This window comes from Rutidosis leptorrhynchoides, unplaced genomic scaffold, assembly GCF_046630445.1.
Source record: "Rutidosis leptorrhynchoides isolate AG116_Rl617_1_P2 unplaced genomic scaffold, CSIRO_AGI_Rlap_v1 contig59, whole genome shotgun sequence".
Taxonomy (NCBI): Eukaryota; Viridiplantae; Streptophyta; class Magnoliopsida; order Asterales; family Asteraceae; genus Rutidosis; species Rutidosis leptorrhynchoides.
The window spans coordinates 1-110,344 of NW_027266810.1; the positions used below are offsets into that span (position 1 = coordinate 1).

Genomic DNA, 110,344 nt, shown 5'->3' on the forward strand with positions numbered 1-110,344 from the left:
ACACAATAATTTTATTCTTAATTAACTTCTTATCTATTATTTTAAAAATTTCTAATAAAATTCATATATTTTGTTTTCTTATTTCTAATTAAAACGGACACATCTTTTTTTTCTAATCAAACGAACATATTATTAAAGAAATTATTCTTAATCAAATTATGATATATATTATTTTTTTTAATTTTTCATTAAATTATTATTTTTAATAAAAATTTACGCAAAAAACTTTTCTACAGGAGGTAAGATTCCCTGCTGCCCACCAGATCATGTAATGTCATCAAGTTCAAAGAAAATAATTCAACAATTTCCCTTTCACACTTAAAAAAATTATAAAGGTCGATTTTGATTCTGTGAAAAACATGAGAGATTAATCTGTATGACAAAAAAAATCCCCAACGGAGAGTATTAATTGATAAATGACGTAACTGTGCTTGCCAAAGCTCAGAAATCAAAATCTAGGTTATTAGATTATTGGAGTCTAGAGAAACCGATTATAATATCTTAAACAAATAATTGGATTCATTACTAGAATGCAATTTTATACCAAGGACAACAATTGCTGTAATTTCGCTAAACATCCGCTGGAAAAACGATTTCTAGCAGTTTACCATCGATTTACCAGCGAAAATAGATGGCCGCTTAAAGGCTTGCTGGTAAATTATACCAGCGACTTTTCCAGCGATATTACCAGCGATATTATCAAGCAGCGACTTTTGCAGCGAAACTTTCGCCACCATATTCTGGTGGTGGTCTTCCATCGTCACCTGCACTGTTCCGGCGACATAAACGCTGGTATCATTACTGGCAGATATTCCATCGAAATATTCGCTACAATATCCAACTACAATTTTCACACAATTGCAGCAGTTTAGTAGCAAAAATTTCACCACTAATACCAGCGAATATTCTAGCAAATTTAATAGCGAATTTATATTCATAATTGAGCTAAAATAATATTGTAGCCACAATACAATAGTGCACATTATTGCCAAAAAAACAGGTAATACTCATAAATAAAATGGTCATAACATAGTTTGAACATTTATCCATATCAAAAGAGACCTCTAAAGAGTGTTCAATAGTTATAAGTCTTACAAAAGTGAGTACTTTTAATCTACATAGCAATAAGTTATATTAAAAAAACTCGAATACTACCATTAGAAATACAAACTAATGACGTGGAGGAAAACGACCTTCAATGAACTCCCAAAGCTTGTAAAGTTTGTTGTTTACACCACAAAAAGGTGGATGATGGTATGGGAAGCTTGTCATGTTTTGTTACTTCCTCACAGCACAAGAAATGCCTGAAACAAACCATCCATTCCTTCCTATGCAGCAATGCCAGAAACAAAAACGAACACATTCAGTTTCGAGTAATGTTCTTTCTGAAAATTGCAAGGAGATGAGGACTATCCTAGAGATAAAAGACTCTTACGCACATGAGGAATGAAGCAAATACTAGATAGCTTCCTAACAATAGGCATTTCCAGGAATTAATTACTCCTATTGGAATCCTTCTTAGCAGCAAAGAAACATAGCATATGCATATTGCAGACATTTAAGCATGCATAGAGAAGTTTCCAGACTTACAAACGTTTTAGACATTATTTGAAGCTCATTATTTGAAGGCTCATTGTTTGAAGGCGTCTTTTCTTCATTCTTCTTCTTTTTATTACTTCCTTCCTTTTCCTTTGGTGCCCCTGCCCTTTTCTCAGCATTCTTCTTCTTAAATTCTGAAAGTAAAAAACCAAAGAGATCAATTCCATGAAGACTAACTACGAAATGAGTTATCATCGAATGTTTCTAAATGAAACCAACAAATGATCGGTCCTTTTTCCATTTGATGAATGCGCCTAAGAAGAAGAACATTAGAAGATATAGGGGCTGTAGAAAGTGGCCTCATCATAAAATACATTATTCTTCTAACCACTTGGAGGTAAACCGATCAGTTTCAGCTATGAATGGATGAATGAAAATGGAAATGTTTAAAGGATTCACAAACCATCAAGGGATGCTTTAAGAGGATCAATGAATTCTGAAAACTCAATCTCGTCAAGAGCTTTAAACACATCATCAGCGTTCATCGTGCTTCTCTTGGACTCTTTGCATATGTCATTTGCCATACAAGTACGTGATTGATGATCAATAAAGGAATCCAGAAACAATCTGAAACTCTGACACAGGTATATTACTACACTTAGATTTATTAGATTTGCTGTAACAATACTATTTTTGTTCATCCGAAAACTACGCAACTGCAGAAACCTAGATCATACAAACCTAGCCCCACATATTTACCCCATTGTTGTTGACTTGGAATTTCACTATTGTGGTCTCTGTGAGCATTGTTTGAAGCTCCCTGTTCTTGTATCTCTTATCTTGCAGAACCTTTTTTATCGCCACAGTTTCACCCGTCTCTAAGCATTTAGCCTATATAACAACATCAAACACTTTGGTTAGACATCCGAAACATTAAAACTCTATTATAAACTGAACCAGAAGCGCTAATAAAACTGCAAACTAGAGTACAAACTAAAGTACCTGAAAAACTACTCCAAAAGATCCATGACCAACAACACGCTCAGCCATATAGCTTACAGTCTACAATCATTAGGGGGGGGGTGGGGGCGCGGAAGTTAAGTTATTCCAACATACACAAAGGAAAAAACAAAATCCATTACTCTAAAGAGAATAAGAATGTAATCTCAAACCTGCTTTGGCTGGCCATTCTTGCTGCCAATAGTTGTGACAATTATATGTCCGGCCTCAGTTCCATTCCCATCGACCACAGTCGCTTTCGTTTCCTGCAAAACGTTGAAAAAAAAATTCATTAAAATTGAAGTGGATCACCAAACATTCTCTTCTGAAGCTGAAGAAGACAAGGTAATTTACCTTTTCATCCCGAATTTTCATATCATTCAATTCCTCCGGGAGTCTATCAACACCACCGGGTTCAGATGCCGGAGCTACACCTATAGAAGCCATTATTATCTAAACGACGGGAAAAAAATAGCTCCTTGTTGTTCTAGATCGCCTTCTGGTAGAAGAAGTGAACAAATTACCTGAAAAAATAGTCGAATTAGGTTATTGAAAAGAAAGGGATCTAGATGCAGAGATGAAGCAACTACGATGAAAGAGATTAAAGCTAATCCTTTTAACACAACCCATCTGATCCTTTGAAGCGACAAACAAAGACAAAAGAAAAGCCTCCTAATTTTTTGAATTTTGATTAAAAATTTAGGGAGAATATTAAAGGAGTTCGTAAATTTTGGTTAAACATTTAGGGGGGAATATTTTTTTATAACCCACTTAAAACTTGGCAATCAAATTATAATATTAGTTTTCCAGCGCAACATGCGCTGCTAATCCGCTGGAAAAACCGACGGAAATTCGCTGCTAGTTCGTTGGCAAAATTGCCGGAACTTCGCTGCTAGTTCGCTGGAAACTCGCAGGTGCAAGAACCGTGCCAAAAGCGCCAGCGAAAATAGTCGCCGGAAACGTCGCTGCAAGCACTTGCATAAGTTTTTAGCGAAATGTTTTGCTGTTAATGTGGTTGGAAATATTACTGGCGGAGCATTTCGCTGGAAACCTTCGCCAGTTGAATCTATTCGCTGGAAATCATTTACCAGCAATTTATTTTGCGCAGGTAATGTCGTTGGAAAATATTATTGGCAATTTTTCTTGCTGCAAATTTCTTCAATATTGCATATTCACTGGAAATAATCTACCGGCCATATAAACGCCGCTAATTACAGCGAATTAGCAGCGATATATATTCCGCTGCAAATATTTCGCCGGTAAAATGATACATTCTAGTAGAGATTAGATTGATTGATTGAATGCCCAAATGATGCTTGGAGCGATTAAGAAGATTTTTCGACAACAAGGCAAGATGGAGTCAGTGTCCTTATCGCCGTCGTTAGCTTCAGGCTTCGTAACTTCTAGACATGATGTGTGCACGTTTCTTTTCAGTATCAGGAATGCTAATAGATCGAGTCTGTGTGGCAGAACAATGAAAGATGAAGGTGGTTTGTTGTTGATTATGGTGGCCGAACTAGTGGGTTGGTCGTTTGACTCCATAATATCCCATGCTAATTAAACATAGAATTTTCAAGCTAAGCTAATACTCCTTCCGTCCCAAATTAGATGCTAATCTAGGAAATTTCACACAAATCAAGAAAACATGTTTTTTAGTTCATCTTCCAACATAATTGTGATTGTATAAATTAAAAAATCCTCATGAGGATATGTGGGTGAAGATGGTGAAATTGGTGAGTGAGAGTACATGGGAGACATGAGGGTGAAGATGGTGAAAGTAGTGAGGGTATAATGAAAAAACATAATTAATGTTCCTTAAATTTGTCAAAATTTGTATCTAATTTGAGACAAAAAATTATGTTTATATTAACATCTAATTTGAGACAGAGGGAGTAATATAATTGAAGCATCGGGAAAATCAGTTGGTTGAGTTTTTTTTCTTTTTTTGAGATGGTGGTGATGTCATTGTCTAAACACGGTGGTGGTGATTCTCTTTAGATGTCTAACAGAATCCTTGGTGTTTTATAAAGAGACAAAGCAGGTTTTTTTATTTTTTTATGTTAAATAAAAAATGTTAAATTATTTTTTAAAAAATAATAATAAGTGTCATTATATCATTGGTTGGTAGTAGGGAATCTTATCTTCTGCTGCAGGAGGTAAATTTTTTCCAAAATTCGCTATATATTTTTTTCAATTCTTAATAAAAACAGGCATATATTATAATATATATTATTGTTTTCTAATTTTTTTCTTTAAACTATTATTCCTTATAAAAACTTGCAATTTTTTTTAACTAAAACGGATATATATATTATTTTTCAAACAATAAAAATAACTACATTGATTAGATGCAATTGTAAATTTTATTCTAAAATCAAATATTAATATATAACTTTTACCTTTTGCTATCCTTATTATTTTTGAAAACAAAATAAATTTTTAATTCTAATAGGATTGTAGGTTTTGAAATCAAATCACAATAATTATAGCTGATATAAAATTAAAATAATTTTGTTTTGATATGATATTTGACATATATTTAATAATGTTTAATACAAATAATTCTTTTCTAATATTTTTTTATGATATATTTAAATTATTAATTTTTAAAGGTACGGATTATCCGTCCAACGGACAGGCCCATAGACTTGTTTTGTTATGGGAAGCTACAATAACGATCAATCACGTTGGAGCATATAAACGCTGTGATAGTTTGGCACAAAATAGATTAAACAACTTTAAATGATAACAAGAGATCAACATGAGAGATTTAACGCAAACACTTTGCTTGTTTATTTATTACGCAGTTTGGTGTGTTAACGAACACCTAATCTGTAGGCAAAGGGCCAAGTAGAAGTTTCTTACAATAATGGGAGATAAACTCCTAAATCACCTAGGAGCTTTGTGCCCAACCCGCACAGCTCAACTAGTAACTCACGAGTTCTCCTAAGTAATGCTAGACCTAGGCTACCTAACCTATTCTAGGACCCTTACTTAACTTAGCCAAACACGGCTAGAACTCTCGTCACTCTCGTTCCTAAACCTTTAAACTTTGAGTAACCTATGACAACAACTAGAGGCTAGAGTGGAGTCGGTACTCGAACACTCATCCTATATCCTTTCAAGTAAGCTGTGCAAAAACTTCCTATGAGAAGATGTCCTCTATTTATAGCCTAACTTATGCCTTGATCGGCAATCCACATTTGCATGATGCTGGAAAAGCCAGTTCATACCCAAGATAACATCGAAATCTTGTATGGGTAGTAGTATCAAGTTCGCCTCTAGGTGCCTCCCATTCACTTCGATGGGACAATTTGGATACCCTTCCGTTGCCGTAAACGTCTCCCCCACTGGGACATCTACCGCTAATCTTTCTATCAAGGATCTACGTGGGATTCTAATGCATTTAGCGAATTTATGTGACACGAACGAATGTGTCACACCTGGGTCTATCAGTATTGCGGCGTCATGACCGCAAAAGAGGATTGTTCCTATGAATCGCTTACTCTAAGTGAGTGATCATGTTTGGATATAAAACTTAGATGCAGACCTCACAGACTTAATTTTTCCTAGGTGTTTTCCTATGGTCATTCTATAACCCAATATATTTTCTAAAAGATATTTAACCTGGGCTCTGATACCAAAATTGCGACACCCCCCTCGCGATTTCCCTCTAAGGACGGGAGATCACTCGAGGGGCGTCGGGAGTTTCGTTTTTCACACTTATCGATTTAAGAAATAAATCTTTATTCGATTTTTATATCCTCCATAAGATATTAAAACATAATTAAGTATTTTAGTTACATATAAGTTTATAACAATAATAAAAGTCAGGTTAACTCTAAGACACACTTTGGCACAAGTGCCGCCCAACAGGTTTATTTAAGGAAGATAAATATTATGCTCTGCTCGAGGCTGTGAAGTAATCTACCTCGATCTCCAAACGATAACTTATTCTACAAAATACGTTGACAGTTTCGTAGATACTTTAAAAATGAAAGAGTAAAATAGTCATTTACTATAATGAATTGATTTTTCTCCTCTGTTATAAAACTGATTAAACCAAATAGGTTCAATCATTATTTCATCTTCAACCTTCATACGAGACGCGTTTTCTCTCGCTCGTCTCTGCTTCTGTTCGACGTCGGCCGTGGCGATTCCGGGGACGTCAGGCTCCGTCACAGGTACCGATCGACTCGTATCAACTCGGGGAACACGAATATAAGGTTTGATTTTTCTAATTTTACCCCGTTCGTCTTTAATTTCAAAATTAGGTTTCGGGTACAAATTTTTAACACGTCGAATTAAAGTCTAATCTCCTACTATGTTATTCTACTGTTAATGGGGATTGTTTCTATACTGAAATCGAGTCGAATTAAGTGCAGGAAGGCGTCGGATTTTTACCTCGAAGAATTCGACCACCTAGTTTCTCGTCGGCCTTGGCTCGGTTATGTTCGTCGATGCCTCTGGACTCCTCTGATGTCCGAACTCGGGCCAAACTTGGCTAACTCAGTGACGATCGACACTCAACTCGGTCGTGACTCAGTGAGTAAACGATGTTTGATCGGGTAGTTTCCTCCTTGAAAAGTGTTTCTTTATGCCTTGTCTATAACATATATTGATTCGGAATGATTCTGGAAAAATCGATTTTTTGCAGTGTAATTAATTAGGCGATTTCGTGTAATTGACATATTGATTTCCGTTGCTTGTTACGGAGAACTTGAACTGAAATTTATTATAATTGGACTGAGAAAATGGACTGAATTGAATGATTGTCTTGGCTGTGATTGTTTGAAAAATGAGGATGGGACTTGTTGAATGTTTCTTTGTTACGGAGGACATATCATGTTGTCAATGATATATATGCAATGAGGTTCTTTGATATATTATTGATATGAATTTATGAAGCCTACAAGAGGACTCACCTTCCTCTATGATAGGTGTTGAAAATTTTGGGTCTTGTAGTCTACTCTTGTCTCCCTAGAAAATCCTATGGATTTGATTAATCAATTACTCCCTCTATTCATGATATTTTATTTTCATTAGATTTTAGAAATTATAGTAATATTTTCTATCAATTCATCTCAAATTGTATTTGAAAATTTATTTGCATCGCGTAGTTTTTAATGTCTTTTCGACTGTTAGTTTATTAAATTAACAGCGTCCAAATCGTTACGCGAAGAAAAAATAATTACGGTTAATCGCAATATCTAATTATAATACGCGTCTAAATTAGAGTATGGGTGTTACAATCACTTTTTTGTTTCCTTTTAGATGATGACTCAGTTTTCTTTCCAATTGATTTAATTTGAATCGCCTTTATTTCCTTTTACATGCATTGGTCATGTTTCCTTTTAAATCCTACGTCTTCATATATTTTGATTTTTCTAGATTTTTGTTTTGGAGAAGACGTCTTTCATCAATCCTAACTGTCTATTGTAATGTGATCTTGTCCGCTGAAATACTCCATCTTGACAGTCCATGTGATGATAGTAAAATGAGCTTCTTATCCATCATTTGCATTTTTATTACAACCATATATTATAAAATATACTACAATGACATATTGTTCTTTAAAATCATATAATTACCAAACTACTACTAACTTATTTCTATGTCAAAAAGTAACAATATAGATGTCTATATCAAGTCATATAAAGTCTTGATATAGCATGCATTCTCAAGTTTCTACTTTCGCCATGATCCTATTTAAACTACCCAAAGAATTTTGTGAGAGTTTAGAGATGTATTGTGCCAAATTTTTTTGGGGAACTAAAGAAGGTCATAGAAAGATGCATTGGGCATCATGGAAGAGGTTGAGTGCTAAAAAGAAAGATGGTGGGTTGGGCTTTCAATCATTGGAAGCATACAACCTCGCTCTAATTGCTAAGCAAGGATGGAGGGTCATTACAAACCCAGAGTCTTTGGTTGCTCGATTGCTGAAAGATAAATATTTCAAGAGCTCCTATTTTTTGCGAGCTGAGTTGGGTCGATTTCCCACTGACATTTGGAGGACATTACTTGATTCAAGGGCAATCCTTTTAGCTGTTGGGATGTGGATAGGAAATGTGCATGAGATCGTAACATCCCTCATTTTATGGTCCCTCTTGAAGATCTGAATACGAATATGGAGCTAAGTGTAAATGACTTGTTGGTAAGCCAAAGACATTTCTATTATGTAGAGTTGTTATAGTCTATGTTCTGTCAAATCACGGTGGTTGCTATTTTAGCGACACCAGTGAGGGATATGACGAAATAAGACCAGCTGATATGGACATACGGATCTTCAGGAGTCTATAAGGTCAAATCAAGGTATTATATTGCAAAAGATTTGTTGATAGCCTTGATGAACTGCAGAATCTTCATATCTCTTATTTTCAACATTGGCCTTGACTTTGGGATATGAAATTGCCTCCAAACATGTGTTTCTTCGCATGGAAGCTATGCAGGGGCTTGATGGGCACAAGGGATATCTTGAACTAGCAAGGTATGAATCTTTCTACCCATTGTGAAATCTGTATAGATCATACTGAGTCCATGCTTCATATATTTTGTGATTATATTTGGACATCTACTTTGTGGAATACTATGGAGTTTGGATGGATAGTTGATTCTAGTATCATTGATTTAATTGAGTGGATGAATGAAATGTTTTCCAAACTGTCGGATGTTGAGGTTCGTTCGCAAATTTGTGGTCATCTGTTGGTGGGTGTGGAATAATAGAAATTCAACCATATTTGATCAAAATTGCGCTCAAGATAGTTGCAGAATTGCTATAGAAAAATGGTTGGTGGAACGGGCAGGTGTTGCCTAGAGACCTCAATTCGTGGCTACTTTGCAGCAGGTTTGGAAACCTCCTGATAGGAGATGGATAAAATTAAATTATGATGCTTCCTTTAAGTATTCTTCGCGAATCAACTAGTATGGCTTGGTGGCAAGAGATAAAGTTGGTTAGGTTATACATGTAGAATATAGGTTTATTGGAGTAGCAGATGACTCGTTTCGGGCTAAAGCAATGGCTGCTGCTAGTGCAGTCCAGTGGGAGATCTGTAGCTAAGGTTATTTTTGAAGGAGACTGCATGTTTCTACATAAGGAGCTAATTTCTTCGTCCGCAAGCTACACTAGGAGTGGATTGGTGATTGACACATTGAGGTATGTCAATAAAGTTGCTCATGTTTTAGCCAAACTCGAATCCGACCTCTCTGTAATTTGTTTTTCATTTTCTTCATTACTCTCATGTGTTAAAACTGTTGTTCTTGATGATTGTTCATCTTAACAAAATAGGAGGGAAAATGTTCCCACAAGTCCCTGAACATTTCTTAGGTTAATCGGTAGGTCCCTTAACTTCACTTACTAACCATCGGATCCTTGAACTTGTATAAATCATAACCACAGGGTCCTTGACGTTAAGTCTTTGTTAATATTGCTGACATGGCAACTGACGTGGCAAAGCTCATACAAACCATTGGATCTTTTTGTCCACGTGAGCGTCTAGTCAACGAACACGGACCGATTAATCGAAACAAACTGGATGAACCTGAAATGAACCGATTGAACCTTTGAAAAAACCGATTCAGCTCTAAAATAAATTGGTTTAACCCGTTAACCCGTCATCTTCTTCACAAGACTTCCAATCTTCCTCCATCTCTCCTCTTTACCATCTTCTCACTTTTATGAGAATTTTGGCCACTTTCTAAAAGCAAAATAGTAACTTTAGCAGAACAAATTGGTTTAACCTAATTATGGTAGCACCATAGCCAACACAAGCCCGATCTAACACTAACATCAAGATCCTCTACTTTCAGTGTTAAAAATTGATTATCACTCGAAAAAGGAGATTAATTAAAGATATGGCTTCTCACTTTTTGTATTACCATTACAAGCAAAAAATAAACAATCACTACCAACAAGAAACAAATAATCCCTACTAAAATCTTAATCCCCAAATGAGCTTTCGAATTGAACACTATGACATCTTAAACAAAGGAGAGTGCTTCGAAGGAAACTGTGAGCAACAAGAACAAGCCAAGTGAAATCCCCCATTTACCCTTTATCAAAGCTTTGCTCTTCTTCATGGCTTTCCAGTCCTTAGCTTCTTCTAAAACCGGAACAACACTTGCCAAGTTCCAAATTATGAAGATATAAGCTAAAACACAGATGAATTAGAACCCTACAACGACAATTAAAGCAATCCCAACCAGAGAACCTCCAAGTAAAATTGTAAATACAGTTGATAAAGCAATACCCAGAAAAGAAACGACGATAATTAGGCATATCCGATGAAGAAACTTACTAACAGCCTCTTCTAAAACTAGATAAATTATTGCAGTCAGTGACGAGAAATTTGAAATTATCGAAACTTTACATTTTCCACCGTGAAGACCTTGTGAACAATTCGTCGTCTTTTTCATGCCATTGTCTTTATGAAGATGGTAAAGGAGAGAGATAGAGGAAGATTAGAATTTGTCAAGTCTTTTGAAGAAGACGATGGCTTAAAGGTAATGGGTTAAACCAATTTATTTTAGAGTTGAACCGGTTTATCAAAGGTTCAATCGGTTCGTTTTGAGTTAATTCGGTTCGTTTTGATTAATCGGTTCATATTTGTTGACTAGACGCCCACGTGGACAAAAGACCCAATGATTAGTATGAGTTTTGCCACGTACGTTGCCATGTTAGCAATTTTAACGGAGAGTTAACGTCAAGGACCTTGTGGTTATGTTTTATACAAGTTTAGGGATCCGGTGATTAATAAGTGAAGTTAAGAGACCTAATGATTAACCTAAGAAAATTCCAGGGACTTGTAGGAGCATTTTCCCAAAATAGGATGAATGATCAACTAAAAAAATTGCTCTTGTATTGAGATGAGATTGGCCGTAAAGCATGTTTTATTCACACTAGTTTGATCGGAAAGTCCAAAAACTTCCAACCCAACAAAAAATGGAGAGCCGCCTTAGAACCTAGCATAGGCCCAAATCCATTGAAGGCCCTATCCTTACAAACCATAGGCTTATACTCTAAAATGATTTATTAAAAAAAAAAAAAAAAAAACCTGAATATAGCCAGTTTGCTAGACTTTCAGAAACGAAGATGGAATCTTAACACCTTGAAGTAAAGTCCAAAACATGCGGCTGAAATTTGAATCCGTGTAAATATTTAAAACTGAAAGTCTCGTATCAGTTATACAAAAAAGGTAAAAGAAAAAAAAGAAAACTCACATCGCAATCCACGCCTCACATTTTTGGTAACACCAACGGGCAGATCTTGGTCCATGTCAGCATCCACAACTTTTTTTTTTCTTATGCTAATATGAATTATGAAACGTATTATTCACAAACTTTGTACATCTATCTATCTATATATAAGAGTGCAATTTTTGTCAAATTTTAAAAACACGCCGGCGCCCCTCAACACATTAAAGGTTTAGAAAAATAATGTCGGACTCCGACCTCCGTTCACCGTTATTGCCTCCGCCATCCGCCGCAAAGTCGATAAAACTATGCATCGACGACATGTTACAAAGTCATTGTGGAGAATTTGGGAGGTGGCAGCTCCGCCACTTTGTGCTCACGTGCTTCGCATGGGCCCTCGAGGCTTTCCACACCATGGTTATGATATTCGCCGACCGCGAACCGGATTGGAGATGCGCCGCCAAAGATTGCCGGAGCTATTGTGACCTGGAACCGGGTTCGTGGGAATGGACCGGCGGACCGGGAATTTCCACGGTGTCACAGTGGGGATTGGTTTGCGGTGAAAAATATAAAGTTGGCTTGGTTCAAGCCTTGTTTTTCGGTGGCTGCATGATCGGTTAGTACAATTATATCTTGGATTCTGTTAATAATAATATTTTTATTTTCTTTGATTGATGATAATGATTGATGATAATATCTAATTAAATTTGTGATAAAATTAATTAATTATACTTTATTTGAAGCAACAAACCATATCATGTGATAAGATTAGATAGGATCGGGAAGGATAATATTCTTCTTTCTTTTTTCTTTTTCTTGATGAATCTGGATAGATGAATGCTTCTGAATTTGTTTATTTTAATAAATTTTTGATTTCGTTTTGACTTCAAAATGATTTCGTTCTGTTCTAGACATAAGTTGCCTTTCCATGATCTCTCTGTTTAAGTTGCGAATTTTATGTCAACATTTATTTATTTTTTATATATATATTTTTTTTAGAAAAAAGGTGGTAAAATTGGTAACTAATGAAAGGTTTTGATGCTCGAGATCAAATTCGGAATATTCTCTCCTTGATTATCCAATATTTCATCCCCACTTGTATTTTGTTGACTATATTTCCTGGCTAGCTAGGTTATTTGCTTGCTATTGGACACATACTGAAGATAAACGAAATCGTTTATTTTATTTATTGTAAAGATATAGCCGTATACGACCCAAAGTGAAGGATTTTCTCGTGGTGCATAGCAGACTTGTAGATAAGAATTATAGCAGCTGTACACGTCTTTGAAGGCTAGGATTTAGTGATCACAAACATATATATACTTGATAAACTAATTAAGAAAATCTCGATCAGATCGGTGCTTTTTGGAACAGGATTGGTTGATTTAACAAGACACAATAGTCTTTTGCTTTCTGGTGTTTTCTTGTCTTGTCTTCTGGCTTCTAGTTAGTCACACATTATCATCTCCTCGGATCATCTCACTCATTATAACAGAACAGAAAATATATATAGAGAGAGAGAGACTTTAAACTGTTACAATTTAATCAAGATAGTATAAATAATTAATATTTAAAATTGTTGTGTAAATGTTATGATCAATTTAATTTCATCCCTGGTGGCTAATAATCTTTTTTGATAATTTATTAAAGTTGATCTCATCTGTGATTATTGAGTTGAAGACGAGGCCCACTTATTTTTGGACAAAATAAAGTGTGGACAAATTAAATTACCAACCCAAGAGGAGATAGTTTTTCCTAGGGAGAACCTTGTGACAATAAACTAACGAAACTAAGCATGAGACTCCTGTCACAGATTTATTAATCTTTTCAATCATTAAAGTCCCTAAAAACAGAAAGCGTGTTAAAAAATAAAAATGGTAGGGTTTGAGCTTCTTCTTGTTTCGTCGAGCCCACAGCTATATATATATATATATATAAAGTTTGGAAAAAATGTTTCATTAATTAGAGTTTATCTCCAAATTTTTAGTTTTAAATGCTGTGCTGTCCCATGTGATGAATGGAATTATGGAACTGAAAGTCACAATCTATGGAAATGGAATTTTATATCTAGCCTTTGACATCATTACTTGCTTTAGCTCACAATCTTTATAAGTATTATTAAAAGCAAAAGATTGATTTTGTTCAATGTATATCCTCTGCAATTTTCATAACCTTGCAATTTCATCTAATCTTTCAAATTAATGTTACCATAATATGATTAAATAATTAATATAATTCTATTTGTGATTTTCAGGTGCTGGTATATTTGGACATCTATCAGACTCCTCGTTAGGAAGAAAAGGCTCACTACAGTAGTATGCATCATGAACGCCGTATTTGGAGTCTTAACGGCGTTTTCACCAAACTACTTCACTTACGTCATCCTCCGTCTTCTAACAGGCTTCAGTACAGGTGGCGTCGGTCTCTGTGCCTTTGTTCTCGCTACAGAACCGATCGGTCCGACCAAACGAGGCGCAGCCGGAATGTCCACTTTTTACTTCTTCTCAACCGGAATCGCATTGCTAGCAGGAATCGCATACATTTTCCATCTTGGCGTGAACTCTACATTGCTTCCTCAATTCCATCCTTCTTATTCTCATTTAGTTATCCCTTTCATCTCCGAATCGCCGAGGTGGTACCTCGTTCGAGGAAAAGTAGAAGAAGCCATGAAATAATGCGAGCCATCGCTAAGTCTAACGGACGTGACCTTTCCTGATGGAGTTATATTAGCAATCGACGAAGAAACGAATAAGGAAGGCGATGACTTGAATTGCAAGGAAGAAGACTTGGGAGACAAGGAAGCAATAAAAGGCTCTTTGGTCGATGTATTGAAGTCAAGAGTGACGCGTGGCCGTCTAATTCTCTCCGTCATTATAAATTTCCTATGCTCGGTCGTATACTACGGCTTGAGCTTAAACGTGGTGAACCTCGATACCAACCTGTACCTCAACGTCGTCCTTAATTCCATCGCGGAGAATGCCAGCATACACGATAACGGCAATACTCTTGGACAGGCTTGGACGGAAACCGTTAGCAATAGGCACATTGTGGTTTAGTGGGTTTTTCTGCTTAGTCGGAAGTTTGATGCCCGGGATTGGAATTTGGAAGAATCTAAGGATGATATGTGGAGTTTTGGGAATTTTCGGGATGGCTGGAACTTACAATTTGCTATTTATATACACGACGGAACTTTTTCCGACAGTTGTTAGGAATGCGGCGTTGGGTTGTGCGACGCAGGCTGCGCAAATGGGAGCGATTTTGGCGCCGATCGTCGTGGTGATGGGCGATGGTTTTCCGTTCATGGTGTTTGCGGCATGTGGATCGCCGGAGGGGTACTTGCATATTACTTGCCTGAAACGCTAAATCAGCCTTTGTATGATACAATGGGTGGATTGGAAGATGGGGAGAAGAAGGGTTTAATAAAATTAGATGTTGATGAGAGTGTTTAATTTTTTTGATAGACAGAATTTCATACTACTAATAAAAACACATGATAATTGTACTCTTTAAGAATTTTCTTGTGTTTCTCTTGGTATGTTGTTGACAGGAAAATGCGGAGATCATAGTTAATTGAGTAATGAATGGTACTAATTCAGTCCTAATTTGACTAGTGGTGAGCTATGAATTTCTTTTTTATTTGTTCGTTGGGTTAGATGAAAGAAGGTAAGCTAACAAAATTTGTCGAAGAGAAATCTCAATTTTATAAACCATAACTATATGTTAGATCATCAAAAAAGAAATCAGGTCCCATAATATTTATTCTATATAAACTCATCAAAATCTTATGATTTTCTCACAACTTATTAGATTTCCTCATTTGAAGAAATAGAGACTCTACTACTCACCAAATACATTATATTTACTTCAATTAGGATGGGCAACAAACACCAATTTCATAGTCGTAGCCATTTTTCATGGCCAATCATTTTCAAACATGGAAGTTGGGGTAGCGGGGGATCGAAATCTTCTTCAACTTCCAAAGGATTCCCACCATTGCCTTCTTCCATCCCGAATTGCCACAACCTACATTGCCTCAACAGCCAACCTGCTCTGCCCCACTTAGTATTCCTACTACGGTGCCAGGTGTCACGATTCCGAAACTGAGCATGCCTCCTCTTCCCAGCAGCTTTCCCTCAATACCAGTTACCATTCCGACAACACTTCCTTCAATATCCCATTCCTGGTCTCCCCACCTCCTTCAACTTGAATTATTGAATTTCTTGAGTGTATGACATATGTAGTATTGTTACATGTCTTATATTTATGTATCGTGTTGTTATGATTTTACTTTTGTTCATCTAGTAGATATTGGATTGGAATTCGGATGGTGATGGATCCTTTCTTGGCTGGAAACTTTCCACAATTGACAATTACTTCTGTTATTCCATGATTGATTCATCCTGATTTTCTACTATAAATATTATAATTTATCTTATAGTATCCCATTATATATAAATAATTATCAAATTTGAATGTATACTATCATATTTCGAAAATAATACTATCAATCTATCATATTATTGGTGATTTCTTTTTATGAGGGAGTTAGCTACATGCAATAGATATATACGTTGTTCTTAAAAATATAAGAGAACACATTTCTGAAATTGCTACATATTACCTCTATTTTAAAATAATTGATGTTTTGATTTTCATTGACATATATAATTAATCAAATGTATTGAGGATATTTTATGAGAAAAAATAAGTTTTTCAAGCTCTCTAAATTGAACAAAACATTATATATAATTTAAGAAATATTTTCTTCATAAAAAAATACTCATATTATATTTAATAATTACACATAATTACACATGCCATTGAAATTCAAAACAATAAAATAGAAGGAGTAAAAAATAATCACAAATATATGATATCAATGTATCCGATTGATGAATTCTATTTCTTTCGACACGAAAGTTTGTTAGACATTCACTTTAGATCATGTTAATTAATATCCCTTTTCAACAACACTTGAAATACTGTATATAGAATATTGCCATGATTGAAACTTGCCGTAAGATGAAGAAAATGAACTCTGATTTTGCTAACAGAGAGAAGCAGAGTAATATACAATTTAGACAACAAGGAATGTTGGTTTCCTCAATGTGCTACAATTGCCTCGTAGGCCGTTCAAGTACATACTATGTAATCGTACACCTCTTCATCGTATGACAAAGTGCCATTTTCTTTTTCATTTCATTTGGGCTTTATGTTGCACTCTTATTCCTTTCTAGTCAACTCCTTTTCTAATCAGCAAAGCTACATACATAGTACTCTAGATAGTTAGATGATTCATTGTTACAATAATTTTATGGAAAAGTGTTACAATGGCATATAAAGTAAAGGATCGGTGATCAGCAATGTGTGCTACATATGTATAATTTTTTTTATTAGTGTGAGATGTAATATATTTGTATAATTTCATCGATAATTCACTAATATTTATATAAAAATAATTCTAACAAGTGCTGCTTTACCTATTAACTTTCCAAAAAAAAACCTTCTAAAACTTCTTCACACATCCATCCTTGCCGGAGATGATTCATATTGAAATATAGAGATTTTTGAGATTAATCCCAATTTTATATTAATTTGAATTATTGATTTACATACCTATCTTGTTGTATTTATACTACAAGTTTTATACTAATGAAAAATTTATTAAAAAAAAAATTAGTACAAAATATCTAATCACTTGACATGCTTCTACCATGTGTTTAGTATGATGTGGAATGGCTTATGTGATTAGTATGGGTTTGAGATGACTAGACTTGTTGAAGATATTTGTTATAAGCATGCCCATACTTGTGTAGGAAGAAGAAGAAGTCTTTAGCTTGTTGCACAAACAAACTGATGGAGTAGAGGCAAGTTGGGCCGAAGAGAAACGAGCCGGACGAGTTGGGCTAATAATGAAAAATTATTAAAAGAGAAATTAGTACAAACTATCTAATCACTTGACATGCTTCTACCATGTGATAAGTATGGGTGTGGAATGACTTATGTGATTAGTATGGGTTTGGAATTACTAGACTTGTTGAAGATATTTGTTCTAAGCATGCCCATACTTATGTAGGAAGAAGAAGTCCTTAGCTTGTTGCACAAGCAAACTGATGGAGGAGAGGCGAGTTGGGCCGAAGAGAAACGATCCGGACGAGTTGGGCTGAGGCTGGAGCAAGCCCATCTCCAAGAAGAAAACAAAACGGCGTCATGCAGAGTAATGAATCAAAACGGTGTCGTTCAGTGTAAGCGGAAGGAAAATAATTGAAGGCAAAACGATGCCGTTTGGTTCTTCCATCTCTTCTTCTTTGTCCAACGGTCAGCCCTCTTTTCAAAAATGAAATCCCTAATTCCTTCTTCCCTCTTCCGCTCCGATCGACTCGATTCCCATAATTTCAACATCCCCCTGCAAGTTGGACACTTTTGAGATCAAAAAGTCCAAGCTTGGATAGGAAAGAACGAAATGTGGGTGCTCGTTGAGATTTGGTGAAGAAATCTGCTAGTTGAGATGCAGAGGCGATTGGGAGCAAGTTGATAGATCTTGCCTTCACCCGATCTCTTACAATGTGACAATCAATGTCTATATGCTTCGTCCGTTCATGGAAAACGGCGTTGCCCGCAATGTGGATTGCATATTGGTTGTCATAGTATAAGAGAGCAAACTTGAGGATGTGAGACGTTTAAATCTCCGAGAAGATACTTGAGCCATGTAAGTTCACAAGACACCATTTCCGGTGCTTGATATTCAGCTTCCGCTGAGGAATGAGATACGGTGGACTGCTTCTTCGATTTCCTAGATATGATGGCATCTTCAAGAAACACACAAAAACCAGTGGTTGATCTTCTCGTCAAAGACACTTTGCCCAGTCTGCATCAAAATAAGATTGGAGCTGTAAATCATTCTTGGAAGGAGAAAACAAGCCTTGTCCTGATGTATTTTTTAGATATCTTAATATTTTGTTTCCAGCTCGTAGATGTGCTTCTATATGTTCTGATAGAAACGGAGAAAGATGTTGTGTGCTTTGTGAGATGTCTGGTCTTGTGTGAGTGAAGTATAGAAGTTTACCAATTAGGGTCCTGTAAGTTGAGGCAACTGTGAGCTTAGGCGAATTCTCAGGAAAATCCATACCATAGAGCATAGGTGTAGAAGATGGTTTGCAGCCAATGAAACCTATATATGCAAACATTTTCAGGGTGTATTTTCTTTGACACATGTGTATTCCTGTTTGTGATCTAGCAATTTCAAAATTTAGGAAGTATTTTAAATTTTCTAAGTCTTTAGTGTTGAATTGACTGTGAAGAAAGTTTTTGTTTTCTTTATCTCTCCAATATGATTTTCAGCAATGATTAGATCATCTACATATATCAATATTATAGTGAAGGAATCCTCTTGAGTCTTTGTGAAGAGGGAATGATCTGAGGGAGATCGACTGAAACCAATGTGATGAGAACTGTAGATAGCTTGAAATTCTATTGTCTAGATTGTTTGAGACCATAGAGTGATTTTGTGAGTATGCAAACCTTGTCTGTAGGAATGTTAGAATCTTGAGGTGGCTTCATGTAAACCTCTTCATCTAAATCTCCATGTAGGAAATCATTGTTGATGTCAAGCTGTGTAAGATGCCAATTCTTGGCCGCTACAATAGTGAGTAGGAGTCTTATAGTTGTAAACTTAGCCACAGGTGAGAAGGTTTCTGAGTAGTCAATCCCTTCTTTCTGTGAGTATTCTTTTACAACAAGTCTTGCGTTGTGTCTTTCAATTGAACCATCTGGTTTATGCTTCAACTTGAAAACCCACTTACAGCCAATAGCTTTCTTTCCCTTAGGTAGATCAGTGACCAGTCATGTTTGATTATCAGACAAAGCTTTCAACTCAATTTCTATGGCTGTTTGCCACTCTTTATCTTCCATGGCTTGTTTAAAATTGAATGGTTCTTTTTGACAACAAATATTTTAATATGAATGCAAGATGTTGATGAGAGAATTTTGAAAAAGCAAATGATTAGTGACATGGTGAGGTGTACGTGAAATTAGAATACAGTTAAATCTTTGAGGAATGATTCATGATCTTGCTTTACCAAAACTTGGACTAGATTGCAGTGATAATCTTGCAGATATTTTGGTGTAAACCTATTTCTAGTAGATTTCCTAATTATAGGTTCTACTGAATGTGCAGGTTGTTCATTCTCATTTTCATTCAAGAGAATAGAGAAAATATCAGATGAGGGTTCTATAGTCACAGAGATATTATCAGTTTCATTTCTAAGCATGGCAAATTGTAGATTTTCAGAATGCTCATCTAATGCAGGTGAGTTTCTAGTCCTTATAGGCAGTATCAAACATAGATCATTTAAATCCATTTTAGGTCCATCATAAGGAAATATATGTTCATGAAACACAACATGATATCCTAATTGAATGCTATGACTGTTTAAATGCAGTACTTTGTAGCCCTTTGTACCATCTTGACATCCTAATAGTATGCATTTAGATAATCTAGAAGTGAACTTAGTTTGTTCTTATCCAATATAAATATGAAACACAAAGATTCAAAGTCTCTTAGATGTGATATGTCAGGAATTTTGTTATGTAGCAATTCATATGGTGTTTTGTTATTCAAAATTGGTGTTGGTGTTCTATTTATTAAAAGGATGGCATGTGATATAACATAACTTTAAAATTTTAGAGGTAGCTTACTCTGAAACAGTAAGGCTCTTACAACATTCAGGATATGTTGATGCTTCTCTCTACTCTTCCATTTTGTTCAGGACACTGTACACAAAAAGTTTCATGCAAAATACCATGTGATGCATAAAAATTAAAGTCATTAAACTCTTATCCATTGTCACTTCTAATAGTTTTTATCTTTTTGTCAAATTGAGTTAAGATTAGCTAATAAAAATGTGTAATATTCTCTCTTATTTCTGATTTAGCTTTCATCAAGAAAATCCATGTATGTTTGCTGAAATCATCTACAATGGTCAAAAAAATATTTATTTCCTTGCATAGATGAAATGACAAGACCCTATATATCCATGTGAACAAGATCAAAACTAGATTTAGCAATTGAATGACTGACAGGAAATATGAGCTTTTTCTATTTAGCATAATGATAGATATCATAGACATGATTTTGATTAAACTTGACATTTTCATTAATAGATTTGAAGGAGGATAATCTAACATTAGATGGATGACCAAGTCTAAAATGTCAGATATCAAAATTATCTCTAAGTTGTTCTTCTATTACATTAACATATGAGAATTTTTTATTCACACCATTTCTAGGATAGAAAAAACAATATGTCAAGTTCACAAAATATAGTCCATGTTTTTGCTCAGTTGATCCAATCATCCTCATTGAATTCAGGTCATGTTACTCACAGAAACTTGAGATTAGAAGTTTGACTGAGCTTGCCTTTTTAGACAATCATATTCCTCTTGGGAGATAGAGATAGTGGAAGCACTTTGTTGAACTTCTCCTTCTGCTGCAGTTACCAAATTGCTGGCAACATTTTTGGTAAACTTGAAGTTTTGAGGGAAGCCTACAAAACTGTAGCATTTGGCAGCAGTGAGAGCAGATGGGTTTCCCATCAGGATTTTTCTTGTAAGGAAGGTGAGTTTGAGCCTGCTTTAGAGGTTTTGCAGAAGAGAAGGCTGTAAGAGTTGGTTCATCAGCAACTTAAGGTGAGATATCTTGTCTTTCAAACTGAGCCACAGTGGCATATACTTTCTGTAGAGAAGGAATGTGATCCAACATTATAATAGTTGATCTTGTTTGAGCACAGACAACATTAAAACCTTTCAGAAATCTAATTATCTTATCATTCTCATAATAATCAGCAATGATCTTGAGGGCTTTACATTCACACTTGATAACACATTCACATTCAGGAATAGTCCTCAAATCATCAAATTCATCCATAGTGTCCTCATCTTAGTGTAGTAGTCTGAAATGTTGAGATCTCCCTATTTCAGAAGATAGATTTCTTCTTGTACATCTGATATTCTTAAAAAATCTGTCTTGGAAAACCTAGCTTGCAGATCTTTCCACATCTCTCTTATTGTGTGAAATCTAGAGATGCTAGGTTTGATGGAAGGAGAACTGAATTCATTATCCAGCAGGAGACAGTGATGTTACATCTGTCCCAGTCATCAAACTCTGGTTATCTTCCTCAGGTTTGTTGATTCGGCCATTAACAAAACCAAATTTAACCTTAGATCTAAGAGCCATTGTCATAAAACTAGACCAATATGATTAGTTGTTGTTGTTAAGTAGAGGTAAGACAAGAGCTTGAGTGGGATTTTCACTTGGATGAAGGTAAAAGACAAAATATGGAGACAAATTCTAGTTTGAAGCAGTAACATTGGAAGAGCTGTTTTCAATTTTGGCCATGATTTAGAGGTGAAGGTGAGGTTGATTTTTGAAGTGAGTGTTGATGAGTTCAAGTTTTTAAAACTACAAACTAAAAATTCTCAATTGACTCTATATACCATATTGAAATATAGAGGTTTTTGAGAATAGTCTCAGTTTTGTATTAACTTGAATTATTGATTTACATGTCTATCTTGTTGTATTTATACTACAAGTTCTATACTAATGAAAAATTATTAAAAAAAAATTAGTACAAATTATCTAATCACTTACCATGCTTCTATCATGTGATTAGTATGGGTGTGGAATGACTAGAGTTGTGGAAGATATTTGTTCTAATCATGCACATAGTTGTGTAGGAAGAAGAAGAAGTCTTTAACTTGTTGCACAAGAAAACTGATGGAGGAGAGGTGAGTTGGGCCGAAGAGCAACGAGTCGGACTAGTTGAGCCAAGGCTGGAGCGAGCCCATCTCCCAGAAGAAAACAAAACGGCATCGTGCAGAGTAATGAATCAAAACGGTGTCGTTCAGTGTAAGCGGAAGGAAAACAATTGAAGGCAAAACGATGCCGTTTTGTTCTTCCATCTCGTGTTCTTTGTCTAACGGTTAGCCTTCCTTTCAAAAATGAAATCTCTAATTCCTTCTTCCTCTTCTGCTCCGATCGACTCGATTCCCATAATTTCAACCATTCATAACAAGAATAATGAAATCACATATTTCGAAGGTCATAAATCTTTTTATTAAGAAATTCATGTAAATTAAATTTTGATATATTTTTTTAAAATCAGCCTCCATAAGTAAGTTTTGTTAAATGAGATGAACGTAAAGTAACAAGATGGAGAATGTGATGACGATGATAACAACGGCGAAGAGGAGGAAACTCATCATCACAGAGACTAAATACTAATTAATTAGAAAAGGTTCAACTTTAGGGTTTTTTCTAACTTATCTGAAACCAATTGTTTGAAACTAAAAGAAATACAGGTGAGAGCAGGTTACGTCCTGACAAAACATTTTCAATACAATGAACATTACATTCACTGTGTAGATTAAAGAACCCATTTAAGTATAATCCATATGTGACGAAAACTGTAAATATATTGATGTTATTTATCCAAGTTGCAGTGATCAACTCGATCAGTACTTACACATGAATTACAATTTACCCTACAAATAATACGAATTACATGACATGTCTGCTATATATATATACATAGATGAATGTCATAATACTCTGTAGCTTTAAGTGAGAGATTAAAGCATGAATGGTGCTGGAGAAAATGCCGGGATAACTGTAGAACTCGAATCGTTCCTGCCAAAAAGAAAATTCGACAACGATTAATGATCAATATTCTTTATTCATTCAATATCTAGCTACAATTAGAACGGAATAAAACATATAATTAAGTTGAAAAACAAACTCTCCCTTTCTCAATTTTCATTATTTCTTACCCATAGTCGTGGCTGCTATAGCTTCGAACGTAAACCTTGTTACGCAAGCTTCGTTTTTTTCTCTTCATTATTTAACCTTGTCATCATTATGATGATGAGCTGCACCACTTTGATCACTCTTCTCTTTGACGACGTTATTCTCTGAAATTGCACATAAAGATGGCCTCCACTCGTTCTCCTTCCATCGTCGATGACCGACGCTTTTTCATTCTATACCTTCTTCGTGATGATCGCAACGTCGACGACGGCGTGATCTCCGGTGTATTATCGTCCGAAGAAGATGCCGTGGAAGACCCGTAACACGACACGAATTTTGAGATAAACTTCATTATTACGAATTTTTGAGGTTGTGGTGGTGAGGGTTATGCTTTATTTATAGTAGCAAGTCGGGGACTACGATTGGTTTGTCTTTATCATATGTTTCGAAATATTTTTAAATTACCCTCTACACTTTTGCTTAATTTAGAAAACGTACCTACCGTGGGGGTTTAGAAACTTCCTTGTCTGCCAATTACTTAACTTCCTCCAGCCAATTTACCGTTAAGATGGGATTTTTGGACCAACAATGACAATGCCTAAGCGTTTAACGTGACACGTACGCCATCAAGTTTAATTGGCCCTAGGACTAATGGCACTAGAAGATTCAAAGTTCAGGGACCTAATAGGAAAACATAGGAACATTTAGGACCTAAAGTGTGTGGTATGGCCCGCAGTATTTTGTAGCAGAGAGTTAGTTGAGAGTACTGTATGAGAAAGCTGGCGTGTGGTGTGGCTACATATGCATGTCTGTTCACAATTTTTCGAAGGTATAAAAATAAATTTGATGACTAAATATTTCCCCTTTTTTTTCTCTCTCTCTCAACGTTTGGTAAAACTTTCTTGTCATCGGACTTTACTAATTAAAACCGAGCTTTTGAATTAGTATTATGATGATAAGAAATTTTATCCATTTTATTTATGTGCATGTTTCCATTGATCAATAGCCAATTTGGTCGAGGCACATACGTACATACAGTTGGGTCATCGATCGATCGGGAGAATTCTTGGATAACTTTAATCTTCATGATACATATATATCAATATGAAAGGAATCTTTCACAATCCTATATATATGTACCCAATCAATTTAATTTGACAACACAATCATGTCTTGTTCAATATCTGCCAAGACATGAAGACGCATTTATTCATTTATTTATTTTTATTCATGTTATATCGATCGGAAAATGACATACACATTTATTGTTTGTAAATATATGATTTGCCCAGGTGTGATTGTGAATGAATCAAGTCAAAATATTAAATATCTATATGGGAACAAAACAAATTGAGGTTCATATTCATTATTCATTTACTATATAATTAATCAAACAAAAAAACCTCCGATACATTAAGGTTGTTTTGTTTGCCCTGATCGAGTATATGAATCATATCGGACGTTGTTAGCCCTAAGTAAAGTTCTGAACCAATTAAAACATAAATTAAGATTTTTCATTTTTAAATTAATGTTACCACAAAAAAATTCAACATGAAATGAATTCATTTAATTTCATAAAATAAAGCTTCACGATACAAGAACTATATATGATTATCACCTGGAGCCGGAAAGAGATCGAGTTCTAAGATACTGATTATATATCTTTCCATCCAAACATACTACTAGCTATCATATGTTTCTTCCGATCTACTTTAAGTATTTAAAAAGTTGTGAGTCTTAAAAAAATAATCAATAATAGAAAAAAAGACTTGTTTGTCCATCATTTATTGTTCGAAAGAGCAAAAAGTAACTGTTTGGTTCCTATTTCAAATATTTCTGAACTGTTTCATCCCTTCAAACATAAAGTTCATTTTTTGGTCCCAACGTTTACGTTTTTTTAAACTCTTTGGTCCCTCAACCCTAACGGACGTTAATTTTGGCCGAGTTGACACTTCAAGCCACTCGTAGCGTGACACATGTTGATTACGTGTAAAAAAAAAGCCACCTAGAATTTGTTATCCTAATTTAAGATGTCAGGATTATAATCAAACCGGACCGAAATCTAAACGAAATTAAACCAAACCGAAATTGAAAAAAGAAAAAAATCAATTTCTTATCTTCTCTCACTCTCATCTCCTTCATTCCAGAATGAAAAATCAATCGATTTGAATCCCTTTGAATCTCCCTACAAATTGCGATGTCCCAGATTCAATCAATTCATTTGAGATCCGTGGATTTTACTCCTATATCATTCATTCATGATTTTTAACTTAACTTTAAAATTCCCAAAATTAAATTAAATAAAGGAAGTATAATTTATTCAAAAAAGAAGAAAACTTCAATACTCGTTAGTGATAGTTAGTTGCGGAGGAAGATCGTAATCGAGGAGCTCTATCTATTATTACTCTTCACTTTTCATTTCACTGAAGAACAGCTTATGGTAAAATGATCATGATTTTCGGATCAGATTTTTGCTATATGTATTTCAATTCGCTGTTTTAATTCTGAATCTGATTTGTTTTTACAGTTATCAAACTAGATTTTCTGATATGTGCGGATTTAGTAGAGATATGGTATGTTTTGTACTGAGTACGATTTAAAGGTTAATTTTGTATTGGATCTCTTATGGAGAAGATCTAGTTGTTAAAACTAATCTGAAATAGTTAAAGTTCTGATTTTTACTGTAAATTTCTGATCTTGAGCTAGCTGGTAGATGTGTATCTTAGTGGTTTTGTTGATGGAATCGGTTTATTTGAACAAATACTCAGTATTTAGAGATAGTTTCTCATCACGATGGAGACACCTGTTGTTATAGAGCAGCATAAGAATCATTATTGTGGCCGTGTCAAGCCAAACAGTCCTCGGTTTTGGTCATCGCCTACTAAGAATTGTAGAGGGATTAATTGTAGGAGTTTTCATTCTGGAGGTGGGATTCTCCCAACACCTTTCAACTCTTTTGCATGTCCTATTTCCAAGAAATCCCATTATTCCTTCGAATCCCTTTGACTGTGTCTTGAATTATCTGGTTGAATTTGGGATACCTTTGTTTGTAGAGAGATTCAAATCGATTGATTTTTCATTTTGGAATGAGGGAGACGAGAGGGAGAGAAGATAAAAAAATAATTTTTTTTTCATTTTCGGTTTAATTTCGGTTCGATTTCGGTCCGGTTCGATTATAATTAGGATATCTTAAATCGGGATAACAAAGTCTAGGTGGCTTTTTTCTACACGTAATTGACACGTGTCGCGCTACGATTGGCTGTAAATGCCAACTCGGCCAAAATTAACGTCCGTTAGGGTCGAGGGACCAAAGAGTTTAAAAAAGTGTAAACGTTAGGACCAAAAAATAAACTTTATGTTTGAAGGGACGAAACAGTTCAGAAATGTTTGAAATAGGGACCAAACGGTTGGTTACTTTTGCCTATTCAGAAATCATAACTATCCATTTAGAATATAATATTAATTGAAATAAATATAAGGACGAAAAAAAATAATTCAAATATTCATGAATTTCATAAAATGATATTTAAAATTGACCCAAACTAATTTTATTACGAGAATATTTTACACTTAACCCTAAATCAATTGTTAGTTGAAATTTAATATCCACAATCAATTAATATATGCCCCACAGCATGTTCCAAGAGAACAGCTAAGCCTAGTTTATTACAACACTCACACCACATACGAATTCATTGAAATCAAGACAAAAAAGATCCCGAGTTAAGTTACTTTCAATGTTATAAATGTTGTTTTGTTGGGTTGCCTGATCAGCAAGTAAAGTCCCTGAATCTCTAATATTCATATGTGGCATGTTTAGCAAATAAACAATATCCATGTAATGTTTTTCTTCTTTTGTCAATTATTAAGTATACAAATTAAGCAATAATATTCCATTTTATAGCTACCAGAGGTTTGATTGTATTCATCCTCATCTAGACATGTTTTCTCTCACGATAATTTCAGACAAAAGACAAATCTTCCTATCATTTTACTACTTGTAGATACGAGAAAAGAGAAACATTGAAAATTGACAACAGCCTTGATCTTTTCTCGAGACCTGAAATTAATAAAAAAAAAATTGAAAAGAAATAAAAATCTAACTTATACTTCCGTCTTCAATCTTCATATTTAACAGGACAATATACACGAAGAATTTGGACAAAATTTTATACATGTAATTTTTATTTTTATTTTTTATAATTTTGATTGAAATCCTAATTGTTTATACATTTCTTCTTAAGAAATCGATACATATCGGTAGATATTATTTTTAAGTTAACTCGTGTATCTCTAAGTTAACTGTATAAAAGAATATTTTGTATAAATTTTATTAATATATATTTCTACGTATAAATTTGAAATCGCCATGTTGGTTGTATAAAAAACTTTTAATTTTTATATTATGCAATGCACCTTAGATATTGACTTCCGACGCCACTGGACTTTTTTAGTTATATAACTTGCCGGGATGTAAGATCAGCTTTTTGTATTTTCTTTTTCCTTCTCATATGTATTGTTTCTTTTAATTATTTTGTTAATGTGAATCTTGGTTTTTGGGTAGAGGAACGTTTCTCAGAGTAAGGCGGAATGACAACACGGGAGACATATGGGTCAATTTCTTATATCTTCGGTTTTGCCAGCTCCGCCTAACGGCCATTTTTACACCTTCATGATGCCATTTGGCAAACTAGTCCTCCATGTTAGCGCCTTTGGCGCTTTTATAGAGGGCTGTTATATCAGCATATACCTTCAGTTTGCCTTGGAGTACGTACGACAAGGTAATTTATTTTATTTTCATCTAATGTTATTGTGATTCTGTTAACTAATTAATCTCAAGAAATTGCAGGCCAAGACATTGACCGCTCTCAAGTGAGTCACGGGAGCATCGGCAGTGTTCTGCACGGCTGCCACCTTCAGTTTCGAGGGAGAGACGCTAGTCCTCGTCATTAGAGGCTATTGTGCGCTCTCCTCAGGTCCTGGTCTATGGAGCTCCACTTGCCCCTATCGTAAGTGAAATAACAACGTAGCTGACATTTATAATATTCATATATTTTCATCTATAAAGTTAAGTATCTTTTCAGTATATAAATAGATGATGATTTCGGAAATTTTTTTGTCTTTGAATAGATGACGTTTTGAGAATATCAATGCATTTTTTTCATTTCTATCATTCCACTAACTTTACATACACATACAATTAATATTTTAATAGAAAAAAAAAGAAATAAAATCATAAAATAAAAATAATTTATATTTTAAAATTAATGATATTGATATGCATAAAAAGTGTGAAATTGTCATCTATTCAAATATAGAATTAGTATTAGTTTTGAATTTATATTCTTTTTTTTTCTTGTAGAGATCTGTCATTGCCACATGGAGCGTGGCGTCGATGCCTCTCCCACTCTCGATATCTCTGCTGGTCAGTGCACTTATTTGGCTTGGCTTTGGCTACTCAAGGGGTGTCCACTGGTGGTGGTGAGTGTAGTTAATTGTCTTAGCATGTTTTTTTGTGTCTCTCTACTCTGCAGGCAACAAACTCCACCTGGGCATTATTCAGATTGCTCCACGTGATCATATACTTGATTTATAGGAATAATGGCAACGAGGGCCAAGAGTCGGGAGGAGAGCCTGGAGATGTGGAGATTTGCCAGATGGAAGGAGTCAACGTAGAGAATGATGTGGATGAGAATGGTTATGATTCAGCATCTTCAAAACTGTGCAGGAGATAAGGGAATCTATTCTCTCATGAACTTTAATAATTTTCTCTCAAAAATATATGTTCTCGTAGATAGTTTAAATAAAAGGAAAAAAAAAAAAAAAAAAACTATGAAGATGTATAAAAAGACCATTTCTATGCCCATCAATACCAATATTTTATACCCGGTATGCTCGACCTCTAGACGAGAAAGGTGGCTGTCTAGGCTCCCAAAAAATGTATTATTATATTTATTAAATAAGGCTTCAAAAAAATTTTATATATTCCTATAAAGCCTAATTTTATTATTATTATTTTTTTTAAAAAAAAAGCCTATGAAATTTATTTTTATTGGAAATTAAGGTTTAAAAGTATTTTAAGTTAGACCTAAAAGATGAATAATTTCTTTTATGGAAAAGTAGAAGGCGTTTATTTTTGTCTATGAAAACTAAGGTCATATATGTTATATTTAAATTTAAATTTTAATGTTAAATCGGTATTATAAATACGTTAGAAAAAAATTCTAGTCAAATTCGACTTCTCTATTCGATAGTTCTCCGGATAAAACGATGATAAACAAGAAATTCTATATTTTCTTCATGAATTAGTCAAACAAGTTGGTGGGCCCGTCCATTGGATAGAAAAACTATAATTTTAAAAATTAATAATTTAAATATGTCATATAAAAAATTGTATAATAATTACTGGTATTAAACATTATTAAACCTATGTCAAATATTATATAAAATATAATTATTTTAATTCTATATCAATTATAATTATTTTGATTTTGATTTTATTTAAAAATCTACAATCCTAACATTAAAAATTTATTTTATTTTCAAAAATAAGAAACATAACAAAAAATAAAATTTACATATCAAGATTTGATTTCATAATAAAATTTATAATTACATCTAATCAATTTAGTTATTCCTATTACTTAAAAAATAAGATATGCCCATTTTAATTAAGAATAGAAAAAAAATTATAACGGATTTTTATTAGGAATAATAATTTAATAAAAAAAATTAGAAAATAATATATATTATACTTTGATTAGGAATATTTTTTTAATAATATGCCCGTTTGAATAGAAAAAAAATATATGTCTATTTTAATAAGGAATAGGAAAAAAGAATATAATAAATTTTAATTAAGAAAAAATATTAATTGTTTGAAAAATAAGATATGTCTGTTTTAATTAAGAATAGAAAAAAATATAGTGAATTTTTATTAGGAATAATAGTTTAATAAAAAAATTAGAAAAAATAATATATATTATAATTTGATCAAGAATAATCTTTTAAAAAAATATGCACGTTTGAATAGGAAAAAAGAAGACATGTTCGTTTTAATTAGGAATAGAAAAAAAGTATATAATGAATTTTAATTAGAAAATTTTTTTTAATAAAATTGTTTAATAAGAAAATTTAAAAATATATAGTGTATTATAATTTTATTATGAATATTTTTTTAAATAATAGATAGGAAATTGATTAGGAATAAAATTATTACATCGGGAAAAATTAATTTTTAGAATTTATTAGGAATCATTATGTTTTTATTGTGTTTTGGTTTCCTAATTAGAACAGAAAAAAAAATATCATTGATTTATAATTGTAATTAGAAACCTTATTAAACTCAAAGCTCTAAAATATATGTGTTAAATTACTATTCATCAATAAAATGTTATGTGTCGAATTTTGATTTGACAATAAAATTTGTAATAGAACAAATCGAAAAAATCTCGTTATTGTCTATAAGACTGGATGCATTTCTTGATTAATTACATGAAGGATAAAAAAAATATTGTATGTTTTTTTAAGGTGAAAATGAGATAAAAAATGATTTAACTTGGTCATGATGGTTTCAATTTAAATAGTTCCAATCTAAAAGTCATGATATCTATAGGAGGGAGAAAGTTTGACGGCTTGCAATTGCAAACACACGAACAAACCGTAATTGAAAAGTCTGTCAAATTCCTTAATTGGAAATTAATTAATCAGGGTCTGTCTTTGTACAAAAGTTAACAAGAAACAGAGTCATGAACAGGGTATGTAAGTCATTGTACAAATCTTATTTTTCCTAAAATATGAGTAGGGTAAAACTAAGGGGTCTTTATGCAATTTACCCTAAGATTAAAACTAAAAAAACTTGCGAAAATATCATTTAGCCTTTCAGCTTTAAAATCCTTCATTTGAAAACACGACAAATCAATTTAGGTCGATATTACAGGACTTCAAGTTGTTCTCTAAATCAAGATAAATAAGAATGTCAAAACAATGAATTATATGATGCTTTGACGAGATTGGCATCCATATGGTGGTTTCCCTTTGTTCGAATTATTGGCGCCCATATGGTGGAGCCGAGTTGTTGTTCCCAGGGAATGGAGCTCTAGGTTTTGCATACTCGGCGAATATAACCCATCCATCCAAGAACTGCAAATACGGCAACAAATCGTTAAAAATATAAGGACATCCCTAACAACTTAACCATATAGCAGACAGTATCCACCTCAACATATTCAATTTTCAAAAGAAACATACTTCAACAATGCAAAATTCTAATGCTTTTACCCAACAAAAATTCAAACAGTAACTGAAAAGTTAATTGAACGCATTGAAGTTCATACAATTTCACATGGTCACTTCTGAAGCTTCAAAAACAACTACTGACGTAAATGAAGAGGCTTGGTTAAACTCACCTTCCCATCCATGCCCTCTATACCTTTGCCAGCCTCTTCTAAGGTAGCATATTTTACAAAACCAAAACCCTTAGAATATCCATTTACTCTATCAGTCACCACTTTTGCTGCAAAATTCAAACAATGAATATCACACCAAAGAAAGTATTAGGAACAGAGAGATATTGGAAAAAAGAAAAGAAAAAAGGAGCATGAAGATGGAGAACATACCATGAACCACTTCTCCAAACTTAGAGAACGCTTCCTTAAGCCCTTCAGTGGTAGTCCGCTTACTCAGTCCTGTAACATTTTGAATAATTGATTCCATTAAAATTATAGATTTTTTAAAAGTTCTGGTAAGTACTAACCATTGAAGGATAATACAGGAGTGAAAATAAAAAATTTATCAAGCAAGAGAGTAAGAACATCATCAGGTGCAGAATATGTCCAATCAGAAGGACCAAAAAGAATATGATTACAAGATTCCATGTTTTGCAGACAGCATAATAAAGAAGATAATATATTGAAGGACGAGCAGTATGCTGCAAAGAGAAAGAGGGACCAAGAATGACTTACAATGCATCAAAAAAGACTAGATATTGGAAAATGAAATTGAAAAGAATTAAAATCTCAAAACTAACAGAAGATCCCCAAAAATTAGCCCAAAATGGATGCCAGAGATATTTCTCTCACGAGAACAAGATATGAACAATAGCAACCAGCATGTACGAAATTAAACTACTTTTAGTATGTTCAATGTCTAAAGTTATAATTTTTCTTCGTATATCACCTGAGGAACGGAACAAAAGGTCAAAGGAAAGCAGTTTACACCAGTTTGAGCTATATTAGACACTTGAAGAACTCAACTCAATAAGCAGATGGTCTAATATCATCCGATGGCAATTAGGTTTGTTTATCAACTTAGCAACACATTCATAAATGTTCCTAACAAAAATTTTTTATCAATTCCAAACATGCATACATAGATATACACACTATAGCAGTCAGGAGCTTACCAATTTAAACTCGATTATGCATAAATAAATAGATAAGAGATAGTGGTTAATCGAAAATACCGGAGACGAAGAGATTGGTGCTGGGCTCGGCCTGCTCACGTTGTTGAACTGGCGTCGATGGGAGATTAAGGAAAGATGGAGTGGAACTGGACGCGGTACAGAAGAGCCTCCCGATCCCGAAGGCACTAATACCACGCGCCGCCGTCCCAGAAGCCAGCCTCAAAGCCATAGTGTGAACTGAGAGAGAAATGAAATGAGAAGTGGGGTTTAAGCTTCCCTAAAACCCTAGAGCGAGAAGCGAGCTGCGTGTAAGATTTTTCTAGAGCGGAGAGGAGAGGAGACGAAGAGATATACTGAAATGAAATGGCCTTTAGCAGTGATATTCTAGTTAAATGGGCTCATTATTTTTGGGCTCAAAGTGTATTTGAAAAAGAGGCCCAAACTAGCATTCTTCACCAGTTTTTTTTTTTCCTTTTGATGAAGGAGGAAATTATTCCTGTAAGCTTTGAACCCTTATCTGCTCTGTGATGGGTGGGATATAAGTAGGATTGCAGGATTTAGCACTACATATATTAGTTATAATTTTAGGTCAGGAGCTGTACGACTCATCACTGTCGTAGTGTCATTTGAAAAAAGGATTCTAGTAGCTCCTAACGGAGCAATTATGGAGATCAACCTGGATTAGTTATCAAATAAAAATATGAATTAGGAATACTTATCTTTTGTAGATGGCCAAACTCCAATTTTCTGTAGTCTACGTTAATCTCCATAATCGCTCCTTTGGGAGCTGCTAAAATTCTTCTCCCCAATGACACTATGGCAATGATGAGTCTGTACAGCTCCTGACTTAAAGTCATAGGGGACCTAGCTGAATCCTGGAACCCTAATCATGTCCCACCCATCATAGGCCAAATCGGGTTCAAAGCCTGCAATTCATCAATATATCTTTTTTATTTAAAGGGTCGAATTCGATCGTGTCAATTAATCGATAGCCTGTAATAAAAAAAAATCGATAACCCTCGAATATAGACATAATTCTTCAACCTAAATAAAAATCATAAGTGCGATCAAAAAACATCATCCACAATCAGACTTTCAGAACGAATTACAGAAAATCTCTAGTACTAAAATCATACTAACACAGATTATCAGATAAGATTATCAGATTAAGAGGCTAATAAAACTAGGCTATTATTACAAATGAAAACAGATACTATAATGTAAGTCAACGAGACATGATTAGGAATGAAGGGTACAATAACCTTAAGGGTAACTTAGAAAGAAAGAAGAAGAAAGAAAAAAAAAACCCTTAAGTTAGGGTTTGGACTTTGGTTTGCGATGTCACACGTGTGTCATCTTAATGTCCCTCAAGCCCTAACTCTTTTTCATACATACATCATCCTTCCTTTCATTTGTTACCTTTTCATTTTTCATTGTTTTCTTTCTAATTTTTGTTTACTTTGTCTGTCTAGGAATTTTCTTGCCGTGGATCCCTTTAATTACCTGTGCACTCAGCCAACGTGTGCCTAAACCTTCGTAGCTTATAACCTAGCTAACTTGGACTAAAAAACAAATAACTTCATCTGCAAGAAATCCTCAACCAACAATATACTCCGTAAATAAATAAACTTGATAGCAAACAATTTAGTGTGACAAAACTATATATTCTCCTTAGCTCGATCATGAAAATATTCATTTTTACACTCTTTTTCTTGGAGACTTCAGAATCCCTTGGCAGAGAACATTTTCCACAAGGATTTGTGTTTGGAACAGCCTCGTTAGCTTACAAGGTTCATAATTAATTTGTTCCCATTAATGGATTAATTGTGAGGGCTAATTAAGTGTGCATAGTTTGAAGGAGCTAGCTGTAAATGAAGGAAACAAGGGAGCCAACATAGGGGATACTTTCACACAAGGCAACCAGGTAATGTATTATGTACGTGATCATTGATTACTAATCATCAAACAATAATCATAAATAAATTCTTTAGACATAGAAAAGTGTTAGGATTAATTAATTATTTTTTGAAAAGGCACGTTTAAGTGCAGGGAGAATCCTTGACTTTAGCAATGCAGACACAGCAGTTGACCAATATCATCGGTTCCAGGTGAAATATCTTTCACTCGACTTCAGATTAAGATACAATATTATACGAATATTTTGAATAAATCATGGTTTTTAGTTCAGTTTGGAACATGCTGACCTAATAGGATTTCTCTTGCTAATAATAATTGATCATTAACGCAATATAATCATTCAAAAGCAAGAGTGATACTATTTGGTGTCCAATTGTGTATTAAGTACAAATAATATATAGAAGTGTGTGTGTATATATATATATGTCCGCAGGATGATATAGAGTTGATGAAGAATCTAGGAATGGATGCTTACAGATTCTCCATATCTTGGTCTCGGATTTTTCCAAGTAAGTTTGCGAAAACTCTTCTCTAAGATAATACTACGTATTTAGATGTAACTAGCTCTTGTTAATTATCTTTCTATTCTGTTTTATTGAAAATTAATGTTTTTGGAACAGGAGAATTAGCTAATCTACAATGAATAAAATATTACAACTCTGTTATTGATCGTCTCCTGGAAAAGGGTCAAGAATGAAAGAGTATATATTGTTAAACAAAATAATCCTAACATAATTTATTAGTTATTCCATCAGGAATCCAGGCTTGCATGAATCTGTATCACTGGGATCTCCCTCAGACGCTTCAAGATAAATATCAAGGATGGTTAAACACACAAGTCATGTAAGTACGTCATAAATTAATATACTACAATTAAGGGGCGAAACATACAATACATAAAAGCCAATTATATCGGAGTTTTTTCTTTTTTTGGCAATATATATATACATATATATGTACACTTACACGAATCAAAAATGTTTATGAATCAATTTGTGGGAAGATTTTGAGCATTATGCATATAGTTGCTTTGAAGCATTCGGAGACGGGGTGAAACATTGGATTACATTCAATGAAACCTCATGGTTTCGCTCTTCAAGGATACGACACCGGTATTCAAGCTCCAGGAAGGTGCTCCTTTTTCTTTTGGAAGACCGGAGATATATTCTTCCGTTGAGCCATACGTTGTCGCGAACAATATCCTCTTATCCCATGTTGTTGCATATACAACTTACAAAACAAATTTCAAGGTGTGCAGAGCTACTTGTTTTTATACATATATAAAAAGTCCTTGCAATGCCAGAATTATGAGAAAAATCATATCATTCTTGTCATTCTCAGGAGAGACAAGGGGCGTAGAATTGGAATTGCATTAGATGCCATATGGTACGAGCCATTCTCCGATTGTGAAGAGGACATAGATGCAGCATCTAGAGCAATGGATTTCGGAGCAGGATGGTAATACTTATACTACACTACACTACTTCCGATCGATCAAAAATATCCTTAAGGAAAGTGATTCATCGATTCAGGTTCCTTGATCCACTTTTCTTTGGGATTCTATGAAGAAATTAGTGGGCTAAAGACTGCCTCTGAAATCTCACCCGAAACCTCGAAAATGTTAATCAACACCTTGGACTTCGTAGGCATAAATCATTACACCACATTGTATGCTCAGAAGGACAAGAAGAGCATGAGGAAACGGATACTGATAGATGCCACGTCAGATTCTACTGTCGTTACTACTGGTAATGTGGCCCGGATTTTCCATCTTCTACTACAAGGCAAGTATATATATCCATCAGGAATCAAGTATAGAGAAATTTATTTCAAATTGTTTGTTGTTAGCTTCTCGAAGTGGAGTTCGAATTGGAGAAAGGGTACGTATTAACAACTCAATTTCTTACATAATTCAATACACTAGCAAGTCTGCTGGCTTAGTACTTCCTTTCTTGGATACTCTAGGCTGCTTCCCGCTGGCTACACATCGTCCCTTGGGGATTTCGGAAGCTGGTAATGTACATCAGGGATAAGTATGGAAATCCGCCGGTGATTATAACAGAAAACGGTGCGTATCTAAACTCAACCTAAAAAAGACTTGCAGTGTACGAAAAAGAAGGCTACCAAGTTTGCTTGAAAATTTCTGCTTTCGTAGGTTTTTTCTCCCATGCTCCCTTTCTTTAATCAACTGAGAAATTTTTACCTTGTATGAAATTTACCTCCTCTTTTTTAAAAAAAATAAAAATTTCAGGAGTGGATGATTTAAATAGCCCATTCATCCCAGTGGAAAGGACTTTACAGGATGATAAGAGGATACGATTTCATAGAGACTGACTACCTCTCAAACCTGTCAGCTGCAATAAGGTAATAATGTACTATATAATACTACCAAATGGAGTATTTAGTCATCTCAAACTAACAAATATTCCCCGTCTCTAAATAAAAATGTCTTTTTATTTATATAATTATTTTATTCAGGAAGGATGGATGTGATGTACGTGGGTACTTCGTGTGGTCATTGCTGGATAACTGGGAATGGAACTCAGGCTACACAGTCAGATTTGGACTATACTATAAATAATTTGACAAGGACTCCTAAAGCTTCTGTTGAATGATCTTACTCGAGCAATCTCATACTGACAGTGGAGCAAACTTGGGAAAAAACACGGTAATTTCAAGAAGAGGAAGACTTACGTACGCTTATCTGTTTTAAATAGTTGTACTGTCGGTCAAACGTACAACCGTTTAAGCAGAGAAACGTACATAGCATACGTAAGGAAGCGTACTTAAGTTTTTTCCTTTCAAGAATCAAGTCGCGTTAAATAGTTTAAACTTCATTACATTTTATTTTATTTTATTTTTGAACGAAAATACAAATTCAGCCAAAAAATTTATGCCAGCAGAATATAATCTTATGATCATAATAGTAAAGTAACATTTTATCAAGGCTCCAATTTAATGAAACCCGTATGCAATTATACAAACAAGATTTCCTCCTTTGATATGTGCATCTTCCCTTTGTCTTTTTTATTGTTGGGTTGTGTCCGATCTGGTTGGCCCCCCCGCTACACACAGGAAAGAAGTAAGGTCGGACAAGATGTCACCTCGACAGTTTCATACATTTCTCAGATTCATTGAAAGGATACTCGTGGTAATGGAAAAGAAATTGTGTCCATTGGTTGTAACCAAGACGAGATAAGTGATGCTGACCTTTTTCAGCGCAAAAGCCAAGTATAGATATGCAACTTCCCATTCATCTTGTGATAGTGTGCCTGGATGGTGAACGATTTACGGAAAGGAAATGAGAATGTGCTGCCTAGATATGTGCATACACAAAGAATACATTCAAATGAGAAGTAAGATAATATGGGGTCAAACTTACTCCGATCATGATTACCGTCACCAAGGGCACCAAGCCTTCTCATCAGCTCCACATAATCTGGCTTTTTCAAGTACTCGTGCACGAATTCATGGGAATTCTTTGCAAAAACTAAATCTAAATCATACTGCCAAAAAATAAAAAAGAGTTAAGTTGTAAGAAACAAAAGAACTGAATAAAACAGGAGCTAAGCAACCTCAAAAGAGAGAAATGTGTGCTTCAAGGAATGTGGGAAAGCATCGCAAGAATAGGTGTACATGAAGACTCAATTAATGAGTTTCACAGCTTTACATGAAATAGTAGCCGGAAAGAAAATTACTTCTGCTGCCATTGATTTGAATAGATGGAATGGAACAATCCATTCAGGGCAGTCCACAGCATCCTGCAATAAAAATATCAAAAGTCAGCAAATAGACGCCCAATAACACAAATTGTTCTAATTGAGAGTGTGAAAGAAAAAACATCTTTTTCTCCTTACTCCTCTTTCTGTCTCACAAACAAACAGAAACACACATAAACAAAACTAAATCATATTATGAACAGAAGTTTACCTCCAGGTGAAATTTATACTGGATACCAAAAGGACATGAAGATCTAAATTTCTGTAACATACAGAGATACACGAGTCAACTACTAAATATAAAACAAAATACTGATATAACGAGCCTATAGGTTCAAAGACAAGAAGAAATCACCTTTTCAGAAGATTCTTCATCAAAACTTATCCAATATACACTGTTACCGAAGGCTAATCCTTCAGCTGCATATTTACATGAAAATAAAACTTTAAATTAAGAATGAAATGGCAATCCACCATCCAAAAATCTTTCAAACATGAAAAACATTACCTTCTCGAAGCTTTTTTATTATAACATTAGCGTCTGGCATTGTTCCGATGAACGTGCCTCCAGGACGAAGTAATGCGGATATATTGGCCAAAGCCCGCCGTGCACGTGCCTCAGTAGACCAGGAGTAGTGCAAAGCAAACTACAAATCATCTCTGTTATAATCATTTTCTTCAATAATGGGTTAAGAATTTTCTTCTTTTTTAAGCAAGGATTATATAAATTTTGCACTTTTGAGGCAGGGGATCAAGTCTATTTATAGTTCCTACTTCCTCAGACAATGTTCATCAAGAAGTTAATAAGAATTTAATCACCTGGCAACTGATAACATCAAATGGCCCATCATCTTTCAGAACTTTATCTAACCGAACCTGAAATCATAAAGAAACAGTGACATAATCACCAACACTTTCATGATGCCACGAATAACGATATTGTGCTAAGACTAAAATTCAGCAGCAATGCCCATTGCATGCTTCTTTTTGGTTGGCAGTTAACTATTTTGATAGTAGTATGGTTGTCTCAAAAGTCAAAACAATGATTATTAAAAGGAAAATATTCAAATAAACCTCTGAGGTTAGCCTCATTCTTGCCCCTGATGTTTCAAAATTACCAAACTTTCCCTAGATGTTTCAACTGTTATGAAATCATAAGGAAATATTCAAATAAACCGTTATGTAACTGGTGAAGGACAAACAGGTCAACATTTTTTCCTATTGCAATTCAATAAAATAGTAAAAATAATTGTGTATATCAGTAGGAAGAGTAAATATCGTAATTTTATAAGGGTACTCTGTCCTTTAATATCAACAAAAAAATAATCATAACTCTCTTGAGAAACTAGGAGGGAAGTGGTAGTATATGAAACATCAGGGGAAACATAAAAATATGGAATTTACCCTTGAGAAAGTAAACTTTTACTTCATAAGCACAAACAGAAGCTGGCGACTCTATATAATTTATGCAGTACCTCGTAACAGTCTCCACACAAGAGACGAGCAGGAAATGAGAACTTCTTTCGACGCTGATGATGGTCAGCATCGCCATTATACCGAGTACGGCAATCTTCTATCTGTACATATATGTTGTACTTAAAGTAAGATGGCTGTGCTGATGTGAAAGAAAAACTAGGAAGTTCACAGTATTGGGCTTTATAATCATAACCTAATATGACAAAGTATAACCTATCCCATAGTCACAACGGCTTTTCATGCATAGTCGTAAAAATTGTAATACCGTAAGGATCTTTTTATCATATAATCATTGAATAAGAAAATCCGGGGCTTATATATTCAGCGTTTGATTTACTTTTTGGACAGAAGACTAACAAAACATGCCCAAAAAGTCTAGTTCACACCCGATAATAAGAAAGCCACAGTCAGGTTTGATTTAAGGCTCCCACTCATAAAAAAACCTGCCACAAGGTGCTTAGCTTACCGAGCCTTCGGCTATATCAATGCCAACATAATATCCAATCCTTGCCTTGTCCCATTTGATCAAGTCCCCACCCTATAGAAACAGACAGTATTTCATTTTATAAGAAGAATGTACAAAACCGATGTACAAAATTGACGAGCACACCATGTTGAATCTTATCATACCTTGCCGCAGGCAATATCAAGAACAGTATCGCCTTGATGAGCGTACAGCTGAATTAGAACGCTTTTAATCTGCTCCAGGAGCAAATAAATTAAGAAAACAAAAAACCAGTTCAAATTTGCAATCTTGCATTCACTTTATAATGCTCCAAGCAAGTTAACACTCACCCAATTATTAAGTTTCTTCAAATGAATAATCGGGCTTGCTTCTCGTTCTTCCAAAGTCTGATTTGTTCTAGCACTGTAATGATCAGCTACCTTCTGTGCGAAATTTTTTGTACTTTCATCGTCCAAAAACCGTGCATCACCTAAACCCGCAAGCAACATTACCAATTACGTTCCATAGGCAATGTGACCAAAGGAAATTTGAAAACATCGATTTTTATTTTTATTTATTAAAAAGGAAAACATCAACATCCCTGAAGCTCAGTGTCTAAAGCTCCATGGAACTCTTAGCTTAGCTTAGCTTAATCAATTCATTCTGTTTTCTTTCAATTTGATAATGAAAATCGAAGTAAGAAAGACCTCATAAGACTAATCAGCTTCATAATCGGCAGCATTGTATTGGATTTTCTTTCTAATAATCATTCATCACATTCTTTGCAACTAAAGACATACAATAGTGTATAACTTCGAAAATGTTTGAAATTTCAAAAGAAAACGATCACTTTAAAAAAAAAAATTAAATTTAGCTCAAAAAAGTAACCTTCTGGATTATGTTTGAATCTCGATTGCGGAGGATTGGATCCAGATTCTGAGTAGCCTCGTTTCATCGCCTGTGCATTGAAATTGTCTGGATAAGAAATTGAAGATGTTTGCATAAATATATAAATTTAAAATTATGTGAACAGGGCGACTGACTTTGAGTCGCTACTCAACGCACGTGGTACGCGACCACTTATTTCCCGCCTACCGGTGACGTAAGTTTCCGGCGACGAGAGTAGTTTGGTGGTTCGACTACCTGTCGATATAAGGACGGAGATCCGGCGACGAAAGTTGGTGTTGATGGTGTGCCTGTGGCGGCCAAATAATTTTCTGCCGCGTAGTAAATTTTCTTTATGCAAAATTACATTTACATTGAGCTCCCTAACGTTTATGAAATTTTCTATTTAGGTCATCAAATGAATTGTTATTGCTAAAAGAAAGGCTTCCGTTAATACTTTTTTTTTTTATATACTATACCGTTAATATTTACTAATAGGTTTATGTAAGAAAACTGAAAATGCTTGCGATATCTGTGGTTGAATAAATGTATTTGGGGTTATCTACAATTCTACAATTTTTTTTAATAAAAAATCAATGTTTGAGCTAGTTTATTTTCTTCCTTGATGTCATTTCATTTCATTCAATTTATTTTAATTCCTCTATCCATTTTAGTAGTTGCTTCTTTACTTCAAAATTCAAATATATTTCAAAGTGAACATATATTTTATGTTAATTTTTTTTTTTTTGATGATATGTTTTATGTTAATTAATTAGTATGCTTATTAATTTTATTAGAGGTTAATATATGGCGGGTACGGTAAGAAATGACAAACTATATATGTATATAAATGAAGTGGGTTTTCTTGTGGTTGATGGTAATTTATTTCTTTGAAAATGATAAAAACTTACAAATTAAACTATTCTGCAAACTGATGTACTTTATTATGATTGAATCAAGTTGAGGGGGGAACAATAATGTATGTATAGTATAGGCTTATAATTAATACAATCAAATACAACATCAAGCAAGACAACTTATATCACTCCTAAAACTTATATTTAAGGCTCATTAGGTGGTATAGTACATTACAAAATAAATAATTATAACCAAACCAGACATATAAAACATAATCATACGATACGAACAACAATTAAAGCATAACAATCAAGATTAAACCCCACATTTGATCGTAGTTACCAACCAAAGGGCGATACATCATTAAACATTCAAATCGGTTTCAACAAACTGCAAAAGGTTCCTTTATATATGTCTTGTAGTATATTGTAGGAGTTTTATTTTTCAAAATAATCGAAATTCCCATTGTAAACCGGGGAGTTCCCCTACCGACAATATATATATATTGTGTATATATATATATGTTCTTTTGTACTATATCTATCCAAAAATACATGATGTTTTAATTAATATGATATGATATAATTAATATGGTATAATTATTATATTTTTATTCAAAAATAATGATTAAAATTTCTTAAATTTGACAAAACATCATGCATGCCTAACCTAGAAATTATTTTATTGAACAAAAATTCATCATTATTTATATTTAATTATACAATAGCATATTAATCAAAATATCATATATTTTGAGACGGATGGAGTATTACATTAATAAAAATAATGGAAATGTTAATGTATTTTCAGAATTTTTTTTATCCCTTCAACTAGAGTGGAGGATAATTTTTGTTTTTTTAGAAGTAAGGGAGTAATTAACCCTCAATTAATAATCCCAACTACAGTTTTTTCTTTTTACCCTATATTAGTTAGTATGTTCAAGGCTCTTATATATCTTCAAAACAGTCTTTAATCTCTCCATCTCTCTCTCAGAATCGATCGGAGAAACTAAAGAAAAGAATGGCAAATTCAAACCACAATACAATTATAAAGCAAGTGATTCTGATCGTTTTGTTCCTTTTGTCATCATCAAGAGTACTAATTAGAATATCTAGTGTTTCATCAAATGATGTACACGAATTGCTACGATCTCGAGGATTACCAGCTGGATTGGTGCCAAAGGAAGTGAAATCCTACACACTATCAGAGAATGGACACTTAGAGGTATTCCTTGGAGGACCATGCTTGACTAAATTCGAGAATAGGGTTATGTATGAGAGTGTGTTTAGAGCTAATCTCAGTTATGGAAGTCTTATTGGAGTTGTTGGTTTGACTCAAGAAGAGCTCTTCTTATGGCTGCCGGTTAAAGAGATCACCGTGGATGACCCCAATACCGGCCTTATTCAATTCGACATTGGCGTTGCTCATAAGCAATTCTCTCTCTCACTCTTTGAAGACCCTCCTTCTTGTAACCCCCAACAAGGTAATTTCATTTCATTTAATTAATCAGTAATGGTAGTTAATATATATATATATATATTCCCGTTACAATATGTATCAATTAAAAAGAAAAGAGCGGTTTCGATCGATTTGGTTTACTCTAAAGTTTGTTCCTTGTATAATCTAAATATAGCAATTACTTAGGAAAATCTATCTAGCTAAGAAGTTGCAGTTAAAAGAACTTAATTTTTTTCCTACCTTTTTTGCTTTTGTTTTCTCTTTGTGAATACAAGTAATATTTCTTGTTTGTTTGTAGAAAAAGAAAGAAAAATTAAATTTGCTGAAATGATGCATGTGGGTTAATGTTCAGGTCAGCAACTGAGGAATCATGTGAGGAAGGAGAAAGGGTTTTATGAGGTCCTCAGATAATTGAAGAGAAGGAAGAAGATATTGTAATCATCATCTATCTATCTATATATATAGTTCTAATTTCTAGTCACATATAGTTTTTATTTAAACCTAGTACCTTTTTTTTTTTTCTTTTTTTTTTTTTTGAATTGTACTTGCTGATCATTCAAAGTAGATTTTTAATTATATTTAGCTGAGAGAGAGAGCGCTAGAGGAGAAATGTATAAAAGACAGTTGATTAAAGAATCTAATGTCATAATCCAATAATCAATTTCTTCTACAATTTCTTCTAATTTGGTCCAATCTTATTCTCATCCGTTTAATTAAAGTTTTCTAAAGTTTACATTAGAATCAAAGTAAAGCATCTACTTGAGTATGTACCAATAATAAGATAAAAGGGAAAAATAACAGTTTATTCTTTATTTTAAATATTTTTAAACTGTTTTCGTACTTAAAACGTTATGTATATTCTTTTGTCTCAATGTTTACACATTATTTATTTGCTCTTTTTATACTGACGGACGTTAAAAACACCGATCTGTCACTTATGACCAATCATATATTGACACGTGTACATGACGTGAAAAAAATCCACCTAGACTTTGTCTTCATCAATCGAATCGAAATCGAACCTAAAATTGAACCGAACTGAACTTATCCAAATCTTCTTCTTCCTCGACACACCGCTTATGGCTTCTCTTCTTCGTCACTTTCTTCACACTCGCTTTCACTTTCACTTTCACTCTCTCTTCAGCTCAACTTTCTCGACCTCTCCAAAACTCTCCGCCTTTGCCTCCGCGGATTCCACCGCCGCCTCCTCCTGTCTTCTCCATGATTTTTAATCATTGTCGTTTTCTCCAAATCCAAATCATTTTATTTTCGTTTTCTCAATGATTTTTTAATTTCGATTTCTTCTCCTCAATTGAGATTGACATTATTAATACTTAATATATACTACTAAACTAAAGCCAAAAACTAAAATTCTTCTTCGAAAATCAAAATAGATCTGGTGACTGTTATGCATTGAGAATTGTTGACATCTGTTTGCAAAAATTCCGCGAAGAAATCAGCCATCGAAATTTCTCAATGGACCACTTACTTACAAAATCTCCGAGTTACAAACACTCATCTTGCTCTTAATTAATCTATTATCATAATCCACAATCAAAAGCCTCATAACAAAAGAAGATTGATTTCATAAAAAAATTACTAGTTAATTAAAGTTAATTGAGTTACCATAAATCTCCTGAACCCATCCACCACCACCGTCTTGTGTTACTATTACTGAAATTAGCAGATGCAACCGACGCCTGACGGTAGTAGCAGCAGCTCGACAACTCGTGGCGGTGGCGCTGAAATGAGTCGCGGAGGAGAAGGAGGAGGAGCAGGGCTCGCCAGGTTCCGGTCGGCTCCGGCCTTCTGGCTCAAAGCTCTACTAGAAGAAGATGACGAAGACCCATTAAAGCCAAACCAATCCTTGACTCAGCTACTCGCCTTTTGAAGGAGAAAGGAGAAGAGTTCTCAGATCAGATCATGAGCTGCGAATAAGAAGGGAAGAAGAAGCCAGTGTTGGCCTATGATAAAAGGTGGGTCGGTTTAATCGGTTTGCTTTTGTTTTCTGGTTTGATTTAAGTTGGGGGACTTGTCAATTAATTTGCCAGACATGTGGAGTATTTCGATGGGCAAGACTTACGTACGTTTCTTTACGTACGCTACGTACGCTTCTCTGCTTTAAACAGTTGTACTGTTGGTCAAACGTACAACCGTTAAAGCAGAGAAGCGTACGTAGCGTACGTAAGGAAGCGTACCTAAGTTTTTTCCTATTTCGATACGTATTGTACATGTGTTTCTCTATGATTGATCATAAATGATAGATCCAGACTTTTTAACGTCCGTAATTATTAAATGATCAAATAATATAATATTTATATAAATTAGGACGAAAAAATACACTTTATATTTTAAAAAACGAAATAATTTAAAAATATTAAAAATAAAAAATAAATGGTTACTTTTACATAAATATAAATATAAATCATAGATTGTTAAACGAGAGAGACAGAGGACAGTTGGGACATCTTCATTTGAAGTTTTTGAGTTTTTCTGCGCAAAATTACACATGTCAATGTCAATTTTTATTCATAGATCAACACACCAAATAGCAAAAGACCAACATGTAAAGTTCAGCCCGAAACGAATGTGTATAGATTTTGACCTTAATTGCATTTAAGAAAAATAATGGATAAAAAAAAGAAAAGAAAAATAATGGATACATATGGAAGTTATACTTTTAAAGCGTTACGGGAGAGACATTCTTTTTTTTTTTTTTTCGTTTCGTTTAACGCCAAAAAAAAAAACAATTAAATGTCATCTATCTATCTATACTTATATATTAGTAATGAATACAGGACCAACAATTATTTAGCTTGCGACACCTCGTACAATCTTAATATAGAAAATATGTCTTAAATGATTAATTTTTTAATTTAAATAACACAGGCTCAATAAATAATTCGTAAAATTTATGTTCTGTTTTTTTTCTCAATTCACCCTACTAATTCCTAACATCAAAATCCAACATTCGTTTATCATAAAATGTGAATATTAAAAAATAAAAAATTAATTAACATATAAACTAGTTATCTCGTGCAATGCACGAGCCCAAATACTATTTTAAAATATTTGTACAAAGTCAAAGTCACGAAATAACTCCGTTTCCACATGGCAACGGTATCGTTACTGAGTTAAGGAACTAACAAGCGGCCGCTACAACATTTTAAAGGTTAATAGATGCATACCATAAACTATAAGGACCAACTGAATGGTTTACCTTTTATTTTCTTTTATTTTTTTAAAATTAGTGGGGTTTTTTTCATTACTTAACCAAAATCGGCATTAAAATACAACGAGATTGACAATCAATGAAGGCCATTTTTATTCTAGAATTAGCAAGTAAATGGACTGAACGATTGTTATCTCTAGAAGAAGAGTATACAAAAGTCCATGAATTGAAAGTAGCTATTAAAGTTCTATGATAAACCAATTCACGACATGACAAAAAACAAATATCGTTGGAGTTGATTGCATTGATGACTAGGAGAGCATCAGATTTTATTGGACATCTGTTGAGCGATTAAAGAAGCTAGAGAAATCCCCATGAGAATGGTTGTTGCTTATACGTATATATATATATATATATCAGCATATCCGTCTATATATTTGGATTGATAGGAGATCACTTGACCCCCTCACAGTTTCTGATGATAGCACCAAGACCTTATTTTCCCAACTCTAAAAAAGTTACAGCATCAGTGTTGACTTTTAAAGTCCCCGGACTAGGTGGAATCCATGAAAGACCGTCTCGAGGAAGGCCCGTCGGAAAACTCTTTTCCATTTCTGGCAGACAAGAAGTCGGCTAGTATATGCTTAGCTTGTTCAAGAACTGTGGATGGCAAAGAGCATGATGCTTCCTCCCACGTCCGGTTTCGATTTTTCCATATTAGCCAAAGAAGAATGATGAACAACAACCAAGTACCATGATCAAGAATTTCATGCATTCTGTAAAACCAGCTTAAAAAAAGTTTTCGTTCACCCATTCATTGAGATTCAGATTAGGGCTAGCAAACTTTAATTGACCAGGGACATTAGATCAAGAGATGTTCCAAATTTTCAGGGATGTAGCCACACACAGACAATATTTATCAGCATGAATACCACATTTTGGCAGATTATCTCTTGTGGCCAAGCTTTCCTGGCCAATTCTCTACAAAAACAGCTTTATTTTTGGGAAGGGTATTAATATTCCAGAAGATAGGATGAGAGTTTCTTACAGTGGTGTGTAGAGGGGGTAGCAACTTCCAGGCAACATAATACGCGCTCTTGATAGAGAATTCTCTATTTTTTGTACTTTTCTAGGAAAGAAAATCCGGGAGGTTTGCCAAGATGGGGATGGCTTGAACCTGAGATGCCAGAGTTGATGGAAGGGTGGAAAACAACAAGGATCCGTTCCATCTACAGGTGTTCTAGTCGATGATCTTGGCTGACTTGTTGAAAGCCCGCACTAATAAAGAGTGATGAAATTTCAGAAGAGGTCTCATAGAGGGGAATCCAGTTATCAGTTCCAATTTTTTTAGAATCTCCTGATCCTACATTCCAAAGACTTCCTGTAGTCAGTGTTTTGGACCTTCTAGGATGCTTCTCCAAACCAAAGAGGGAGTGTTCCCCAAGGAGCCTCAGAGAAGGAACTCGAAGGAAAATATTTTGCCTTAAGCGATAGTGCCAGTAGCGAATTAGGCTCTCTTTGCTGCTGACATCGAAGGCCAATTAACCCAATGAATTTTCTTTTTACCACCACCAGAAACATCGTACCGCTGTTTCGATTTCTCGGATGACTTTCGTGGAATACGGAAACAGCTCATTGTGTAAGTGGGATATAGCTTGAACAACTGCTTTGATTAGACTTTTTTCCCTACTTTAGAAATAAATCTAGCAGTCCAAGCATTTATTTTGCTCCAAACCCTCTCAGTCAGGTACTTAAAAGAGAAGGATTAAGCTTTGCCGACCATTAAGGAAGCCCTAGACGTTTTCATGTTGAAGAACTTCTGCGATATCCATGATGGATTTAATCTCCCTCCGATATTGTTAAAGAAGCGTGCTATTCCAACATCATTTCACACCAACTCTTTCCACATCATATCGATCCAACCGAACCGTTTCCAAGTCATTTGCTTAGTCAGCAACACCATCAACCAGAAGTTGACATCGGGATACGTCATCTTATTCCAAAATACTCCTCTTTATCATTTAATTAGTTGTTGTGGCCCTCAAAAATTAAATACCTTGTTTGAACGCTCCATCGTATTGGGTGTTCCTCTATCCCCTCCTTTAAAAATTCAAGTTCCACATCCTCGCTACCATTTCATTTGAGATCTGCCATCCTTTTTTCCGATTTGATTCTTGAATCGGCGGCCTCCATTCAATGAGAAGATCAGCGCAAGTCGAAGTGAAGACTGATGACCTTCCCTACCCTGATAAGAAAAATAACAAAGAAAGATCGACATTGGTTTGGTAAAGATTTTTTAAGAAGAGACGATCTGAATTGGAAATAAATTATTGCTTTCATTCAATTTCAAAGAATGATTTAAATATTACAAAATATTATAAGGTTTAGAGGTAATGGATATTTTTATTGATGTATAATTCTACCCTATAAATACAATTACAAGTGATTAGATAGACTGAATTTGAAAGTGAAACTATCTATTCCTATCTTTTTGCAACTCAAGTATATAACAGATCGTAACAAATCAATTAAGCTTTGACTTAGTCTTCAACTGACTAAAGCTGAGATTTTATATTAATAGTTTCTTTTTTTTTTTTTCTAAGTTAAAAATACAATAGACTTGGTTTTCAATATAAGTAAGAATTTATTGCATAGAAAGATAAAAAAGAAGGGCTTTAACTTTTATTATTTCTCAAACATATCTAATGACTAACGTTGTAAAAAAAGGACTATAGAGTGATGCAGCTGGCAAATGCGGCAAATTATTGTCTTCTTGTACCCTGTAACACTAGTTAGGAATTAGGATTACATTAATGCTCATAAATGAGAAAATTATTATTATAAAATAATAATACGTCAATTATAAATTTTATTGTTAAATTAAAATTTCATATATAATATTTTATTGATAAATAATAATTTGATATATATTTCATAATAATAATTTGATATATATTTCAGAATTTTAAATTTAATTAAATTTTAAGTTATAATTATAATTTAATTTAATGTTATTATTTTTTTAATTAAAAAATTAAAATAAAATAAAAATATAATGATTTTTAATAAAATTTTACAAATAATTTATTTTTAATTATATGAGATTTTTCTAATATTTAGGATGTTAAATAAATACGAAATATATTTTTTTTTCTTATTTTTAATTAAAATGAATATATCTTATTTAAAAACAATTAAATTGATTAGATGCAATTATAATTTTTATTATAAAATCAACTTCTATATATTTATAGACATTAATAATATTTTTCAATTTATATTTATTGAAAAATTTCATTGTCAAATTAAAATCTTGACACATGATATTTTATTGATGAATAGAAATTTGACATATATATTTTAAAATTTAGGAGCATAATAATTTCTACTAAAATTTTACTAATTAATTTTTCTAGTATAAAAATTTTATTCTTAATAAATTTTCTATCAATTATTTAAAAATTTATTCCTAATAAAATTATTATATACTATATTTGTTTCTAATCTTATAGATAATAGCAAGACTTTTCAAATTCAATTTATTCTGATTGCAAATTCAATTGCAAATTTTATTGTCAAATCAAAATTCGACACATAACGTTTTATTGATGAATAATAATTTGACACATATATTTTTGAATTTTGAGTTTAATTAGGTTTCAAGTTACAATTTTAAGTCAATAATATTATTTTTTTCCTATTCTAATTAGGAAATAAAAACATAATGATTCCTAATAAAATTCTATCAATTTTTAGAGTTTTTTTTAATATTTAAGATACTGATCAAATATTAGTGCTTGCATATATAATTATATAACTAATTAACAATAATATTTAGTCTTAGAGAGTTAAAATTTATAGACAATAAGAAGAATTTTTTAATTTGTTCTAATTATAAATTTTATTGTCAAATCAAAATTCCACACACGACGTTTTATTAATGAATAGAAATTTCATATATTTATTTTACAATTTTGAGTTAATAATTATTTTTAATAAAATTCTCCAATTACTTTTTTCCAATGTTATAATTTTGTTCCTAACTAATAATTGCTAATAAAATTATAAGACATTATATTTTTCTTTCTAATTTTTTTATTAAATAATTTTTTAAATTAAAATTCATTATAAATTTTTTTTTTAATTCCTAATTAAAATGGACATGTCTTAATTTTTATATTCAAATGAAAATATTATTAAAAAATTATTCTTAATCAAATTATATTATATATTATTTATTTTAATTTTTTATTAAATTATTATTCTTAATAAAAAAATTTTATAATTTTTTTTATTCTTAATTAAAGTGGACATATTTTATTTTTCAAAAAATAAGAACAATCAAATTGATTAGATGTGATTATAATTTTTATTATGAAATTAAATTTTGATAAGTAATTTTTACTTTTTTATATATTTATTATTTTTGAAAATAAAATAAAATTTTAATTCTAATAGAATTATAGATTTTGAAATAAAATCAAAATAAATATATTTGATAAAAAAGTAATTTTTTTTGATATAATATTTGAAATATATTTGATAATGTGTAGTATAAATAATTATTATACTTTTCTTTATATGAAATATTTAAATTATTAAATTTTAAAAGTACGAATTTCCCATCTAACAAACGGATTCACTGACTTGTAATAAATAAGAGGTGTACATACATATTTTCCACTGACTTGTAATAAATAAGAGGTGTACATACATATTTTCGAGGAAACTATATACGTACATATTCTCAAAAAAACGAGAAAACTACATTCAAAAATCAGAATAGTATGAAGCAACTATATGATTGACAATGTATCGCTGCATTATAGAAGTATCAAAATTTCCTTTTCTCAAGCAATTTATAATTGCAAAACAAAATCATTAACTTAAAATTCTGTTTTATTTCCCCCCCTTAATCAGACGTAACAACACATTAAACAGAGCTAAATTCCAATACTCTCAGTATATGGTTCTTGTCGAACAGTTTTAATGGAATACGCAATATCACGTGTTTGTCAAGTTGCACTCACTGCCAACTAATCTCTCTCCTGCGGTCAGCTTCATCCATTTTTTTTAAGTTATAATGAGAGGAGAAGAGGATAAATTGTCTTTCTCATTACGTTTTAAAGTCGATAATATTAAACGAAATAATTACCACCTCTCCTAATAAAAGTAAAATTACAGCCCACAAAAATTATGATGTCGTCCCTAATACTATCTATTACAGCATGGCAAGGAAGAAACGTGATTCCCTACTTTGTAGAAGTTCATATAGGGACAGAGAATCAACTTCAAAAATTGCCTGCCTTATACCACAACGTAAAGCTAAACCAACTCCCATAGAGAGAGCCAATGCTTCTGTGTGGAGGACATCAGGCAAACCTTCCGAAAAGAAAGCTTGGCTGCATATAATGACTCCATGATCATCTTTAATCACTACTCTTAGTCCAATCTTGCCTTGCTTTGAGAAAACAACCCCGTCACTATTGATTTTGAACCAACCAGGAGGGGGTTTGTTCCATGTGGCCTGAGTTGGAGGTGCCCTGGGTAAAATCGCCTTGATTGGCTGGGAGAGAATGAATTCCTCTTGCCAATCCTTAGCATGCTTACACATTAGTACAAGAAGCATACATTTACCATTAAAGTGACAATCATTCCTGTTTTTCCACATGCACCATATAACAACATTAAACAATTCCCAATTAGTTTAGGTAATAAAAGATATAGTCTATAATACCAATCTATCAAATTTTGGTAGACCAAACGGGAGATGTTTAAAGTTGGAAATAGAGCATTCCATACCCTTAATGACCATGGGCAGGAGAGAAATAAATGTGCAGCATTTTCGGGCCACAACCCGCAAACCGGGCAAAAAGATCAAGTGACATACCTCGACGCATGAGCTGATCTTTTGTTGGTAAACTGTCGTGGCCAAGCCTCCATAGGAAGAACTTGATTCAAGATAGTACATTGAGCTTCCAAATAATGTCCCAAAAATCAATCTTAACCGGAGCAGGGATAGGCCTAGGACTCGGACAAAGCTGTGTAGTATGCACTTCTAAAAACAAATTTACCATTCTTGGTGCCTTGCCACGCAAAGACATCAATAGTTTGACAAGAAAGCGAGATTGTACTGATCAACCAAGCTGTGGCAGGAGGGAAAACTTCATGCAGCAGTGGTAAATCACATGCTTTATGGTCTAGGAGCATTAGTTGGGAAACTCTGGTTATTTGTCCATTCCAGGTCGGAGAGGAAAGAGTGATCTGGCAGCCAGTGGTCGAACCATATGTTAATGGTTGAACCATTACCTATTCTCTAGATGCCTCCTTTTGGAGGGTATCCCTACCAAGCATAATACTACGCCATGTGTAAGAGGGATTTGCGCCCATTTTAGCATCAAAGAAATTTCTAGAAGGGAAATATTTTGCTTTAAGGGATCTAGCTAAGAGAGATGTTGGCTCTTGAAGGATACGCCATCCTTGCTTTGCTAATAACGCTTTGTTGAAACAATGAAGGTCGCGAATTCCCAATCCTCCCTGATTTTTAGCTTTTGACATTTTACCCCAGTTCACCCACCTAATTTTCCGGTTTCCATCCCACCAGAAGCGACGTTTGTTTTTTTATTCTCATGTATTATTGCCATTGGAATCTCAAAACATGACATGACATATGATGGGATTGCCTGAATTACAGATTTAACTGGAATCTCTTGCTCAGCCTTTGAAAGGAAGCGTGAATACCATCTATTCATTCTTTTCCACATTTTTTCAGTAAGATCCTTGAAAATGCTAACCTTGGCTCTTCCTATTATAAATGGCATTCCCAGATATTTATCAATTTTTAGCGACTTATAGAATCCAAGCATGGAAGAGATATGATCCCCGGTAATCCTAGGAATGTTTCGACTGAAAAAAGGCATGTTGATGCTCTCCAATTGACATCTTATGTTGATGCTGACCGGACAAAATGTCCAATGACTCGGAAATCAGTCACGACTTTTGTATCTTTCTCGGCAATGCCATAATTTCCTAGAAATCGAAGAAGCAATCCACAGTCTCGCGTTTCTCACCCGAAGCAGAATATTGTTCCCTTGCCATGGTTACATGTGAACTCGTCTGGCTTCGTTACCTCCTCAAAGACCTGCGAATCTCACACCCTCAAGCTGCTCTCTTACATTGTGACAACCAATCTGCCATCCATATTGTCAAAAACGCCGTCTTCCATAAACGGACAAAATTAATTGCCACATTGTAAGAAATCAGGTGAAGGAAGGGTCCATACGGTTACTTTCGATTTCTTCTTCGCTCCAAATTGCCGATGTCTTCACCAAATCTCAGCGAGCTCCCACGTTCCATTTCTTTCTATCCAACCTTGGGCTCCTCGATCTGAGACAAATCCCTAAAGACGAATGAAGAAGATGAAATCAATTTGAATTTGCGATTAGCTGTTGGAGACAAAAACAGCGTCGTTTTGTTTTTTTTCTCTCTTTCAGTTTCAGAAGTGTGATGGGCTTCGTTTTGTTCTCTCAGCCCAATTGGGCCTCGCTTGCGCCGCGGCCCAAATCCACTCAACACAACTCTCTTCCCCAAGTCAGATTTATTCAGCTACAAGATTCTTCCTATCAGAAGGAATTCATGTTAAGCATGGATTGTGACATCACAAATAAAGCAGCCACCCTAAGATGGCTAGTAAACGATTAACCAAGACATAATTTAGATCTTTAGTACATGTAAGAATCTCTAGCTTATATTTTATTTACTTTTCCAATTATAGTTTATATAAGTTTGTAAACACATTGTAAAAATCAATTGAGTTAATACAACTAAACTGAAAATCTCTCAAAACTCTCCCTCTCAGTTTCTATTTATCAATACTAGTAATGAAGAACCCAGCCATGGATTTGAAGCTTCAAGGAGAGTGGAATTGAAAGTAACAATTTTGAGATGCTATGAAGTAAATGGCGGCCGACATAAGAACTTAAGTGAAAGTCTTGGTAAGGATTCCTTTTTTTCCTTTTTCAGCTTTTTATATATCATTGGTGGCAATAATTAACAAAGGGATTTTATTTTATTTTTATTTATGCAACTGAAATGAGAAGAAGACATCCAGGACATTGAAACATATTATTATGAAAATGATTGGTATACAAACCAATTCATATTTTGGTAAATGGTCGATGTGGGATGTACCCATATATCTATTATATGCTATTATGAATTGCTTTGGTGTATGAGACTGAAAATGCATCATTTGTGATCATTATCACCAGTGCGAATATTTCTAAGGACGCCTGTTTTGTAAGTATATATGAATTGTTGCATTGGAAATAAAAGGTAGTTATTAATCGTGTCTTTTACATGTATTGATATTTCATTTTTATAGAATATACTTCTGCGATTTGCTGAGGTTTACTTTCACGACTCAGAGGGATGTTTTATCGTCCAAGTTGCTGATGGTCGGACTTGGAATTTCAAGCATAAATTTCATCCTGAAACTAAGTGCTTGTGGATCTGATTGGCTGAAAATTCGTTGGGGGCAACAAAGGAAGACAATATTTGTCTCTTTGAGATGATTTCTGAGACTCCCATTGTTTTAAAGCAACTGTTTTCGTGTAGTTTGATGGTCATACTTATCATCAATAGTAGAAAATTTGGATACGACCACGGCTCGAAAACCGTGGCCTAAAATTTAGACCACGATTTTTTGACTTTACGTCACGGTTTTGAACCGTGAACTTTGCTCCCATGGTGGAAGGGTGTACGCCACGGTTTTTTAGCCGTGGCGTAAAATTTTCTTTCGCCACGGTTTTTCCGTGAGCTATTGGCACGATTTTTACATAAATAGAGGTTTGAAAAAGGCGGTTAAACAAACCGCCATTTTTTGTCATTAAAATAAAAAAATAGCTGCAGCTAATTAGCCTAATTAGCTGTTGATTATTAGTTGTTGATTAGTTATGTTTTGGCCAGACATATAAACAAACACTCAAAACTTTCTGAAACTCTAAATCATCAAATTGAAAGAACAATATCAAATACAACCGAAGAAATAAAGATAAGTTCACACTTGTTTTTGTTATACTGACATACAAGTAATGACTTGCCATTAGGTATCTCCATTTAGAACTAGATCATCTGAGAGGATCAACATCACTAACTCCGGTTACTAGTCCCATGCATCTGTTAAAACTACGACTGATTTAGAGCTTCATGGAGAAACTTGAATACTGATATACATCAAGCACATAACAAGTTAAGTTTAAAGATTTCAAACCTCCTAGATATCAAGCACTCACTGGCACAGTGTGTCCATGCTCAAGGTCCTATGCCTGATCATTAACCTATCTATCATATCTCTTTCTTCCTCCCTATTCAATAGAAATACAAAACAAAGCCATTGAGAAGTTTGGAAAACATAAAAAATGTCAGAAGCAATTACAAAAGTCTAATCTCAAGCTAGTTGTGGTATTTTTTTATGTTTTGTGATGTTAGTAATAATAAAGAATGAAAGCCTAATGATTTTCCTCTTGTGGATTATATTTCAATGGGAACTTGATGTATAAAACCACATTACGGTCAAATAAGACTCTTAGGATACATGATAAAGAAAAAAACCAACAAAGTGATGAAAAATAGTAAAGCAAGTAGATCAAACCTTCACAGTTAGTGCGTTGTGCTTCATGTGTTTGTACTGGTCTGCTGATGCCTGAAAATGGATAAACATTACCATACAACGACTGCTAATATAAAATACAAAGAATTTATAAATAAAATATAAAGGATTAGAGTGTACCTGAACCATTAACCTAGTTGATCAGGTCAAGGGTGCACCTGTAAAAGTGTTTCATCAGCACCACCAACAACTAATACGCTCTTACTCTTAATATCTGATGTAAATCTATCACAATTCACAACCAATAATAAGAGAACGTAATAGCACTTATAAGTCTTAACTATCTAAAAGGATATTTGATCACACTAAAATTTTCCACAATGACTTCAAAGTTATAAATTTAGACATCATACATAAGGCTTAGAATCAATACAAGACGCCACTTACGGAACATAAACAAGTAACTCTGGATTATCCTTATTGCTTCCTAAAATTTCCTAGCCAGAAAGATAAACATGATGTAAATCACCAATTACAGCCTTCTACTGAGTGGAAGCAAATATATATTGCCTAATTGCAGTTTTTAATTTCCAATTCTCAGAAAGGAGGCAAAATAAACTCATTCAATGCACGCTTCACTTGATCCCAAGCTTAATCAACTTACAAGTAATTTAACACATGAAAAGCAAGAGAAAGAAGCTAATTACCCCAGAAGAATGGAGTCGTTGATCCCAAGATTTGGATCATTTAGCTCTCTCTTAGCCTGCAAACCAATGGATTCTCAATTAGGGTTGTAAGGGGCAAATAGTCAAAAAGGTCAATGAAATGTTTCCAGACATTAACATTTCCATATTTCCTTAAGAACTCGTCATAAAATCCATACCAGAAATTATGATGAGTGAATCCACAATCTGCAATCACTGAATCCACAATCTGTAAATACAAAACACACAAAGATCAGCCAGATGGTCTTGAGTTCAGATAGATACAAAATGATTTGCACAACACAGACTTACAAGATATCACTTCCAGTGACATAACCATAATTCTTTAAAATAAAAATAAAGGAGGGTTATGTTATCTGTTGGTTAAAAACAAATCAAAAAGGAGGGTTATGTTATAAACTTTGACCTTGATGTCATTCATATAAGATAAAAAATATATTAACTTTCATGACAACAAACTATAACAAAATCATACAGGAACAAAATCAGATAGGTTGAGTACTTACTCGAGAAGTTTCTCGCAATAGTTGATTATATTTGGAGTTTTAATCTTCAAAACGGAAAAATAAACAATACAACTTGTTTATTCATTGATGAAAGAATTCAAAACTTAAAAAAACTATACATTTTGAGCAACGACTTACCTCAACAACATGCTGGAAATCACTGTTAGGCTTAATTTTAGGGAATCCCTGGGAGAAAGAAGAACAAAATAAGAACATTATGGCATAAAGAAAGGCAAAGGTAAACAGAGGAAAATTTGTATCAAAGACCCGAACTTTAAGATGAATTTCACAGGGTTGTTATGGGAGGTAATCAAAGCGAGAGAGTTGAAGAGAATAAGAAGTATACCATATTCTGCTAATATGATTCAAACCTAGAAGACGAGAAAATCTCACAAGCAACCTGCGAGAAGACAATCCATGAAGAAAACACTGGAAACTTATTTTGATCAATAGATGAATATAATGGCAGCTCAAAATAAAAACCCTAGTCACGAAATTAACACAAGCCGACAAGCATTACACAACACCTAGATTTTAGCAGAGAAGTACTAAGAAGAAGAATTATTGGAAATCAAACACTTCCAATAAAAATCATATGCATTCAAAAAACTATTACCAGCAGCCTACAAAAGCAAGCAACAATGGAAGAAACATAGATGAACTTTTTATTCTTGTCTTCAAGCAAAAAAGAAATCAGTGTTAAGTCACAGGGCAGATCATTAAGTCGATTTGGTTAGATGAGTTCCTAAAAATAGAACTTACCCAATCAGATAACAAGTAGAAAGCCACAACAACAAGCTGGTAAAGTTGAACTTTTCGGTAGATACTGGTGAAATGCCCACCCTGAAAACCCGATAGTGAGTAAGAGAAATCCACGCAATAACAAATCTAAAACAATTGATGATTATAATATAGTAAGAAAAAATGATGTATAATACATATCATCTGAAGATAACCTAAGACACTAAGGAGTGTCAAAACAATACAAGGGTCATATATATATATATTGGCATTACTTACTTTAGCCCATAATTAAGGTCAAGATTGCTAAGGTGGAGAGGTCTACGACAGGTCAGATGATCTCAACCTTCCGTCATGCTTTGCAAAGGTCGTGTAAATAAGGTGGAGAGGTATGCAGTCGTCGCTAGTGTGTTTATGCCATAGCCAAATCAACTAAATTCAAAGATTAATAACGAGAAAAAAAGAAGCTTAACAAAAAATTGATTCCAATAAATCAATGTGGTAGAAATCAATAGTTCAGAGATTATTGAAGAGAAGAGCTCATAATCAAAACTCTAATTTCAAAACCATCAATCGAAATCATACCTTTTTTGCTAACCCTAATTCTGAAATCAATTCAGGGATACCTTTGGCGAAAAGTCCGCCAATTATACAACCACATTTTAAAAAGCGTGATGAAAAGTATCTATCGCCATGATTTTCCATCCATAGAGACTTTATAAGTCTCCACGGTCTGAAAATCGTGGCGTAAAATATTTTTTAAGTTACGCTCTAAAAAATCGTGGCCATAGCTACCTTTACGCCACAGTTTTTCGACCGTGGATACGTGTGGCGTGCCACAAATCCAATTTTTTACTAGTGCATTCTGGATGTTTTAAGTATTATGTTTTAGAAACTTCTATTTGAATTTGTAATGTAACAGTGATTTTGTGTTAGTGTTATGTTTTAAGAACTTTTGTTTGAATCGGTAATATAATGTTATTGTGTTGATATCATATCACTAATTTTTAGTACTTGCTTTACTTTATACCTCGAGGAAAAAAACTAAAGCTAGTTACATTATCGATAATACTTGGAAAAAACTCGAATTTATCCTCAAAATAAAATTCCAGCTTCAAATATTGTTCAGAGCAAGCATTGATTCATAAAAAAATTTCAATCTAATCTTGGCAATGGTTCTACTAGAGGGTTACATGAAAATTCGCAAGGTTATAAGAACTATGAAAAATTGTAGTAGTTGTGCTATTCATAGCCAATCGATGATCGAAAAACAGTCGCAGTCGAAAAGTTACAACAAGAGTTAATCCATCCATCAGCTGAAAAACTAGAAAAGGATTTCACAACATATCACTAGAAGCTAATCAATCAAAGTTAACATTCATATAATACGGGTATAGCCTTTTGCATAATATCAGCTCCTCTATGAAATCCTTACAATAAGTCCTTGCCCACGAATTTCTTTCACATGCACATTCCCACCTAGTCTCTACTGTAAAATTTATTTTAGATACTCACCTTTCTTCAAGACGCTAGACAAGAAACTCGACTGTGAGATTTTGTTTAGGCGAGTGTAGCGTTGCAAATGAGGGGGGAATCGACAAATGTGCTTCCATGGTCTCCGTAATTTATCGCGTAATTAACTCTCTCAGTAACCAATACAACTCGGATGGGTGGACCGCCGACAAGTGGTTTGGCTAAGGTCATTATATCTGGGAACACACCATCAGCCTCATGAGCTCAGAGGTAACCACTACGACCAAGACCCGATTTGCATTATTGCATAGCAGAAATGAATTTAAAATTAAGATATAATATAAGGGGAAGTATTATGTCCAATATGTTAAGATGAAAAAAAACTACATAATGAGTTCTAATCTTAGGATTCTATCGTATTAAGATCTTTGAGGTAACTCAGGAAATTGGTTAGGCTCGTAAATTCTCATACGTCAAGGGTAAATTTGTAAATGAGAAAGGGATTCTGATCAGGTATTGTATTTTACTAGAGTAGAATGATGATTTAAGGGCCACACTATCACAAATATAAATAAGAAGCATGAAGAAAATGGACATATTTGATAAATTACAATGCTCTGCCTAAAAACTATGCTCTTACTTGAAGTGTCAAGTGCTCCAAACCAATTTTTTGTGTAGTTCATTAACATTAGGGCATCAAATTCTAGATTTTAAAGAATTGTAGCATATTTTTCAAGCTAAGTATATCAGTTTTGTTTTACCACGTCAAAGACGAACCCTAGCTTCATCACATGCACTCGCAAAAATTGTAAAAACTCATTCGTTACAGTATAAATTCCCCCTCACCTTGGATGGGTTCAACAAAGACAACATCAGATTTACTATGTGAATCACTTCTTTAGCAGCTTGTATATTTCCGTACTCGAAAAAGGTGACACCTGGCATTACAGGTTGAAATGGGGTTTTATAGTGCTCTTTGCTTGTTAAAGCAAGAGCACCAATGGTCCTCCCAGTCCCATGGAAGCTGTTAATGAATGATATAAACTCGGTGGCAGGCTCTTTCGTAGCAGTATTTGAGTGTCTTTGAATCTTCCTAGCAAACTCAATTGCTTCATTTGCTTGAGTTCTCGAATTGGTAAAGAACACACAGTCAACAAAGGAGCTTGCTACTAGTTACTTGGCAAGCTCTACCTGCAAATCGTCAAAACCAATTTAAAAATTGGATAATTATTTAGGAAATAAGAAAACTAGCAGCTCGAGTCACTAAATTTTGATGCTTTAGTACACATACCAGTCAAACAGCTTTCATACCAATCAAGATTCTATAACATCCTCAAATACAGCTAGTTCAACTTAAATTCTACGATATAAAAACAACTAAAATTCGAAAAATAATCAAGCTTCTAGATCAATGTGCCTGAGGGATTGAATAGTAGATGTTGCTTGCATGAGCCAAAGTGTTGGCTTGTTGAAGAGTTTTCCTTGAAAACCCTCTCAGCACCGCAAACCTAATCGGCCCATTTTCTACCCACATATACCTTCCATTTACCACTTTGCGAAAATGTTGCGCGCTAATGTCGACTCTCAATTTTTCAAGCCTTTTCATAATAGTAGGTTGCAATGTCTTGGATGTCTTCTCATTTCTTCTCTTATCATCTTCATTTGCATAAACAGAAAATAAAATAAAATCCATTTTTTTATTAGCTTGTAGAAAAGGAATCTCTAACAAGACTTTCACTTAAGTTCTTATCCCGACCATCATTTACTTCACTAGCAATCTCAAAATCTTTAACTCATGAAATCTGAGACGTGAGAGGGGCTTGGTGAGGGTGTCTGCTATCTGATCGTTGCCTGCAAGAGGAGAGACTCGGAAAGCTCCAATTTGCACTTGCTCACGCACAAAATGGAAGTCAATTGCAATATGTTTCATTCGAGAGTGGAAAACTGGATTGGAGCTTAATTGGGTTGCACCGATGTTGTCACAGTAGATTATCGGTGATTGGGTTTTTGAGAAATGAAGCCCGGGGAGAAGCTGACGAATTCAACTCAGCTCAGTTTCCATATTCGCTATCGATTTGTACTCGGCTTCTATTGAAGAGCGCGCCACTGACCGTTGCTTCTTGGAGCTCCAACTGATGGCATTCCGGCCAAGAAAGATTATGTAGGATCCTGTCGACTGATAATAGTCTATGTCGCCAGCTCAGTCCGCGTCAGAGTAGGCCTCGAGAGTTGGATTGATTGACTGATCAGTGAAAGCATGATTAATTTGAGGAGATCAATGGAAGAGTTGAATTTCGTCATTGAGAGTACCAGCAAGATAGCGCAACAATCGTTTGCAACAACCCAGTGCTCCATCGTCAGCTGGTGATTGAACTGAGAAAGCTTATTGACACAGAAGGTAATATTCGGTCGAGTAAGCAAAAGGTATTGTAAGCTCCCTATAATCTTTTTATATCCTGATGGGTCTGAAAGTGGAGTACCAGCATGTAGTGTAAGAGTTGACGATGATGCCATTGGTGTTGTAACAGGTTTCGAGTCAGTCATCTTTGTATGAGTCAGGAGGTCTTATATATATTTGCGTTGTGATAGTAGTAGCCCATCACTGTTTGAAACAACTTTGATGCCTAGAAAATAGTGTTGAATGCTCAGGTCTTTAATTGAAATTTTTATTGCTAGTAGAGAAATATAATGATCAACTAGGATAGAGCTGCTGTCAGTGATGATTATATCATCAACATACACAATTAGAATGAACATTCCTTTAGGAGGCCGTGTAACAGTTTATAAAACCAATAGTAATTAGAAAGTGTCTCAACGCTTGGTACCAAGCACTAGGTGCTTGTTTTAGAATGTAAATAGCTTTCTGAAGATGGCAAACGTGATTAGGTTGATCAAAGTCAACAAAACCTTGTGGCTACATCATATAAACATTTTCAGTTAGAAGACCTCGTAAAAATGCGTTATTCACGTCTAATTGCTTGAGAATCCACCCTTTTCTCATAGCTATGCTCAAAATAATAAGTATTGTTGTAGGTTTTACGACTAGACTGAATGTCTCCTGAAAGTCCACTCCAGGACGTTGGTGAAAGGCCTTGGCGGCCAGCCTAGCTTTGTAACAATCCACTGAGCCATCGATATTGCGTTTGATGCGAAAGACCCACTTGCAGCCCACTAGGTTCTGCGAGGAAGTAGGAGGCACAAATTTCTAGGTACCATTTCTTACCAAAGCATCTAATTCATCAGAACATGCCTTGTACCAATGTGGATATTTTGATGCTTGAGTAACTGCAGTTGGCTCATAATCACTGTTAACATGTAGCTAAGATGAAATACTAAGTTTTTGTGTAGGTTTTTGAATGTTATTTTTGCCTCTGATAATCATAGAATGAGAATTCAAAATAGAATCATCATTGGAATTCCCTGTAGTTGCAGCAAAATTGTTCACTAGTTCTATTTCCTGTGACTGACCATTCTCACACGGAGCAGTAATTGCAGGGATACCACTAGCCGGAGGAATGAGTGGCGCTGGATTTGTAATTGGCACAGTGAGGACTGGTGGTGTCCACAGGGCAGCATAATATGCAGGTTTGTTTACCGGCTGGTTTAGTTGGGAATGGAATTGAAAGATTGTTTCAATAAATTTTACATGCCTATAGATTTATATTCGATGTTTAGCTACATCTAGACAATGAAATGCATTTTGAGTTAAAGAATATCCTAAAAATACACATGGTGTAGACTTAGGTTCAAGTTTATGCTTGTTGTATGGCTTAAGCCATGGATAACAAAGACAACCAAATATCTTAAGCTTAAGATAGTTCGACTGGACCTGAAATAATGTTAAGTATGGACTTGACATTCCTAGTATTCTAGTTGGCATTTGATTAATTAGATATACAGCCGTGAGAAATGCATGTGACTAGTATTTTAATGGCATAGAAGCATGAGATGAGAGTGCTAAACCAATTTCTACGATATGTAAGTGTTTCCTTTCGGATATGCCATTGTGCTCAGGTATATGAGGAGGTGTAGTCTTGAATGAAATCCCATTAGTCGATAAGAAATTAGCCAAAGCAATATATTCACCACCATTACTGAGTACAAAGTTTTTATTTTTAGGCCAAAAAAATTCTCAATTAATGCTTTGAACCTAATAAACACATCTTTAACTTCAAATTTTTGTTTTAGAAGGTATAACCAAGTATAGTGAGTAAAATGATCAGCAAACACAACATAATACTTAAAATTATCATAGGAAAATTCAGGTGATGTCCAGACATCCAAAAATATTATTTCCAAAAGTTTTGAAGAAATTAAAGTAGAAGTAGAAAATGGTAGTTTATGACTTTTATTGAGTAGACACGAATTACAATGAAAATTATGCGAATTGAAAATTGAATGAATTTTATTTTAAGATAGAATGGTTTTCACTATTGGTTGTGCAGAGTGGCCAAGTCTTGCGTGCCAATTAGTGGAAGATGCAGTGGATGAGAATGCAATAATAGGAGAGGTGGTCGGCCACTCATATAATCCGTGATTAGGTGGTCCGTTGATTATTGTATTTCCTGTGGAAAGTTCCTTCATAGCAAATGAAACAGGTGAGAATTTAATTGAAACTTGATTAGAAGCACATAATTGATAAACATAAACTAAGTTCTTTTTCATCTCAAGAACATAGAGAACATTGTTTAATTTTAACCTCTTAGTAGTAGTGTCAAACATTATTTTACCCACATGACTTAATAGACAAACATGTACCATCACCAATAATGATATTGTCTGATCCATTGTATTGACTGTGTTGTGCTAGATTTTTGATATTAGAGGTAACATGATGAGTGGCTCCTGTATCAAGCAACCATGGATTTTGACCGGAAAAAGTGATAGCAGTCGAATTGGTGGGATTGACCGGCGGTCCAGCGGCAAAGTTGGCATTTGGATGCCATGTTTGAGCAGCTGGCGGGGTTGGGGTGATCTAAAATGAGGGGAACCTCTTGGAAAAATGGCCCTGCACGTTGTAAATCTGACATTTGCCTAGGTAGGGACAAGGATCAGGTCTCGAGTTAGCCTGATTTGTTGAGTTCGGCCTGTGTCCCTGAAATTGTAGCCCTTGCGGTTGTGGATTCCCTTGTGGACGCCATTGAGAGGTATTATTTGGACGCCATTGATTACTATGATTTGGTGGATACCTGCGTTGAAAACTATTGTTACCTGCGTTTGCATAATTCGTACTTGCAGGAAAGGGAGCAAGAGCATCCACTGGCATGGCAGCCTCGGCCAGGATTAGTTTGTCAACGAGTTCATCAAAGGAAATGGGTGATTCATGCGTATTGACTTGAATAACCTGCTGGTTATAGCTGTCATCTAATCCTTCAAACACCAAATATGTGATATCCTCTAGATCCATGGGTGAATTGAGATAGGTAAGATGATCAATTTTCGTTTTGATGAACTGCATGTATTCAGTATTTGATCGAGGCTTGAGCAGCGAGGTTGATGGTGATTAGATTAGAGCTGGCGAAAGTAGTACTGGGAATAGACATAGCTGGAATTTTTTTTTTGGCTTTTCGACATTAATCTATAACTCTGACACCATATAAATAATAGGAAGAAATAATTTTGTGTGTATTTGTCATTGATACAACTCCTATCTTTATATAGTACAGAGGATGAGATTTTTGATACAATTGCTAAAATTATGCTAACTATTGATTTTGTGATCAATACAAATCATTAGCGATTATGATAGTGTAAACAAAATCGTAACAATGATTGTTGAATATATGTTGAGGTAAGGATGGGCTTCATTATGATTTGGATCCAAACTTGTGCAGAAGTTCAAATGAACTGTCTCTTACCATACAATCGATAATTAAATATATGAGAAGAGTGTATGGGGATATGAGGATGAAGAAAGTTAAATTAGTGAAGTAAGTTATTGATGATATAATGAATAAATATAATTAATATTTTTAAAATTTATTAAAATTTATATTTAATTTGGGAATGGACTTTGAGTATAAATAAATTGTATACAAAGTTTATCAGTTAGAATAAAAAATTTATATTTATATTTTATCTAATTTAAAACGAACAAAATATTTTTTATCCTTTTTAATAAAAAAAAATGACTTTTAACTAGAATCATATGGAACAAGCTCTCTCATAAGAACAAAGTTAGTACGTTATTGATAAAAAGATTCGGTTATCATTCATAAACCCTAAACCCTAAACCTAATTCTATTCTTTCAACCAAATTAAAATTCAAAGTAGCCTATCACTGACCAAGTCAATTCCCCGCGAAAAAAAGAAAACAGATTTCGGAAGTCAAGTCAGCCGCCGACAACCGCACACGGCTGCGAGTAAAGATTAGAGTCTAGGCATGTATACGGTATCGCTAGTTTCCTATTCAAACTCGACCAATTTCTCTTTCCTCACTTCCAACAGCTCCCCGAATTTCAATAATGCCATTTCGAAGAAAAACCGACACCGCTTTATCTTCAATAATGCCATTCCTTGTATGTCACGTTTGTAGCTGTAATTTAGGAAGGAATAAGATCAAACATGTGTATATATATGTATTGTATTCTGATTAATATTATTCAAGCAATTCAAAACAAGGCAATCTTCATTCTTTTCATGGCATCAGAGCAACGATCATAGTGCTCTTGATTATCACAACCCTTTTTTTTTATTTTATTTTTTATTTTTTTTTCCTAAAGCAAACAAATCACCATGGCTGACAATTCAAAGGGTTCCGGATCGGAGACCAAATTCATCGATCCCTCACATCCCTTCTACATTCATCATTCAGACCAACCAGGTCATCTCTTGGTTCCTATCAAATTAAACGGCATCAATTATCAATCATGGAGTAAGGCGGTTATTCATGCCCTTACTGCGAAGAAGAAGATCGGCTTCGTCGACGGCACTGTCGAAGAACCATCACAGGAAGATGAACCTTTTTTGTTTGAACAATGGAACCAATGCAATAGCATGATACTTTCTTGGCTCACTCATGCTGTTGAATCGGACATCGCTGAAGGGATTATCCATACCAAAACAGCACGCGAAGTATGGGTTGATTTGCGCGACCAATTCTCTTAGAAGAATGCCCCAGCCGTGTTTCAGATACAAAAATCAATTGCTACCATATCACAAGGCACAATGACAGTAGCTGCATACTTCACCAAGATCAAGGCATTGTGGGATGAACTTGAGACATATCGTTCCCCACTAACCTGTAATCAACGACAGGCACATCTCGAACAAAGAGAGGAAGATCGTCTTATGCAATTTCTGATGGGTTTGCATGAATCTTACAAGGTTGTGAGGTCCAATGTGTTGATGATGTCGCCTCTGCCCAATGTCCGTCAAGCGTACTCTTTAATTATTCAAGAAGAGATGCAGCGACAGGTATCTTCTGAGCCAACTGAAAACTTCTCCATAGCAGCCGCAGTCCCGGGAAAAGGAGGAAATTCGAAGCAAAAAATGTGTGATCACTGTAATAGACTCGGACATACTATAGATGAATGTCGTACCCTCAAATTTCATTGTAAGTTTTGTGATAAGAGGGGTCACACGGAGGATAGATGCCGATTGAAAAATGGAAACAATAACAAGCCGGGACAATTCCGAGGGCAACGATCTTCAAGTCATGGCAATCAAACTTCGGCAAATGCGACAAAATCTCATGACTTGTCGGATTCGAACACTGCCAGCACCGTCCAAGGGTTCACTGCAGAACAGATACATCAATTAGCCCAAGCAATCAATGCACTGAATCACAGTAATTCTGGTAATGTTGATGCATATGCGAATGTAGCAGGTTTGATTCCATCCACTATTGTGTCTGTTAATTCTAGTAGTACAAGTTCTTGGATTTTGGATAGTGGCGCCACATATCATATTGTCTCTCACATGTCACCCTTAACCGATCCCAAGCCTTCCACCATCACCAATGTTAATTTACCAAATGGTGCAGCATCACAAATCACTCACACTGGCACTGTTAGTTTCAATCCAGAATTAACCCTTAGAAATGTTTTATGCGTCCCATCTTTTAATTTAAATTTAATTTCGGCTAGCAAACTCACAAAAGATCAAAATTGCTGCATTATTTTATTTCCTGACTATTGTATTTTGCAGGACTTGGTTTCGAGGAAGATGATTGGCTCGGGTAGACAGCGTGGTGGTCTATACTATATGCATCCATCAACAAATAAATCAGTTGTCTGTCATGTTTCTCAGCCGTCTCACCTATGGCATTTACGCCTAGGCCATCCCTCTTTGTCACATTTTAAATTACTTTCTCATTTGCTTCCAGATATTCATAAAGAGTTAGGAAATAATTGCACAATTTGCCCACAAGCCAAGCAAACACGCTTGCCTTTTTCTAAAAGTTCAATAACTACAAAATTTCCTTTCTCCTTATTGCATTGTGATGTGTGGGGTCCTCACAAAATTCCATCATACACTGGTTCGCGTTATTTTCTTACAATTGTTGACGATTTTTCTCGATGCACATGGATTTTTCTTATGCACCAAAAATCAGAAACACAATCTTTATTAACTAATTTTGTGCAATTCGTCAAAACTCAATTTCAAACAGATGTTCAAACAATCAGAGTGGATAATGGTAGTGAATTTCTTCCTCTTCGTAGCTTTTTTCAAAATAAAGGCATTGAACTTCAAAACTCTTGTGTTTACACTCCGCAACAAAACGGAGTTGTGGAACGAAAACATCGGCATATTTTGAATGTTGCTCGTTCTCTAATGTTTCAATCAAATGTACCACTTGAGTTTTGGGGGGAATGTGTTTTAATAGCCGTTTATTTAATTAACCCTATTCCTACACCATTACTATCAAATAAATCCCCATTCGAGGTCTTATATAATCGGCCCCCTTCACTCGCACATTTGCGAGTTTTTGGTTGCGAATGTTACGTAACTAATGTCCACCCTAAGCATAAATTTGACCCTCGTGCATCCATTTGTGTTTTCTTGGGGTACCCACATGGAAAAAAGGGCTACAAAGTTCTTGATTTACACACATCTAAAATGTCCATAAGTCGTGACGTCCATTTTAGGGAAAATATCTTTCCCTTCCATTCTAGCCACGTGCAATTTCCTAAACCATCGCCCGCTATTTCCCCAACATTACCATTTTCATTTCCCATGTCCTATGATTCAACACCTCAGCCTTTATCACATTTTCCTTTTTCACCTCCATCCAATCCCACACTTTCCATGTCCAACTCCGAATCATATCCTACTACCCATCCACCTTCCGCCTCATCACCACCCTTACTCTCAACTCCGTCACCACCTTCCGCCTCACCACTGCCCTCAACCTCCATTCCGTCACCCTCTCCCATCCCCAATGAACTCTCTATTCGTCGTTCCACTCGCCAAATTCAGCCTCCTGCATGGCACAAAGACTACGACATGTCTTCCGAGATTAATCACTCTTCGACGCAATCAAGTTCTCGTCAAGGTACAAGGTATCCCCTCTCTTCTCATACTTCTTTTTTACGTTTTTCACCTCATCACCGTGCTTTCTTAGCCCTTTTAACAGCACAAACCGAGCCTTCCTCATTCGAACAGGCTAATCGTGATCCACTCTGGCGCCAAGCCATGTCCACTGAACTCCAGGCTCTAGAACGTAACAACACTTGGCAGATGGTCTCTCTTCCTCCGGGCACAAACCTATTGGATGTCGCTGGGTTTACAAGATCAAATATCATTCTGATGGAACCATTGAGAGATATAAAGCCCGTTTAGTAGCTAAGGGCTACACCCAGGTCGAAGGTATCGACTATGAGGAGACTTTTTCTCCGACTGCTAAACTCACCACTCTTCGCTGTTTGTTGACTGTCGCAGCTTCCAGAAGTTGGTATATTCATCAGCTTGACGTGCACAACGCTTTCCTTCATAGCGCTCTACAAGAGGAAGTTTATATGACTCCACCTCCTGGTCTCCGCCGACAGGGGGAGAATTTGGTATGTCGGCTTCGCAAGTCTATTTACGGTCTGAAACAGGCATCACGAAATTGGTTCTCTACTTTTGCAGCTACTGTCAAATCTGCAGGTTACATACAATCGAAAGCAGATTACTCACTTTTTACTAAATCACAAGGTAAAACGTTTACTGCTATTCTCATTTATGTTGATGATATTCTATTGACTGGTAATGACTTGCATGAGATCAAATTGCTAAAGAATCATCTGCTCAAACATTTTTACATTAAAGATCTTGGCGAGTTGAAATATTTTTTGGGTATTGAATTCTCTCGATCTAGGAGAGGAATCTTTATGTCTCAAAGAAAATATGCATTAGATATTTTGCAAGATACAGGATTGTCAGGAGTAATGCCCGAAAAATTTCCAATGGAGCAGAACTTGAAATTAACTGATGAAGATGGTGAGTTACTTCATGATCCGACTAAGTTTCGGAGATTGGTTGGCAAGTTAATATATTTGACAGTGACCAGGCCTGATATAGTGTATTCAGTGCGTACACTGAGTCAATTTATGAGAGCACCTCGAAAGCCACACTGGGAAGCGGCGTTAAGGGTCCTCCGGTACATCAAGAAATCACCAGGTCAGGGTCTCTTCTTTCCATCAGAAAATAATTTGACACTTAGTGCCTTTTGTGATTCAGATTGGGGTGGATGTCGTATGTCAAGACGGTCCGTTTCTGGTTACTGTGTTTTTCTTGGCTCATCACTCATATCGTGGAAGTCAAAAAAACAAACGAATGTTTCACGATCATCCGCGGAAGCAGAGTATAGAGCAATGGCGAATACATGTTTAGAATTGACTTGGTTGAGGTACATACTTAAAGATTTGAAGGTCGACTTGGACAAACCGGCATCATTGTTTTGTGATAATCAAGCGGCTTTACATATTGCAGCTAATCCAATTTTCCATGAGCGCACTAAACACATCGAGATTGATTGTCATATAATTCGAGAAAAACTTCAAGCAAGGGTAATTCGTCCATGTTATGTCTCTACAAAGATGCAGTTGGCAGATGTGTTTACCAAAGCACTCGGCAGGGAACAGTTTGAATTTTTGTGTAGCAAGTTGGGAATCCTCGATTTGCATTCTCCAACTTGAGGGGGAGTATTAAGGAAATTATATGGTGGTTATTGCATGATTATCTTTACTTAATTAGTTGATTGTATGGGATCAGTGTTTCCTTGTATGTCACGTTTGTAGCTGTAATTTAGGAAAGAATAAGATCAAACATGTGTATATATATGTATTGTATTCTGATTAATATTATTCAAGCAATTCAAAACAAGGCAATCTTCATTCTTTTCATCTCGACACACTTTCAGGCCTGGCGCCGCCCACCGTCGCCGTCAAGTTGCTGCTTGGGCCGTTGCGGTGCCGGCCCAAACATCGCTTTCCTCCCTGACGGCGTCATCGTCGGCCATTGTGGGACAGCCGCGCAAGCGGCTCAGGTAATGCTGGCTTTTTTACTATTCGAATGTTGATAAGGACGCGTTGAGGAAGAGCTTGGAGGCTCTTGCTTTGAGAAAATGAGCTGAGAAGAAGCTTGATGAGGCCAATTTCGATGAGGCTGAGCTCTTTCTATCTCAAGTATGCTTTAATTCGATAATTGAAATCGGAGTATTCATAAAATTTCAAACTTTCTTCTTATGGAAAGGAATGTCAGTGGTGTTAGAAAGCTATGCAATTGTTTTTAGTTGTATTTGAGTTAGTGCAATGGTGAATTGGTGATGCCTTGTAAATTCTTTTCTTTCTTTTTTTTTTTTTTCGTTCTTTCTTATTTTATGCAGGCCATAGATTTGAAAGCACTTGGTGGCATCCATATCATATATAAAGAGAGGTTTGTTTGTTGAATAATTTTCTTATGCTTTTGTTCTTGAAGAAGCGACCAATTGGCTCAGCATATTCAATCTTTGTTGGCTTTGCGATTTGCTGCATCAGCGTGACATTTCATCTAAAATCGCATTATGTTATCACTTGTTGATTCTTCATTTTATGAAAAAGTTAGAAGCTTCTTTGTCTGAGATTTTTCATTCCTTGTCGTTTCTGGTTTCTGCTAGGACTTATTTAGGTAGCTGGAATAAAATTTGCAGGTCCCGAGTTAGGTTGGCAATCTGTGACTATTCTGGAGCTCTTGAGGATGCCAGAGAAGCTTCAGCAGTAGCTCCTCAGTATCTTGAGGTCAGCCTGTTCCTTTCTAAGTTAAAAGAAGATGAAAATCACATTCCAGATACCACACTGTTGTAGATAAAGTTAACTTTGTGCACATTAATGATGCCAATTTTAGGAATAGGCCTTAAATGCATCTTCACAAAGTCATCGGAATGATACTATGCTCTGCAGTTCCTGATGTTGGAACTTCCATCTGTTGGAGGTGGTAACTGTTAGACCGTAATGGCGAATATGTTTTATCATTATATTAGCAGGAAATTTCAAAGAATTATGTTTTCCTTGCTAGTTTTGGGGGTCGTGGGAGTATAGTAGTTTGGTATTTCATATTGTTTAATATTCCATATAAAATGATTGAATATTTAGAATTCCAGATGTTATGAAACTGTATTTATCCTTGAGTATCTGCAGGCATATATCTGTGAAGGCGATGCTTTTATGGGTATGGAAAAATATGATGCAGCTGAGAAGTCCTATACGACGTGCTTGGAGATAGAGCCCTCTCTTTGTCGCTCCAAGTCCTTCAAGGTATCATTTAAGTTTACATCCAAGTGATGATCTTGACTATCCTTTTCTTGTCCTCTATTATATTGTTTGTAATATTTCACATTGTTCAAGTTTGCACCCTGTGTTTATTGCTTTACTTATTTTGCTTCCAAAGTTGGGGCACTCTTTCATGATGGATATCTTATTATTTCATGTTACTTCGTACTATGGATATGGTTGTAGTGCAGGCAAGGATTGGAAAGGTTCAAGAGAAGCTTACTGCTGCAAATACTTGAAATACGACTCAACTCTCAAGTCATACTCACATTACTAACATCACCATATCCGGATATAAAATTGAGGAGTCTTGTTGAATGTTAAAAAAGTTTTTTGATCAGTCTCATTTCCTTCCCATTATTTGGGACGGTCAGTATAGAATGGAGTAGTTAATCAAAAAAAAAAAGAGTATAGAATAGAGTGTTTCGCTACTATGTCGGGGCTATACTAGATTTTGTTTTGAAATTTGAGAGTTATACTAGATGTCCTAGTTTTGGGATTAACATACACGACTTATACTAGAGTCTAGACCACATTACCACATGTAATATCGACACATGAGTTTCCCTTTGAACGTTTCAGTAAGTTGTTAGATAACCAACCATGAGTTGAAAAAATATAATATCGAGCACAAAATGGAAACTGGTTCCATAATGGTTCGGAGTTATTTACTCGCCCAACAACCAATCCTCCCTGGATTGTATATTTTGTGACAAATTTAGATAAAACAGATTTGTATTTGATTCCCGATAGCTGTGTAGTTGTTCTCTCTTAACCCTTAGTTATTCTCTCTTGTACATAACGTATATCCCATCCATCCATCCATCCATCCATCATCCTCACTCTATTCTCTTTGTTTGTGTTTAACTGGAAGTATTAGTAGCCTGTTTGAGAGCTAAGGCTGCTGCTCTGTACCATGAAGCAGCGGCCATGGCACCTGGGTCTGGAACTGATGCAAGGATCTCTGCTGATACATAGCTTGAACGTCCTGCCTGCATTCATACAAATGCGACAAGTCATTTCAAAAGAAGTGGGACGGATCAATAAATAATAATATAATATAAATAATTAAAATGGAGTAATCGTAACTATTATTATTATAATACCTGGGCTTTCATGGCCTTAGTGGATTCAGCCCCATCCATTGCTGCCTCCGATGAGAAAAGAAAAGCAGAGCAGGGATCATCCTCAGCATTTAACCTCTGCAAAGCAAAAGAAAATGTCACGAATTACAGATTTGATGATACCATTACTAAGAAGATGAGAGATCAAACTGCTGAGCTGGCAGGTAACCTGATTAAGTAGCGTTGATGCTGGAATGAGGGCATCTAACATTGTACGACAGCCTGCAGTAGCTCCCCCATATTTACTCACCGAAGCAATGGCTGCCTCCAGTGCTTCAGCCCCTGAATCAAGTAAGTCAGGCTATGAGAATCAATCTAATGCACGTCCATATAACAAGCCAGCCATGACTATATATAAGTAATTATATTGGGAAAGATCAGACCCGATCGTCTCACATTTTTTTGGTGTGATCTCAGACTGGGTATTCTCTTTTAACTGAGCATATGCAGCCTTACAAAAGATGTTATATCTGATTCATCAAGACAGATCGATAAGTAAAACCAGAATGGAATACTTTTATCACATAATTCTGTAAACAAACAATAGATGAGTAAATGTACAGTATTCCACTTGTTCCACCCATGCTTTTGATAGATGATCCAATTTCATTCACTGTTTCCGCAGCATCATTCAGAGGATAACTGGAAACCGAAACAGAGTGCTTTATTATAAGTTATTATGGGGATAAATAAAGATTTACAGTCAGGGCAACTAGTCAATGCCAATCAAATGAATCTAAATCCAACAAATATGAGACTGAATCTGACAACAGAGCAACAAAGCATACCATGAGAGAATCCAATTTAATTGATTGATCGATTCTTTTGGGTACTATGCTAGCTTCGAAAAATTAACTACATGAAACTGTTAAACATTAAGAGCGTACCACTTTCTCATGTCCTCCAAAATTGACAAAGCACCTTTGTACATCTGCAACAAAACAAATCAATAAGAACCGAAAGCAGCAACAGAAGATATAAGCAAATAAAATATGATTATGTGTACTTGAGGTGACTCACAGTTGACCCACAGTCACCGTCTCCCACTTTGCTATCCCATTCATTCAAGCTGTCCCTTAGACTGATTACTGCATTTGCTCCAGCTTCAATAGCTATCTCAAGGATGCGGCCTTGTTGAGTCAGCTCTAGAGGTCTATTTATGGACTACAATGCAAATATAGAAATTAGTGACATTTAAATTGTAGGCTATAAAGCCACCATTCCATTAGAGAATAGCCAATAGCTTTATAGACATACCTCGACATTCCTTGTCAATGGAGATGGAGGCATTGGAATGGGAATCTTAGCCGGAGGACGATTACCTACAAATAAAGTTGATTTAGTAATGCATGAAGTTTACCAAATTTAATAATTGTTTATTTGTTTAGTAGTATTATGATGAAACGGGTCAAAGACTAAATAATTAAAAAGAGCATCAACAAACCAGCAACACCAACAGGCCAACTAAGAGCAGTAGTTGCCGCATCAAGTCGGTGCAAGATTATATCATCTGCCTTCATGATGGAAATAGAAAATCCTGAAATGAAACAGAGCAGTATGAATACCTGTTGAGGAAACCTACAAGGTACAGTTTCCTAGCCAATAACAGGCCAGACAACATGAGTGCATTGTGTTAGCAAGAACAAACCTGCCATATCAAGAGAAGTCATAAAAGACCCTGTATACACCCTTTCAACTGCCAATCCGTGCTCGAGTTGCAATTTGGGAACAGCTTTTCCAGCTGCGATCATCAACTCCATCACAGGAGTGGCGCCTAGGCTGCAGATAGAAGAATAAAATAACCATAAAAATCTTTCCAACCAAAACAAAGGGTTCTATCATGGCCAAAAGCATCACAAATATAGCTTTATGATTGTCCACATAGTTTCTCGAGCAGGTTCAGTTATTTTTTGAATTCTTTCCAATTTAAAATCTTGTGAAGACGAAGCCATCAACTCCTCGCACTTAACCAAACACGCACATATTTTCTTATAATTCTCCGTATTAATGAAAAAAAAAATTACTAAACCTCGAAGAAGCTTTGCAAAGCATTACTGAATGAAGACTGGAATGCTTCATCGAGAATTAAGCTATCACAGTATGATGGTAGATACTAATCTCTAAATATGAAAAAAACTACGGGCATACCCATTGATCATCAGCACTACTCTACTACCGCGTGTAATAGGAACATAGTTGGTATCCTGCAATGATAAGAAGATGACGAAAGTAAATTATGAAGTTAGATAATTCCAAGAATTTCACACAAATAGCTTCTCTATTCCGTTCTTCATCATTTGCATTCTTTTTTTGTATTGAAAAAAGACAACAGCGCTAAAAGTAAATTATGCAATTTGTAATATCAAGAATACCGTACACTCAAAATCTGGCAATTTTAACTTCTAAAAAAGATTAGCATTCCAACCAGTTTTTGTGGAAAAGATGTTGACTGGAAAATATCACAACATAAATTTCCCTTGCTTGAAATAAAGAATGAGGCCTAAACTTCTCATTGAACTACAAATTTGAATGAGTAATTTAAGTTGACCAATCATGGAAATTTTTGCGAGGGAAATGGACATGTGAAAGAACAAGTGTTTCCTTTCATAAGTAGTCAATAAAAACACAGAGAAAGTATGCATTGGCAAAATAAAATATTCTGAAGTTTATAGAGCATACTTGCGATAGTATCTGGTTAAGAACATGAGACACCACCACATCCACTGGCTGAAGGTCAGCAACAGCAGCACCAGGTTCCCCGTGCTGAAAAGACGTAGATGCGAAAGTTAAGAAAATATATTAATAGAAGCATCAGCTGCTGGAGGAAAAATAATACTACCTCCATCCGGAAATACTTGCCTCTTTTCCTATGTATTTGTATTACATAGGAAAAGAGGCAAGTATTTCCGTACGGAGGTAGTATAATAACAACTTTGCCCCCCTAATCTTGTTTTGACCCAGCCTTACTATTTTTCTTCGGCTTCAGCACTACATAGCAGTGCAATTTTATATTGAAAGATAAGCCAAAACACTCACAATTCCAAGACCAAGTTCCATCTTTCCTGGCCCCAAACGATCAGATGTAACTTGACCGGGAAGTGTGCAAACAGATAACGCGACACCCATGGTTCCAACCATTTCGGAAGCACGTTTTGCTTCTGCTGCCACCTCTGCAAGTGGAAGACCTGAGGCAGCAGCAGCTCCAGCAACCTGTCTTCCACAAAGGAGAATGATATAAGTAGCCAATAAATGAAAGAACAAAAAACAAAGGAGCGTTGATGCATCATGAAACCTAGGAAAGGGAAATCGGTAAATAAGACAAGAAATGATGAATTTTGTAATAAAAATACTTAGGCTAAAAAGATTAGTCCAAAAGATAACCCTTCTGTATCTGGTGATAATCACCAACTCTAGAGAGTTCCGTTTAACAAGAAACAAACAACATGTGAGAAAGAGCACCTTGTGAACCAGTAGAGTCCCTGCTAAACCTCTTCGACCAGCTATGCCTCGAGGAGGAGGTAAAGCACAGTCATCTCCAACAATTACAGTCTGCACATGCCACGGTAGTAACCAACAGTCAAAGCCCAACTATATTTATCTAGGCTTTATGAAAACATTTACAAGTTTTAATAGAAAAAGTGAATTAAAATCAAACCTCTATTTTATAACCTTCAGACTTTGCTTGTTCAGCGGCTAAACCAAAATTTAAGCGATCGCCAGTATAATTCTGCCATTGCCCATAAAACAAGAGCATCAATCCCAAAGTAATTTATGCTTCCCATCGAAATTGGTAGACAAAGATTTGAGTTTTTTCTTTTCATATGCGACTAGTGAGCACTACAGAAACACGGTCTAGTTGTATCATTCTTTTCGTCTTCATACGTGATAATGTTTCATTTCTTATAGGATAACGGTCAAATAAATAAATTCATAGCAGTTCTTGAAGAAAGATACCAAACTGTGTTGCAAGCCATAGTGTCACAAACTAGAAAACCTTAAACAGCAAAACAGAAACAATCACCTGAGTGCTTTCAAGAGAACAATACCTTGACAATCAGAAGACAGCCCATTGGACCAGTTACAGCTCGGATACCCTAATATTCAGAAACATACAGTCATATCAATCATCAGAGAAAATAACAAGCGATACATGGCATTGGCATTTTCGTTCTATAAAAAAAAAACAAAAAAAACTAGCACAAAACCATACAGCTAAAATTGAATCAACCGGGGGGGAGGCAAAAACATCTCCACAAATAGCAGCAGTAAGCATCCCTTCTCCCACATATCCAGCATGTGCAGGCTCATGGCCACTTCCACCTCCTACAGCATGAAATGCATTAATGGAACAAATGAATAAAAAAACTTACATGCATAAGGAAACTGACAAAGCCTCAACACATAGAAGTAACATGTCTTTCCTCCAGTGTGACAATTCTTTGCTTTCTTAAGTTTCACGAGATACTTTTCTCAAAAAATAAATGAAGAAGAAAATCCCAATCCCAACCAGCAAGGGGCAATAATGGAATGAGCTATTGGTATCCTAAAGAGATTACTAATTGAAATGAGCCAAGGCTAGAGTGTTTTGTCAACTCATGCGCCATACTACATAGTATTCCTTGAATGAAAACGGTAATCACATTGAAATATTAGCTGGGTTAGATTCTTTCCATTTGAAAAAAGCTCCAACCAAATACAAATTGGAAGAAAACATCTGTCTGGACAAGATTTAGTTTTCTCTCCTTCTCTCTGAAAATTAGCATAAAAAACAGAACAGTAAATAAAAATTGCAGTTTAGCAAACCTGATATAACTGCAACTTTGTTGTATGTAGCACCTGAAACATCAGCTCGCAATACAACCTTGACCTGTGACCCACAGGAAAAAAAATGTCACTAATGGCAGATTGAGGCGAATGCATCACTAAAGAAAGACGAGGGAAGAAGGGATTATCAAAAACCTCTGGAAAACCATCTAAATATTGCAGGCCAGGATAAGTCTCCACAAGACCTTCAATGAACTCGGTCACCACGTCTGCAGCCATCAATTAAAATGTAACTTTGCAGTCAATTGTAGAAAAGAAAGAACAGGAATACCAGTGAAATCGATCAGACACAGGTCAAGGGAACCAATCAGAGTATAACAGATCAACAAATGGTTGCTGTTCAATAAACTGACAACATGAACTGAGTAATGAGGAGCCCAGATAAGAAAATACGAAATCATTACATGTGTATAATAAACAAAGCAGCAAACCACGGCTCATTTTACAAAACAGTCTAGAAAGAAAGATAACGAAGTTCATAGACACGTCTTACCTCAGAATATTAATTTAAATCTAGAAGCTAATATGAGCAGCCGTAATAGTTAACATGCTCTATATCTAGCTAAACAGAAACAGTCAATTGTGCGATCGATCGATGCTAGACAGATGTGATTAGAAATGCGATGCCCAACGTGAGAAATGTATGTTAAGCAAACAATCAACCACAGTATTCCTAATCGCAGTATCACTTTCCTTGCACCATCAATCAACGAAAATTCAAAACAATATGATTCCGGAAGGTGAGAAATGATATGCAAAACATTGAATGAACATCGCGCACAAAATTCTCCAGTACATTCTCTAAGTTTCCTTCCCTTTCTCAAGCAGAAAATTGTGAAGGAATACAAAAATCATCCATACAAATTACCAAATCGAAAGTACAAGTGCGAGAAAACGAACCGTTGGGGTCGTTGATGAGTTTTTTGCCTTGAAATGCCATTGACGATTATCCAATCCAAGCGAAGCGAGATAATCCCTAATTAATCGATGATGATGAAATAGTGAATGTGGTTGGAGAGAGAGAGAGAGAGAGAGTGAGAGTGTGGGAGTGCGTGTGCGATTGTATTTATACACGCGACGACGCGAGGTTGAGATGAATGGAAGAATGTTACACTGATGATTTTATGAATTATGATACAGTCAATTGACACTTGGACCTTAGCTTAAGCTCGACTGAACCAGTTGACATGCATATCCGGTGGTTGATGGAGTAGTTTTTTTTTTTCCTTTATTTTTCGTTGTGGAAAACTTGTATTTAGTACATATACTTTGAGGAAACTTACAATTTAGTATATGTTTTTAAAAACGTTCACATATTGGTACATGTTGGTATATCTTATTTTTATCAGTTATATCAAACTTTTTTTTTTTTTTTCGATTTTAGTTATATCAAACTTTTGAATGTTAGAAATGTAACCTTTCATATCTTATCATTTACATAAAACTTTAGAAAATTATAAATATTTGTTCTCTAAGCAGAGCTCCTTAATTGACTTTTTGTGATTGACCTAGTCAAAAAGCCACGTCCCAATTTTTTCCAAAAACTAATGAAATTGCGTTCCGGTATTTTGAAGTTAACAATAAAGATGTGTTTTTCGTACGATTTATTAAGATTTAGAGCGTTTTTCTGCGAGGACATGCGATTCTTTGTGATAATATACACGTAATTAGTTGTTGAATTGGAGTAGTATATAAAAACTTACACGTAATTGTAATTAGTCGTTGAATTTATTTATAAACTATTCGGTGAATGAGATAAGATCAGAAGCGAACGCCTTGCACCTAAATTCTCATTTCTCGCATGAACAAAAGATAGGTTGACGTGGGCCCATTACTCCATGAGAAGAATAAATGGACAAAGAATAAATACGGTGAAATTATGATTTTCTCTTTAATTTTATTTGAAATAAAAATAAATACGATATATTATTTCACGAGATTTTTTTATTTTGTCCATTTGTCAAAGAAATCATGTCTCTTGTCAAAGTGTTGAAATTAAAATGTGGAGTACAAGAAACTAACTACAAAGTGAGTGAACAGAACGATGTCCGGTAAAAGTATAATCCAAATCAAATGATTAATTAATTAATTCATTCATTCTACTAGAATATCGAAAATAGATTCATGGAATGGGATGGGATATCTCCGTCGAAACGATTCTTTTTTTTGTATATTATGAAAAAAGAAAAAGAAAAAAAGAAATCACACCATGATTAAACTTTACCATGGGGATTAATACCCTAAGTTGACTAAAAACTTACAAAGGGATATGATATGAATAAGGAACCTGCCTGATTGATGCCAGCCACCCCAACATCGACATGTAATTTGGGGGCAGGTAAAATCGATCGATGTGGCTCTCTAATTAAAAACCTAGTAATTGAAATTAAGAGTATCTACACAGACAAGTAGTACTTGGCAGCCAAAACCACATATAGTAGAACTATGAAGTAGTGATATTGCAAGCTCCGGATTTGGTCTTGTCCAAAATTGACCACATGACTTGAACATCCTCGTATGCACAAGCCATTACTTCTCCTTCAAGATGATCCATTCCCCTGTTTTCATTCTCTACATTTCCAAAAAAAAAAACCATTTATTACTCAATTAATTCCATATATATATACTCTACAAAAATTAAATGAAGTTCATAATATCAGTCGAATATCCTGAATCAGGGCAGGGCCGGTTCGGTTTGCCAGAATCGATCGGCCCAAGTCAAACTAACAATGCGGTTATGGTTCACAAATCAGCTCGAGAAGGCCCAATAGTCAAACTCTGATATACTTCTCTCAAATGACGTTCTTGAATCTCCGGTCCGAATCTACCCAAAAAAATCGCTATAATAACGATTTTTTTTGAGGATTCGCCAAAATATTGAACCGCGGAACTAGGGATGGAACAGTTTTATCGCTCATGGACCGATTCGACTCAATGAGAGTCAACTGAAGAGAGATATGATATGATATACATTTAATTTACCTGGCTGAGATTTCTTATCTCTGGCTTGCTGAGTAAAGAGTTTCTTGAATGGGGTTGTGATAGTTTTCTTCCAAGATGCCATTATTAACCTCTGATGATATGTTTGTTGTTTCTTCTTCCTTGTGTTTAATTTCCAAAGACTTTGGATAGCTAGTGAGAGAGTTTTACATTACATTCATATGTTTGAGATTGTGTGTATATATATTGTTTAGGTTAATAGAGAGAGAAAAGATAAGGAGAGAAAAATAAGTTAAAAAAAAATGAAAGGAAGAGGCAAGATCCGTGAGATGAGCATAGAGGAACATCACTTCTTTTTCTTTATTGATATTAATTAATAGTTTAATTTTATACTCACAATCACATATACTTATATGTAGTATGTAGTATTTACATATATACTCGCACAATATACGTACGTATATAAATTTCTTCTTGAAATTCAATAATAAGTTTGATCGCCGACTAGACTGTACCAAAGCACATGCTGCACGACCCCCTACACGTGATTGCTCCTTTACTCTTAAATTTTGAATGTGACATATCTCATTGGCCATTTTCCAACCCACATTTGGCTTCTAGCTTTCCTCCAACAACTTTTATAACTAAATATATATCGATCGAAATCCCATCACATTCAGTAAATTATCATTTCACAGTTAAAAAGATAAGTTAATCTTTTAAATTGACATCAATATGTCTAGATTAGTTAAATCTCTCACTTGAAGTTCACTATCAAGATCTTGATCTTGATCCTGATCATAGGATCTCAGATATTTGCAACGCAAACGATATCCATTAGAGGACGATTTCTTGAGTCTAGGATCCATATATATAACATCTGCGACATCTTTGAATTTTTTTTTTATGGTATTTTTTTTTAAAATATTAATATTGAGTTGCTTTTTGATGCTAATCAGTGACGAATTTGTTAATGATGATAAAATAGGTCTTAATTAGTATTTGCTATATTTTTTGATAATTTTATTTGAGTATGATCTTCTCATATTTTATATATCATGTTATGTTTATTTAGTAAAACTGAAAGTTAAAAATTATTTATAATATTATTATGTTTATATAGCATTTAAATATCAATATGAATCTATAAGATGGCATATATGATACCGATTTAAGATCTTGACAACCAATCTCGACGCCTGGCACTTGCATACTGAAAAAAAATCGATATTAATATATTAATCAAGGGAAAAAATTTAGATGTATTTCCATACATACTTTACATGTCTTTCCTTATATTAAATGATTATATATTTGATTATATATTTTTAATTATTATCTTAAAAGTCAAAATATACAATCAATTTATATAAAAAAAAATATGTAAAATATGTATGGAAATGTATATAATTCAAGTCCTGATGAAGACATAAATTCTTCCATTTATTGATATATGTAAATTAATCTCCATTTTATTGTTTAATTAATACTACTCATAGTCATTCATAACAAATTTAACTAACCTGAGTTATAGTACTTATAAGTAGTTATACATAGAGTTATCTCAAAAAAAGTAGTTATACATAGAGCATTGTTGAACTTTTGGATGGATGAAATGTAGGTAAGGATTGGACAAGGCTTGTGTCTGCCTTTAGCATGTGACGTCCACATGTAATTGTGGGACACCCATATTCATTTTTGTAGGACCATTTCTTATATATTTTTTATCTACCATTCCATTCCAATTCATATTAATTGTTATATTAAATTAATACAGGATATATGTTTCCAGTTTGTTCTTACACTTTGCTAATTAATGTCTCGTTGCATGTTACAAATCGCATGCACGATTTCACCGCGCGCGAGAGTCTGAGACAGATTCCCTCACAATTACATGCCTCTGCTGGTATTAATGATCATGAGCTTCAAGTTGACAATGATCAGTTCAGCCATTGAATTTATAAATGATATATACAAGTTGACAATGATCAACCAATACGAAAAACAAAATAAAATAAAATATGAATTTTTCACTTAATTAATCCGACATTAATTTTAATTTATGTTTAACAGTTTCCCTAGGCTCTCCTTTGACTACCAATATATATATATATATATATTGATTGAGGTTACCAAAGTTTCTAACTATGTACTCTCAAATTGCAAGTTCATCCCCCTTTCGCTTAATTAGTTGCAACCTTTTGTCCCCCACTCATTCAACTCTTCCGAGCTTTTAACCTCATATATGCATGTGCGCATTTACGTACATCCATTTTTAATATTGCATCATGAAGCCCATTACATATATATATCCACAGATAAGGTAATCAGGAAATTATAAATGTAAATTTTTAAAAATAAACGTAAACATTTTAAAACGAAAAGATTAGGGGGTGAACATTTGTAGTCCGACCGGTTTTCCCATGGCCGGTCGGAGTGCGTAATTAGCACTAATCTTGGACCGGCAATGTCATTGCCGGTCCCAAAGTTCATTTTTCCTATGGTAGGCTATGCCATAGCCGGTTTTAAGCCTAATTATAAGGGGGGAAGCTTAATTTGGTTTAAGACCGGCAATGGTATTGCCGGTCATAGCAAGACCGGCAATGCCAATGCCGGTTTTACATGTAATTAGTAAGACCGGCATTCCCATTGCCGGTTCTACATGTAATTAGTAAGACCGGCTATGAGAAAACCGGTCGGACTACATGATGTTCACCTCCGTTTGCCACTGTACACAAAAGTAGCGCACCCATAAGGTAATATTCTTGCATGTGTATATATATATACACACATTTTATTTTTAATTTTGATGAACTACTCATTTTAATTACTAGTACTTAATGTCATGTGTACAAAATGTAATAAGGTTTGGTCCTATTAGTGAAGATATTAGATATATATACATCCGGAGAATTTTCGTGTCCCAATCATCAATTTGTCTTCGAGTTCGAAATTTGTCAACAATACTCTTTTTAGGAATATTTTTTAGTGTACATTATCTTGAGCTGGTCATGCATGTTACCTATTTCAAACATATATAAATATCAGATGGATTGAAAGATAGAATATATTGAAGTTAAAAAAGCTCGAATAATTATTCCCGCTATCGATCACCATATATAGGGTGTAAAACTGTTGACGGTTTTGTTAGTTAATTTATAAATTGTCTAAAATTCATGGCTTGATATGTCCCACGTATAGGCTCCATAAAGTTAAGTTATATTGCGAGCGTATGGTGATATTGTCAAAATTTGCTGAATAAATTATTCGCTCGACTGATTGAGAAATACTATTGGTCAAGATCAGTACTTAATTAATAATAGCATCGATAGGAATGATAAATAATTAAGATCTCCCAAAATATACATCAAGAAGTAAAGTGTAATTCTCAGGAAAAAAATAATAAAGAAGTAAAATGTAAGAATGATTTATGAAGCATACCTTAAGCCTAAAACTGCATAAAGTAGTTTGAATGGAGGAAACAACGGAGAAAGAGAGGGAGCGATCCATGGTCGGTCGTTTTAATTTCTCGTATTATTATATTATATACTCTCTACGTATATGGAAACAATATTCAACTTTGAAGTTGCTTAAAAACATGTGTAAGTGTGTAACGACATAGTAATCGTGATAAGAGATTTCTGGCCACTTGCTATACTTTAATTTAGTTTTCTGTACTTTAATTTAGTTTTCTGTACCATCAAGAAATTCTGTTTAGAGAAAACTTTGTGTTAATTAAGGACCGATCATTTCTATCTATGTCTATAACCAGAAGTAAATTAAGTTATCAATAAAATTTTATGTGAGGAAAGAAAAAAGAAAAAAAGAATAGAGATCAATTCCACTTCCAATATGTTTCACCAAGATATGTCATGATGTCGTGACCTCTGTTGGGCTTGAGATTTCCAATCTCCTCGATGCTCCGGCTGGAGCTCCAGCGAACTGCTTCATGAAGACTCTCCGATGCTTAAGTTAGAAAGTAGAGAAAGTAAAAAAGGAAAGTTAATGTAGAGAGAAGTGAGAAGAGAAGATTTTACTTTTTTTGGAAGAAAATTATTTCTTTTTATAAGACATTGTAAAGGAATTTGTGTGATTTAGTAGGGCTCCTGAGTCCTGGTTAGGTGTCATTAGATATTCTCTGACGTTTAGTATTAGTATTAGAGTGGTCTTTCCTTTTATAGAATGTGTGTTAAATGAAGTGAGTGCGAGACGTTTGATGGTAGGGGATTGAGATAGGCTGAGAAGGTATTTTTGAATTAATATATATATATATTGAAGATATTTGAGGGTATAACAAGTACCCCTTAAAAAACGAGGCTTTCAAATGACATATGTGGGAAGAAAAGCTTGAGAGATAGATGAAAATGAAGTAACCTTATCTTAATGACATATTGTTAGCCATTCGATGTGCTAGGTCATCCTCTTGAGGGTTAAATGTAACAAGTTCAATAGAAGGGAGGCTTAGAGGCGACGTTGACATGAACTCTATCAACATATGGGGACGTTGAAGGTGTTGAACTTGATATATGTGTATCGAGATGCTTACATATCCTCATTGTTGGAGGAATCAAGACGGTGCGTAGTTTCGAGATTTAGATGGTTTGGATACCTTGGTCGGTACATGCCTATCATTATAAGTTAAAATCGTTTTGGGTGCTGAGGCATGCATGGTTCTCAGGTTAAGCCTGAGGGTGTCATGGAGGAGTGGAGGAGGCCATTATGTAAGAGATTGAGGACTATGGAGGTGGGTCTTAAACCCTGTCCTGCAAGCTATGGCTATCGCGCTCAATATAGACGGTACGTGTGAAATTTTTTTTGGTCAGATATATTGGATTTTTGGTGCACGTATATACTATGCTACTCCCTCCAAAAACGAGTTTTGTGTAACGAGTTTTGTTTGGAGTTGGATGGAGGTCTTAGATGGGCTAGGGGTTTTGCCATATATAAGAAACAACTCGAGTGTCGAGGCATTTCTTAAATAAATTTGAGAGGCGAGCTCTTAAGGAGTATAATTTACTTTAGCCCAAATCCTCCCACCAGGTTTTGAGATTTCAAAAGTATATGCGATCAAGATAAGAGGGCAAGGCATGGGGCCTGCCTGAAGGGATATGCTAGGTTGCTAGGTTATAATGATGATGACTTCCCGTATGCGAATTTATTTAAACTCCTCACGTGTCTCTTTGAGTTAGTTCCCAACATATGAGATGCCGATAGATATTACTTTAGGAGGATGGCGTCTAATCTCTTTAGCTTCTTCGAAAAATATGCTGGCAGTAAGCGGGCACGTTACCATCCCTGCATACTCTCTATTTTTTTTGGTCAGTTTGGTTAAAGGGATTTATAGATGTTGAGATGTGGTCTCATGGCTTTTGGATGAAGGCTAATTGTGAGATAAACATTATGAAGTTAGAAGGTAGGTTGGGCTCGTTCTTTATAAAGACGTGTTCCTAGGATGAGAGGGAGGCTATCTATTTGTGTGTTCAAACGTCAACAATTTTTTTTAATAGGCAAGTTGTTGCTCAAGGTAAGACATACTTGTTTTAGTCGTCCATGTCTTGTCTTTCCCATTTATGGCTCATGCCTCCCCCATTATTTTCAAGTGAGGATTTGAGTATTGGACACCTAGCCGCTCAAATTGCTGCTGGCTAGAAGTTTAAAGAACAATAAGATCCTTAAAATTAGAGCAAGAGGGAAGGTCTAAAGGCCAGCTCCAAGGTTTGGGTGATGTTGAGTTGGTAGAGGTTAAGGAGACGACTCTTACTTATGGAAAGCGTGGGAAGGCTAATCTTGCAAGCATACGAGGAGATTCTAAGAGGAAAAAGAAAAGAAGGAGATTGTGTGAGGTTTAGCTCAGTGACTACAACTCCTTAGAAGGGGATGCGCCTAAAGCAAGGGCTTCCAAGGATGCTCCCAATGCCTTTATGGGAGACTGTGGAAAGGGTTGCTCCCCCTTCTTTTTTCTCTAATTTTTTTAGGATATGGTTTCTCTTGCAGAAACATAGGGGCTAGACCCAGAGGATGTCTGTGTTGATATTTCTCGATCTCTCCATCATCTTTTGATCTCTTCTTAAGAATGGTATGCCTAAGGTGAGGTTGTAGAGAAGTGTCTTGCCTTATTTAAAATTGACCTCAATGCTAGGACTATTCCCATTGAAGGCTTTAAGAAGAAAGTCTTGGACATGGATACTGCTATAGCTTTAGAGTTAGAGGTAAAGATAGAAATTATTTTGTATATCGAAGATCCATAAGTGGTTCAGCTAAGAGGTGATGTTGAGAAGCTAAAAGTTAATGTGAAGGGTTTGAAAGGGCTGATTTGAATGTCATGCGTCGACATAAGGTTTCTTCAGAGAAGATCAATTCCTTGGAAGCCAAAGTGGCTAAGTTGAAGGTTGATGTTGCCCCTCAGAGGAAGACTTACTTGGAAGCTGTGAAAAGCATCCGTCGGAGTAGTGAGGTGAAGTTAAGGCTTAGATATAAAAGGTTGCATATTTGGTGAGTTGGGTTCGCAATATCGGCCAAGAAGTTTTGGACATTGAGATGGCTTGGCCCATCCCTTTCTTTTCCTTTTAGATTGCTTAGACTTTAGACTTTAGACTTTAGGTTTTTTATCTTTTTGGACAATGTATGATTTCGTACACCTCTAAGCTGGGTGAAGCTTGTATTGAGGGCTTCACATGCTTTTTAGATGCAACTTTTTGTATATCCAAAATTGTTGTTTTCTCTCCTTTTTATACAAAAGATTTTATGATTTTTGACAGGCAATGTATCTTTCTTGAGAACAAGTATTTTGATTTTGATTATATTGTGTTGGTCACCTGATGAGATTGGTTAGATAATCATGTGTAACATTTTTAGCATATTAGTGTGTTAAGTAGCCTTGTGAGGTAGTATACAAGTATAAAATAGGAGATAGGCCTTAGCCCACCTATTAGGTAGCCTGTAGATAGGGCTAGCAAAATTACCCGTGGGCCATGGGCCTCACCCGTTGACCCGGGAAAATTGTCTGGTCTGGGCCTCGATATTTGGCCCGTAAAAAGATTTGGCTCAACCCAGCCCAATGATTTTACGGGTCACCCAGTCCAACCTGTGGATGACCCGTTGGCCCATCATAATTGGAACATATTAAACCGAATCACACCTGTCAAACCCATCTTAGGGTTAGTTGTCTCTTTTAAGTTTCAACACTAAAAATTAAACACACTCTTATCTTAGTTAAACTTAGCAAAAGCAATCGCACTCCTCTTTCTCTTTCACATTCAAGCTTTAGCTTTATCTTCTCGCTCTACTCGAACGATTGAAAGGTTTGTTCTTTGTTAAATTGTGCTTCTTTAAGTTTGTTTCATTAAGTTATTTAACTAATTATTTTATGTTTTGTTCAATTGCAGCATCTCTTGCCTCTCGTTCTACTCTCACATAAGTGATAATCAGGTCCTGGCTCTTCTTTAATCTAAATCGTCCTTATTTTTTGTGTTATGAATTCTGGTTTAATGAGTGTCAATAAGCAATGTGATGATGAGTTGGATGATGTTGTAAAGCCTCCAAATGTTAAGAAATGAAAGTTGAGGATGAAAATGATTCACAAGAAACAAATAAACCATCAGAAGCATGGGAATGGTTTACTGTTATTGGAAAAACAACTATGAAGGGATTAGAAAGGGAAAGGGCAGCTTATAATAAGTGTGGTCAATCGTATGTTATCGGGCCTACCATTGGAACTAGAAATCTTTTGACTCCTATTAAAAAGTGTACAACAAGTGATCAGAAAGATCTTAATTGGATGTTTATTGATTCCACAACGAAAGTGCGTTCTAGAAAGATCGATCAAAATGTTTTTAGGGAGAAACTAGCAATGGTATTAATTATGTATGATTATGCATTTTCGATTGCTGAACATGAAGCTGTTAGGGATTTGTTAATATATTTGAATTCTCAAGTTAAGATGATTTGTAGAAATACACTTAAAAGCCTATGTATTAAAACTTCATGTAGGAGAGAAAGCTAAGTTGAAGGAATATTTGGCTAACGTTCCTAGTCGAATTTGTTTGACATCTGATTTATGGACATCTTGCACAACTGAATGATATCTTTGTTTGATTGCACATTATGTTACTAGTGATTGGAAATTAGAAAGTCAGCTCTTGTCTTTGTTGCATATGCCTCCTCCACACAGCGGAATGGAGTTAACAAAAAAACTTCTATCTCTATTCCAAGAATGGGGCATTGATGGTAAGATATTTTCAATCTCATTAGATAATGCGTCGATGAATGATAACATGAAGATATATTGAAAAAGACACTAAATTTGTAAAATGGTTTTTTGAATGGTGGAGAATACTTCCATATTAGATGATCTACCAATGTTCTTAATCTTATCGTCAAAGAAGGTTTGAAGATTCTAGAAGATGCATTGTCTAAAATTAGAAACAGTGTTAAAAATATTCGTGGATCAAAATCTAGGAAGATAATATTCAGTGAGCGTGTGAAAAATGCAAACCTTGATGTTTCAATTGGTCTACATTTAGATATGGTTGTCCGTTGGAATTCAACCTATTTGATGCTTCAAAGTGTCCTTCAATATAGAACAACTTTTGATAGTTATGGGATTCTTGATACTGCTTACCCATATGCTCCATCGAATTTGGAATGGCAAAGAGCATAAAAAATATGTGAGTTCTTAGAACCATTTTATAATATCACAACCATGTTTTTTTGGCACTTCTTATCCAACAAACAACTTGTACTTCTTGTATGTGCGGGACATCCAATGTGTCTTGATGAACTATGCTGATGATGACGACAAATTAAGAAGGATATGGCTGACTCGATGTTAGAGAAGTTTTGCAAGTATTGGGAGGAATATAGTATGGTTCTATCATTTGGGTTTATTCTTGATCCTCGTTACTAGTATGATATGCTTGAAAGGTGCTTGGCTAAGTTAGATAAAGAGACAGTTAAAGTAAATATGGAGACGATCAAGGATCAATTCAAAACCTTGTATGAATTGTATGAGAAGAAGGCATTTAGTCGGGCTACAAAGGCAGTTGTCCCTTCAACAAAGCATCCACAAATGATGACTAAAAGAATCGATCCTCTCAATGTAAGTTCTTGCTAGCATGCATATTTCTATATGACCATAAATCATTCTTGTGAATGTCACGTGGGTGGGCTTGTGTATTAATTTTATGAATGGGTGCATTGATAAAAGGTTAAATTGTGATAAATGTTATCCATTTGCTCATTGTATTATAGCGACTTGATGATGAATCAGAAATTGTTGAAGAGTCTTACAAGAGCGATTTGAAAAAGTACTTGGCTGCACCACGGCTAGATCACAAACTCTATCTTGATTTTGATGTGTTAGATTATTGGAAGAGAGGGCAAATCATGTATCCAACTCTTGCTCTCATGGCTCGTGATATATTGAGCATTCCTATTACAACTGTCGCTTTCGAGTCTTCATTTAGCATTGCTGGGAGGATTCTTAACAAATATACAAGTTCTCTTCTACCATAAAATTTTGAAGCTTTGGTTTGTACTCGTAATTGGATGCAAGGTGTCATTCCCTTATCGAAAGGTTAATATTATTATTATATATATTTTGTATTATTGCTTATTTATATGCTAATATTTAGTTCTAATTTATGTTTCCTAATTTCCTAGACCAGGAAGAAGATGCATCTCTTCTCGAAGATATGCAAATTTTGTCGATTGCTTTTTCCAAGACAAGTCAAACTTCGAATGTGATTCATGTTGTTGATTGAACTACTTAACTATATTCTTGTGGGTTTTCTTTATTTTGACTGCGGATTTTAAACTTCTTTTGTGTTCGTGATATCATAGACTAATTATGATTCTAACGAATATAAGATATTTTAATTATGGATTGTTAAAGACACAACTACTATTATGTATGTACTCTTCTCTTTCGTGCAACATGTGCATGAAATTTTGCAACTCTTATTTTCTTTAATCAAATTATGCCATTTTTTTTAAAAATTACTTCGAAACAATTGATTATCAACAAATAGACTGGTGACCCATTGACCCATCATGGGTCGGGTACGAATTTCATTTTTCAGCCCATGGTATCGATAAACATGGCCCATTGTCGGCTCTACCTGTAGAGATTGGTCTTATCATTAAGCATGGCCCTAAGGCCATCTTGGCATCGAGCGATCTCGTTAGGCCTAATTCGACCTTTAGGTAACCTGTTGATGAGGTTGGACTTGGCATCAAACTTCGACCCTTGGGGCTAGCTTGGCATCGAGCGTCCTCGGAAGATCTAGCTCGACCTTTAGGCCACCTATTATGGTGGGACCTAGCTTCAAGCTCCGATTTCTACGTCTAGCTTGACATCTATGATCTCAAGGATCCCACGAGATCTAGCTCGGGTTATGAGTATCCTCTTGCGGTTAGACCAGGCATCAAGTCTTTACCTTTAGGCCTATTTTTGCATCGAGCGATCTCGAGAGATCTAGCTCGGGTTACAGGTAACCTCTTGAGGTTGGACTTCGACATCAAGTATTACCCTTAGGTGTGTCTTAGGAGTTAGTGTAGAACTTTCTCTTATCTCTATCATCTATACTGGTTAAACAGGGCTGAGGTGGCAGTACTTCTTCTTCTTCTAGAAGTACATCGTTTTCTTATCGGGCTCACAACCTATTCAAAGGGTTGGGTCTGGGTTGAACCATCCTCTTCTCCCCCCTTAAAAGTTTATCGCTGCCTGTTTTGCTTAGTTTGTTACAGTTTGGTTTCTCCTTGGCCAGCTTAAAAAGGGCCCTCATGTGTCGGGATCATGACTTCTTCCCAGGTGATGGAGGACCATCCCATCTAGAAGACATATTTGGCCGTGACTTGGAGAAGAAGGAAACACTTCCCGTTTTTCTCGTCGATGAAGCAAAACATGAAAAAATAAAAGTCTCCTACTATGCTTGTCGTGCAAGAAAATGACTACAAGACAACTAGAAAAAGAAAGAAGAGGACTTAAAAGAAAGAATGAGGACTGTCAAGGATGGACTCATTACTTTTATCAAGACTGCCACTCAATTTAACCATTGACAAAACCATTTAATTGATGATTGAATCAATTTGAATCTACCTTAATCTTATTTTCGGTTTTTGTGTCTTAATTCTGCTCACTTTGTATTTGTTTGAGCTGTCTATTCATTTTAAAAACTATGTTTAATTTGCTGTTGAGAGTGTTTAAGAGGGGAGTGATGATTTGTAACCGTAAGGAATTTTAAAAGCCAAGAGACATATGGCCATTCATTTCTTTTATATATTTGCACTTTCCTATTGAAATAAAATCAGACTTTTTGAAAGAAATTCGTCGGAGTTGATTCCTAGTTGTGAAAACAACTAAAAAAAATATCTGAGTTTGTATGTTAATCACAAAACATTCATAGTTTGTTGATTAAATCTGAAAATCATCAATTGTTCGTCTATCTTTTTCCACCCGCCACAGTTTACACAGTTCCACCAAAATCATTGTTTCTCCTTCAGTTTGACTCAGATTAATGTGAATTTAAAATCACATTAAAGAAGACTTCTTGAGGTACAATTTCGTTTTTGGTTTCATCCTAATCCGAGTTGAATTGTGTTTTCTATTGTCGTCAGAATCCAAGCCTAAGTTTTTGCCCGATAGAACCGTTACAATTTTACACGCCAAAATTGCAATGCGCATAAAACAAAAATTACTCGTTAGGAAATTATTTTTTTGAGCCATTGGAAAGAAGACATCTTGCTCTTCATTTTGACACCAAACTTGATCATTTTCTAATCAGTATTGAGCTAATAATTGACTTCCAAAGTTGATTTTGTTTTTTGCATGAGAAGAAGTTTTTCCCTGTTCTTGTTCCTGGTCGGATTTTGGTCGGAATTCAACCTCTCCAACCACGATTCTCCATCACCAGATATTATGATGCTTTCTGTTCAGGGCTAAGCTCAAGGGCTGGTACCAAATGCCATATGATAAGACGATTGTTGTGCCATCATAAGCCATTAAGACCTTGAGGTGTGCCAATATGAATATATAGGTGTAGGAGCCATAGGTGTTCATGATGGTCGGGAGAGGATTTCTTGTGAGCATAGGACAGTAATGTCTTATTGAGATCTTGAGGTGGTAGACGCCAAGGCTTCTGGATCGGTAAATGGATGCGGTTTTATCGTAAAATCGCTTTCAAAAGAGCCATGCCATGAAAGTTGCTTGTATGTGGCTTACGTGGTAACCTTTCAAGGTACCCCATATGGTGCCTACACTTTGGCTTGATTTATTAACGATGCCCTTGCGCCTGTGGTGAGGCCAAATTCGACTCCCACTGATCCTTTGGAGCATATCTCGCTCTTTGGTGTTACTTACGGTCATTCTTTCACTTCATAGGGCTTCCCATCAGTGTGTTTGCGACTGATGTCATTTTCGCTTCTTTGACAGGTTGGGTACGCCATGGTTCTGACAGTCAGTGTTGTTTTCCTTAACATTAACCTCTTTTGATGGCGCTTCTTCACAACATGTTGGTGATTCCTCACCTGACTTGTGTTGACTTTAAGGGGGGGAGAGCATTAAGGCTCCCGAATCTGCTGTTGAGTGTGATTTCTCAGTGAATTATTTTGGAGGGAGCTACTAAGAGGTCAACTTGCATGGGAATCTCAAGGTCACCCTTCACGGTGTTTTGAGACGCTTCATTGGTGTGTTTTGGTATGAATTTGTAGCTTGCACCTTTGTAATATGGAGTGTCTCCATATACACTCCTTCAAGTAAAATAATCCTGGGTCTGATCCCCACTCGAATGACTTTGACCTCTCTATCGAACCTTGGGGTGATGGGGGAAAGTACATTAGTGGCAGTTACATTGGCCAATGTTCGGGTTATGGCACCTTGAGGTGCGTGTAGTTAGTCAAGATGTTGCGTTGCGCGGGGAGGCTATCCCATCTTTTGAATTTATCCAACACTTTGGCAGGTCTTGAGGTCTTCCTTGGTGAGGCTCGCCCTTTCATTCTTGAAGGTCGATTTTCTTTGGCTCGGCAGCCTGGAGTTCTTGGTTGAGTTGGCATTACGGAAAAAAGTCAACCGAACTTTTACAGATCATAAATTTTGACTAGGTAACTTGAACGACTATTATAGTACCGTTTTGGAAAGCTCTCTCGGGAAGTTCTAGACGTTTTTTTACGTGTCTACCCAGTTGGAGTTCATAACGGGCTTCATAAAGGCTTTTTAATCTTGGCTGACAGGTCTTTCGATTTTTCCGGATGTGTTTTACTTTCTCCTCGAGATGGCCCTGATGGGGAGTGTGTCAGGATCTTTGAACCCTCGTTTAGCGATGATTCTTTTAGTGGACTAGCTATATGTCATGTTGCACCTTGAGGTATCCTATAGGGTGTTGACTATTGGTTTTGTTCTGTTCACTGATGTTTATACGTCATGGCAGCGGTTTCTGGTTTGGATTGATTCTCTCTTGTCATTCAAACCAAATTGATTCTATGATTCTCGATTGTCATTCTAGCGCTGTCGACCAACATTTTTCCGACTCCATCGGTATCTGTTCTAGATCCTTTTTTGCAGCCAAAATTGTTTTCACTCTCTGGAAAGGGCAGGGCTATAGAGAAATCCTTTTTAGATCGACCAGAGGAGACTCATACTTCGATTGCACAGAGGAAAATCGAAAAAGTCTTTGGGCCATGCGACATTGGTTTTTTTGTCTATTTGCTTTGTAGAAGCGAGTGATTAAATCTCCCCTGCTCCCATTGTGGTTTCTAGTTGTTTTCTCGAGATTTTTCGTGATGTTGTGACCACTGTTGGACTTGAGATTTTCGATATCTTCTCGATGATCCGACTGGAGCTCTGGCGAAATGCGTGAAGGAAAAACTAAGTTGGAGTCGACTCTCCAATGCCTAAGTTAGAAAGCGATGAAGGAAGTAAAAGAGAAAAGTTAATATAGAGAGAGAAGAAGAAGAAGAATAAGAAGAAGAAGAAGATGATGATGATACATTTTTAGAAAAGAAAATGGTTTTCTTTTATAAAAGAATGTCTAGAGATTTGTGTGATTTAGTAAGGCTCGTGAGTAATGGTTAGCTGTCATAAGATATTTCGTGACATTCAGTGTCAAAGTCAGATCTTTCCCTTCATAGAATGTGTGTTAAATGAAATGAGCGTGAGACCTTGAGGGTGGGGGCCAGGGGGTCGAGGTATGCTGGGAAGGTATTTTTGAATTTTTTTGAATATATCGAAGATATTTGAGGGTATAACACTATGGAATATGTGAGATAGATTCTATCAATAAATATTTGATTTTTAATGAAATATATTTTTTTAGAATAAATAAATAATTGTACGTCTTCCGGGCCACTTCAAGTGTAACAATTGTGACCGACTTAACTGTCAAGAATATTTTTCGAATGTGATTTCAAGTTTCGAATCAATACTATGCGCAATAGATTTTAACTGAGTCGAGTTGGTGCGAATCGAATCATTTAGATGTCTAAAATTTTAATCGCATAACTTTCGTGAGTTATAATTATCGGTATAATAAATAATGAATACACTTTGTTTTTAAAACTATAAACATCACCCTAACACAACAACATTTAAAGCCCGAACATGAAAACCAAATCAAATTACTAATTTAACCCTAAACTTTTGAGTAATTACCATGCAACCAAGCAAAATTACCAACTTAATCTTAAACTTATAAGTATTTACCATGCAATCTAGACTACGCTTTCTCTATAAATACATCCAACATTCACATTAGATTTCAATACAAATCAGAAGACACCAATAAAAAATAGGGCTAGCGCCACGCCAAGTGTCTCCACGCCAAAAAATCATGGCGTAAGACTATCTATGGCCACCGTTTTATAAGCGTAATAGTATTTTTCTTCCATGAGTACAAAACCGTGGCTTAACGTTTTTTGACAACGATAAAAAGGCGTGGTGTAAAAGGACAATACACCACGGTTTAGAACCGTGCAAAGTTTTTTTATTTCCACAGTTTGAAATGGCAATGGGGTGAACATGATTAATTAACTTTTCAGATTCCCCTTATCGTCTTGAAAACACGCGAATTCTACTGTCAAATCATCTCGACCGCACTCTCTCTTCTCACTTCTCAAACCCTAATTCTCTCAAATCCTCTCAAATTCTCTCATTCTCTCTCAATTACTTCCAAGAAGCGGCAGTTTTCTTCCACGAAGCTCTGCTTTTCGTCAAAAGGTACGATTTGCCTCTAAACTTGGGTTTTAATTTCAAGTTATTTTCTATTGTCAGTGTTTTGGATGAATGATTCGATGATAGTTCATTCTTTTGCATGATTTTGATGAGTAAATAGAACTTTGCATGTAGTTGCTATTTAAGGAATGGAAAAATATATCTTTCCGTTAGTGTAATAATTGACATTTTTGGAAGTATTTTGATTTACTCTCATGTTGTTTGATTTGGATCGAAGAACTGGACGGAAATTTCTATTTCCGTCGAGATACTCTATGATTAACTTTTATTGGTTTAATTCCTCTGAATTTACTCTGAATCACTCTTTTTTGCTATCGATTTGTTGTTAATAGAACTCTATTTTGCTGTGCATGGATTGTAAAAAAACTTTCTGATCCGTTGGTTTACTTTCTTTTCAGGCCACAAAATGATGCACCATTTTGAGATGACTATTTCACATTACCAAGAAAACATATGTTATACCAAAGAAGCAGTGGTGAGATGGATATAATTTCATGACCATTTTAGTTGTTATATATATATATTAAGTCTAGAACCTTTTACTTATGTTTTGTATTATCTCATTGCATTTCAGTTATTGACAAGGGCTGGACTGACTAAAATTCCAGGCGGTGAAGCTACAACGCGTATTCTCTTCAGTTTGCCAGAGCGAGGACCCTATACTATCCGTTTATGTAAACTTCCAAGCACTAAAAGCATGAGTACCAGATTATCCACTGAAGAATTCTCAGAATTCCTCAAAGGACATGGCTTGAAGGCGGGTTTCAGTCTTCGGTTCAATTCTTTGGCAGTGGAGAGTGAGAATCTCGCTGCTTAGGTGACAATATTTGAGATGGATATTGTAAATCAATGGGGACTCCCTAGCGAATGGGTCATTCGTATCTGGGATGACTTTGACCTAAACTCTATTACGAGAGATCTCGACGGTAATGAGACGCGATTTTTAAAAGAGGCTTTGAAGAAACTCTTCTTCAGTGGTTATGTGACCCATAGACATGTTACAGAACAAGCACCTTATGGTATGTTCTTAGCATTCTTTCTTATTAATTGATCTGTTATGTATACATACCATAGATATTTATTTAATATATATATTTATTTATTTTTCTTTTCAGGTGCACTGACCTAGAGTGCTCCAATAGTTAGAACTTGCTGTTGATCAGGTCTTTCCAGTTCGACTTCTTTGGAGGTCGATGGTTTACAGATGTGAGCTGAAGGTCAGCATGGAGGACAATCATTCCAGCAATATATCAGGCCATGAGTGGGGATTATTTTGTAAGGATGAGGAAATAGCAGTAAGGGACATATTTAGACTACTATGGGTTGGAATGACCTCAGATCCATACATAGTCTTTCTCGCTAAGGTTCTGAGAGCAGATCAGTAGGTCGATCGTCTTCGATGATTCCAAAAAGAAAATTACCTTTCTTATTTTATTGGAGACAGCAACCGCTTCCTCCATTTCATTTGAGTGTAGAGGCATTGGGGTAGGATAAAGTAGTTAAAGGGATGGATATAGAGTTAATCAAAAAATTGATCTAAAAGTTGGATCAATAGTTATCAACTCTTTCCCTGTTACCCTAAATAGCCACCGTGTGAAGAGGCATTGGGATAAGGTACGGGAGCCCTCTATCCACTTTTTCAGGAGGGGCAGCTATTGTTCGTCACTTCAAAAAGCCATTGTGTGACTGGAATCATTCAGTCATATTCAAATGAGCAACGGCTGTATTTGGTAAGTAATATTGCTTTTTTTGTTTCATTATATTTTAATTGAGTTTCATCTCCAATTCACATTTCTTCGTACCGACCTTCGTATTTTTCTGTCATCGCAGACACACTCGCTAAGGTTACCCCAAATAGTCACAAAGTTCAGGGATGATGGATTGGTGCTTTATGTGCAAAGATTGTGGATATCTGACTCTGTGTGACTTTAAGTAAGTAACAACATTATGAATTTCGATTTTCAACTATATATTTTTGCAGCCCTTGAGGTTATTCTTGGTACTGACCTTCACATTTTTCTGTCATCGAAGCCATACACTCACTAAGGTCATGCATGAGAAAGCAACGGGTGATGTGGTATTATCAGACTGAATAGGTCAATTACGGTAAGAGAAGGTATGGCGATGGGTGGTAAAGGATGTAGAGGTCAAGTGAAGTATTGGCGTAGATTTGGAGACATCATCTCAGTTTACGGTACTTCACATTTCGAGTCAGTAAACAGTGTGTTGTTTCCAAATGTATGCCAGTACTCCATTCCGATCCTTGTGTTCTTTATCACTCATCCCAATATCTTCCTTCACGTAATTGGCCTAATAGAGAAAGTCTGCATCCTACATCATCAGTTGCTTCTTTGACGCTGTCCAAATGTACTGAGACGCCCGCATTTCGATCCCTCATGTGGGCCTAATGCGGGCCCGTTGGTACCTTCTATCGTCTGCGGAAACTGGGCCCTAGCCATGCCTCGTAACCTGAACTTGTTTAACCTGGAGAAAACATTTTATTTGCAGAAAACTGTAAGCTATAATTCTTAGTGAGATTTTATATTAGAAAACACTTAATGAAACATTTAATAATAAACATTTGTATTCTAAAACATCATAAATTGATTTGTCATTAGAACACGTCATAAACACATCTTTATTTTTCATAAACACTTATAAAGGAAAATTCTTCGTAAACATTTTTTTCTTGTAAAACGTGAACTCATACTTTACTTATAATCCATCGATAACATATGAACTTATCGAACCCCTTTCAGTGAAAAAACTTAAGGATAACTACTATGGGGGACCCACTGTAGTATCCTTAAACTCGGCACCCGTAAACATGGGCGCAATTAAAAATTTCGCTACGTGAACTAGGGAAGCCGTACCCTCTGATCAGACCGTCACATGGGGCCACATAAGGACCAAGTACTCTCTTTGGATTGGTCGCCACAAAGTCGACCGAATCCCCTCAAATAAAACATTTATATGGGTTCGTATTTATATACATTATGTAGAATAAGCAAAACTTGCTTTTAAACCTCGTCGTTATTAAAACGTCTAAACATTATTTTATATGTATTAAGTATAATAGAACAACTCGCTTTTAGGGTATTTGAAAGTTTCCTCCAGTTTTCAAAAATATATTACGTATCTATGCCATATATTTAAATAAAACTTAAACAACAAGACAATCGAGAACTATGGCATAGTAATATATATTTCATAAGCATCAACATATTTTTTCGTAATGAAAATGAAAGTAACACTCACAGTTTCTGTACGTCTCGAGTCGTCCTTCTCGCGTAACGTGACGTCGCAATTAATAACCTAACGAAATATCATTAATTAACCTCGTAAATACTAACGCTTAAAAGAAAATTACTTGAATTAATCCTATTCGTCGTTCGTCCTAAGTATCTTATCTGTAATTTATTAGGTATTTTTATTATGTTTATAACTTGATTGATCATTAAATTTTACCTATAATGGAATAAATTCATAAAATTTAATAAAAGCATACCTACTGATTGGAAATAATGTTCCATTATTATAATAAATTTTCTAAGTTAAAATATGGCTCAAAATAATTTTTGCAACACTTAGCTATTTTTAAACCATTTTTTAACAACTCAATTAACTCAGGAATTAAAATAAATTAGATTTGACTTAGAAAAATTCTGAAATTTTGATATTTTGTGGAAAATAATATTTTTGGCTTACTGTAAAAATTTGGTAGGTTCGGGATCAGTAAAAATGATTTTATTTGGTTCGGAATATAAAATAGGTTCGGTTTTGAATGAAATGACGAGAATAATCCATCTTTTTAAACTGACAGTTGATATTTTTGTAAATATTTTAAAAACAGAAGGTTAAAATTGACTTTAAACGTAGGTGCGGGTGACTTAAAATCAATCCGTTTCAGTTGGATTAAATCAGAACGATTTGAACCAAAACAAACCGAAAGAACCGATTCTTTTTACCGTAAAATGACCATAAAACCATTGACTTTCATACTGACCGGAAGACTCACGTTAGTATTTTTGTAATTACGTTAAGATTGAAAGGTTATTTTAGTCTTTTGACAGAAAAATCGATTCGGTTTGATTAACTATAAAAAGGGACTGGACCGGTTGGTCCGGTCATTTTCTTTTCTTCTTCCTTTCTCTTCTCAGACAACGCGATTCTCTTCCCGTCGTCTCCCTCTGCCTCAACGGCGACTTCGCCGTTTCCGGCCACTATAGCCCATAATCCATATATCAAAATGATCCTCTCAACACAAGGAACATTATTCCATCATCAATCTTGTCTAATCTCAACCGGGTAAGTTTTAATTTCAATTTTCCTAATTAGGGTTCTTACGGCAAAATTGGGGGTTTTGTGTAATTCTCATATATGTTGTTCTACTCCTTCTAATCATTTCTATACAAGTTTTACTACCATTCAAGTCCTAATTGGGTTTAAATTTTATACCTCGATTTCTCTGTTTGATTTGTGAGGTCCGGCTTGGTTGGAAGAAGATTAACGACGGCGAAGGGAAGCTTTTCCCCTTCTGGAACAAGCTGGAATTCGGCCGGATTGGACTGAGTCAACTCAACCAGTCACTGAGTTGACTCGGTCGGGTTGGCTCAGTGAGTTGACTCGGGCCAGAACAAAGGTAAGTCTCCTAATTCTTTCCTGTTTGATTTTAAGTCTCAAAGTTAAGATAGATGTTTACATGCTAAACTGAATTGAAACTTGTTTGTATGCATTACCTGTTTAAGTGTTTTGGAGTGGCTGAAATATATCTTAAAAATCGGCTGCCTTTGGCTGAAAATTTGTAAATTCATTGCTTGAACACTTGCATGTTATTCTGTGACTTATGACTATGAGAAATTTTTGGTTGATGGCTGCCCGGTTGGGATTGTTTTATGCTAATCTGGTTGTTTGAATGTGTATGAGAGCAAAGTTTAAGCTTAGTTAGTAGGCTATACTGCCTATTCTGTTTGGCTGAAATGGAATTTGTTGGACTGTGCTTGCTGTGTGATTTTGTCTATGCTGCTGGTAGTGTACTACTGAGAGTGTGTGCATCAGTTCAGGATGTGAAAATGGTTTGCTAGCAGCCTTGAGCAGAGTAGGAAAATTGCAGGTTTATGTATGGATTTTTAGAGGCTGCCAAGTCATTGAAATGTGGCTGGCATGCATGCAGTTTGAGGTGACTCACTGCATTAATATACTTGCTGCATTACATATGTTAAATAATGATGCTAATAGCTGATCATGGTGCTTTGTGCAGGGAGAAAGTCAACAAGCTGCATTTTCCTAGGTTGGTGGCTGAAATTGGCAATTTTAAGGGCTGCCCAGGCTTGATTGACAGGCTGCCTGGACAGTGCTTGGGGTCTGCCTGCACTAGTGTAGGCTGCTGGCCGGCTGGCTGGTTTTTGTTGTACTGTAGGCTTGTAATTGATATATAGACTTATTTATTTTTATTTATCTTTGTATCCAACATGTATAACATTCAACTAAGGTATGAAATATTATTATATAGAATTCAATTTGTATTTTATTGTTGTACAAATTCCTTATAAAACTACTATCTTGATGTAGCTTAGAATTTTTATTATAATCGTATCGTTTTCCCTGTACAATTCCTTAACATTGAATTATTTATTTAACGTATCTTTATTAATTATTAAAGCATAATTTAATCGAATCTATTCGTCGATCTAGCGACAATACTCGTCGTAGGAATAACTCACATCTATCGTAAATTCGAAATCCAATTTCTCGCTAAAAGAAAGCTAACTTGTCCCTTAAGCAATGGATGCGTAGAAAATCGAATCTTCCATTGACGTAATTATCGAAAAATAAACACGTACGTCGAAATCATTATTTTATTTAAAAAACTATCACCACGTCGATATCGCATACACGTTTCTCTAAGCTCGATTTAACGAGTCGTTACATGTACGTCAATACTACACTTGATTGTAACTGCCCCATGCAGTTTGTAGGTCTTCTTGTACGCCAGCGTTCAGGTTCTCGACAATTAGAAGGGGTCAATTATACACGTTGATCCTTTTCTTGTTAAGGACCGATGAGCTTAACTACTCCGTCTTCCAACAAAAGGATGAATGGGATGAATTGGAGGTCTGAGATCAGCTGGAGTCAGCTTTAAGTACACCTCTTCATGCTTACATGTGAATTTTCATATCCTTTAAAATAAAGGGATGAATGGAAGGAATGAGTAGGAAGCAACTCAGAGTTTGAAGGAAGCAACCTAGATTCTGAGAGAATGGAAGACTTAAACTTTGGTCTCCACCAAAAAAATGAGCTTGATCTGATGAAGATGTATCAGACGTTTTTAATGAAGGAAGATCCCGAAATTTTCAAAGAAACAATGAAGAATATAATGAAGGAAGATCCCAGGATTTCGAAGAAATGATGACGGAATATCCCAGAAAGCTAGTATAGTTTGTGTAACCTTTATCGATAATCTCGAATTTGTGTTATGGATTCAAAATTAAATAAAATTTCTAATGTAATTTACTTTGTCTTTTTATATAATGTTCCTTCATGATATTTTATTGGAATTGAAATCGAATTGTCCATACTTGCGAAGGATAATCTAATGCAGGTATAGCTTTGAGATAGAAACTACATCGATTCTGTTGTGAAGCACAGTGTTTGGCCACGGTTTACCAAACGTGGAGGAGTAAGACATAAAACCGTGGCATAAACTGTGCCGGATTATACTTAAAAACCATGGCGTAGTAAAACGTCGTCGTTTGGTGCCGGGTATTTTCTATAACCGTGGCGGAAAAGGGATGAAAACCGTACCGTATACCTAAGGCCGGCGAAGCTTAAATCCCAGAAACGGAGGAAAGCCGAACAATCCACGTCGAAAGGGAGACGAACAACAGTCCACCACCATTGTAACGAAGCTCCGGCAAGTCTCGAAGATGCGAACGAGATGATGCCGAGCTCAGAACTATAGAACTGACGCACGTGCAAGGGGAATGAGCCGTCGTCATCACAGTCAAAGTCCTCTGCCGCCAAAAAACCAAGCTCTGGCGAGCCGTTGACGAGAACCAGAAGCTGTCCAGTTCAAAACCATCAGAGCGGCGCGTGTGCAAGGAGGATCGGGACGACGTCGTCACTATCGTGCTCAACTGCCGCTGTCGCCGCCGTGCCGAAAGTTCGAGGTGAGTTCCTCGTCGTTTTACCTATCATTTGAAACCGATTTTCATGTTAAAACGCTTAGAAATCAGTAGTGAACAACATATCTTAAAGTCAAATGAAAACAGTCGACTTTGAAAAAGTGAAACCCGAACCTTTAAACCCCAAATCCGCCCAAATGACTTAGAATTTGAAAAATCCAATCCCACCATCGTAACCACCTCGACGAGCACTTCAAACCATGTCTAAATTTCTCGAAAACGGCGATGGAGGAGGTCGACGAGCTAGAGAGCATTTAGAGAGAGAGAGTGTCGTGGAGAGAATCTTCGAGTTACATCAAAGCAATATTATTGCTTTGCTTCTATAGTTTTATAAAGAAAGTTTCTGCTTTATTACAAGTATTAATTAATTAAAGCAAGATTTTGCTTGACTACAAGTATTAATTGAAAAGTAAGTTTTGCTTATGCTAAATATATAACGAACCCAAGAATAAATGTCGAAAGTAATGATAACAAGACCGGGTCCTTGTGATCCAATTGTTGAAAGTCTAATCAGATGGTAAGACTCTTCTAATAAGTTTGCATACTAGCTGAAGTTCGAGCCCGTGTTAGAGAGTTGACGGTAAGCATTAAGATATTACAGTAGATCTGTGACGCCCGCATTTCGACCCCCTTATGTGGGCCTAGTGCGGGGCCTGTTGGTACCTTCTATCGTTTGCGGAAACTGGGCCCTAGCCATGCCTCGTAACCTGTACCTGGAGAAAACATTTAATTTGTAGAAATCTGTAAGCTATACGCTTAGTGAGGTTTTATATTGAAAACACTTAATGAAACATTTAATAATAAACATTTGTATTCTAAAACATCATAATCACTTATATTTATAATTCCTCGAAAACATCTGTGAAACTAATATTATACCTCGGTAGATTCATAGAAAAATATTTTCCCTCGAAAACATATATCGAACCCCTTTCAGTGGAAAAACTCTAGGATAACTACTATGGGTGACCCGCCGTAGTATCCTTAACCTCGGCACCCGTCAACAAGGGCGCAATTATAAACTTCCGCTACGTGAACTAGGGAAGCCGTACCCTCTGATCAGACCATCAATCTGGGGCCACATAAGGACCAAGTACTCTCTTTGGATTGGTCGCCACAAAGTCGACCGAATCCCCCTCGACCTTGAATAAAAAGTTTTGGGTTCGCATATCTATAAATATAAAGCAACAATTTGCTTTAAACCTCTTCGTTAAGAAGCAAATAAAATTTTGCTTAAAGATTACTTGAAAGTTTTCTCCAGTTTTCAAGTATAATACATATCTATGCCATATTTTAAAAAAACGTAAAGCGGCGAGATAATCAGAAACTATGGCATAGTAATATATATATTTCAATAAGCATCAATATATTCTTTGTAATTAAAATGAAAGTAACACTCACTGTAAACTGCTCCTCGAATCGCGTCTTTACGCTAAGCTGCAATGTCGCTATCTACATATCTATGCCATATTTTAAAGTTTTCTCCAGTTTACTTGAAAGTTTTCTCCAGTTTTCAAGTATAATACATATCTATGCCATATTTTAAAAAAACGTAAAGCGGCGAGATAATCAGAAACTATGGCATAGTAATATATATATTTCAATAAGCATCAATATATTCTTTGTAATTAAAATGAAAGTAACACTCACTGTAAACTGCTCCTCGAATCGCGTCTTTACGCTAAGCTGCAATGTCGCTATCTACGCCACCTATCGAAATATCATTAATTAACCTCGTAAATACTAATGCTTGAAAAGAAAATTACTCGAATTAATCCTACTCGTCATTTTGTCGCATACATTCCTATCTTTCAATTCAATTACTCCTCCATTATTTTTATTTATTAATTGACCTAAAGTTTATCTCCTTAATTAAATTGCTTATTATAAGTTACCTATATAAATATCATAAAATTATAGAATATTCCTATTGGTTGAAAATGATATTCCAAAATTATAAAATAATTTTTCTAGGTTAGAATATGACTCAAAATAATTTTAGAGACCCTTAGTTATTTTAAAATCATTTTTGACAACTAAATTAACTCAGAATTTATATAAATTTATTCTTTCGTCAAAATTATTAAATCTTTGATATTTTGTAGAAAATAATATTTTTAGCTTACTGTAAAAATTTCATAATTTTTGGACAAGTAGAAATTATTTAATTTGCTTCGGAACATAAAAACAGGTTCGGTTTTAGTAAAATTACCAAATAAATTTTGTTTAAAAATCAACACGTTGGTATTTTTGTAATTACTTTAAAACAGAAGGTTAGAATCGACTTTAAATGTAGGTTCGGGTGACTCAAAATCAATTTGTGTCAGTTGGCTTAAATCAGAACGATTTGAACCGAACCAACCGGAAAAACCGACTCTGTTTACTGTGAAATGACCATAAAACCATTGACTTTTATACTGACCGACAGACTCACGTTGGTATTTTTGTATTTCCGTTAAAATCTAAAGGCCATTTTAGTCTTTTACCAGAAAAATCGATTCGGTTTGATTTATTATAAATAGGGACTGGACCGGTTGGTCCAGTCATTTTCCTTTCCTCTTCCTCTCTTCCTCGGACGACGCGATTCTCTCGCGCTCCGTCGTCTCCCTCGGCAGTTTCGCCGTTTCCGGGCGACATCCGCTCACATCCCATATATCAAAACGTTCCTCTCCACACGAGGAACACATATCTATCATCAATTGCAGCTAATTCCTACGAGGTAGGGTTTAATTTCAATTCTTCTAATTAGGGTTCTTACGGTAGATTTGGGGGTTTTGGCTAATCTTTATATATATTGTTCTTCGTTGGATTCTAAGCATTTTAATGTACATTTCATTTCCATTCGATACTATTTTGGGCTTTGATTCTTACCTTGTTCCTTTTGACTGTTTTGCGAGGTTGATTCTGGTTGAAAATGGGTTGACGGCGTCGAAAGGAAACTTTTCTACCACTGGAGCAGACTAGAACTCGGCCGGATTCGGCTGAGTCAACTCGACCAGTCACTGAGTTGACTCGGTCGAGTTGAGTTGACTCGGACCCGATCAAGATAAGTGTTCTTAACTTAACTCTCCCCTGAGTTTAGTTTCTTTCTGCTAGTCTCCTTCTTATAGTGATAAAAACTTGCATGTTAATTTCACAGTAATGGTTCATTGTTTTGGAATTACCTGAGTTATGCTTGCTTAAAATTGATGCTGTCATGAGCTGAACATGTGTGTGGATTTGAATTCGGCTGAGACTGTGTAGTGGCCTAATAACAATTTCTGGTTGATGATAATTCTTATTGGACTGCCCTGTTTGGATCATTTTTTTGTATTAGAATTATTTCTTACATGGTAAATTGGATTGAGATTGATTGCATGTATTACCTGTTTAGTATATATGAAATGGACTGCATTGAGTCTTAGAGATGGACTGCTGGCTGGAATTGGGATTAAATTGGTTTGGTTAAACTGCTTAGCTGTCTGCCTGATTGTATGTTTCTGTTGACTGCTGTTTGTTGGGTAATGGAGAGGGTAGAAAATCAGTTTAGAGTGTGAAGATGTCTGCTGAAAAGTCTGTGGCAATATAGGATGATTGTCATGTATTTTTGCTGAGTTTTAGGGCCTGCCAGCTCACTGAAATGTGGCTGGCATGCAGGCTGATTTGCAAAGACTCATAATTGCTGTATTGGATTGTTTAACAGGTGTTTTGGGTAGTGCTAGCTATCTAATTTTAGTATCTTGTGCAGGGAAAAGTCAAGGCTGCACTTTCATATGTAATTGGACAGTTTTGGGTGGGCATTTTGGGCTGCATAGACTGATTTTGGTTGGCTGGAAATGGGCAACTAAAGGGCTGCCTGAACTTTATTTATGGGCTGGCTGATGTAATAGTGTAGGTGTTAGTGTAGGCTTGTTATTATTTTTATTTATCTTGCATTCAATAATGAGTGGCATTAGGATATTAATGTAATATTTGTCTTGTTTATGCAACATTAGTAATTGTATATAGAATACAATTTGTGTCTTATAAAGGTTTCTTATAAAATTAGTATCTTTAATGTAACGTAAAGCTTTATTTTATAATTGCATCATTTCTTCTTTTGTACACTTCCTTTAGTGTTGAATTACTTATCTCACGTATATCTTTTAATTGTTAAGGCATATCTTAATCGAATCTACTCGTCGATCTAACGTCATTATTCGTCGTAGGAATAACTTATATCTAACGTAGATTAGAAATCTAATTCCTCGCTAAAAGAAAACTAACTTGTCGCTTAAGCTATAGGTGCGTAGAAATTCGAGTCCTCCATTTGACGTATTATCGAAAATAGTCACGTGCGTCGAAATTATTATTCTATTAAAACCATCGCCACGTCGACGAAATTTACACTTTTATCTAAGCTTAATTTATCGAGTCGTTACAAGATCCCTACTACTATTTGTTATCCCATGATTTTCACTAATAGATTCGATGATTTCTAATGAAGTTTTATAATGATTTTTATTTTCAGAAATACTATTAATTAACGTAACGTATTATTATTGATGCCATAATTTATGATCGATTTGTATTCCAACTTATTCAAGTTTTACTAAAAGTCAAATGTTTCAATTTCATGTTTTCATCAACATTATAGTTTATCTTTTCCAAAAATATGTAGGCACCGTTTGTTTTATGTTTTGTCTTCACTCATCTCGACTCGACTCACTTTGACTCACTTTAATTCATCTTGATTCACTTTAACTCAAAACATAATTTAACTCATATCAATTAACTATAATTAAATATATTATATTTTATATCATTAACTATTATTATACATTTTAAAAATATTATAATATATATGTTTAACCACACATCAATCATCCACAACTTACTTATACTACACATTTTTATATTATTATAATGTATATTTAATCATACCTCAACCATCCACTAATTCATCAAATCAACCAAAATCACACTCAATCATCCAAAATCACAATCAAACACAATCAAGTCGAAACGACGCGAAACGAAAAAAAAAATACACCCTTATGTTCTTTCTCTCCAAGTCAAAATGGTGTATTGGGGAAGGGATCTTAACGGTATTGTGTCGTGGTTACTATAACAATAAGGTGGACTCCACGATATTTAGGACTCTTCCTCTCTATCTTATGATAACTATCTTATACCTAAATAAATTGTTTTCACTAAAGATATGACTATGTATAATGATGATCTTGATTTGAATAAATATAACTTGAATTATTATTTTATGTTTAATGATTTATTAAAGTAAGTTAAAGAAGCGGATAGTGGGCACCGCTCTTGATTCCACGAAGGGGGTCGGAAGCAGCGCTCCACATCAAGTGTCGTGTAACGAAAGTTACGAATTTTAAGAATTAAAATTAATAATAGAAAAATTTACTTTTCTACCCATTATTTATTATTCAAAAGTCACAAATATTTATTCAAAATAGAATATTTATTGAAATAAATATAATAGTAAGACTAGAAAAAATAGCTCAAATATGCATAAATCTGATAAAACAATATTTAAAGTAGACCAAAAGAAATTTTATTACGCGATACTTATAGTAGATCGGAGAGAGTAATAAATAAAATACTAACTGTGGATATTATGGAAAAAAAAAACATGAATCTATAAATTTGTATTGTCATAATTAAGAATGATAAATGAATATATTTTCGTTAGGCGTGAATGAGAAAGGCTGATATAAACTCCTTAATGGTAATAACTAATATGTACAATGAATATTGGAAGCACTGTGATTGTGGAAATGGCATTTACGTACATTGGTGAGTTAATTCGAAGAATCTACGATGAATGAGTGAAGAGTTAGCGATCGAGGATATATAATATATGCATGGGCCATGGATTGGGATTGGACAAATTAGGTTGAGGAAAAGTAAGAGAGAATGAAATTCGGTAGCGCACGGGACAAACCGAACTGAAAAATACATACAAATATATATATACGGACATAGTACTTTTAATTTCCACTGACTTAAACTAAATAATAAATTAATTAATAATACTTCATATCCTTTTCCATTTTTCCTATTGGATCCTCCTTTATACACATGTCTTTGTCCACTTTCATTATTAATCGTACGTCTTTCTAAAGTTCCTTCTTATTTAATTTTTATATATGTTCATATTAATTTCCTCTGGAGTCATTAATTATATATATAACGGTTTTATAGGCCCAAAGATCCTATTCATATTAATATCTTTGGCATGTTAATTATACTTTTTTGAGATTCAATTAGTACTACATTATTGATTAATAATAAATGACGTGAAGACATGATGATATATAATTAAGTAATTACTCGATCCAAGTCTGTCAACCATGTGGACATCCCTGGCTGAGCTTCCACATGTCTGTCTTCTGTGAATTATATATGATGATTC

At 35.1% G+C, this 110,344-nt stretch overlaps 7 protein-coding genes and 2 pseudogenes across 7 annotated transcripts; 5 read left to right on the plus strand and 4 right to left on the minus strand.

Moving 5' to 3' along the window:
- The first annotated feature begins 8,210 nt into the window (after positions 1 to 8,210).
- On the plus strand, positions 8,211 to 8,657 carry LOC139884702 (uncharacterized mitochondrial protein AtMg00310-like). The gene has a single exon (XM_071868697.1). It carries the CDS (start codon positions 8,211 to 8,213, stop codon positions 8,655 to 8,657), a length of 447 nt encoding a protein of 148 aa, XP_071724798.1.
- Positions 8,658 to 11,970: 3,313 nt separating this feature from the next.
- Positions 11,971 to 15,176, plus strand: LOC139884703 (organic cation/carnitine transporter 4-like). The gene is given in 7 exon segments (XM_071868698.1): positions 11,971 to 12,343; positions 13,982 to 14,032; positions 14,035 to 14,271; positions 14,274 to 14,325; positions 14,327 to 14,702; positions 14,704 to 15,046; positions 15,049 to 15,176. Coding segments are annotated over 7 exon segments (1,560 nt in total).
- Positions 15,177 to 31,576: 16,400 nt separating this feature from the next.
- LOC139884704 (organelle RRM domain-containing protein 2, mitochondrial) lies at positions 31,577 to 33,162 on the minus strand. Its single transcript, XM_071868699.1, has 4 exons — positions 32,994 to 33,162; positions 32,149 to 32,217; positions 31,939 to 32,045; positions 31,577 to 31,672 (listed from the first exon to the last, which is right to left on the minus strand). The coding sequence occupies exons 1-4, from the start codon at positions 33,160 to 33,162 to the stop codon at positions 31,577 to 31,579; spliced, it is 441 nt and encodes a 146-aa protein (XP_071724800.1).
- A 1,495-nt stretch (positions 33,163 to 34,657) lies between these two features.
- LOC139884701 (putative beta-glucosidase 41) lies at positions 34,658 to 37,465 on the plus strand (annotated as a pseudogene).
- Positions 37,466 to 37,825: 360 nt separating this feature from the next.
- On the minus strand, positions 37,826 to 41,445 carry LOC139884700 (mRNA cap guanine-N(7) methyltransferase 1-like). The gene is made up of 13 exons (XM_071868696.1): positions 41,379 to 41,445; positions 40,841 to 40,980; positions 40,676 to 40,744; positions 40,512 to 40,583; positions 40,045 to 40,146; positions 39,389 to 39,445; positions 39,078 to 39,216; positions 38,925 to 38,989; positions 38,781 to 38,831; positions 38,549 to 38,611; positions 38,233 to 38,356; positions 38,061 to 38,122; positions 37,826 to 37,915 (listed from the first exon to the last, which is right to left on the minus strand). Exons 1-13 carry the CDS (start codon positions 41,443 to 41,445, stop codon positions 37,826 to 37,828), a joined length of 1,101 nt encoding a protein of 366 aa, XP_071724797.1.
- A 1,808-nt stretch (positions 41,446 to 43,253) lies between these two features.
- On the plus strand, positions 43,254 to 44,102 carry LOC139884705 (uncharacterized). Its single transcript, XM_071868700.1, has 2 exons — positions 43,254 to 43,716; positions 44,044 to 44,102. Exons 1-2 carry the CDS (start codon positions 43,254 to 43,256, stop codon positions 44,100 to 44,102), a joined length of 522 nt encoding a protein of 173 aa, XP_071724801.1.
- Positions 44,103 to 59,865: 15,763 nt separating this feature from the next.
- LOC139884706 (acetylornithine aminotransferase, chloroplastic/mitochondrial-like) lies at positions 59,866 to 61,611 on the minus strand (annotated as a pseudogene).
- Positions 61,612 to 65,686: 4,075 nt separating this feature from the next.
- On the plus strand, positions 65,687 to 67,025 carry LOC139884707 (uncharacterized). Its single transcript, XM_071868701.1, has 2 exons — positions 65,687 to 65,709; positions 66,641 to 67,025. The coding sequence occupies exons 1-2, from the start codon at positions 65,687 to 65,689 to the stop codon at positions 67,023 to 67,025; spliced, it is 408 nt and encodes a 135-aa protein (XP_071724802.1).
- Positions 67,026 to 73,512: 6,487 nt separating this feature from the next.
- LOC139884708 (putative 3,4-dihydroxy-2-butanone kinase) lies at positions 73,513 to 79,537 on the minus strand. Its single transcript, XM_071868702.1, has 20 exons — positions 79,498 to 79,537; positions 78,733 to 78,806; positions 78,577 to 78,640; positions 77,984 to 78,096; positions 77,820 to 77,867; positions 77,429 to 77,500; positions 77,233 to 77,322; positions 76,810 to 76,983; positions 76,453 to 76,536; positions 75,922 to 75,977; positions 75,422 to 75,552; positions 75,218 to 75,310; positions 75,031 to 75,095; positions 74,794 to 74,937; positions 74,661 to 74,704; positions 74,335 to 74,415; positions 74,170 to 74,243; positions 73,943 to 74,055; positions 73,756 to 73,851; positions 73,513 to 73,641 (listed from the first exon to the last, which is right to left on the minus strand). The coding sequence occupies exons 1-20, from the start codon at positions 79,535 to 79,537 to the stop codon at positions 73,513 to 73,515; spliced, it is 1,785 nt and encodes a 594-aa protein (XP_071724803.1).
- Positions 79,538 to 110,344: the final 30,807 nt, after the last annotated feature.

Coding starts and splice junctions, on each gene's coding strand:
- LOC139884702 (XM_071868697.1), top strand. CDS start 8,211: ATGCATTCTCAAGTTTCTACTTTCGCCATGATCCTATTTAAACTACCC.
- LOC139884704 (XM_071868699.1), bottom strand. CDS start 33,162: ATGGCTTTGAGGCTGGCTTCTGGGACGGCGGCGCGTGGTATTAGTGCC. Junction 32,218..32,993: donor CACCAATCTCTTCGTCTCCG/GTATTTTCGATT, acceptor AAAATGTTACAG/GACTGAGTAAGCGGACTACC. Junction 32,046..32,148: donor GTTTGGAGAAGTGGTTCATG/GTATGTTCTCCA, acceptor TGAATTTTGCAG/CAAAAGTGGTGACTGATAGA.
- LOC139884700 (XM_071868696.1), bottom strand. CDS start 41,445: ATGAAACGAGGCTACTCAGAATCTGGATCCAATCCTCCGCAATCGAGA. Junction 40,584..40,675: donor TTGATATTGCCTGCGGCAAG/GTATGATAAGAT, acceptor CTGTTTCTATAG/GGTGGGGACTTGATCAAATG. Junction 38,612..38,780: donor AGTATAAATTTCACCTGGAG/GTAAACTTCTGT, acceptor TTTTTATTGCAG/GATGCTGTGGACTGCCCTGA.
- LOC139884705 (XM_071868700.1), top strand. CDS start 43,254: ATGGCAAATTCAAACCACAATACAATTATAAAGCAAGTGATTCTGATC. Junction 43,717..44,043: donor TTCTTGTAACCCCCAACAAG/GTAATTTCATTT, acceptor GTTAATGTTCAG/GTCAGCAACTGAGGAATCAT.
- LOC139884707 (XM_071868701.1), top strand. CDS start 65,687: ATGATTGTTGAATATATGTTGAG. Junction 65,710..66,640: donor ATTGTTGAATATATGTTGAG/GTAAGGATGGGC, acceptor TTTTTCCTAAAG/CAAACAAATCACCATGGCTG.
- LOC139884708 (XM_071868702.1), bottom strand. CDS start 79,537: ATGGCATTTCAAGGCAAAAAACTCATCAACGACCCCAACG. Junction 77,501..77,819: donor GCTGTCTTCTGATTGTCAAG/GTATTGTTCTCT, acceptor GGGCAATGGCAG/AATTATACTGGCGATCGCTT. Junction 75,553..75,921: donor GTAGTGCTGATGATCAATGG/GTATGCCCGTAG, acceptor TTCTATCTGCAG/CCTAGGCGCCACTCCTGTGA.